Source organism: Stegostoma tigrinum, chromosome 16 (assembly GCF_030684315.1).
Source record: "Stegostoma tigrinum isolate sSteTig4 chromosome 16, sSteTig4.hap1, whole genome shotgun sequence".
Taxonomy (NCBI): domain Eukaryota; kingdom Metazoa; phylum Chordata; class Chondrichthyes; order Orectolobiformes; family Stegostomatidae; genus Stegostoma; species Stegostoma tigrinum.
In genome coordinates, this window is record NC_081369.1 from 41,196,885 (window position 1) to 41,341,063 (window position 144,179).

At 42.9% G+C, this 144,179-nt stretch overlaps 2 protein-coding genes and 1 long non-coding RNA gene across 8 annotated transcripts; 2 read left to right on the plus strand and 1 right to left on the minus strand.

Moving 5' to 3' along the window:
• Window positions 1-2,286: 2,286 nt before the first annotated feature.
• ist1 (IST1 factor associated with ESCRT-III) lies at window positions 2,287-31,039 on the minus strand. Of its 5 annotated transcripts, none has more exons than XM_048547169.1 (10): window positions 30,921-31,039; window positions 28,753-28,890; window positions 23,187-23,367; window positions 21,849-21,936; window positions 18,913-18,996; window positions 17,779-17,889; window positions 12,440-12,619; window positions 10,516-10,623; window positions 3,287-3,338; window positions 2,287-3,167 (listed from the first exon to the last, which is right to left on the minus strand). In XM_048547169.1, exons 2-10 carry the CDS (start codon window positions 28,838-28,840, stop codon window positions 2,956-2,958), a joined length of 1,104 nt encoding a protein of 367 aa, XP_048403126.1. In that variant the 5' UTR covers window positions 28,841-28,890; window positions 30,921-31,039; the 3' UTR covers window positions 2,287-2,955. The 5 variants fall into 5 exon arrangements, with proteins under 5 accessions (XP_048403126.1, XP_048403127.1, XP_048403124.1 ...); XM_048547170.2 differs by having other exon boundaries at window positions 30,913-30,968; XM_048547167.2 differs by lacking the exons at window positions 21,849-21,936; window positions 30,921-31,039 and adding exons at window positions 21,697-21,784; window positions 30,039-30,701.
• On the plus strand, window positions 30,984-68,874 carry LOC125460073 (uncharacterized). 2 transcript variants are annotated; one of them, XR_007249166.2, is made up of 4 exons: window positions 30,984-31,606; window positions 50,510-50,634; window positions 55,031-55,254; window positions 66,916-68,874. It is a non-coding gene; the product is annotated as an uncharacterized LOC125460073 (long non-coding RNA). The 2 variants fall into 2 exon arrangements; XR_007249167.2 differs by lacking the exon at window positions 50,510-50,634 and having other exon boundaries at window positions 30,986-31,606.
• Window positions 68,875-76,481: 7,607 nt separating this feature from the next.
• On the plus strand, window positions 76,482-79,172 carry slc10a3 (solute carrier family 10 member 3). The gene has a single exon (XM_048546547.2). The coding sequence runs from the start codon at window positions 77,227-77,229 to the stop codon at window positions 78,601-78,603; it is 1,377 nt and encodes a 458-aa protein (XP_048402504.1). The 5' UTR covers window positions 76,482-77,226; the 3' UTR covers window positions 78,604-79,172.
• The last annotated feature ends 65,007 nt before the right edge of the window (window positions 79,173-144,179 follow it).

The window sequence follows — 144,179 nt, forward strand, 5'->3', positions numbered from 1 at the left end:
TGTCTGTGGAGTACTTTTAACAAGAATCAATTTGCAATTAACTTCCATCAAACAAGTATCATTTTGTTTGTTCTCCACTTTAGAAAAAAGACAAGCTACTGTTCACAGTCCGAAGGTCACCTTCAACTCTCCATTCCAAACCAAAAAATAATATCACAACACAATGTTTTGGTAAGATCAAGGTGTATATTTCATAATGTAACACTCAAGTGCTGTCAGGATAGCACACACATACATCATTTTACAGTGAAAACAGAATCCACCATACTTCCCACAGTAATGTTATTGTAAAGCAAAATAGCATGGGCACCAGCCTGCTATGCTAATGACCACAGCCCAAGGTTGGAGTAACAAGTGACAGGACAGATTGGTGGGCACAAGGGATTTCAGGATTCCATTTTCTTAAGCTAGCAGATGGGAGGGAGAGTCTATTATCAGTTGTATAAGTGCATTGTGCCAATATACAATGTTAGATAGTGAACATCCATATTGAACTGGTTCAGAGCTAGTAGGAACTGCAGATGCTGGAGAATCTGAGATAACAAGGTGAAGAGCTGGATGAACACAGCAGGCCAAGCAGCATCAGAAGAGCAGGAAGGCTGACGCTTCGGGCCTAGACCCTTCCTGCTCTTCTGATGCTGCTTGGCCTGCTGTGTTCATCTAGCTCTTCAGCTTGTTATCCACATTGAACTGACAGGTACAAAAAAGTCTGGGTGCCATTGAATTAACGGAACTTCAGAGAAGTTGTTTTTATTCAGCAATGTTTAAACCTAACAAAGAAAATTATGTAGACCAAGATTGCATACATTTTTGTAAAGGACCCCAACATGACAATTAATTCTTTTAAAACATTGTTTAATTATGAGCATAAGAATGGAAAATTAACATCTTGCAAGGCAAAAATTTAGATCAATCTGTATTGGAAGTATAGTTATAGTGATTTATAAGAACAATTTATTACTTCCACTAAACAGTTATTCCTGACCCATTAGTAACTTGGGACTGCCAGATAAATACTGGCCAGATATTTGCTGTTTGAAAGTTATTTTGAATGTGTCCAACCCTTATGTACATTGAGGCATCATTCCTGGATGCATATACGTGTAAATCAACTTTACAAAACGATTACTATTTCACATGTCCCAAGATTGAGTTCATTACTATTGCTGCTGTGTCTAGTTTGTTTGGTAGCTACTATAAACCATATAATTATAAGATAAAATGCATTAATTAAACAATATTCAATCATTTCAAACTCTTAGAAAGTTTACAGTTTTGCTCCATTAAAAGTTTATTAAAGACAAAATGTGGAAGCCGATGCAGGGCACTATGACGCCTTGGTCACTTGTCTGCCTTCTATTATTTACCCTGTTATATACACACACCTAGATACACTTACCCCTCATTACAGACCATACAAGGTATTAGCATGTTTCTGTTGGAGTGTTCACGCACATTCCCCAGATTACAAATCTTCTGATTACAGGAACCTAGAGACATAGAGGCTACTCAAAGACTGTTTGTGGCATTTGGTAAGAAGTGATGTATTTTCTCTCCTGTTTTGTCTGAAGTAATTTCGCTGTATCACACACCTTCTCCATTGAAAAGCATAGGTTAGTGTCTCCAAGACCAACTGCCTCAATTATGGGCTCCCAATGAGTAACTCTGGTTTCCCACCAACACCTACAGACATCACCCCAATCAAAGACTCAATTTACAACCCTGACTGAATGCTCCAGTCTTGGATGCTTCTGATTGGAACAAAGGCTATGAACAAAGTCCATAGGTACTGTAAGGCAACAGCAAAAGTACTGCACCATGGAGTCAGAATTCTATCCATCCTTTTAGCCATGGGGTGAAGCAAGATGTCTTCTAAAACAAAACTTTCAGACAACTACTTTATGTTAAAAATCTAATTGAGAAAAACAATTAGATACTCAGTATGTGGAATCCAATGTGTAACCAAAAACTCACTGATTTGATATGTTCCACTGTCTGTTAGTATTTAAGCCATACATAAGCAATGCATTTGTTATTGTTAAAAATAAGACAAGGAATTGCCACAGCATTGAAGATACTCGTGAATAAGCTTATTAAGATTTTAGTCTTCACAGACTACCTAGATCATAATTTTAAAACTGCAACATGAAACTTATTTTTTTAAGCTATCTATTAAAACAAAAATCACTTAACAAATTAAACTGGAATGCTCATAAAGTTGATAATGGAGACATCTTCCAAGCATCTTCAGCAATCATTGATAAGTATATCAAGCATACCATTGACTACACTAGAAGTTCAAATTTTATTCTAACATGAATGAATCATAATGACAATGTTACAGAAGCTTTATTACAGATGAGTTTTAAATTAGACTTTAAATAATATTGGGTGTTCCCATCCGTGAACAGGAAGGTGCAAGTTACTTTTTTTGGAATACACAAGATACTTCATCAAAGACCAACTGAAAACAACTTACCCCTTTACTGAGTGTTACCAACTGACAATTGCATTTTGTCAAGGAAACTATTTCTCTTACATTAGTCTCAAATCACATGCAATCTAACTATGTAACATACTGTTTATTCTTTCAACTCCACCTGTTGTCCCTGATTATTTGGAGCATCAAGAGAGAAAGAAAATCAGACTCAAATTACAATGTCGACGAGTCATTCCCAAAACTGGATTTGAGTCCATGTTCAACAATAAACTCTATGTTTTGCCAGAACTCCTTTCCCCATAAATATAACCAGGGACAGGATCAGAATATTATCTGCAAGTACGGTATACCAACTATCAAGAGACACCCAAACAATATTTTAACAAAGGAGTGTTAATATACCAGTATACATAGCATCTGGTTCATTATAAAGCTTACAGTTTCTTGAAGAAATAGACCAGTGAATTTAGAATTACCCCCATGAAAATTAAAGTACAACATTATTGATCAGTAAATTAAGTTTTCTTCTTCAAGTCCTCAAATCTACGAGACAGATCGTCAAAATCAATATCTTCTGAAGCTGTGGAAGTGCCACCAACAGATGCTGTTGGTAGGGTGTCAGGCACAGAGGGTAATTCGGGTATTGTCACGTTATCATAAACAAAGTTGCTTGGAGTAGCAGCAGGTCCTGGCAACTGTCGAGGTGCCGGTATTGGGACTGAAGGGCCTACACATTACAAATAATTTTTAAAAATTAACTGCAGTGTCACATCAGCCAACATTAAATCACAAAAAATATTTTCAAAGTGCATAAATGGATCAAATCAAAAATCTGAATTGACTTACCAGGAAGCTTGGGAGAAGGCAAATGAGTGTCAGTATTGTTGACATCATCTATCTGTTAAACAATATCAATTATCAGTAATATAATCGAGTCAATTTAACTGTAGAAATGTCACTATGCAAGCTGTGAGATGGTATAATAGAAGCATATGCTTTAGGAAGGTTTTGGCATTAATCCAATTCTGAAGCAGCCCAATTGGCGGTCTGGAAGAAGCTGTTAATGATAAGTAAGTCTAGATTGTTTCACTGGACTCACTCAGAAGCATTTATCAAAAAAATCAATAATCTGAAGCAGACCTGATAACTAATATCCAAGACAAGCTGTCCACAGTACATCAAGGCAATGGCTCAAATATGAATGACCCAGTCTGAACCTAGTGTTCACTAACAGAACCTAGCAGGTTAGACGTCAGAGGCTGGAAACTCTTCCCACTCAACTCTATATTATTCTTGAAGGTGATGCTCAACACATGAGCTGATTTCATTCAAGTAAGCACCAGTAATTCCAAACACAAAGGGGGATCTAAAACCTGTCTCTCCAAGTACATCACCTGATCTGGTTCCTACTGAACAGCCAACCCTTCAATCACCTTCAGTGCTCATGATCTTTTCCGATACTGTTAATACTTCTGTATAAGAAAATAGGAAATGCAAGAACAGAATATTTTCCGAAGGTGAGTGACTAAGCAAATATTATTGTGCAGAGGGATTGCCAGGTGTCTTGGATCAAAGAAAGTCAACCTACAGGCACTCCAAACATATAGGAAGACAAATTACACCTTGGCCTTTGTTACATGAAGGCTCAAATGCAACAGCAGTCGGATTTTGCCGAGACCATCCCTTGAGCAGTTTGCAGTTTTTGTCCCTTTATCAAAGGAAGGATATTCTTGTCAGAGAGAGTGCAACAAAGATTCACTAGATTGATTCCTGGGACTAGATGATTTTCTTATGCTGAGAGATTAAGCAGAATGGACCAATATCCTTTTAGATTTAGAACAGAGGTGAACTGAGTAAAACATCTGTTTTTGTTTGCTCAGAGAGAGCAAGAATTGCAGATGCTGGAGTCAGAGACAACAGTGTGGAGCTGGATGAACACAGCAGGTTAGGCAGTATCAGAGGAGCAAGAACGCTGACGTTGGTGGTGGTGGGGATTGGTTGGTGGGAAGGGTAGGGCAGGTACGTGGGGAAGAGGATGGACAGGTTGTGTCAGGTCAAGGAGGTGGGGATGAGAGGGAGGGTTTGGTCATGGGATGATGTTGGGGGTGGGGAATTCTATGTTCAGGCCATTGAGCTGTGGGCTCGAAGCGGAACGAGGTGTTGTTGCTCCTCCAGTTTGCATGTGGCATCACTGTGACACTGGAGGAGGCCCAGGTTGGACATGATATCAAGGGAAGGGGAGAGGGAGTTAAAATGGTTGATGACTGGAAAACGTTGTTGATTATCGTGTACAGAGCACAGATGCTCCACGAAACAGTCCCGGAGTCTGTGCTTGGTCTTGCTGATTTAGAGGAGACCACATTGGGAGCAGCTGATACAATAGACCAGGTTGGAAGATGCACAGCTGATTCCCTGAAGGATATGAAAAGTTTGCTTTGGGCCTTGGATAGAGGTGAAGGGTGAGGTGTAGAGGCAGGTGTAGCACCTCCTGTGATTGCAGGGAAAGATCGCTGGTGTGGCGGGGTTAGTGGGGAGTGTGGAGTAGATGAGGGAGTCGTGGAGTGAGCCGTCCCTACGAAAGGCAGATAGGGGTGGGGAGAGAAATATCTCTTTGGTCATGAGGTCTGATTTTAGGTGGCAGAAGTGGAGGAGAATGATGGGATGGTATGAGAGGACCAGGGGGATTCTGTCTTTATTTTTGTTGGGGGGGGGGGGAGGTTGAGGGCAGAAGTGCAGGAAATGCAAGAGATGCAGATAACGCATTTTTGATCACCAGAGGGAGGAAGTTGTGGTCCTCACAATAGAAGGACATCTGGGATAAACTTTCAACTACTTCTTTTTAAACATTTGGAATGATTCAGTGCTAGGGCTTTCTCTTTCTATGAGCCAACCTGGATTTTCCTATATTAAATGCCCCAATCAAACAAGTTGTTAGAAAGTCGATATTAACTCATGAAAGAAATGAATGTTACTTCCATCAACTCATTAAACTCCTTGCATAGAATTGCACATTATGCAACACACAAATAGGTATTTAGCCCAACTAGTCAGTGACAGTGATTATACTCCTTATTGGCCTTTTTTCTTCATCTAACCATAGTTCTGATTTTACACAAGGAAGCCATTTATTTCCTGATCATGTTAACAATAGCTTTAGAAAAAAGGCAAGCTCGTTAGTGAAATAATTTTCTACATTAAATACGTACATGCTCAAAAGGAATAAATCAGTGAGACTACATTAAAACACGTCAGTATCCTGGCATACGCCCCAGAAGCATTGAGGTAGATCGAGAAGTGATATTGATGCTGGGCTAACACTCCAGCAACCTATGTTATGTTCTGCGACTTAGGTTCAAATCCCACCAAGGCACACAGTGGAATTTCAATTCCATGAAAATCTGGAATTAAAAGTTTAATGCTAACCATGAAACCACTGCATAGTAATAATCTGGTTTACCAACGTCCTTGAGGGAAGCAAGTGTCATCTTAATCTGGTTTCGTCTACATGTGACTGTGAACCTGCTGCAATGTACTTGGATCCTCACTGTCTGCTGAAACGGCCAAACAAGTTACTCAGTTATATCAACTACTAGAAAATCAAAAAACACAGTGGTACTGGATAGGTCATCTTGCATCAACTTAGGCATTACAAACAATGGCAAACACAGGCTTAGTGTCTGCAAAGACACCCTCACTAACACCTGGGGTTACAGCTAATATTGGGAGAGCAATCTCAGACACGTCATGCAAAAGCGTGACAGTCACACTCTCAGAATCTTACATTATACACAATGTCCCAGACAATGCCATCATGATTCCTGGGTATGTCCTGTGCCATAGGTAGGAATTGACAGTGGGGTAGACAGAATTGCCTTGCGGGTCGTTAACATTGATCGACCCTATGAAATCTCATGGCATTAGATCAAACATGGGCAAGGAAACCTCCTCTTGATTACCATATACCACACCCACTTAGCTAATGAATGAGTGCTCCAGCATGTTGAACACCACTTAGAGGAAGCACTGACAGCAGCAAGGAGAGAGAATGTACTCTAGAGTAGGGGACTTCAATGTCTACCACTATTACTGGCTGGGCTGGTCAAGTCTTAGAGTCCTAGAGATGTACAGCGTGGAAACAGACCCTTTGGTCTAACTCGTCCATGCAGACCAGGTATTCTAAATTAATCTAGTCCCATTTGCTGACATTTGGCCTGTATCCCTCTGAGCTCTTCCTATTCATATACCCATCCTGTTGCCTTTTAAATGTTATAATTGTACCAGCCTCTACCACTTCCTCTGGCAGCTCATTCCACACATGCACCATCCTCTGCATGAAAAAGTTGGCCCCCAGGTCCCTTTTCAAACCTTCCCCTCTCACTTTAAACTTCTGCCCTCTGGATTTGGATTCTGCCACCCCAGGGAAAAGAACTTGGCTCTACTGCCTATCCATGCCCTTCATGGTTTTATAAATCTCTACAAGGTCACCCCTCAGCCTCTGACACTCCAGGGAAAGTAGCCCCAGCCTATTTAGCCTCTCCTTATAGCTCAAACCCTTCAGTCTTCACAATCTTTTCTGAACCCTTTCAAGTTTCGCAATATCTTTCCTTTATGAACTGAGTACTTTACATTTTCCAATGCAGGTCCTTGCATTCCAGAAGGCTTTACCACCAGAACTTTGTAACAAGCACAAAGAGATTGCTTGGCTAGTAGTGAGAGGGGAACTACATGTGAGAGCCTTCTTGTACGCCTGGTCTGTCTGCACCACCACATACTTCCCCAAAATGGCTTGGGGGTGGGGGGAGTAGAGAATGATACTGTCGCATGTCTACTGCTGGAAAGTACCTTTGGAGAAAGATATTGATTTTTGTCGAGATTGATTCCAAACAGGTCTGTGACGCATGCCTGTACACTGTGTGGTCTGTTCCCTGGAATACACACCAAGATAGTCATCGACTGCACCCAGACGACCACCAACTCAGTGAAAGATGTTCTTTGGTCTTCCAGAACCCGAGCAAATGTTGCAGACCAGAACATTCCAAGATCCAGGACTACATGCTGAGGGACACACTGAAGCGTGGGGCAGGTACTACCGAGATGCAGTGGGGAAGGCCAATGTTGGAGATCTTTCTGCCGAAGTTAAATGGTGGTCTGTTCAGTTATTGGACCCTCCCAGTGCATCAGATGCATAATATAATCTTTTACAAGTAGATGATGCCTTTGGTTTATTCGTCAGATAGTCAAACTCCATGTTTGCTTGTTTTCTCATGCTACTGTACGGAACTGAACTGCGTTTGACTATATACACACACACACATATATATTTGATACTTTTGTGAATAACATATCTCAAATCATAAACTGACGAGACTGCAAACTAGTGGTATAAATACTGTGGTTACAAAATCAAAGGCCAAGAATACTGCAGTGAGCAACACCGGACTCCCCAAAGCCTGACCACCATTTACAAGGACAAGTTAGGAGTACCCGCCAATTATCTGAGTACTTGGCATTGCAACACTCAAGAAGCTTGACACAATCCGGGCAAAACCTTGACTGGCACCACATTCACAAAATCCACTCCCTCCTCAACCAACAGGCAATAGCAAGAGTGTGTACTGTCTACAAGATACACTGCAGAAATTCACTAAAGATCCTTAGACAGCACCCTCCAAACTCACATCCACTTCCATTTAGAAGGACAAGGGCAGCAGATGCACGGGAACACCACCTCCTGCAAGATCCCCTCAAAGCCATTCACCAACCTGACTTGGAAAACACATCATAGTTCTTTCAGTGTCACTTGATCAAAATCCTGGAATTCCCTCCCTAACAACATTGTGGGTCTATCCACACTGACATGAACTGCAGCAGTTCAAGGAGACAGTTCACCACCACGTTCTCAAGGGCAACTAGGGACAGGCAACAAATGGTGCTGCTACAGTCACATCTTTCAAAGATAAAGCAGCTAGACTGTCTGCAGCAGTAGACGGGGGAACGAATAAGAGGGGAAAACATCAGTGACCTCATCCCTAATGACCTGCTTGCTGCAGGCTATGACCATATAGGCAAGAATGGCCACTCCCCTGTCCAGACACAGATGAAGTCCAATCATCACATTGGGGGATAGACTTCAAATAGAGCTAGTAGTTCAACACTGTGAAACCACAAGACACTGTGGACCATCAGGAGTAGCAAAGTTGCACTCCAACACAATGTGTAACTTCATGAAATGGCATATTTCCCACTCTACCAATACCATTAAGCCAGGGAATCAACTGTTTCGGTGAAGAGTTGAAGGAAACATTCCAGGAGTTGGGCCAGGTATACCTGAAATTAAGGTACAATAAAGCTGCAATAAAAAATTACTTGTGTGAGAAACAGCATATATGTGGCAAGTGACAGACAGAGCTAAGTGAGTGCACAACCAACAGATTAACTCTAAACTATGTAAAACTGCCACATTCAGTCATGAATGGTAGTGGACAACTGAACATCACATTGGAGGGAAAAGTTGCACAAACATCCGCATTCTCAATGACAGGGGAACCCAGCATATCAGCACAAAAGACAAGGTTGCAACATTTGCAACAATCTTTAGCCATAAAAGTTGAGTTTAAGATCCATCTCAGTCTCCTCTCGTGGCCCACAGCATCACAGTTACCGATCTTCAACAAATTTGATTCATTCCCAGAAATATCAAGAAATAGTTGGAGGTACTGGATACTGAAAAGACTATAGGTTCAGATACCAATCCACAACAATTCTTAAGTCTTGTACTCCAGAACTTGCCAAATTCCTAAGCAAGCTGTTCCAACGCAGCTACAACTGTGTCAAGTGCCCAACAATGTGGAAAACCGCCTACATATGTCACAAAAAGCAGGTCAAATCTAATCTGACCAATTATCAACCCATCAATCTACTCTCGATCATCAATACAGTGATGGTGTCATCAATAGTGCTACCATAACATGCTTGTGCTACAATGGCCTGCTCACTGATGCTCAGGGTTCTGCCAAGGGCTCTCAGCTTGTGAACTCATTACACCCTTCGTTCAAATAGAGACAGAAGAGCTGAATTCCAGATGCAAGGGGAGAGTGACTGCCCTTACCATTAAGGCCATGTTTGATCAAGTATGTTGTCGAGGAGCTGGAAAACTGGAATCAATGGGAAGCAAAGGGGTAAACTCTCTGCTGGCTGAAGTCATATCTAGCACAACAGAAGATGATTTAGTTGTTGGAGGCCAGTCATCTCAGCTCCAGGATATCTCTGCAGGTATTCCTCAGGGTAGTGTATTCAGCCCAACCATCTTCAACTATTTACCTGTTCACTGAACTGTGATCAAACTTGTCTTAATTTTACGTTTTTTATAATTATTTATTATTTGTGTCATTACAGGCACTGTGGTAAGGTGATTTATAAAACTTTTCACCATATTTTCCATGTAAAAATACATATGACAATACATTTATATTCTCGGCTATTTCATCAATGGCATTTCCTCCAATAATAAACTCAAAAGTGGGACACAAGTCAAGGTGTGACAGAATTCTTGCCACTTGCTTGGATGAGTTCAGCTCCAGCAAACCTCAAGAAACACCTCCATCCAGGACAAAAAAAGCCCACTTGATAAGCATTACATCCACAAACATCCACTCCTTCCACCAACACTCAAAGCAGCACTGTCTACTATATACAACATACACTGGAAAAACTCACCAAGGCTCCTTAGACAGCACATATTTAAAATTTCAACCAATTAGATCTGCACTTACAACTGCTAATTTCCTGTGCTGAAAAGGTTGTTTGGTAATAAAATAGAGGTTATAGGGAGCCCGTGGGAAACTGAAAAACCAACACTTAATTTTTTGATAGTTTACATTCCTTAAGCATAAGAGTAGGAATAGTGATTCTGCAACATCAAGCACAAATTGAGCATGGCTTCTTGCAATGGTGTTAGTACTATTAGTGCATGGCTGAAAGCATTTGAAGAAAAATTGAAACATCTTTCCTGATTATCCATCTCCCCAGTTGCTATTTTCAGGCCTTGCTGTTGCAAAAGAACCTCAGCAACTTACAGATTCATATGTTGGTGGTTGCGTTGGTATTGGGGGTGGGTTACCCCCCATGTTAGGTGGCTGGAAGTTGTTGAATGGCTGGTAAGTGTCCACTGGCAGATTGTTATCCTAGATGAAATTTAAAGAAAAAGGCAAGATTCAATCAAATATAATGTCAAGCATACCGTGCCTCCCATTGCAGCTTTGATTGGTTTGTGGTGATTATCACAGTCTACGAGCATTTGGATCTCTGCACTATCAGATCAGCAGGATTATGTAATTTGGCTTTAACAATTCTTGATCACTATATCTTAACCAGCTTCATTGGGGGCTACTATTTTCCCACCTTCCCTCTCCACTAACCAAGGCACACACGCGCACACACACACAAAGCAGTAGACCAGGGATATACAATTTCATCCCTCATCAGCACCATCCAAAATCACTGATTTCAATCATAAGGCATGTTCATACTGCAAATCACACTTCACCAGGCATTTTCAGCAGACTCAAATTGGATCTTTATATTTGTTTCATATCTTGGTCACGTCAGAGATATACACCAATTGTTTGACCCTCACCCAAATGACTCTTATATAGAATTAGATGCACTAATATACTCAATGTTCCACCTCCATTTCATAAGTTCATTAGGAATTTAAGAGATCAACTATGATCGATCACACTCCTTCCAAACAGTTAGCTTCACAGCAGAAATGAAGCATTTACTTCACTAAATATTTTCTATTTTTAATACATTGCAGATTACGGATTAGCAGATGAACCAGTAACCACTGAAAGGATATATTTCATACTTTGAAAATCAAATACATATTTTCATGCAAATAGTGTCAATCATCATGTCAAGACTTAGCAATCTAAAAGAAAATAAGTCTAGACGAAGCAAAAGAATAAGTATTATCCTTTGCCAATGGAAAACACACCACTCAAGCAATGTAAATATTTGTTTTGTTTAAAGGATTTAGAACCTACACTACAACCGCAAGTCTCAGAAACAAGCAGCTTATTGCATGTACCCAAAAAAAACCCTTAACAGTACGGGTTGCAATTACATTTGATTAACTGCCAACTAACTTTTCAGACCCTTTCAGGAGTTTTTTGCACTCCCCACCCCAATAACTCATTCCAAGTATATACTTCCAAACTAAAATAAAATAAAATTAAAATCAATACAACTGTAACTGGTTTAGAATTACAAACACAGTATTCAAGTTAGCAAAGCAAAATGTTTGAGAAACCTGTAAAGGCATAAACAGACTTAACATTTCAAGTCTGATGTTGAAGTTTTATTTTTAAGATCTCAGCATCCACTGTATTTTGCTTTTATGAGTTAAGTTGTACTTTACATTCATGACCAAAACTCTCCTGTCAAGCCTCCAGCCTTCACATCATTTTATCCAAACTTCTGCTGTCCACATCCAATACTACAGCATTCCATTCATCATCCGTGTTTTTCAGAATCACATTGGCTTCCGGCGCCTGATATGATGCATTCAAAATTTTAAACTTTGTGATTAAAGTCCTTCATGACTTTCTCTTCTCAACTGACAAAAATCGTTGCACGTTTAGCTCTTTTTGCATTCCACTCCCAGTTTCTCCAACCAGTTAGTTTCACAAATGCTGCTGTTGCCATCAATTGTCTCAAAACTACAATTTGAAATTTCCTCTTTACAGTCTTCGGTCCTCCTGCTCCATATTTAGGTCTCTAACTAAATCTCCCCTATTTTATCAAGATTTTACATCTAATATCTTCTGTATGTATCTCACCAATCATTTTTGTCTGATCATATTTCTGCAAAGAGCCCTTGGGATCCTCCTTATTTAAAAGATACTAATTAAATCAAAGTTTTATTTTGATTCTTTGGGCAGAGCTGAAGGAAACTCGACACAGTGTTAGAGGACAAACTGTTCAAAAAGTACTTACTGGTCCTTTCCTTGGTGGGTATGAAAATGGTATAGATGGTGTTGGCATTGGCATAGGCATAGGCATACCGCCTGCAGTATGTGCTGTAAATCCTCCACCACCTCCCCCTCCAGGGCCACCCTTTTTATCACCATTATCCACATCAATCAAATCTGCTTCCACTCCAGCTGGGACCTCACCCTAGAAGTAATAAACATTTCAATTAATGAAAAATAAAATTGTACAACATAAAGCACTAAACATTTCAAAATACTTACCCACAAGCCCAAAGATTTACAATGCACATAGTATTGGAACGTTCTTTTGAAAACACTCATGCAAAAGGCAATGGAAAGAGCACAAAAATCACTAAAAGTCATGCAGGGTTGAAAAACAGTAATGACGTTAAAGCCAGAGTAACATAATATTTAACAGAAAGGTTTTAACAGAGTTAATAGGAGGAAACTACGAGATGAGTCTAACTAAAGAAGGAAGGCAATCAGAAGAGTTTCAGTTAGAGAGCTCAGCAGTTTTTTTTAAAATGCAGGAGTTATTATTTAGATTCCACTGCCTAAAACGGCTTCAAAATAGAACAATGTAAATAATTAGGGATGGGCAGTAAATCCTACGTCCTCCCTGAGAAAAAACTGAAAATACTGCGACAAATATTAAGAAAATGAAGGGCAATGGGAAAGAGCAGAGGAGTAGAACTAATTGGATTTTTCTCCGCAAAGTTCCAGCGTAACCAGTGCATTGAACTTTCCATGCTGTATAATTGTTGTGTTTCTAAATAATCAACTTGCAGGGAGCTTCCAATCTCAAATAACTACAGAAGTTCAAGTTTGCTGAAGTGAATGCTCATCTCATTGCCACAGCAGTTAGAAAACAATCTACATTTTATAGCTAAAGTAGAAACTGCAGATGCTGGAGAATCTGAGATAACAAGGTGTAGAGCTGAATGAACACGGCAGACAGGCTGACGTTTCGGGCCTAGACCCTAGGCCCAAAACGTCAGCCTTCCTGCTCCTCTGATGCTGCTTGGCCTGCTGTGTTCATCCAGCTCTACACCTTCTTTTCTCTTCATGTTATAGTATTAGAATTTAAAACCATTAGCTTATTCTTCAACATTATGATTTACTGAAAAATCAGTAAATTCAAAGCATTAATAAACACAAAGATCAATGGTATCTTCAGGATATGGAAGGTTGTGTCCAGTGGTTCTAAACCTTAGGTGAGTCTCAGTAAATTGTTACACAGATATAAATACTATTCAAACAGACAGGCTTTAAAATGAGATAATGGGAACTGCCGACGCTGGAGAATGCGAGATAACAGTGTGGAGCTGGATGAACATAGACCAAGCAGCATCTTAGGAGCACAAAAGCTGACATTTCGGGCCTAAATCCTTCATCAGAAAAGGGGGAGGGGGAGAGTGTTCTAAAATAAATAGGGAGAGGGGGAAGGCGGATCGAAGATGGACAGAGGAGAAGATAGGTGGAGAGGAGACAGACAAGTCAAAGAGGCGGGGGTGGAGCCAGTAAACGTGTGTAGGTCGGGAGGTAGGCACAGACAGGTCAAGGGGGCGGGATGAAGTTAGTAGGTAGGAAATGGAGGTGTGGCATGAGGTGGGAGGAGGGGCTAAGTGAGAGGAGGAACAGGTTAGGGAGGCGGGGATGAGCCGGGCTGGTTTTGGGACGCAGTGGGGGGGGGGGGGGGATTTTGAAGCTTGTGAAATCCGCATTGATACCATTAGGCTGCAGGGTTCCCAAGCGGAATATGAGTTGCCGTTCCTGCAACCTTCAGGTGGCATCATTGCGGCACTGCAGGAGGCCCAGGATGGACATGTCATCTGAGGAACGGGAGGGGGAGTTGAAACGGCTCATGTCTGGGTGGTGCAGTTGTTTATTGCAAACAGAGCGTAGGTGTTCTGCAAAGCGGTTCCCAAGCATCCACTTGGTTTCCTCAATGTAGAGGAGCCACAACGGGTACAGCAGATGCAGTATACCACATAGATAGATGTGCAGGTGAAAATCTGCTTGATGTGGAAAGTCTCCTTGGGGGCTGGGATGGGGGTGAGGGAGGTGAGGTGGGAACAAGTGTAGCACTTCCTGCGGTTGCAGGGGAAAGTGCCGGGTGTGGTGGGGTAGGAGGGGAGTGTGGAGCAGACAAGGGAGTCACGGAAAGAGTGGCCCCTCCAGAAAGCAGACAAGCTTGGGGATGGAATAATGTTTTTGGTGGTGGGGTCGGATTGTAGATGGTGGAAGTGTCGGAGAATTTGTTTAATAAGAAGGTAAACTGAGAGGGGCATTGTAAAGAATTGCAACAGCAACTTTCATAGGCTTAAAAGATGGAATTGCACAATTACTTGGTGTACATAACACTTTCAATTTCCTTCTTGAAAAGAGCACAAACCTGGCTTAGAAGAGGCACAAAAAAAATTCAATACATTGCTTCTTCAAATGGTGGTGGTACTGTGTCAAGAAAATATTTACTAGGCTCAGCCTATATTTTCCCAGAAATTAGAAGAATGAGGTACAGTAATCTCACTTAAACACACAAAATTATTAAAGGGCTGGCTGGATACTTGTTGACAAGTCTGGAACTGCTAACCACAATCTCAGAATACGGGGTTAGTGTCACACAATCAGTTGTAACAGACCCTTTGGTCCAACTCATTCACGCCAACCAGATATCCTAAATTAATCTAGTCCCATATGCCAACATTTGGCCCTTATCCCTCTAAAGGTTAGATTAGATTCCCTACAGTGTGGAAACAGGCCCTTCAGCCCAACAAGTCCACACCACCCTTTGGAGCATCCCACCCAGACCCATCCCTCTATAACCCAGACACCCTGAACACTACAGGCAATTCAGCATGGCCAATCCACCTACTCTGCACATCTGTGGACGGTGGGCGGAAACCGGAGGACCCGGAGGAAACTCAAGCAGACATGGGAACAATGTGCAAACTCCACACAGACAGTTGCCCGAGGCTGGAAATGAACCCGGGTCCCTGGCGCTGTGGGGCTGCAGTGCTAACCACTGAGCCACGGTGCCGCCGACTAAAAACCCTTTCTATTCATGTAACCATCCAGATGCCTTTTAAATGCTGTACTTGTACAGCCTCCACCACTTACTCTGGCAGCTCACTTATACAGGCACCACCTTCTGTGTGAAAAGGTTGCCCTTTAGGTCCCTTTCAAATCTTTCCCCTCTCGCCTTAAACCTATGCCCTCTAGTTTTGGACTCCTCCCCTACCCTGGACAGACCGCCTTGGCTATTCACACTGTCCATGCCCTTCATGATTTTATGAACTTCTATAAGATCAGCCCCTCAGTGATCGATGGAAAAATAGCCCCAGGCTATTCAAACTCTTCCTTTAGGTCAAACGATCCAAATTTGGCAACATCACTGGAAATCTTTTCCGCACCCTTTCAAGTTTAATACCTTTCCTATAGCAGGGAGACCAGAACTGAACCAGAAATCTATTCAGGACCAAAATTAAGAGAAATTTATTCAAAATGTAGATGTTGGTGTGCTCGCTGAGTTGGGAGGTTTAATAGCAGACATTTCGTTCCTTTACTAGGTGACATCTTCAGGGCTGTGGAGCCTCCACAGCACTGAGGACGTCACTAGTAAAGGGATGCAACGTCTGCCATCAAACCTCGCAGCTTGGCGAACACAACAGTATCTACAACCAGCACCCGAGCTACAAATCTTCACTCAAACCCTTATTCACAATGTATTACTAATCTTTGGAATTTGCTGTGGACACAAACAGGCAAGTAGACCAATTACCCCCTTGAGCCTGTACTGCCATTTAGAGACCACAGCTGTTATTTAAGCTATTTTTGCCTCTAAATATCCTTGTAATAATAAATCTCAAATTTAGTACTTGCAACTGAACAATTGTCACCTGCGGAAGAAAGTTCAACCTTATCCCATCATTTGCATGAAGAAGTGATCCTAATGTCACCTCTGAATGGTCTGGTTCTAGCCTTTACGCTTTGATCGTCAATGAAGCACCCACTGAGGAGAGACGGTTTTTAAATATCCACTCCATCTTGTGTCCAGATTAAATGGAAAAGATCATCAATCACCCTTAACCCTGTAAATTTCAACGAATACAACCCTCCCTCTCCTTGCATTTAACTCTATAAATCCAGTTATATCCAAGTAAACTTGTGCTGTGCTCTTTCCCAACCCAATATATCCCCTCCTAGGACATGATGCCAAGCTCTGTTCAAAATTCTCAAGGTACAGTTTAAACAGAGCTTTGCATAACTACAGCACTACTTTTACAAGTAGTTGTTCAGGTCATCTAGATACAAGTGCCAGGACTCCATTAGCCTTTTTGCTTATTTTCTGCACGTGTTCATGCCATTTCATTGACCTGAGCACCTGAACCCCATGTTTGAATAGACTTCACTTTTTCTAATTTTTTCACCGCTTAGCAAGTATCAGGTTCTATTCTTTTCAAATCTAAAGTGGATGACACATAGTTGCCTAGACTGAAATCCATTTGCCAGAGTTTTGGCCATTCAATTAATCTAACAATTTATCCATGTAACTTAATGCCTCCACCTACAGGGCTTACAACTGCCACTTATCATTGTGCCATTTGTAAATTTAGGCACGGTCTTCCATCCTATCATCCAAGCCATTAATAAATATGGTAAATAGTTGAGGCATCAGCACAAATCCTTGCAGGTCACCACTTACCTCATACAGCCAGTTACAGTACTTTTCCAGTACGTCTGTTCCATCACCTATGTGCAGTCAAATTCCTAATCCGATCAATAATTACCTTAGTTTCAAATTTAGCAAACAATATTTTAAGGAGGCAAACAGTCTTTGCAGTACATTCAGTTTAAGCCTGTGCCATATCTCACCAAGATCAATCCAACTGATGCCACTTTCTCAGTCGTCCGCAATTTCCTCATACTCAATTCTCCTGTAGAAAAAAAGATTTGATAGACTCTACTGCCCTCTCAGCAGCACTTTCTTGACTACAGCCATTCCCTGTATTAAATAAATTGTTCTCCATGTTATCTTTGGTTCTTTTGTTAATCACCTTAAATCTGTATTCTCTAGTTCTTCACCCGAGGGGCAAGTCCACATCATTAACATACATCGACATTCCCACTCCTTTAGTCAGCTCTTCAAAAATTTCAAATCAGTTTCAGTAGGCATGATCCATTTTTAACAAATCCATGTCGGTTTTCTTTGATCAGGTGAATGTTTTTCAGTTATTGAGCAGGACATATTTATGACATTGAAAACAAGTTGTGATTTGGAGCAACAATACCTTATAACTGTTGCAATTGGAAACTAGTCAAAAGAACAGCCTTTGTACATACCATGACAACAGCATCAGGCTCATACGGAACATTGTAGTTCTTTGCTATCTCGATTAAGTATCTCTCCACAAGAATTTTGGGTGGTGCCTCAACACTTAGCTTGAGCATAAGCTGAAAGGGAATTCAATGAATGAGAAACAATGCAAAAAGGTGAAATCTTGGAATTCCAAGAAACTACCACAGTCGTTTATAAAGGAAAAATGCAAAACAAAATTAACTATCACTAGATTAGTGCAGGCTATCAAACATACACAGCTTGCATTTTGGGTAGGAGGTAGAAAATGGCAGTGTGGATTGGGGAACTATCAGGTTGGAGGCGGTGGATGAGGTTGTTGATGGTCTGGGAGATAATGGCTTGGAGATTGAAATCCTGATACAACCTATAAACCCAACTGCCCCGGTCAATCATTGTCTCTGCCTGATCCTGCCCCATTGAGCTCATCTCCTACTTTCTTTCTCCTTTGGTCCAGCAACTCCCTACCTACATTTGGGATGCAATCCGTGTCCTCCAGCTTTTTCAAAATTTTCAATTCCCCAGCCTCCAACATCTTCACCATGAAGGTACAGTCGTTGTACACTTGTATCTCCCACATGGAAGGCCAAAAAGCCCTCCACTTCGTCCTCTCTCGTAAGTCCAACCAGTCTCCCTCCAACGACACTCATTCGTTGACTGACCTGGTCCTCACTCTGAGCAATTTTGGAGCTTACACCCCAATGGCTTCAACATTGACCTCAACAACTTCAAAATTCCTCCACCCCCAGCCTTATCCCATGTCTAGCTTGCCCTTCTCTTCATCACCCTGAACTGACCTAACCTATCCATCTTCCTATCCACCTATCCACTCCACCCTTCCTATGGACCAATCACAATAACCCCCTAGCTGCATCCACCTATCATCATCTCTCCTACCCTTCCCCCATCCCCCCTTCCCCTCCTCCTGTATCTATTTCTGGGCTCCTCTCCCCGTCCCCAGACCTGACGAAGAGTTTTGGCCTGTAACATTGACTTTCCTGCTTCCCTGATGCTGTCTGACCTGTTGTGCCTCACTTTTGTCAAAATTTGTCTTTTTGCAATGAAGAGGTAGGCAACCTCTTTCAAGCAAAGGATTTTATAAAAAGCTAGATTGCATTTACCCTTTCATTTACAGTCCCTATTTGGTTTGTTCTGCAAAGTTTTCCATACTCCTTGCTGTACTTGGCACACAGCTGATCTGAGACCTATAAAAGAAAGAAAACATTAAGTATTGCTGTGTAGATCAAAAATCCTAAAAGGGAAAATAAGAAAAACTGAATCATCTGGAAGTCTCAAAATAATAAGCAAATGGCAGCATTGCAGTATTTCTTGGTAAAAGGTTGTTTTAATGGAAATCATAGGATTCTTAATACAAAGCAATGTAATTGAAAACTTGTCTGATAAAAACAAAGAATCATCATAATCTAAGCAAAAGGTAGCCTTTCAGGGAACTTCATGGTTTATTTGTATCTTCGCCCTTTGGAAACCTATAATATTCCAACAGGACCAGACAGGGGATTCCCGATAACTGGGGAGTCCACAACTAAAAATCACAGTCTAAGGGTGTGGCCAGCACATTTAGTACTGAGATGCGGAGAAATTTCTTCACTTAGAGAATTGTAAGCCAATTGAATTCTCTGCAAAAGAAAGCAGTTCAAGTCAAAACATTGACTATTTTCAAGAAGGAGTTAGATATAATTAGCGAGTTTTGAGAAGATTTGTAGCTCAGATATAATTCTTAGGGATAAAGGGATCAAAAAGTGCATGGGAATAGTGATCAGAGATGGATAATCATATTGAATGGGAGAACAGGCTTGAAGGGCTGAATGGACTACACCTGCTCCTATTTTCTATGTTTCTAATAAAGGGCACGATGGTAGATAGGTTGTCTATTATTTTAATAATTATCACAAAGTGTATAATACATTTACATTATTTTGAGGCACAAAAAGAGAACAGAAGAGGTGATTTAAACATAGTTAACATGAAAAATTAAAGATTATAGGAAGGGGCTTATAAAGTCACTAAAAAGTAATATGCTGAAAGATTTGAAGGATTTTAGAATTCAACAAGGGGGACCGAGAAGTTGATAAAGGAAGAGAAAATAGAAATGAAAGTAAACTAGTGAGAAAAATGTAGACTGTAAACAAAAACAAAAAAAGCACAGGAGAAACTCAGCAGGTCTGGCAGCAACTTGGAGAGAAAACGGAATCAAAATTTAAGAACACTATATTCCTTGCATAAATTCATGTTGATTCAACCCAATTCTACCATTATTTTCTGAGTGGTTATCATATCCTTTACAATGGATTTAAAAATTTTGTTTGCTACTGGTATTAGATAAATAGGTCTGTCACTTCCTTATTGTTATGACTTTCACCACTTAGGAATGTAGATCGTCAGGTCCAGGGTATTTATCAACTTTCAGGCCCATTAATTTCTTCAATACTTTTTTTTAAAACTGATACTAATTTGTTAGTATAATACGAATGGGTTAGTATGCAAATCACATGAAATTCATAAATCATGAAAATCTATATGCATATAAACATGAAAGTGAGTAGTACTTACATAAAAGGAGTTTTACAGAAATTAAAGCAAGAAACAATGCCAGTAATAGTCTAGATCCATTGAAGCAAAACTAAAAATGATTAAATACAAAAGTTGGAAAATTATTGAAAATAATGAGATTCCTTTGTTTAACGGAGTCACAGCATGCTAAGTTTAATTTCAGGGTTAAATCACATCTTTTTTGAAGCAACGAACTACGAAGGTTTTTTAACTACTGTTCTCAAAGCCACAAAATTTACCTTCCCGGACTATTCACTCATCATTTTTAAATGTACAAAATGAAATTATTGAGCAAGAAAAATGATACATGGTTCAAAAACCAATGAGAAACAGATCAAAATTTAAGGTAGAAAAGTCCTGTGTAATATTTTGGAAAAATGTAGTTTTGTTTATAATTCTACCTCCACTTTTCAGACGTAGAATCAAACATGGTAACTCAATTCAATAATGACAATTTACGATTATTTGCAAAAATTAAACCTGCAGCACATGTGCTAGAGATTACAAGATTAACTTAAACATAACCACAAATATCTTCAATTTAAAATAACTTGGGCAATGTAAGAAGCCATCCAAATAAACATACTTAAAGAGCATTCTTCTGCCAAAAGAGTTTCCTCCACCAAAATACAGGTATTTGTTGAATGAATTGTATAATTCACTTATTGATTGTATGCTATCACTAAGGTACTGTGCTCAAAGGAGCATAGGTCAGAATATCACTCCAACTGTCCTCGGTCTGATCCATGCTCCCACTGAGAAGGGCTCCTTAAGGAAACATAGGATTACTGAACATGTCCTTGTAACCATCTAATTTCTAATTTTACGTGTAAAGCTAGCATCAAACCTAACTCTTAAGGTTAAAAAATCAAATTTCAAAATTCAAGAAGAGAACCAGAAACAGAGGTAGTTTCTCAGCCTGCCTTAGTTTCTCAGTATGCCTTGACGTCAACATGGAAAATATAATGAAAGGCACAGAACTTATTGTTTTCCAGTTAAGGTGAGTGAGAAAAAGGCTACAATTACAAAGAGATTAGGATATGAGTAATTGTGTTCAGTTCCCTACAAAGTGAATCTAGGCAAACTCATAGCACTCACACGTATCATTCTTGAGCTAATAAGGAAAACAAAATAATTTATTCACAAATACTTTATACTGTACAAATTCCAATGAACAAATGTGGAAATAAGTATTTTCTAGTGCTCTACTTGCAGTCACTAACTGACAACTTAGCACAAGCATCTCACAGCAAACTTGGACATGCAGAATACGTGCAAAACAGCAGCAGGATATTGCAGGCTTGCTACCTCCACCACCAATCACTGCTACTTACTATTTTCAATTCTGCTACTTCAGCATGAAGCCTTGGGGCAGCCCAGATCAATGTAGAGACTGCCTCTGCCAGACCTGTATCCAGTTCCCTGAGTAAAAAGGGACAGATGGAAACCACAACTCATCAGTAGTCCACTTTAAAAGATTACTTACAACTCTCAATTCGGCAACTTCAGTCTGGAGACGTGGGGCAGCCCAAATCAGAGTGGAAATAGATTCACTGAGGCCAGTGTCAAGTTCCCTGCATGTACACGGAGGGAAAAAAAAATGTAGATTTATAAATAAAACATATCCTTTTGCAACTTTTTTGTAACAGATTCTTCACTTTATCCAACTTTTTAAAAAAAGTCAGTTGTTGACCCACAATTGCAAATCAAATTGAGAAATCACCTACGGGGTTTGTTTTCTCAAAATGAAAGGCACAGGCATTTCTAGAAAGGATACACCCACTACTCAATCCAGAGCTGTTTAGTTTGGCAAATGCAATGCTTAGCTTCTATTCTCCAATATACATGTGTTCTACCTGTTAAAACTACTGTTTATAAGCTTGCCTAACTCAGACCTTATTCTTCACGGGAGAACAGCTTGTAAAGTTTCAAGCGGGAAGAACCCCAGACGCACTGGCATTTTTACTTTTCCAGGTGCCGTTACTGAAGTAGGCCCGTCAATCATTACTAATATCCTGGAATACAACTGATCTAACTGGTTTGAATATTACATGCCTAAGTTTGCAACAAATACCTAACCTAGTTTATCTTCCCTTACCCCAACAACTACTTCAACAACTACTCACCACACCTCCATTCCCCTGTTGGGAAGATCCAAAACACAATATTCTTCAATAGCTAGTTGTCAGGCAACTGTTGAGCACTGGTTTGAACCTGTTCTAGGTGGTCAAAAGTAGAACAACTCTTACTTCTGACAGAAAACCCAACTTTGAACCCTAACAGAGTACTGCTTTGCCTCAGCAAATAAAGAATGGTGGTAAATATAAACATGCAACTAAGTGCAAAATAATCCATCAATTTAGGCGAAACAATTTGATAATTCTAGTATTCAGACATTGAAGTAATAAATATATGCTTCACGGAAAAACATGATACAATTAATAAACACCATAAATTATTTCACTGTTAAATTCTTTTTCAATTATACTGGGCTTCTGTCAACATTAAGAATTCATTAACACAGGAAAATAATAAATGATCTGCCCAAAGCATGAACACGGTACCAATTGTTAGTACTAAGATTTTCAGAGAGGTGGCTAACAATTGTACGATTTTGGCAGAACGTCTAAATGTCAGCAACATCGCTGCAAATGTTCTATTACACATTTAAAATTAGCATCATGTGACTTTTCACCTTTCAGTCAAAAGTAACACTCTAACACTTTGCTTATTAGCCACATAAGGCACTTAAGAGTAAAACAGCATGCACAACCAAAAGTCTGCATGCTTGATGCAATAGTACAACTGTATCATGGTTACATACTTCATTGACTGGATCATCCCAAAGCGTGCAAGCAACAAATCACAGTACAGTTCCAGAATTTCCATTGCTTCTACCAAGTAGTCCTCTCGAATGATGTGCTCAACACGGATTCGGGCCCTTTCATCCTTCCCAGCTGAAAGGTAATCTGCAATTTCTTTCCTGGCTTTCTGCGCTAACTCAGCTGTAAGAAACCAAATAGTAACAAATGGTGTACTGTTTTTTAATTTCCATATTTTAATCAAACATTTAATATTTTACATAACAAGTAACTGAACCTCAAAATACAGTACAATAAAGCTGGACAAGTAACAAGTCATTACGCATCAACAGTTACAGAAGATCACAACAAATGAGTCTACGTTTGAAGTTTCAAATGATTCTTCCAACAACAAAGGCTGATTTAAACACAGTAGAAATTATTAACGAGCAGTGTTGGTGTAAGTTGTCAACATTTTGAAACAAAAGAAACCCAAATATAATTCATATTAAATTAACGTGGCATGTTCTATTGAATGAATTAATTCTAAAAGGATATCTTTACCACAATTAAAACGCTATAAAAATGTTACATTCATGATCTTGAGCATCCGCTGCAAAGTATTCACTGAATTTGTTCTGAGTCATTACTGCAAATGACACCAACCCCTTGGAACTCAACTGGTTGCAGGTCACCAAACTGAAAAAGAAACACTTACCTTCACTTGCTGTTTCCTGTCCATTAGCCAATTCTTTATCCACGTCATTGTCTTAATTCATTGTTAAAATCAAGTGGAATATCTAATTTATTCTAATGATTGTTGTGTTCTAATAGATCACAGCAATAGTTAACAGCATACATATCAGCAACTCTTATGCGAAAACAATTTCTTCAGCAATTACCTATTCTATTATAACCTTGATCTTATCCCATAAGAATAAGCACCAACAAAATAGCTACACCAACTACAGCTTTAAAGCCTTTGCTGAAAACAGAATTTGATATCTCAGAGGCTTGGATTCTTGCAAGTGATTCACCTCCTGACTCTAAAACCACAAGTCAGGAGTGTGATGGAATATTCCCCACTTGCCTGGTCGAGTGGAGCTACATCATCAACAGCCAGGACAAGACAGCCTGCTTGATTATAATCACATCCACAAACATTCACTGCCTCCACGCTTATTAGAAACAGCATACCTCATCTATATGATGCACTGCAGAAAATCACCAAGGCTGCTTGGACAGCATTCCCAAAACCACAACTATTTTCTTCTCAAAAGGACAAGGGCAACAGATACAGGTGAACATAACCAACTGTAAATACTCCTCAGTAACACTCCTACTTCCAAATTTGGAAGTAGTGCATACTATCTTTCCTTCAATGTTGCTGGCCAAAATTCTGGAACTCCCTCTGTACTTGTGGGTATTTAATTGTGGATGCACCTATACCAAATGGACTGCAGCCATTCAAGAAGGCAGCTCACCACCAGCTTCTCAAGGGCAAATGGGGATAGGAATAACTGTTGGCCCAGCCAGCAACGCCTGCATTTCATGAGTGAATTTTAAAAATCCATATGCATTGCATTTAAGATGAATCTGTAATAATTCCAATAGTTTTCCAAGAACTGATTCTGACAATGATGTAGGACATTCATTGGTTCCCGTCTTTATGGAGCATGCATCTCCAACATCTTCAGACTGAATGAGATAATAGGAACTGCAGATGCTGGAGAATCCAAGATAATAAAATGTGAGGCTGGATGAACACAGCAGGCCAAGCAGCATCTCAGGAGCACAAAAGCTGACATTTCGGGCCTAGACCCTTCATCAGAGAGGGGGATGGGGTGAGGGTTCTGGAATAAATAAGGAGAGAGGGGGAGGCGGACCGAAGATGGAGAGAAAAGAAGATAGGTGGAGAGAGTATAGGTGGGGAGGTAGGGAGGGGATAGGTCAGTCCAGGGAAGACGGACAGGTCAAGGAGGTGGGATGAGGTTAGTAGGTAGATGGGGGTGCGGCTTGGGGTGGGGGGAAGGGATGGATGAGAGGAAGAACAGGTTAGGGAGGCAGAGACAGGTTGGACTGGTTTTGGGATGCAGTGGGTGGAGGGGAAGAGCTGGGCTGGTTTAGGGATGCAGTTGGGGAAGGGGAGATTTTGAAACTGGTGAAGTCCACATTGGTACCATATGGCTGCAGGGTTCCCAGGCAGAATATGAGTTGCTGTTCCTGCAACCTTCGGGTGGCATCATTTTGGCACTGCAGGAGGCCCATGATGGACATGTGATCTAAAGAATGGGAGGGGGAGTGGAAATGGTTTGCGACTGGGAGGTGCAGTTGTTTGTTGCGAACTGAGCGGAGGTGTTCTGCAAAGCGGTCTCCAAGCCTCCGCTTGGTTTCCCCAATGTAGAGGAAGCCACACCGGGTACAGTGGATGCAGTATACCACATTGGCAGATGTGCAGGTGAACCTCTGCTTAATGTGGAATGTCATCTTGGGGCCTGGGATAGGGGTGAGGGAGGAGGTGTGGGGGCAAGTGTAGCATTTCCTGTGGTTGCAGGGGAAGGTGCCGGGTGTAGTGGGGTTGGAGGGCAGTGTGGAGCGAACAAGGGAGTCACGGAGAGAGTGGTCTCTCCGGAAAGAAGACAGGGGTGGGGATGGAAACTCCTGCAAAAATTCCATCCCCTATTCCCAATTCCTCCGCCTCCGCCACATCTGCTCCCACGATAAGACATTCCACTCACGCACATCCCAGATGTCCAAGTTCTTCAAGGACCGCAACTTTCCCCCAACAGTGATCGAGAACGCCCTTGACCGCGTCTCCCGCATTTCCCGCAACACATCCCTCACACCCCGCCCCCGCCACAACCGCCCCAAGAGGATCCCCCTCGTTCTCACACACCACCCCACCAACCTCCGGATACAACGCATCATCCTCCAACACTTCCGCCATCTACAATCTGACCCCACCACCCAAGACATCTTTCCATCCCCACCCTTGTCTGCTTTCCGGAGAGACCACTCTCTCCGTGACTCCCTTGTTCGCTCCACACTGCCCTCCAACCCCACCACACCCGGCACCTTCCCCTGCAACCGCAGGAAATGCTACACTTGCCCCCACACCTCCTCCCTCACCCCTATCCCAGGCCCCAAGATGACATTCCACATTAAGCAGAGGTTCACCTGCACATCTGCCAATGTGGTATACTGCATCCACTGTACCCGGTGTGGCTTCCTCTACATTGGGGAAACCAAGCTTGGAGACCGCTTTGCCACCTCCGCTCAGTTCGCAACAAACAACTGCACCTCCCAGTCGCAAACCATTTCCACTCCCCCTCCCATTCTTTAGTTGACATGTCCATCATGGGCCTCCTGCAGTGCCACAATGATGCCACCTGAAGGGTGCAGGAACAGCAACTCATATTCCGCCTGGGAACCCTGCAGCCTAATGGTATCAATGTGGACTTCACCAGTTTCAAAATCTCCCTTCCCCAACTGCATCCCTAAACCAGCCCAGTTCGTCCCCTCCCCCCACTGCACCACACAACCAGCCCAGCTCTTCCCCTCCACGCACTGCATCCCAAAACCAGTCCAACCTGTCTCTGCCTCCCTAACCTGTTCTTCCTCTCACCCATCCCTTTCCCCCACCCCAAGCCGCACCCCCATCTACCTACTAACCTCGTCCCACCTCCCTGACCTGTCCGTCTTCCCTGGACTGACCTATCCCCTCCCTACCTCCCCACCTATACTCTCTCCACCTATCTTCTTTTCTCTCCATCTTCGGTCTGCCTCCCCCTCTCTCCCTATTTATTCCAGAACCCTCACCACATCCCCCTCTCTGATGAAGGGTCTAGGCCCGAAATGTCAGCTTTTGTGCTCCTGAGATGCTGCTTGGCCTGCTGTGTTCATCCAGCCTCACATTTTATTATCTTCAGACTGAATTGCGGCTTCTTACATTCTCATCAGTTTTTCCCTAATACAGATTTCCCTCACTGCAGCACAGTCATTTGACCAATTGACAAATGCTACGACGTTTAGCTTGACACGAGCTTAGAACTTCATTCCCACTTTTTGAGGACTTATTCTGTTCACCAGGCCCAGCTTGCAGTGTGGACATGTCTTGAATTCCTGCACATTTTCTTGGCACCGTATATGGTCTATTGATCCCAACTGCTGACTCAGCATTTCTTCATGGAAAAGAGTATGCTAACTTATATGCCATGTTTAGAATCAAACATGAATCTGGTGCCAGAACGATATGGTTGCCTTATATGCCAGATGTATTTTTACATCATAATCTAAGGTGGACCACAGTGGTTTAGAACATAGAACATTACAGCACAGTAAAGGCCCTTTGGCCCTCGATGTTGCACTGACCTGTGAAACCAATCTGAAGTCCATCTAACCTACATTATTCCATTACCATTCATATGTTTATTCAATGACCATTCAAATGCTCTTAAAGTTAGCGAGTCTACTACTGTTGCAGGCAGGGCATTCCACACCCTTACTCTGAGTAAAAGAACCTACCTCTGACTTCTGTCCAATATCTATCACCCCTCAATTTAAAGCTATGAACCCTCATGCTAGCCATCACCATCTGAGGAAAAAGGCTCTCACAGTCCACCCTATCTAATCCTCTGATCATCCTGTATGTCTCTATTAAGTTGCCTCTTAACCTTCTTCTCTCCAACGAAAACAGCCTCAAGTCCCTCAGCCTTTCCTCATAAGACCTTCCTGCCATATCATGCAACATCCTGATACATCTGCTCTGCTTCCACATCCTTCCTATAATGCAGTGACCAGAACTGTACGCAATACTCCAAGTGCAGCCGCCACAGAGTTTTGTACAGCTGCAACATGACCTCATGGTTCTGAAACTCAATCCCTCTACCAATAAAACCTAACACACCGTACGCCCTAAGAACCCTTGCAACCTGGGTGGCAACTTTCAGGGATCTATGCACATGGACACCGAGATCTCTCTGCTCATCCACACTACCAAGAATCTTACCATTAGCCCATACTCTGCATTCCTGTTACTCCTTCCGAAGTGAATCAACTCACACTTTTCTGCATTAAACTCCGTTTGCCACCTCTCAGCCCAGCTCTGCAGCTTATCTATGCCCCTCTGCGACCTGCAACAACCTTCCACACTGTCCACAACTCCACCAACTTTAGTGTCATCTGCAAATTTACTAACCCATCCTTCTACGCCCTCATCCAGGTCATATGGCCCCAAAACAGATCCTTGCGGTACACATTAGTAACTGAACTCCAGGATGAACATTTCCCATCAACCACTACCCTCTGTCTTCTTACACTAGCTAATTTCTCATCCAAACCATTAAATCACCCTGAATCCCATGCCTCTATTTTCTGCAATAGCCTACTGTGGGGAACCTTATCAAATCAATCTCCTCCCTGGCTTCCCAGAGAATCCTAGGATAAATCCCATCCAGTCCAGAGGAATCCCAGCTCTAATAAATACAAGAAATACTTTATGAATGAGCTATTGAGGACACTTGGATAACAACAATTATCTATATCAAGCAGCAAAATCACTAATTATTTCACAAAAGGAAAAGTACTTACTTTTCTTTTTCTCCAGTAGCTTGAGCCTGTTGATGACAAGTCGTAGGTTGACCCGCAACCGTTCAGGTCTAAATCCTGATCCTAGCATGACTGTGCTTTGAAAACTGAAACAACCTTGCAGATTCTTTAAACGGAAAACTGTAAGAAACCAAAAAAAAATGTTTCAGCTAGGTTTTAACATTCATCCCACATCCAAATGATAAATAGTTATGCCAGCTATCAACAATTGTTTTGGTTTTATCCTTCCAGCTCTTTACTAGTTCAACTTACCAATGAATCCTGTTCTAGTATATTATTGTTTTCCCCGGTCTTATCCAAACTCATCTTTGCAAACTTATTTAGTACCATAATTCAGGGTGAATGTCACTTTCCTCTGATTAATGCTGTCCTGTAACTCACTCCTCAGTCTCCTAATCATTAACAACCTTCTCAACCATTTCTTTCATAAAACTGGAACTGTTTCTCTTGGTTTATTTTTGGCTTGGCATCCATGTTCCTTATGCCCAATCATGAGACACTTTGACAAGTATTTTCATGCTTAAATTAAACAATGTTCTCTTACATAGAAATCACAACAAAAAAAAAGACCATTTAAACTAACCAGTCAGCGTTTAAGCTTTAAGAGCAGCTGGCCTTATCACACAAGCCCATTATTTCTACACCTTTCCTTCAACCATCTATTCTATAATGCAAACTTTCTATTTCCATCATCAATTCTGCACGGACATTATTTTAAACACATGATCCCTGATTTCTATATCCCAACCAAGAAAGTCTTTTTCAATTCACTTACAAAACTTTTAGACCCTCCCAATTTTAGTGTAAATAGTCCCAGCATCTCAAGTCTCTCCTCATAATGCAGTTCTCCATTCCAAGTATCAGCCTAGTTACTAAGCATGTGAGAAAGGTCTCTTTTCGTAAGTGGGATTGTTTCTTTCCACTTCTTTTACCACTGCAGTTAGAATTTGAATAGAGAAAAAAAATCAGCAATGCATACCACGGGAACAATTCACTACCCAGCTAAATAGGTTGCAAGTTGCTGATCTATTTCAATAGGAGAGATGTTGGTGTAGTGGAAATGTCACTAAACTAGCAATCCAAAGATGGCTAATGCTTTGCGGACAAAGCCGACTATGACAGCTCATGGAAATTAAGTTCAATTCATAAAACCTGGAATGAAAGCTAGTCCCAGGATTAATGGCAATGAAAACTATCATTGTGCAGTCATCATAAAAATTCATCTGGTTCATTACTGTAATTCAGGTAAGGAAATTTTCCTTCCTTACCTGTTATGACATACATGTAACTGCAGCCAACAGGGATTTGAATTAACCACCCTCTGAAACAGCCTGGCAAGCCACTCAATCCACAGGCTATTAAGAATGAGCAACAAACACATGACTTTTCAACAGTATACACACTCCACAAAATAATCATTTTTTAAAAATCTAATATTCAAGTATCTTGCTTTCACCCCATGAACCATTTTCAGTTATAATGCAGGCAAGGGATAGTCAATGTGAACAGACAGCAATGAAATGATCTGGGGGCAGATTGAGATACATGAATTCTTCACTCTTCCCCAAATAGCACATTGGCATATTTCATTTTCATTCCAGAGTTCATCCAAAAGCCAACAGTGGGGTTCGGTGAGGCGTGCAGATCTCCAGAGTGGCGTTTGCGCTCCGCAACCGTTTCGCCGAGAATTAAGTGAGAATGTGACAGTAACCCAATATTGATCCAAACAGTACTGCTTTTAATTCTACTTAAAGCAGCATCAACGAAAGAAACTGTTTTAACAATAACCCTTAACACCGACAAAAGAATGTAAAAGTTTCTCCAGCTCGATCAGAGCCAGCATCAAAGCCAGGCTCCCACAGTTCGTTCCTGTGATCAGTGCTAAGTTAAAATCGGTTAAACCGGGTCTAACCCTCAAACTTTATTTACAAGACTCAGGCTTCAGTAAGTTATTCACTTTAGGCCTTAACAGCCGCTTGAGCATGGAAACACGGAAATAAGTTGAGGGATGCTAAGAAACGGCACTCAGAGAAGTGTCTGAGGCCCAGGGTTTGCCAGGAACACGACGCCGCCAGACCCGGTCCACTCAGCTCAGCCAGGCTGGGCCGGTGCAGCGAACACCCCCTCTCTCCGCCGACTCACCCACTCACCTAACGACCCTCAGAAAGCACCACAGTCACAGCCTCTGTCACGTCACCGATCACCTGATGGAACCTCAGCGACGTCACCGATCACCTGCCCCCCACAGCTGCAACGCCGGATGTGACGCAATGCCTTTTTGACTGGGGTTGGTTCCAACGGTTACATTTTGGCAAAGTTTTGCTAGATTACGGGGTTGTGTCTTATTCTTCAATAATCTGCATTTCGTGACAATTCAGATTAACAAGAGTTAGGGTGAAAGTGTATCGTATTAATATGAAAAAGCGCAGAGAACTGTGGCAATTGAGAACTGTAGAATATCACGGGTATTGTTGTAGCTATCGTGCCTGGTGTTGTCCGGAGATGGTGACCGCTCTTTTATCCTCAACACTTTTGCTGGCGAAGGAATATTGAACTCTCCGCTCATGAATGCGGTTTTCTCTACATTAGGAGAGCAAATACAGCTTGGGCGGTATAAAATCATTCATTCTGAAGGCATTTCTGTGACCAAAACACAGTTTGAGGACAAATGCACAAGTAATATCAAGATGTACGGAAAGAGACTTTTTTAACTTACAAGAAGAAAGAGAGAAGCAAAAGTGAACATGTGTCCAGCCTCCTCCTCAAAGGGGTCAATAACACAGGAACCAGGAAATGGCAGAGGATTTGAATAAGTACTTTGCTTCAATGTTCCGTGGTAGGAGACACTAACAGCTTCCCATGAATACTAAATATTCCATGGGCAAAAAGGGAGAGGAAATAAATGCAATAATTATCACTGGATAAAAAGTGTAGGGGGAATTAATAGGACCAAAGACATAAGTCCTATGGGCATGATGGAATGCATTGTAGGATATTAAAGGCAATAGCTGCAGACACAGTGGAAGCACTAATAGTAGTCTTCAAGAAATCCTTAGGCCCAATATCTTTGCAGCTTTTATTGGGCAACTCCTAGAGTTTATTGTGTCATAGCAGAGAATTTAGAAATGTATAAAGTAATCAAGAAAGTCAATACAGCTTCATCAGGAGAAAATCATGCCTGACAAATTAGCTACAATTCTCTGAGAAGGTAACGTGCAGATTAGATAAAGGGGAAGTAGTGGGTGTAGTGTACTTGGAATTTCAGAAGGTGTTTAGTAATGTAGTACTAAACGCAGTTAAAAACCCATGATGTTAAAGATAGTCCATTAACATAGATGATTGGCCAACTAATAGAGTTGTGACCAGAGAGTATTTTCAGGATGGTAACCTGTAACAAGTGTGCACAGGAATCCGTGGTTGGACTACAATTATTTACAATATAAATGAGTTGGATGAGGCAAGTGAATGTACTATAGGCAGGTTTGCAAGTGGAAGAAAATTGGGTGGGTAAGCAGACCACACCAAAATTGGTGGCATAGTAGACAGTGAAGAAGGTTCTCTAAGATTACAAAGGAGTCAGTGGGCTCAAAAATGGCAAATGGAGTTCAATCTGGATAAATTTGAGTAATTGCTCTTTTGGTACAATAAGCAAGGCTAGATCTTTTACAATTAATAGTAGAGCCTTGGATATTGTTGTAGAACAAAGGGACCTATGGGTGCAGGTACATAATTCTTTGAAGTTTGCATCACAAATAGATGATTAAAAGGCGTTTGGCACTCTTGCTTGCCTTCACTGCTCAGTATTTGAGTATAGGAGTTGGGAAGTCATGTTGAGGTTATACAGGACATTGGTGAGGCCTGTTGTGTAATAATGTATCCAGTTCTGGTTGTCCAGTTATAGGAAGAATATTGTTAAGCTGGAGAGGGTTCAGAAGAGAGTTACCAGGATGTTGCAGGGTATGAAAGGTTTGATATATAAGGAAAGTCTGAATAGCCTGTGTCTTTTTTCATTGGTGGTAAGGTGTTTGAGAGGTGACCTAATAGAAGTTTAGGAAATAATGAGGGGTATAGATAGAGTTAATGATAGTTGTCTTTTCTCTAGAATGTGGGATTTCAAAACTAAACAATGCATTTTTAAGGTGAGAAGAGAGCGATTTTTAAAAAATACTTAGGGGGCAATTTTATTCACAAAGGGTGGTTCGCTTGTGGAACGAAGTTCCTGAGGATGTGGTGAATGTGGGTACATTTACAACATTTAAAAGACATTTGGATAGATATATGAATAGGAAAAGTTTGGATAGATATGGGCTGGGAACTAGCAGATGGGACTAGTTTAATTTGTTATTATATTTGGCATGGATTGGTTGGATAGAAGGTTCTGTTTCTGTGCTATATGACTATGATGAGGATGTCACAAATAGTCTGCAAAGGGATATTGACAGGTCAACTAAGTGGGCAAAATCTTGGCAGATGGAATATAATGTGGGGAAACTTGACGTTGTGCATTGTCACAGGAGGAATGTAGGAGCTGAATATTATTTTAATGGATAGAGACTGCAGAAAGCTTCAGAACAGAGGGTGTTTAGAGTCCTCATCCATAAATCGTTAAAAGCTTGTATTGAAGTTCAGCAGGCAATAAGAAAACCAAAGGAATTTTGTCAAAAAACACAGAACACCAGGTTATAGTCCAACAGGTTTATTTGAAAAAACTAGCTTTCAAAGCGTTGCTTCTTCATCGGGTGTAGTGAGAGAGGCATTAGGACACATAGTTTATAAGTAAATTATCACACAATTGATGCAAATGCATTGAATAAACCTAAAATGGCTGGCTGACTCCCTCAGTTAGTTTTGATTGACTAAAATGCAAATCCTAGAGTTTGTTTCGAGTCACTTTCTCATGTTAACTAAAAGTTTTCATAGTGTATCTCAGGTCAGGCAATGCATTTTAGATGTGAGGCCTTGTTTAGAATCTGTCTGTATTTCAACCTGGAGCCAGACTGGTTTTATTTCCAAAGCAGGAATTTGTAAAATGCCCCATTGACTGACTGTGTCTACAAATTGTGCTTTTTGAACAAAATAAAAAGTATCTGCAAATGCACATTCACCCCATAGGCGTGTGTGTGTGAGAGAGAGACAGAATGTGGTGGGATCACCTGTCGTGCAACATGAACCCAAGCTCATGGCTTTACACCAGATAGATTGGTGACATTTTCTTCCTTTGGACTCATGGCAAGGAATCACTGAAACAACTACATACTAATATCAACAAGTTTCGTCCCACCATCAGACTTACCAAGGACTACTCTTCAGAAACAGTCTCATTCTTGGACACATGCATGTCCATCAAGGAGATACACCTCAGTATCTCAATCTCCTGCAAACCTACGATAGCCTCACAATGCTATACTTCTTTAGCTTCCACACTAAATATATTTTAAAAAGCCAACCCCAACGGACAAACCTTACACATTCACAGGATCTGCTCAGGTGAGGAGGAACACAATGGACACCTGAAGGTTTTGAAGGACGACCTCATTAGGACTGTATACGATGCTCAACTCATTGATTGCCAGTTCCAATGGCCCACAGCAAGAAACGGTAATGACCTCCTCAGAAGACAGACGCAGAATATGACAGATAAGGTACCCTTCATCATCCAGTACTTCCCGGAGCGAAGAAACTACACCATGTTCTTCGCAGCCTGCAACACATTGATAACAATGAGCACCTCACCAAGATCTTCCATACGCCTCCACTTCTCGCCTTCAAACAGCAACTAAACCTTAAACAAACCATTGTTCGAAGCAAACCACCCCGCTTTCAGGATAACATCGACCACAACACCATACAACCCTGTCATGGCAACCTCTGCAAGACATGTTAGATCATCAACATGGATACTACCATCACATGTAGGAACACCCACCACGTGCATGGCAGATACTTGTGTGACTTGGCCAATGTTATCTATATCATATGCTGCAGGAAAGGATGCCCTGGGGCATGGTATATTAGCGAAACCATGCAGATGCTACAATGACGGATGAATGGACACTGTATAACAAATGCTAGACAGGGTTGATCCTTCCCAGTAGGAGAGCACTTCAGCAGTCAAGGGCGTTCGCCTCGGATCTCTGGGTGAACATGAGTTCTGGATACACAACAATGTGGAGTCGCCGAGCAGAGGCTAATTGCCAAATTCAGTGCCCATGAGGATGGCCCTCAACCATGATCTTGGGTTCATGTCGCACTACACAAACACACGTACATAAACACATTCACACAGACCCTCTGTCACACTCACTGTCTTGCCCCATAGAGGTCTATGTGGTGAATTTTCATTTGCAGATTTGTATTTGTGGGTATATTCTATTTAGTTCAAAAAACACCCAATTTGTAGACATAGTCAGTCACTGGGACATTTTACAAATTCCTGCTTTGGAAATAAAACCAGCCGAAATCAAGGTTAAAACACAGAATATTTCTAAACAAGGCCTCTCACCTAAATTTCATTGTCTGACCTGAGATGTCACTTGTTGTATACACTGATGAAACCTTTAGTTATCGCGGGGCAGTGACTCAGAAGAAATTCTGGGATTTGCATTTTAATCAGATGAAATTTGCATCTCCTTGCTAACTATTTAAAGATTCAACAGGAGGGAGTCAGCCAGCCATTTTATGCTTATTCCATACATTTGCATCAGTTGTATGATCTTTTACTCATAAATTCTGTGGCTTAATGCTTCTATCACTACACCTGATGAAGGAGCAACACTGTGAAAGCTTGTGTTTTCAAATAAACCTGTTGGGCTGTAACCTGGTGTTGTGTGATTTTTGACTTTTTCCAACCCAGTCCAATATTAACACCTACACATCAAAGGAATTTTGGCTTTTATTTCAAAGTGAATAGAGTACAAAAGTAGGGAGATTTTTTCTAAAAATGTATCAGTCATTAATCAGACTTGACTTGAATACTATGAACAGTTTTGGGACCCTTTTCTAAGGAATGGTATATTGGCATTGGATATAAGGTTCACTAGCCTGATGCCAGATATGGAAGGAGAGTCTGTTGAGGAGAGGTTGTGTAATTTGGGCCTGCACTTGTTGGAATGTAGAAGAATAAGAAGCACCTTTTTGAAATATGCATAATTCTTGGAGCATTTGGCAAGGAGAATGCACATAGATTCTTATACCTTATGGGAGAGTCTAAGGGCAAAGGGCATAATCTCAGAATAAGGGGTGATATGGAGGTGCCAGTATTGTACTGGGGTGAACAAAATCAGAAGCCCTATGACATCAGGTTATAGTCCAATAGATTTACTTGAAATCACAAGCTTTCGGAACACAGCCCCTTTGTCAGGTGCAGTGAGAAAGGAGAGCACACAGACACAGAGTTTGTAGGCAGAGAGACCAATAGATCATACAATTGGTGTGAATGGCGTGCCAGATAATAAGTCTCTGCAGGTGACCAAGAGTGTTAGAAAGCGAGTAAAGTGTTTATAAAGTCGATGTCAGTGCTGTGCTTTGTGGGAGTGTATCCCCCAACCAGGGACAAAAACTCAAAAGGCAGGAAGGATTCAGACAAGTGAGAGGTGTTTAGTCAACCAGAAACCAGTTAATGCAGAGAGAAGACCAAAGAGTCTTCCCCAAATCTGTTCTCGACGTGAGAAAACACTTCTTCCCTTATCTTTGGCTCAGATCGGAAGAGAGATCAATGACACACTCTGATTTTACAAAGAAACACAGCATTTTTATACATTTTGTTACAATAATCAAATACAACGTGGTCACTGTCCTTCCCCTTAATCCAAACACCCAATCCCAGGGGACACCTAATCAATTCTTAGGGACAGCCCCAGGTTTTCATAATCTCATGGTGTTTATGAGTCATTGTAATCTCCAGGACTTGGGATCTTTCAATGCGTCCGATCAATTTGCATTGCAAAAGTTATTAGTTACACTCTTTCTGGACTGTCATAGACTTTCTCATCTCTAAGGGCTGTTTTAATTCTGTTATTCCTGCTATTATGTGTGCCACCTTTATCAAACTTAATCATTCGTTTTATATTTCCCACCATTCCAAATATAAATAAAATAAAGTTAGTTTTAGCTAATAGTTATATGATTAATACCTGTTAAGATTAGTTATAAAGTGTAAAGTTATGCAGCTACTTTTACTGCTAGCACTTTATAGCTAATGAGTTGGATGCATCTATCTTGTTTGGGGTGTAAAATAAGGCGTGTCCTAAAGCTAATTAACTTGCACTTCTGGGTTTAAGTGCTTTTTCTCCTACTGCTTGTGTTATGTTCTGGTTATATGTTGAAACCTACTTCTGTGATTATCTGAATAATTCTTAAACTAGAGGCTATTTCTTAATTCTGTAGGTAAAAAGCTAATTATTACGAAATATCTTTATCTTTTTTTGCAGCTGTTTAGAGAATTAATCTGATGGGTTCATGAGCTAAGATTTACACCCCTGGTACTATGTCTTTAGTGGGTCAATATCATTAATGAGACTACAGTAATTTGTCTGTTCTTAGGCATCCTCTTATCAAAACGGTCTCAGATGATGGGTGGCAGGACGTTTATACGACCTTGGGTAGCTCTGAACAAGATAGTATTATGTTTCACTGTAAATATTAGAGCAGACCGCCCCATCTTGTTTAGTCCTCGTTGGCCATTTTCTGTCTTTCAAACATGGGCCGCTTTGGTGTAAGCAGGGACAGGTCACCCCTGTAGCTGCCGTGACAATAAGGCAGAGCGATGGGAATATACAAAAGGTGACATCTTAGGTCAGACACTGAATTGTAGGTGTAAGGCCTTGTTCAGAAACTGTCTCAGAGTTTTAACCTGGAATAAGTTTGGTTTTATTCCAATTGCAGGCTTTTTTAAGATGCCAATCTGTCTAACTGAGACGACAAATTGTGTTTTTTGAACAAAATAGAATGTATCTGCAAAGAAACAAAACAGCTTGGATGAAATGATTCACTCCATAGATTTATCTGTGTATGTGTGAGTGAGAGAGAGCGTGTAATAAGTAATCAAAACTGTACCAATTAATTAAGGTAGAGAGATCATAACAATTATCAAGGTGATGTTATCAAAACAGGAAAGTAAGGAACATAAGAACGGAAGAACTAGGAGCAGGAGTAGGCCATCTGGCCCCTCGAGCCTGCCCCACCTGATCTTTGAGACTCAGCTCTACTTTCCTGCCCACTCACCATAACCCTTAATTCCTTTACAGTTCAAAAATTTATTGAGCCTTGCCTTAAAAACATTCAGTGAGGTAGCCTCAACGGCTTCACTGAGTAGGGAATTCCACAGATTCACAAGCCTTTGGGTGAAGAAGTCCCTCCTGACCTCAGTCCTACATCTGCTTCCCTTTATTTTGAGGCGATGCCCTCTAGTCCTAGTTTCACCTGCTAGCAGAAACAACCTCCCTGCCTCCACTTTATCTATTCCCTTCATAATCATTTTTGTTTCTATAAGATCTCCCCTCATTCTTCTGAATTCCAATGAGTATAAGCCCAGTCCACTGAGTTTCTCCTCATAATCCAACCCTCTCAATGCTGGAATCAACCGAGTGAATCTCCTCTGCACCCCCTCCAGTGCTAGTATATCTCTTCTCAAGTAAGGAGGCCAAAACTGCACATAGTACTGCAGGGGTGGCCTCACCAGGACCCTGCACAGCTGCAGCATAGCCTCCCTGTTTTTAAACTCCATCCCCTGAGCAATGGCAGACAAAATTCCATTTGCCTTTTTAATTACCTGCTGCACCTGCAATCCCACCTTCAGCGATTCATGCAGAAGGACACCCAAGTCCTTTCGCACAGCAGCGTGCTCCAAATTTTTACCATTTAAAACATAGTCCATCTTGCTCTTATTCCTACCAAAATGGATGACTTCACACTTATCAATATTGTACTCCATCTGCCAGACCTTTGCCCACTCACTTAGACTATCTATGTCCCTCTGCAGACTTTCAGTGTCTTCTGCACACTTTGCTCCACCACTCACCTTAGTGTCATCTGCAAATTTTGCCACACCACACTTAGTCCCCAACTCCAAATCATCTATGTAAATTGTAAACATTTGAGGGCCCAACACTGATCCCTGAGGCACGACACTAGCCACTGACCGCCAACCAGAAAAACACCCATTTCCCCAACTCTTCGCTTTCTATTGGTCAACCAATCCTCTGTCCATGCCAATACATTACCTGTAATACCATGCAACTTTATCTTGTGTAGCAGCCTTTGGTGTGGCACCTTGTCAAATGCCTTCTGGAAACCCAGATACACCACATCTACAGGTTCCCCATTGCCCACCATGCAAGTAATGTCCTCAAAGAATTCCACCAAATTAGTTAAACATGACCTACCCTTCATGAACCCAAGCTGAGTGTTCCCAATGGGACAATTTATATCCAGATGTCTTGCTATTTCTTTCTTAATGATAGATTCAAGCATTTTCCCCACTACCGAAGCTAAGCTAACCGGCCTATAGTTACCTGCTTTTTGTCTACTTCCTTTTTTAAACAGTGGCGTCACATTGGCTGTTTTCCAATCTGTGGGAACCACCCCAGAGTCCAGTGAATTTTGGCAAAGATTTTACAGAGACAGAGCAGTTTGGCGGGATCAGCGGTAGCCTGATATGAATTCAAGATCACGGTTGAGGCTGTCTTCATGGGTATGAAATTTGGCTATGAGTCTGTGCTCAGCAATTCTGCATTGTTGTGTATCGCAGAGTCCATCATGGAGAATGCTTAACTGAAGATTGGAAGCTGAATGATCTTGACGGCTGAAGTGTTCCCCAACTGTGAGGGAACATTCCTGTGTGGCAGTTGTTGCGCAGTGTCCGTTCAACCGTCATTGTAACGTCTGCATGGTCTTGCCATGCCCTGAGGCATCCTTGCCTGCAGTGTATGAGATAGACAACATTGGCTGAGCCATGCCATGCACATGGTGGGTGGTGTTCCCAGATGTGTTAGTAGTGTCCATGTCAATGATCTGACCTGTCTTGCAGAGGTTGCCATGGCAGGGTTGTGTGGTGTTGTGGTTGATCTTGTCGTAAAGGCTGGGTAGTTTGCTGCAAACAATAATTTGTTTAAGGTTTGGTGGTTGTTTGAAGGCATGAAATAGAGGCATAGGGAGGATCTTGGCTAGATGTTCATCATCATTGACAACATGTTGAAGGCTGCAAAGAACATAGAAGAAATGTTTTAACGAAGATCTGTAGCTCGGGTTGTGGTTGGAGTTGTTGGTTGGTTCGCAAGCTGACTGGTTTTTATGCAAACTTTTCGTCTCCCTTCTAACTGACATTACCAATGCTATGTAGCCTCCATTGAAGCACTGTAGTTCTGTCCTGCTCTGAATTAATATGATCTGGTCTTGTATAGTGGGCAATCACAGCAGGTCAGGTAGCATCCACAGAGAGAGAGCAACCCAATGTTTTGAGTCTAGATGACTTTTCATCTGCTCTGCACAGTCAGCTTTTGGATGATTAAACCTCATATCAGAGATAGCAAGGACTGCAGATGCTGGAGTCAGAGTCAATACAGTGTGGAGCTGGAGGAACACAGCAAGCTGCATTGACCAACAGATTGTAAAGAGCCCATGGCACTATTTCAAAGAACAGAAGATAATTCTTCTTAGAGTTCTGGCTAGTCGTTATCTCTCAATCAACAAAAAAAGGTTATTTAATTAGCATTACATTGTTGCTTGTGATAGTTTGATTTGTGTTAACTAGCTGCATTGTTACCTACATTGCAAGAGTAACTGCGCATTAATAAGCATTTCATTGGCTGTAAAGCACTTTATGATATCCTAATGTCATTGAAAGCATCATATCAATGCAAGTCTTTGTTGATACAGACTTGACTCTTTTCCTGTATGTGCAGAGCCAATAACTTTAGTTAAGAGTGATGATCAGTCAACAAAATTTGGCGTCTCTGGGTGGGCGTCGACAAGAAGCAGTTTTACTGCTCCAATATAATAAAATGTGAGGCTGGATGAACACAGCAGGCCAAGCAGCATCTCAGGAGCACAAAAGCTGACGTTTCGGGCCTAGACCCTTCATCATCATCTCTGATGAAGGGTCTAGGCCCGAAACGTCAGCTTTTGTGCTCCTGAGATGCTGCTTGGCCTGCTGTGTTCATCCAGCCTCACATTTTATTATCTTGGAATCTCCAGCATCTGCAGTTCCCATTATCTCTGTTACTGCTCCAATGTCGGACTTAACCAAAAGTGTACTCAGGTTAACTGTTGTCTCAGACAGAGACAGTGGCTGAGCTTGAGGATAAATCTCTCTGTTGAATCAGCAGAGAGTCGGACCTGATCAGCAAAGAGCAGAGAGAACCAGAGTCTGGGTTTGAGTAAACAAGGTGTAGAACAGGATGAACACAGCAGGTTAGGCAGCATCAGAGGAGCAGGAAAGCTAACGTTTTGGGCCTAGACCCTTCTTCAGACTTTTCTGAACACACTTTTCTGAAGAAGTGTCTGGGCCCAAAACATCAGCTTTCCTGCTCCTCTGATGCTGCCTGACCTGCTGTGTTCTTCCAGCTCTACACCTTGTTATCTCAGATTCTCCAGCATCTGCAGTTCCTAATATCGCTGGGTTTAAGGAAGCAGTATTAACCCAGGATGACAAAGCAAAGGGAATTTCCAAGCTCTGGGAATTTGGAGAGTTTTGATTGGAGGGGACTCCCCCAAACATGTGTAATGGGGAAGTGGCTGCAATACAGAGAGTATGCTGGTCATTCCAGCAGTGAGGGAAAAACCACTGAGAAAACCTTTCGGAAATTGTCCAAGGGAATTTGTCAGACAGAAAAATTAAAAAACTGCAAAATGCTGTAGCAGTCAGAATGCTAAAGGACTTGGGAGAAAGTGAGCAGGAAAAACTGAAGCTACAAGCTGAGGTCAAAGACCTTCGAAAGGAGATAAGCAGGCTTACAGAAAATGCTGAGAATTATTTCACTGCATGAAACAGAATGGGATACGGTATGTGAAATGAGAGAGAAATAAAGATGAGGTAACATTTAAGGAAGATCTTGGGAGAAAGAGGCATTGAAAAAGAAGTGCAGTGATTTGAAGACTGCCATGAAACATAACACAGCCCAGGAAAGGAACAATGCAGGGGAATCGCACAGAGTATTTGAGAGAGATAGAGAAATTACGCAGCCACATCTTGGCTCAGCAAGGCATAATGTGTGCCTTCACACCCCCATCCTTTGAAGAGGAAGAGGGAGGAAGTAGAGATTTAGACTGTAGAGGTTTAGCAGCTGAAGCTGCTATGTACGGAGAGGAAGGTAACCAGGAATGGGACTCCCTGTTCTCTTTCAAGAGAAAAGTTGCGGGGGGGACCCAGCCTTGCCTGCTCCAATGGCTCTTGTATTGACAAGTCACACCAGAGAAGGTTCCACTTCCTTTGGACTATCAGAACTGATCAATATTGACAAATTTGTCGGCACATGTCAGCTCCAGGATGCTCCTCTGGAGCTGTTTACAGACTCCCAGAGAATGACACATAGGTTGGATGATGAGGAGGAGATGAGATTAATATTAATGTGTGTACACCCAAATGTTTTTTACGGCCCTATCAAGAGAGAGCTAATGGACATGGAACATTCACTCTGTTAATGGAAGCTGTTTTAATGGCCATGGCAGCTGATAGAGGTGATCATGTAGAATCACTGAATAAGTGTAGGCAGAGGAAAGGGGAGCACCCGACAGCTTTTGCTGCCCGAGTCTGGCCAGTGTTTCAGAATATTTGTGGGCTGGATTTAGATGGCCATAACCTACAGGACCGAAGAAGTTGCTACAGTTATGGACCTTGGTATCACATGGCACAGAGGACTTAAATAAAAGCTGGTGACCTGTTTGACATGACAGATGCCACATACACAAGAGCATGGCAAAGAAAGAGGAGAAATCCAAATAAGACTAACATATCTAGGATGGCACTGGCTAACAGTGCCGAAGGCCCTGAAAAATATGAAGAAAAGGGTCCATGCTGAGGAACCCCACCCACCTTCATGGGCAGCAGACAAACCGTGGGAAGTGATAAATGGTGTTTTATCTGTGAAGGAGTGGGGCACCATGCTGGAGACTGTCCAACCCCTTGGCAGGGTGGTGGGATAGTCAAGCACAGGCCCAATTCTTGCCACTAGAGGGACCCCAGCCCATGCCACAAAATGATGTACAGCCAATTGAGGCAACCAGCAAATTGTACCCCAGCTCACAATGACAAATTCAGGCCTCTCTGACATGGAGGTGTGATGCCAGAACAGACAGAACGGGAAGACCCCTGATGGATAGCAGTGTTGAAGGCCACCCTATCATTTTCCTTTGAGACACAGGAGTATCCTGAACCACCATAAACGCATGCACTTTACATCAATATACCTGGAAAATCGAAGCAAAAATTATTCTTACTGAGTTTACAGGACACTCACATGTAGGACAAGTAACTAGTGTACAGGTTGGACCCACACTCGTACAGCACTGGGCGGGTCCTGCAACGACACACCCAGCAGCAGGAACATTTCTTGGGAAGTGATTATGTGGTAACAGCCGGTCTTTATTTGGACCTAGTAAACTGTATGACTTGACAAATGCCAGGGATGAGCAAGGAACAGTGCATCACTGAAATACCACTCGGTCAATACAGAGAATGAGTTTGCACAGTGGGAGAAATGTGGGATAAGCTGTACAGATACTAGCAAGATTCAACACTCCAGGCCATACTAATAGGGAACCAAAATACTTTTGCTGCAAGCAAACGCAGTTGTGGGAGAATGCAGGGGGAAGTTTGCATCCAAGGACCGGCTCCAAAGCCACAAGGACGAATTTAGACATAAAAAGGGTTAAAAGTACCACCATGTCAGCAGATAACTTAATTTACCAGGGGATATCCCTTGAATGTTACATGCAAATGATCCCAAGAAGCTATTTGTATAAAAAAAAAGGAGGGGGTACTGGTAAAGAGAACACAGAAAATGAAAAATCACCCTTAAAAACCATTAGTCAGTTTGTAAGCTTATTTATTGAGCGACCATCAGGTAATGATGGCTGTGGTAAAACAGTGATTCATTGGGGTCAGTACTTATGAATATTGTTCATCGTCTGTTTTGCCTGTGAATAATCAGTTATTTTGCAACGTGCATTTGTGGGTCAGATGTACTACATGGCAACGGCAGCGACAATCTATGCCAAAGGTAAGAGATTGTAGAAGAGGCAAAGGAAATAATTCATCAACTGACTAAACACCAAAATAATTAGAACTCCTGGCGATAAGGCAAATGAGGTGTTGCATGACTCCTGATTTTGGAGTAAGTTTTGGAATTGGAGATCTAATGTTCAAACACATCCATGGGTGATGCAGTTATAATATTGATTTTATATACATTGGTAATTGTAATACTTAATGTGTATCAGCTCAGAAAGTGGAAAAGTGAAATTATTTGCAAGTTAGAAGTTGAAACTCTTAACAAAACAGAAGGGACGATTATTATTACAAAAGGGATTATGTGAATTAAGTAGTTGTTTGTTTTATTTTTAATTAACTAGTTAGACTTCTTAACATAAATGGACATACTGCAGATTTATCATGCCCACTAGGGGTCAATGGCAATCCCATGAGCAGATAGCAGAATGAAAGGAAAATGATGATTCTAAAATACCCTTGGATCAAGAAGAGAGAGCTGTTGGCCAAGGGCTGCTCACACATGAAAACAGCAGCTTTTGAACACAGGTTACCTGAGCCTCAGCCACTGTCTTGTACTGGCTGGAACCAGCTTGAATTGAGTCAACTCAGAGGAATGGTAGAAGATATAAGTCATTATTTGGTGGAAGAGTAATGAGGAAACTTTGGGGCAAGCCAAAAATGAAAAGACGTAGGCTCGCCAGGTGAACTAGAACCAATGAGAAGTTTGGGAAGATGAAGAAAAAGGATAAAAATCAAGTATTTCTGGCACTCCAGCAGCAAAAACTCCAGAGATCAACCTTTGCTGAAGCAGACGACCCTACGTTTGGAAGCGTTGAGATTACATGGAGTACCTGGGGAATGGCCTGGCCAGCATGAGCTCTTATTCTCAGGTATGAGATTTTAAATCCTTTGACTGTTTAGGTACACCTGACAAACCTAGCGGGTGTGCATATAGATTTTAGTCTTGTCTGATTGCATGCCTGCTTTTTACCCTTCCTTAACAAAAAGCTGTGAATTGTACGTCAATTTTAATGAACCAATAAAGTTGATTGTTAGTTGACACAGACTTGGCTGTTTTCCTCCATGTGAAGCCAATTACTGTTGTCGAGAGCAGTAACCGAAAAATAACATGGAGCTAACAAAGTGCGGAGCTGGATAAACACAGCAGGCCTACAGCATCTTAGGAGCACAAAAGCTGATGTTTCGGGCTTAGACCCTTCATCAGAACAGGGGGAGGGAGAGAGGGTTCTGAAATAAATAGAAAGAGAGGGGGAGGTGGATCGAAGATGGATAAAGGAGAAGATAAATGGAGAGGAGACAGACAAGTTAAAGAGGCGGGGATGGAGCCACTAAAGGTGAGTGTAGGTGGGGACATAGGGTGTGGATAGGTCAGTCCGGGGAGGATGGACAGGTCAAGGGGGCAGGATGTGGTTAGGAGGTAGGAAATAGGGGTGCAGCTTGAGGTGGGAGGAGGGGATAGGTGAGAGGAAGACCAGGTTAGGGAGGTAGGGACGAGCTGGGCTGGTTTTGGGATGTGGTAGGGGGAGGGGAGATCCACATTGATACCATTGGGCTGCAGGGTTCCCAAGCAGAATATGAGTTGCTGTTCCTGCAACGTTCAGGTGGCATTGTTGTGGCACTGCAGGAGGCCCAGGATGGACATGTCGTCTAAGGAATGGGAGGGGGAGTTGAAATGTTTTGCGTCTGGGAGGTGCAGTTATTTATTGCGAACCGAGCGTAGGTATTCTGCAAAGCGGTCCCCGAGCCTCCATTTGGTTTCCCCAATGTAGAGGAAGCCGCACCGGGTACAGTAGATGCAGTATACCACATTGGCAGATGTGCAGGTGAACCTCTGCTTAATGTGGAATGTCATCTTGGGGCCTGGGATAGGGGTGAGGGAGGAGGTGTGGGGACAAGTGTAGCATTTCCTGCGGTTGCAGGGGAAAGTGCCAGGTGTGGTGGGGTTGGAGGGGAGTGTGGAGCGGACAAGGGGGTCACGGAGAGAGTGGTCCCTCCGGAAAGCAGACAAGTGTGGAGATGGAAAAACCCTGCAGACCTGTTCTGTTTCCAATAATGTCCAGATGCCTAAGCATGTCCGTTGTTAGAAGGTGGGACATGTGGTCAAGCAATCATGGGCCCAAAATTGGACACTCTAAATTGACTAAGAGCCAGTGAAATCAGGCCTAATAGAAAATTGGTGAAACTAAATTAAACATCAACCAACAGCTATCAGCGGCAGAGAACAGTGGAAACCAAGGTCAAAGAAGTCACAGATAACAAGGTGTAGAGCTGGATGAACACAGCAGGCCAAGCAGCATTAGAAACGTCCAGAAGGGTCCAGACCAAAAACATCAGCTTTCCTGCTCCTCTGATGCTGCTTGGCCTGCTGTATTCATCCAACTCTACACCTTGTTATCTCAGATTCTCCAGCATCTGCAGTTCCTACTATCTCTCAAATAAGTCACAGATGTTCTGGGTTCAGTCACAACCAGCCCAAGGGTTGTGTACTGGAGAAGACTTGAACAGAATTTCTGGCATTTTGACTTTCAGCTAGTGTCTGAGGTTGTGCACTTTATACTTCCCCGACATGGCAACATGAAGAGTTTTAGTGTGACCCCATTGGATGCTTTGAACCTTGCTCATGACCCCATTGGCCAAAGGCTACAGAACATTTTGGGAAGATCCAGGGTAAGGTGGATAAAAACACACACCTGGAAGCTACAGGAGTGAAGACTCACAGCAAGACTCATGTTGGAAGACCGTGCAGCAACCCAAGGAGACCCAGGAGAAGATCTGCTTGACCTGTAAGATCCACTTCCATGAAAAAGAACCATGCCTAGAAGGAGATTCAGTGGTCCAACTTGAACATATGAATCACTGTGGGTAATATAATTTCTCAGTTGGATAGAGCTAGATAGAAATAAATATTGTGGGACTTTGGTATTTTTTAATAAGAAATATTTTGTTAATAAAATCAAGTTGAACCACATACTTTTGTTTCTTTGTCTGCCTGAGCAACAAGAGCTCTTGGGTAAAATGCTTTTAATACATAAACTGGTTGAAGTGTCCACAGCACACACAACAGACACTGTTCTCTAGATTGCTGGAAGGTAGTAGATCCCTGAGACTTATCGAGGGCACACAAAGAAAGAAATCCTGACTGAAAGGACCACAGTTCAAATTATAGCTCTAACTACAACTATGAAATCAAATATAAACAGTGCTGTGAGTGCAGGAACATTTAATTCAAGTACCTGACAGTTACAAGGAATTCTTGTCAAAAGGAAAAGTAACATTTTATTCCTCAAATGAGTCAAGTAAACCTATTTAAATTTAGGGATAACTGAGCAACACAAACGCTTTTAGTTGGGAAGGTTATGACATTTCCACCTGAGTGACATAAATGCTAAAGTTTTAATAAATGGTTTCAGCAGAAAGTATATACTTCCCTTTGTATATAGGATGCACATAGAGTGTGACCTAATGTCTGAAACAGTAACTGTCAGGGTTCTACATAGTTTAGCTATAGACGGGATTGACCTGTTCCAAGAAAATAATTTTGCTGCAAGAGCAGCATAGTATATAGCTTCTTCGTGAGCCACAGAAAGGACTTGTGATGATAAGGAGGCAGAGCAGTTACAAGAAAAAGTTCAGCATTGTTTTTTTCCACTCAAAAAATGGCCAAACAACATAGAAGATAGGAGCAGGTATAGGCCATTCAAGCCCTCAAGTCTGCTCCACCATTCAATATGGCTGGTCATTGAGCTCAATACTTTAATCCTGCCCTCCCTCCATATCTTTCGATTCCTTTAGCCCTTTTTGTAGTGGATATTGGTGGCCCCAGAAATGGAAACAGAGATGTCAAGGCAAGGAAGGAAGTAGTCGAAGATAGATCAGGTGAAGGTGAAAACAGGTTGGAAGCAAAATTGATAAACTTTTCCAAATCCGGATGAGAGAGGGAAGCAGCACTGATGATGTAATTGATGTACCAGAAGAAGAGTTGTTGTTGGGGGCCTGAGTAGGACTGGTATAAGGAAGGTTCCCTGTGCCCCACAAAGAAACAGCCTTAACTGGGGCCCATGCAGATACCCGTAGTCACACCTTTGACGTGAAGAAAGAGAGAGGCTTTAATGAGGAAGTTGTTCAAAGTGTGCAGGAACTTGACCAGGCAAAGGTGGGTGGTAGTGGATGGGTAGGGTTCGGGGCTTTTTGCCAGAAAGAATTATGGACTCCTGAGTCTATCCTCATGAGGAATGGACAATTTCATTTCCACACATTTTGCTCCTCCTTTGTGCAGCAGTGACAACTGTGGTGCCATAAATTTGGCTGGTGCTGTTTTCCACTGAGAGGCCATTCCCCTCAACAGTATTTCAGGGGAATGGCCACAGGGGATTCCTGCATTGCCTGTCTAGTTTTCTTACGCTGCCTGGTGGTCACCTATTCCCTTCCTGCCTGTGGAGTATCAGCCACCAGTGTGATCACCTCTCTGTACGTGCTATCCATGATTTTTCCAACTGCTCAGATATTTTGCAGTGTCCCCAACTGCCATTCCAGCCCCAAAACCTGGGTTTCCAGAAGCAGCAGTTGGAGACACTTCTTGCACATATGCTGCTCCTAGTCACTGGAACTGTGCCCAGCTTCCCACATAGAGCAGGACTAGCACACCACAGGTTGAAGGTCTCCTGGTAAGTCTTACTCTTTTAGATTAAACATTTTGAAATATGCTTAATGTCAAATAATATTGATTTCTTTAGGGCCTTTTTTTCCCGTTTCTCATTGGAAGTTAAATTGGCACTACAAACAGATATTTGATTATCTGAAACTTTCTTTGTGGATTAGGATAATCTGAAGAAAGTGTTCAATAAGATTTCTATGATCAAGGCTCAGTAAGCCGACTTAAACTAAGTAGTCCAAACATCTCACATTGAAGTTGAAATTGAGGAAGTTCGAGAACGCTACTACATACAGATTCAGAAGAGGAAGTAGAGACCACCTCACAGAACTGTGGATGAAGAGTGGATTATCTTTCATCAAATTGTGGCAAATTCCAAGTATATTCTGGAAATAAGAAGGATAGCCCTTGAAGTTCCTATGGCAGCACACTTCAGAATCTAAAACATTCATGCACATGTAATTGACTCTTTACTGGCCAGGTTTTCATAAGAACTTGATACAGTTTTTTTTTAATGAGCCACACGTGTCGGGTGGTGGGAAAACCACAAGATACAACTAAACCACTTTTAATTCCCATACTAGTTTCTGAGGAACCATTAGTCGTGTGTTGGCGGGTTATGTGGGGCCTTTGCTGAAAACAAGAGTAGCACACCAGTTTATTCCTTACTATCATTGATATGGCCACTCAATTCCCAAAGGCCACCCCTTAAGAACAATCACTGAACAGTAGAGAAGTTAACCCCCAGTCCTTCATTAAAAGGATCCATAGCTGGACATTTAGAAAACATGTCAGGATTGGACAGAGTGGGTGCAATGTTTTTTGGAGGGTTGTGTCGGCTGAATGGGATGAATGACCTTGCTTCCATAGCTTGCTGCTATGATTCTATGATTGGCCACCCTCTAATTCTTCAGCACCTCACTGTTGCTTTAAATGATACAAATATCTTGGCCAGGGGGTCCCTGCAATTTCTTCCTTAGCTTCTCACAATGTCACAGTGTACCCCCTAGAGCATGGAAACTGACCCTTCAATCTAACCAGTCTATGCCAACCATTTTCCCAATCTAACTAGTCCCACCTGCCTGCACTTGGCCTGTATGTCTCCAAACCTTTCCCATTCACGTACTTATCCAAATATCTTTTAAACATTGTACCTGTACTGTCATTCACCACTTCCTCTGAAAGTTTATTCCACACACAAACCATTCTCTGTGTAAAGAAAATTGCCCCCATATCTTTCTAAATCTTTCTCCTCTCACTTTAAAAATATGCCCCTTGGTCTTGAAATCCCCCACCCTAGTTGATCAGGTCCCAGAGACTGATCCACTTTCATGCTTTTTAAGACGTCCAGCACCTCCTCTTTTGTATGTGAACTATTTTCAAGACATCAGCGTATAGTTTCCCCGAGTTCCCTAGCCTCCATGTCTCAGTCCACAGTAAATATAAAATGTCTTTGTAACACTATATTATTGTTTGCCTGTCTCGCCTGCTTATGCTTGCCAAAATCTATTTATCCAGATATTGTCACCTTGTTGTATCAGCAGTTCCTTCCAGCCTTTTGCACAGGATAATTATTGTCTGATCCCCATCAGGAAGGATGTTCATACATTTGAGTGTTTCATGTGAATGGTTGTTGTAAAAAGTATCAAAATGTGGCACAGCTGGGGACTGCAACTTGTTGGTGTTAATAGTTGCAAGGGTCTGTGTCCTAATGACAGCAGATCAACTATATATATGACACTATGTTAAAAGGATGCTTTTGAAAGGACTGATTCTTGGTTCTTAGGACCTCTGGAATTACTAAAGCAGGACTGGAGCTAGATTTGGGGAGTTTGAGTCATTCTATTTATATTTACTTTCAGTTAAGAATGTTTGGACAAGTGGAACACACCTCTGGGCGAGGTAGGACTTGTATGCAGACCTGCTGATTTAGACAAAATAACTCTACCACTACACCACAAGAATCCTTCAATCTATTTATATTCAGGTAGGTCTTTGATAATGTTATTCACAGTGAGTTAGAACAATGTAACTAGAAAGAATTACTGGAAGGAACTGAGACATTCCAATTCACAAATAAATTAAAGGAAAGGAGGCCAAAATAGGAAAAGAGACATCAGAAGGGTGACTGAAAGTATTGCGGATAAGGTAGGTGTTGACCTTGGTAAAATGAAGGAGATTTACAATCAGCTGTTAATTAAATGAAATAATACTCTTTAGGCTCCGAAGTGATCTCAGGACATGCCAGTTTACAGCAATTAGACATTGTGACCTGAAACAAACAGGCTAGATGCACACAGCCTCACAGGATAAATATATATTAGATCTAAAAACAGAATCAACCATGATAGTGAATTGTATATCATGATGTAGATTATATTCTACATTTATCACACATTCCTTCAAGACATTTTGGTCACATAACTATAACTTTCTCACTACATTGCTATATATTTGCTATTCAAATAAAAGTCCTGTCATCTTGTCTTATTTGTATCAATTATGATTTTACAATAGTTTCTGCCATGAAAGATTATCAAAGGGAAAAGGATGAATAAAAAGAGAGACATTGTAGGTGAGACCACATATAGAATCATATAATGGTTACTACACAGAAAAAGACCATTCATCCCTTTGTACCCATTCCAGCTCACCACAAGAGCAAACCATTCCCATGATTTGTCCCATTCCTGTGCCTAATGCCAATAGTGCCATATATTGTTATCTCTTCAGATAATTAACCAATTATCTTTTAAAAGCCTCAAATGTGACGGCCTTTGCTATACTGTCAGGCACTGAATTCAAGATCCTAACTACTTGCTTCATTCAAAAGCTTTTCTATGTGACTAATTTGCTTCTACCGCCAATCACCATAAAATCGTGTCCACTGGTTCCTGACCCCATGGTAATGGAAACAGTTTTATTTCTTTCTATGTTGTTGAGACACCTCATGATTTTGAATATTTTTTGTACTTGATCAGTCTTATTAATTATTAGCTAGTAGAGACTAGCAAAACATTTGTATTGAAATTAATATATTTAATACATTGTACCATTTCAAATCCCCATCCAATGCCATCCATTTATACTGTGCAATTGTGTTAGCATTATACCTATTTTATTCTGTTATTGCATCCAATCACCATTCCACATCTCCATGCTGACACCCCCCCCATACCGTTTCACTCCATATTGCCCTTTCTATTAATGCCTCACTACCCTCCATGCCATGCCACCCCCTGACACTTTTACAAGGCTGGAACCCAGTAACCTAGCTACATGAGACAGGAGTGTGGAGCTGAGTACCTGAATCCAAAGAACAGTGAGAACTAAAACCCAGTAACATAGGCGAGAGAATGGCAAGAGCTGGAAATATCAACAAATTTTAGTAGGAAGGAACATCTTGATTAGTAATATTATTAGAATAACAAAATAACACCTTATGGGGATAACAAGGTGTAGAGCTGGATGAACACAGCAGGCCAAGCAGCATCAGAGGAGCAGGAAGGCTGATGTTTCGAGCCTAGACTCTTCTTCAGAAATGGGGGAGGGGAAGGGGCTTCTGCAATAAATAGAGAGACCGTGGGAGGCAGATAGAAAATGGATAGAGGAGGGGATAGGTGGAGAGGAGACAGACAGGTCAAAGAGGCGGATATGGAGCCAGTAAAGGTGAGTGTTGATGGGGAAGTAGGGAGGAGGCATCGTTGCTACCCGAAGGTTGCAGGAACAGCAAATCATATTCAGCTTGGGAACCCTGCAGCCCAATGGTATCAATGTGGACTTCACAAGCTTCAAAATCTCCCCTCCCCTGACCGCATTCCAAAACCAGCCCAGCTTGTCCCCTCTTCCCTAACCCGGTCCTTCCTCCCACCTATCCCTCCTCCCACCTCAAGCCCCACCCACATCTACCTACTGACCTCGCCCACCCCCTTGACTTTTCCATCCTCCCTGGACTGACCTATCTCCTCCCTATTTATTTCAGAAACCCCTTCCCCTCCCCCATTTCTGAAGAAGGGTCTAGGCCCGAAACATCAGCCTTCCTACTCCTCTGATGCTGCACCGCCTGCTGTGTTCATCCAGCTCTACACCTTGTTATGCTAAATTCATAAGTTTTGCATCCCATTTTGTGCTCAGCAATATGTGCAATGCCTACCAGTATCTTGCTCATTGTCGATTTTGCTTTCCAGAATATTCTTTTTATTATTTATTCATGGGATGTGGGCCTCAGTGCCGATGCCAGCATTTACTACCAATCATCAATTGTCCTGAAGAAAGCGGTGGTGACCTTCTTTCCTGAATTGCTGTAATCCTTGGAGCATAGGAACACCAATAGTGCTGTTAGGAAGGGAGTTCCAGGATGTTGACCCAGCAACAGTAAAGGAATGGCGATATAGTTCTAAATTAGGATGGTGTGTGGCTTGGAAATTAACTTAGAGAATCTGTTCTATGGCCTATTTTCTACATTTGCAGTGAGAACTCTCTTAATGTGAAGGCCTCAGTAAGCAAGAAAACCTTTTCCAATGGTTTGTATTTAATACATTGACAATACTGAACAGACACAACAGTAGATATTCTCATCAGTGATATGCCAGTTAAGTAATGTACAATTCATTGAAAATTTGTGGATACTAATTCATTCCCCAAATTTTCTTGGATGGATTATGTGCTATTTGATGCTTACACATTTTCATAATGTAACATTGTGGTGGGTAAAAAGATGCAATGAATTATTCACGAGAAGTCAGTCCTTTATCTTAATGTCTCAGAACTTCCTTCTAATGGAGTGTCATAGGAAATACTATACATGATGAGGTCATTTGGTGAGACAGAAATATTATTAGAAAGAGGTCATAACACTGTCATTGTCATGAATGGAAAATTATCATGCAGATTCCATGAGTAATGATGCTGGAAGTATGGTTACTTCCCTGAATTTCAAAACCAGAGACATCTGAATGGATTGTAAAGTAATTGAACTGGGTGTAGAAGCAGTTGTTTTACATTTTACATGTATATTTTCATTAACAGTTCATAAGTAATTAATTTTTATTCACATGCCTGAATCTTTGCCTTATCCAAAGCCCAACTAATGAAGTGCTTCAGTTAAATTGCATCAGAGACACCCCAAATTAGACACCTAGAATGAACCCTCATATGGGCCTGAATATGGACTCTGATGAGAAATGTGGTGGAATTGCACATGTTCCAAGAGGGTTATTTCAACTTCATGAACAAAATGCATTTTTTTGATTAAATTCCTCATGTCAAGCCCAGATTCTTTTCAGGCAGTGGAAGGATTATTTCTTGGTAATGGCCTTATTAACTGTAAATCTCACGTCATTAATATGTAGCTTTCCACTGCACCATTGGTGCAGGCAAACAAGACACCAATATTCTCAAGATAACAAAGTGTGGAGATGGATGAACACAGTAAGGGGTGTATGCAGTAGAGCATCAGAGGACGTGGATGCTTTGGAAGGGGGCATTATTGGCAGTAACCAACACTGTGGCCTCCACAGGGGTAATGTAGAGGATTAGAGTGGGAATCAGTAAGGTGTAATGTCAGGGCTCAAGGAACAAGGAAAAAAGGTGGAGGCACAGTTTAATGTAGTGAGTTTCCAAGTGATAGGGGTGGGTGAAAATGGACTGTCCAGTAGTGCGAGGAGAAAGAAGTCTTAGAGACTTTAGGGGACTGTCTGGAGACCAGACAAATCCCTGCCTTGATCTGCTGTTCACAAGATGCTAACTGCAACTGGAAAAATTGTTGGCAGTGACCAGAGTGGGTGGAGCCTGTGTTAGTTTGATAGGCAAGAGCAAAGGCACCACCTCTGTTGGATGCTAGGACAATGACAGGCAAATACATGAAACATGTACTTGTAAATTGCAATTACATTTAACTTGTAATTGCTTTATTGTCCATGTGCAATTAATGCAAAATTAATGTGTTTAGGGTGCAAATGCTGGTCAGAGGCAATATGCACCATGCCAATGGTCCTTGCAAAGTCTTAATGATGCAGAAGTTAGCAACAGTTGCTTAAGACAAATACTGACCAAAGCAATGCATAACTTGTAAAACTTGCAATGATGCTGTGGAAAGTAATCTGCCTAATACAGTGACAAGTTTCATGGGTGATGTGGGTCTGGGCTGAGAAGCGATGAGAGTACAATAGGCACTCCCTTTTTGAAGTTATGTATTGATTCACTAAGTTAGTGTACTTGCTTATGCTAAAGACGAATAAATTATGGAGACATGGCCCTTGTGATTGGGGTGCAGAGTATCTCACTGTTTGAAGAAGTGTGTGCAGCCTTCATCTACCACATATGCCACCATATATTGTTCAGAGAGCCAACAGCCTCTTCTACTCTTTACGTTGTCAACACAGGTCATCACCAGTAGGAGTGATGTATCCAGCCATAAGTGAAAAGTTGTTTGCTGTGGATGCCTTGATAAGAAGGTAAAGAGGATGTAGGAGCAGCAAGTCACCCGGGAGGCCAAGGAGAACCCATCTCGGGCAAATGTCACAGCAGCAAGCCCCTAAGGATACATCGGAGCCATGGGAGGACCAGTGCTTTGCACCACAAACTCTATTTCCCGGGGATGAGTGAGGTATAGTATCAATGCAGGCTTTTTTTTCTGGAACGCTGGCAGAATTTTGCTAGAGTGTGAATTGAGGGCTAAAGGAGTCAGAGGCCGTCCTCTCCTGGTGGCTATGAAGGTGACAGCCGCTTTAGACTTCTCTGGCCCTTGGTTTCTTCCAAGTACTGATAGGTGATGTGTGTGGGGCCACTCAGTCATGCACCAACAATTGCATCGGGACAGTCATGAAAGCCATTGTGCAAGAGCACTCTGTTCATTTTGTTTTCCCATGATGGAGCCAATGCCGCAGCCTGGGCTGTAGGATTTTGGTCATAACTGGCTTCCCTCAGATGCAGGGTGCCACTGACTGAGTGAGCCATATCACAACACTAAAAATTCATTAATAGGGAGGTGTTCCATTCCATTGTTGTTCAGGTGATCTGTGATCACAGATTCCACTTCCTGGAGATGTGTGCCAACTGCCCTGACTCCTACATTCTGGAGTACTCTTGTGTGCCTGGTGTGTTTGAGGGCCCCAAAGCTTTACAAAGCTCCTTCCTGGTTGACAAGGACTACCCACTGTGACCCTGGCTGGTAACACCATTGTGCACCTCTCTAGCTGATATGGAACACAGATATCATGCCACCCAAGCTCCAACTCGTCCATGGTGGAGCAGATGATTGAAAATGCAGTTCTATTTCTTGGTCAGACCTGGGTGGCCCTACAGTTTGGTCAGTGTAGAATGTGCCACATCATCCCAGTACGCTGTACTTAACAGAACTGGATCAGGCAACAAAGCCATGTGGCAGATGCTGAGGCCCCAGGGGAATGGGAGCAATCTTCTTAAAGAGGATGAGGACATTGAGGAGGAGGAAGCTTTCCTGATGCACAGCAGAGCTCAGCTGTATTGGGTGGTACAAGCTAGACAAAATCTAATTGACAGGAGGTTCCAGTAAATTACAGCTGTGTGCAACAGATCAGCATGGACTGTAAACTACTCACTGGCCAGAACTGTAGCCTCTATTTGTTTTACTTTTGTTTGCTTTTGCTGACTGTAACTAAAAACTCGTCCTTGGAATTGTCTGATTGCTTGCATGTATGCCTGAACAATGATGACATGCAGCTCATCAGCTAACATTCAGCTCAGATTAGTGGTGATCACTTGAGAGTATCTATATGAGATGTAGCTAAGGACAGGTAAATCGTATGGCCTGGTGTTTAAATGTTGATGAATGGGGTTTCACATGCAAGTGAGCGTCAGCCATGCCAGCTATGGGCCATGAGCTGTGAGGCTTAATGGCTGCAGTCCAATTATCTTGCCAGTGAATGCCAACACTGGATTGTCAATGCTTGTCTAGGTACAGTGACCTTTTAAAGACAGCTCAGCCACCAGTGTTGTTAATCTCTTGGGAGACATCCGGTAAGTGGTGAGTCCTTCTGGGAACAAAGGGTGGTAGAGTGGGGCTAGAATCAGGTGAGAGTGGCACCATAGGGGCAGGGTAGATAGTTAATGAGGCATGTTTGGCAAGATGCAGTGAGAAAGCTCACAAGGCTTCATGGAGAGAAACCCACATGAAACTTGACAAAACTGATACTTAGCCAAAAAAAAATTCAGCCTACGGTTTTTAATTGTAGGTGAATCTTGGATGGATGACATCAAGAGAACTTATGTGGACCTTCAAAGACTCTGGGGAGAGAGGGATGTTTGGAGTTGGGACTTAATTCACTTTAGGCCAGAGAGCTCCATTCATGCTCCTTCCATCTCCACAAAAATGTTAGAAAATGTTAAAAACATACCTGGTTTTGCAGCATTACATTTAGGTAGCAGTGGATACAATGTTATATCTCATTGTTTGTAAAAATTGAGATTGATTCTGCCTCTGTACAGTATAGGACTCTGCCATTTAAAAATTAACCTCCTGTCTAAAACAGGGCAGCAACTTGTTTACTGTGTGATAGCCCCTAAGAAATTGGCAGCAAGGAGATCTACTAGCACAATAAGTACGAGTTTTTTTTTGATTTGCTGCACTTTGCTCTCATCTGGGGAAGTGAATAAAAGTAAGCCATTCTGATCTGTAATATAGAATTGTTCATTTTGCCAATAGGACTTTGTAACCCGATTTTTGATTATGATTAACTTATTGGCATTCTAGAAAAACACATTGGTAACACACTTTAATTTGTAAATGCTAACACTATTAAAGAAACTTGAACTTTCCCCAGAAAGCAACAATCCTTAGTGGCATTATGTAATTTAATTCTGTATTGACCTGTGAATGGCAGCGTTATCTAATACCAGAAATTTTCCATTGATTCTGGCACTGGCACCACAAAGGCAGTGCTTCCGATAATCATCAGTTCTACAGTAGTTCCTGATAGTTTTTATTCTATTATTTAAAACAGTTATACAAACAGAACAACAAAATTTTACCATGATTGTACAGTGTGTAGTGCTGTTATTTAAAACTAAATTGGCCCGAGACCAACTTCAAAATAAGGCTGGAGTCCAAGAAGTGTACCTGTATCATATTGCACTTTGTGGTAGCTTCTTGTGCACACAAGTTGCCTGTGGCATTTCCTATGTCATAATCGTGATTATACTTCAAAAGTGTCGTCACTGTCTGTAAAGCAAATAGGGATATGGTAAAATTGGAAAAATAATCTTTGTACAGCTGTATCTTTCTTTTTAGACTTTATTGACACAAGAGCAGAATTTTGGCTTAAGCGAGGTACCCAATGGTATATTATTTTGTTTCAAAATAGTAACTGGTCACCTACATAAGACAAGAATTTGCAAATAATATGAAAAAGATTTGTTGTATTTACAAGTGAATATCATAATCCTATAAACAATGTTAAAAAAAACTCATAGCTTACCTCAGTATTCAGAACAATGTAAAAAAGGCATGAATAAAAGGCAAATTCAACCTATTTGTGTGAAAAACGTGTCTACATGGTCAGTCTCAAAACAAAATTTGCAGCCAGGATACAATTTGAAACTGTCACGTCAATCCTACCTGGTAGGGTATGGATTTATGTTCTGTGGGGGAGGGTGAAGAGGTTTGAGACAGAAATATAGACAATAGATTGAATGAGGGCAACAACTTTCTCAGCTCAGTTCTGTCTGTTTGGAAAATGCCAAACAAACTGGTTATGTCATGATTCCACTTGTCTGTACATTGTGCTGAACTCCTGGTGATTATCCAAGATAATAAAATGTGAGGCTGGATGAACACCGCAGGCCCAGCAGCATCTCAGGAGCACAAAAGCTGACGTTTCGGGCCTAGACCCTTCATCAGAGAGGGGGATGGGGTGAGGGTTCTGGAATAAATAGGGAGAGAGGGGGAGGCGGACCAAAGATGGAGAGAAAAGAAGATAGGTGGAGAGAGTATAGGTGGGGAGGTAGGGAGGGGATAGGTCAGTCCAGGGGAGACGGACAGGTCAAGGAGGTGGGATGAGGTTAGTAGGTAGATGGGGGTGCGGCTTGGGTTGGGAGGAAGGGATGGGTGAGAGGAAGAACCGGTTAGGGAGGCAGAGACAGGTTGGACTGGTTTTGGGATGCAGTGGGTGGAGGGGAAGAGCTGGGCTGGTTGTATGGTGCAGTGGGGGGAGGGGACGAACTGGGCTGGTTTTGGGATGCATTGGGGGAAGGGGAGAAAATGGAGGACTATCTGGACTCCATTTTCTCCCCTTTGGTCCAGAGGACTATCTGGACTCCATTTTCTCCCCTTTGGTCCAGAGGACTATCTGGACTCCATTTTCTCCCCTTTGGTCCAGGAACTCCCTACCTACGTCCGTGACACCACCCACGCCCTCCACCTCCTCCAGGACTTCCAATTCCCTGGCCCCCAACACCTCATTTTCACCATGGATGTCCAGTCCCTATACACATGTATTCCGCATGCAGATGGCCTCAACGACCTCCGCTTCTTCCTGTCCCCCAGGCCCGACCAGTCCCCCTCCACCGACACCCTCATCCACCTAGCCAAACTTGTCCTCACCCTCAACAACTTCTCTTTCGATTCCTCCCACTTCCTACAGACAAAGGGGGTGACCATGGGCACCCGCATGGGCCCCAGCTAAGCCTGCCTCTTTGTAGGTTACATAGAACAGTCCCTCTTCCGCACCTACACAGGCCCCAAACCCCACCTCTTCCTCCATTACATTGATGACTGTATCGGCGCCGCCTCTTGCTCCCCAGAGGAGCTCGAACAGTTCATCCACTTCACCAACACCTTCCACCCCAACCTTCAGTTCACCTGGGCCATCTCCAGCACATCCCTCACCTTCCTGGACCTCTCAGTCCCCATCTCAGGCAACCAGCTTGTAACTGATGTCCATTTCAACCCCACCAACTCCCACAGCTACCTAGAATACACCTCCTCCCACCCACCCTCCTGCAAAAATTCCATCCCCTATTTCAATTCCTCCGCCTCCGCCGCATCTGCTCCCACGATGAGGCATTCCACTCCCGCACATCCCAGATGTCCAAGTTCTTCAAGGACCGCAACTTTCCCCCCACAGTGGTCGAGAACGCCCTTGACTGCGTCTCCCGCATTTCCCGAAACACATCCCTCACACCCCGCCCCCGCCACAACCGCCCAAAGAGAATCCCCCTCGTTCTCACACACCACCCCACCAACCTCCGGATACAACGCATCATCCTCCGACACTTGCGCCATCTGCAATCTGACCCCACCATCCAAGACATTTTTCCATCCCCACCCTTGTCTGCTTTCCGGAGAGACCACTCTCTCCGTGACTCCCTTGTTCGCTCCACACTGCCCTCCAACCCCACCACACCCGGCACCTTCCCCTGCAACCACAGGAAATGCTACACTTGCCCCCACACCTCCTCCCTCACCCCTATCCCAGGCCCCAAGATGACTTTCCATATTAAGCAGAGGTTCACCTGCTCATCTGCCAATGTGGTATACTGCATCCATTGTACCCGGTGTGGCTTCCTCTACATTGGGAAAACCAAGCGGAGGCTTGGGGACCGCTTTGCAGAACACCTCCGCTCGGTTCGCAATAAACAACTGCACCTCCCAGTCGCAAACCATTTCCACTCCCCCTCCCATTCTTTAGATGACATGTCCGTCATGGGCCTCCTGCAGTGCCACAATGATGCCTACCGAAGGTGGCAGGAACAGCAACTCATATTCCGCTTGGGAACCCTGCAGCCCAATGGTATCAATGTGGACTTCACCAGCTTCAAAATCTCCCCTACCCCCAACGCATCCCAAAACCAGCCCAGTTCGTCCCCTCCCCCCACTGCACCACACAACCAGCCCAGCTCTTCCCCTCCACCCACTGCATCCCAAAACCAGTCCAACCTGTCTCTGCCTCCCTAACCTGCTCTTCCTCTCACCCATCCCTTCCTCCCACCCCAAGCCGCACCTCCATCTCCTACCTACTAACCTCATCCCACCTCCTTGACCTGTCCGTCTTCCCTGGACTGACCTATCACCTCCCCACCTATACTCTCCTCTCCACCTATCTTATTTTCTCTCCATCGGTCCGCCTCCCCCTCTCTCCCTATTTATTCCAGAACCCTCACCCCATCCCCCTCTCTGATGAAGGGTCTAGGCATGAAACGTCAGCTTTTGTGCTCCTGAGATGCTGCTGGGACTGCTGTGTTCATCCAGCCTCACATTTTATTATCTTGGATTCTCCAGCATCTGCAGTCCCCGTTATTCCTGGTGATTATCCTTGTGTTTGCACATTCTGGAAATAGGCAGAAAGTCCACGTGTTGTTCAGTACACTTAAAATACTTCTTAAAGGGTTTCTTCGCCCTTCAAGTCATTTCTCTTAAATATTTCTCTTTGGAGTTCAATCCCTCGTAGTCTTATTTCTAGACTTTACAACATTTCTTAAACTTTAGCACCTGGGAAGAATTTGATGTCATGTCATCCTCAGAAATCACTTTTGGTTCAACATTAGGGAATGCAGTAATGTACTTTATTCATCTGTGAAGATAGAAGTAAAGAAGTTACAAGCTCTAACAGGCTATTGTCACTCAATCTTCCACATTTTCAGAATTACTGAATAAAAATGTAAACTGTACTATGCTCAGTTTTTTGGGAACAAATAATGTTTCTTTGAAGTCTGATGAATTCTTTACAATCATTATTAATTTCATCTAAGATTTGACTATTATATTATAGCTGCTAGTTAATGGATAAATGGAAGTGATCATTGCTCGAAAATGTTTACCCCAAAAGCTGAAGAAAATCATTTGACGTATGGATCTTAATAACAAAAAGCAAAGAGCCTAATGACATCAAAATACCTCAAAACGTAATGAAAGCAAAGTGCATTGATTAATGGGAGTAAAAACAGCCGCTGGGCAGCACCACAAACATTGCACAAACAGTATTAAGATGAATCATCAGTAACTTTGGGGTTTAGTGGTATTCTGGAAGGAATATTGGTCCAGCTACCAGGGGACTCCCTGTTCTTTTAGTAGTGCCAAGAGACATTTAACAAGCACTTAGGAGCCAAGACAGGATTTTAGCTCAGAATGTTCTGTAAAGGACAGCTTCTCCAATAGCACAACACTGTCTGAGGACATGTAGTGAACTATTAGCTCAGATAGTACACAAAGATTCTAAGGATAGACTCCAACTCACACCCCACAAAGAGATATAGGTAAGTGATCAGGCTAGTGGAATAAATGTGGCAAAATGTGATTACAACATCCATTTTGGCAAGTAGAACGAAAAGTATTTTTTTTTATTCACTCATGGGACATGGTATCACTGGCCAGCAGCATTTATTGCCAGTCCCTTGTTGCCCTTGAGAAGGCAGTGGTGGTCTGCCTTCTTGAAAAGCTGCAGTCCATGTGCTATAGGTTGGCAGACAATGCCCTTAAGGGGGGAATTCCAAGACTTTTTCCAAGCAACAATGCAGGAACAATGATATATTTCCAAATCAGGATGATGAGTAGCTTGGAAGGAAACTTGCAAGTAGTGACCTTCCGATGTGTCTGCTGCCCTTATCCTTGTAGATGGATTTACAAGTTGCTGTCTCAGGATCTTTGGTGAATTTCTGCAGTGCATCTTGTAGATAGCACACACTGCTGCTACTGAGCATCAGCAGTGGAGGGAGTAGATGCTTGTGGATGTGGTGCCAATCAAATGGGCTGCTTTGCCCTGGATGATGTCAAATTTCTTTAGTGTTGTCGGAGCTGCACCCATCCAGGCGAGTGGGGAGTATTCCATCACAATCCTGATCTGTGCCTTGTAGATGATGGATATATTATCTAAATGGTGACAGATTACTGAAATCTTAGATGCAGAGGGTGTCCTACAACATAAATTGCAAAAGATTAGTATGCAAGAACAGCAAGTCATTAGGAAAGCTAAACAAAATGTTCTTGCAAGGGGAAATTGAATATAAAAGTAAGGAAATAATGCTTTAGTTATGAGACTGCATGTAGAGTACAGCGTACAGTATTATGTCCTTAGTAAAGAATGTACATGTATTGAAATCAGTTCAGGGATGATTTGCCTAACTAACACCAGGAATGACTGGGTTAGGAGAAAAGGCTGGGCAACTAGGCTTGTATACTCTCGACTTAAGAAGTGTAAGCAGGGACTCGATTTAAACTTCTGAGAGGTCTTGACAAGATAGAGAAAGAATGTTTCCTCTTGTGAGAGAATCTAGAACTAGGGATTACTGTTTGAAAACAAAAGGTCACACACTCAGAGATGAAAATCTTTTTCTCATGAGTGGTTGTGAGTCTTTAGAGCTCTCTTCATCTAAAGACGGTGGAAGCATACTTGAATATTCTTAATGGAGAAGTAAATAGATTATTGATAATTAAGGAATAAAAGATTATTAGGCTAGGCAAGAATGAGGAGTAATTATGATTAACCATAATCTTATTGAATAGCAAAACAGCCTCAAAGAGCCAACTGCCAATTCTACTCTTGCCCTAATTCGTATGTATCCTCCTTCAGTCTCTTTCTCAATTGTCATGCTCACCAAATCATTGCAGTCCCAGGGTGCAAATTCTGAAGGAGGGTCACCGGACCCAATAAGTTAATCTGATTTTTTCTTCACAGATGCTGCCAGATCTGCTGACCTTTTCCAGCAACTTCTGTTTTTGTTCCTGATTTACAGCATCCGCAGTTGTTTTGGTTTATATTTTGCAAGTTGGATATTTTTACATTTAGTCTGACATAAGCAAATAACCACTGCTATATGGAAGAAAGGAAGCTTTTGTATGGTGATGCTAAAGGGACAGTGTCAATTTTGAACCACTCTGCATGTTGTTGTGTAAGGTCATGCTGCTGAAGGAGTTAATGTTCCTGTTACATTTTGCTGTATTTAATCTGATGATCTCAACCCGACTTTGGATGGAAATTTCAGTTTTGCACGAATTCCCAAAAGGAACAGACAATCTCCCCAAGTCCTCGGTAATTGTGCCTGACCTGCAATGTAAATGTTAAATATTACTGTCATGCAAAAAACTATATTGCTATACAGACAGGTGCATCTTATGTTCAGATTTGGCAGAAATCTGACCTCTGCCACTGAAAATTAGACCGTGCCTAGATTCAGTGCAGAAAAAGCAGGATTGGTGGCAACAAACTACCAAACCAGAATACTGCACGCTGGCAATGGTGGTATCAGAAGTGGGCAGAACAAATCCATTTGATCCTGACGAAAGAAGAAAAACTTCTTTTTAAAGAAAAGTGAATTTACTACTTCGAGAAGATTGCCACTTTTACGAGACACAGTTAGTCAGTAGCTGAAACAGAAGAAAACTACAAATGGGCAGCAGCAACAGTGGGAGCATCAGTATGAGTTTAGCACTCCAAAAACAAGCCTTCACCTACTAGTTGGTAAGAGGCACAAGGACAACATTGTGGCCAAAAGAATGAGAAAATGCCAGCTGCAATGAGAAGGACAAAAACATAGATGTTAGCAAATGAGGTACTGCAGGAACCATGGAAGGCACCAGGAATTAAATTTCCTTGAAGGAAAGGGGGTAAAGCTTCTGAAAATGGTGCAAAGACCAGAAAGACAAAGCAAGAGAGTAAAAATAGCATTCTCGTGTCTCAAAATTGAGCATTGCATTTATTGCCAGTGTAAGGTGGGGCAAAAATCCTCATCAGTTTATGGACTTAACCTGGATTTAAAAACCCTCTGAAGGCAGAAGTTGTGGAAATCACATTGGATTAGATTGACTGAAATTTTTGGGACTCCAGAAACCATAGGCTGCAACTGAGCCTGGAAGAGGGTGGTTGGGACATGAGTAATATGCAAGCCCAGGGGCAGATATTTGAAACAGGGGTTAGTTTGCAGAAACTAAAGGAAGACCCCCATTCATGCCCCAGTTTAAATAGTGGAAGCCAGACTGCAGGAAGTAAACAACTTCAACAACTTCAGACCTTCTGGAGCCTACAGAGGTACACAGCCATACACTTTTCCAGCCAGTGCTTAGACACAGAAATACTGAACATTCCACAACATTGTGCTACATGCAAATCTGTTCCACCCACGGATATAAAGACATTCACAACATTATTCAAATCTGAATGAATATCCATCCAAGGGAAATTTTGGACATTCCAAAATCATCAAAACCATTCACCTCAATCGAAAAACCATTCACACCTCAAGAATCCCATTCAGCTTCGAGAGGAGTAACAATAGCTCAACAGATTTTGCAGGAGATAAGGGAGCCTGCAGTTGGATATAACAGGAGACCCCAAGCCCAGCACGGCAGTGAAGGAAGAAGAGAACGAAGAGAGAGAAAAAGAAGGAGAAAGAGGGTGATACCAGCACTGTGATACCAGCTAGACACTCCAATTCTAACATGGTGTGTGCTCTGAGGTGGACTCCATGAGTTTGAGAGGCCAAGCAGTAAACAGGCCAGCTCATGAATGAAATTAGCCCTCACAACCATGAACACCTGCAGCTAGCGACAAAACTCTACTCGATGTCCAGAGGCAACCGAAGGCACCCAGAGACACAGGACACCACCCAGGGCAACGCCAGAACATCCACTACCATCCAAAAAGACAACAACCCACTCACAAGGACTACCGGTAAAAAAAAACCCAAGGTACTAAGATAACAAGGTGCCCGAAACGTCAGCTTTCCTGTTCCTCTGATGCTGCTTGGCCTGCTGTGTTCATCCAGCTCTACACCTTGTTATCTCGGATTCTCCAGCATCTGCAGTTCCTACTATCTCTGAAACAAACCCAAGGTACCGACTGGTTTGGTCCCATGCGTCTAACCACATCAGTGGACACCACTAGACTGACTGTAACCGGTGCTTGTGGCCCTACGCAGAGTCCCAATTATGGCAAGAGACTACAGGCAAGAGGCAGTCAAAGTCATGTTTTCACACCAGGGGTGAGCCCAGGGTCATCAAGACCCTCTAACCCAGCTTGGCCAGTCAGAAATAGGGGAAGGTGGAGTTCAAGAGGGCTAATCGTGTAGGGCACCCCTCAGGAAGGGAAGTGGAATAGGACTCCAGGTGCACAGGTATTCTCCCTCTCTTAGATAATAAAGTGTGAAGCTGGATGAACACAGCAGGCCAAGCAGCATCTCAGGAGCACAAAGGAGCACTCATTCTCCCTCTCTTTCCTTGTTAACATAAGTAACAGCCACCCATTATGTCTATTTACCCATTGTATCAAGTTTTGGCTACAAGGCTTAACGGAGGTCAAGCTAACTAGGAGACAGGCCTCAGTCAGAGACAGGTGGGTTTTTAATTTTAATATTCACTTACTTGTTTTCTGCAAATATATAACATTTTGCTTGTTTGTTCTATAAAATCAGAGTTTTGTTTGCCTCTGAAGGATCTGCCTGCTATATTTTCACATCACATTCCACTACATAAGCCCAGTGTCAGAACCAGGGAGCTGGTGAACAATAAACCAGATACTACTCCCTATACCAGTGAACTCCACAAGGCCAGCTGGAAGGGACATTGAAATTGCCCAGAAAAGTAACCTAATTGAGGGCTATAGTATCAGGAAGATTTCAAAAACTATAATAAACTTAGAGAAGTTTGAGTTTCACAGAAGAAGCAACATCAGAAGAAACTTTACGAATTGCAAAATGACAATTTTGGAAAAACATTGTATTTAAATTTATTTTTTAAAAATTGTGCAGTGCAAGTGCATTATAATTTTGATCATTTAAAGTGGGGAAACATCTCATTTTCCTGGTAAGAAGCAGGAAAATTCGATCTTGGCTGCAGAAGTCAGGGGAACCCCACAAGGAAGGTAGGGAACCACCAATCTGATAATTAATACGGGCAGGAAAGCCCATCAACTGGTACCAAGAAACACGATTGCAAGAAGATAGAATACAAAATCTTGAAAGCAGTAATATGTCACACAGCAACCAGTTGAAAGCCCTTCAAGAATTTAATATAATACTACCACAGTACAGATTGTAAGAAGACTATTATGTAAATTACTGCAATGTTGCACTTTAGAGTACAGCAAATTTTACAACAAAAGAATTTTAGAGATAATGAATACAATCTTAAAGAGTTGCAATTTTAAAACAGTTTTGAAATGCAGATGTAATTATAGATTTACATTGGTTTAATGACCATTATAGATCAGTTAAAAAAAACTATAAACAGCTTTGAAATCAGAATTCATAAGTCACAATTATTATTGAGATTCTTGACGCAGTTTTGTTGGATTTCTTACAGCCGAGGTAAGATTTACCTTTGAAGAAAGCTATTCAAATCATGCCGGAAGAAGAAACGAGAAAGATTCAGTCAGATTCTGAGAAGAGAAGATCGACTACCTTGGGAAAGCAAGATTGTGGGCCCTCTGAAGGGGCAGTTGTTAAGACAACACAAAGAGTAAGCCAAGAAGCAGATGCTTAGATCAATGTCACCACTGTTGGACAAAAGGCCTCACAAGCATAGACCATAACAAAAAAAATGCTATTGTTGTAAAATGTTCAGTTTCTGAAGAAGGGTCTGGACCCGAAACGTCAGCTTTCCTGCTCCTCTGATGCTGCTTGGCCTGTTGTGTTCATCAGCTCTACACCTTGTTATTGTAAAACTGCAGATCACTTTCAGAACGCGTGCAGATGTAAGGAACAATTAGAATGGTAGAAGTACTGGTGGTCACATGTGCAAGAATGTCTACATAGTAGAAAACCCACTACCATTAATAAAGGTATCTACATTAGATTATAAATTTACATTAGAAAAGATACCAGAGTCATTTCTAGAGAGAAATTACTGTTTTAAACCAATGATTCAACCAACTCAACTTTCGTAGAGATTGTTTATGTCAATAGACATCTTGTTAATTTTAAGCTTCATGTAGGAACAACTGCCACCCTCCTGTCATATGAACTATCTGGAGAAACTGAGGTTGAATCCTACAAAGATTAAACTATATTGTCTAGGTGAAACGATTCCTAAGATTAAAGGTAGGCTGCATGTAATACTGCAACATACAGTGTATGAGCATTGAAAATGCGTATGTAGTTCACTATCATCACTCCTCACTTTTGAGTCCAGCATGCCTTGGCCTCAACATCCTTGCAATAACAATAATTCAACTCAAGTCAAAAGAACAAACCATTGTTGGGGAAGTAGTACAGGGCAAACTAATAGAAAATTTTATTGGACTTCCTTGACTTAAAGCAGAACCCAAACAGAAGAAAGAATCTATTGAGATGACATATGAGGGCATGAGAGAACAGCTCCCCATTGCCAACAGGAAATAAATTGCAGAGATACTCCAGCCTATGTCTTCTAAAGCAGAACAGTCAATGTGAGTGACAAAGATTGTGCTGAGTGAGCAGCAGTCTCCCAGTACAGAAGTCTGTAGAGGTGAAAACGTTTAATTCACCAGGCAAGCAATGATAGAAGGCAATCAAAAACACTCAACCTAATCAACAAGTTGAAGTGAAAAGCTCATATATTTCAAGTGAGGTGTATCAGCACATTGAGAGTAAAAATTTGTTTGAACAAAGTAGAAATGAGCTGAACAGAACTCCATGGAATCTAGACCATTATCTATAGATTCAGGACATGGTCAAAAAGAAGAAATTGCCTGGTCTGAATCCACGACACTGCAAAAAAATGAGCACCTGTTCTAATTAAAATATATATTACAAGACTTAGAAATGCAGACTACAGCAAGGAGGAAGTACTTGTTCTAACAAAGTAATTGTCTCTCTTCATGGAGATTCATGAGGTCAATGATCCCATAGATATTGTTATGGGACAACTATCTGAATTAGCATAGGTGAGTTCGTTTGCAACAGAAATCCAGGAGGTTAAGAATTCTTCAGATAAAGTATGAACTAGTGACCACGTCGACTAGGAACAACATCCTCCATGATGGATATCTGAGAGATAACAGATCCACCAATGGAGAAATGATCCTCAGAGGAAATCAAAGTCAATTGTTCTCAAACAGAAGGTCTCCACCATTGGGAATGAATAACCCAAACCAGAATACTACATGCTGGCAGGTGGTGTCTGAGAATATGTCACATACTGTTGCCATTATAATAGTGACATAGGTATAAAAACCACTATCACTATCTAAGAAAATGTAAAGTTTTAGATGAGATATGTTGACTGAATTTTAAAATTGTTAAATATTTCATTATTTCAGTGATGACAAGGTGTAGAGCTGGATGAACACAGCAGGCCAAGCAGCATCAAAGGAGCAGGAAAGCTGATGTTTCCGGCCTAGACCTGTCTCGAAACGTCAGCTCTCCTGCTCCTCTGATGCTGCTTGACCTGCTGTGTTCATCCAGCTCTACACCTTGTTATCTCAGATTTTCCACCATCTGCAGTTCCTACTATCTCTCATTATTTCAGTCTTTAGTTTTCAAAGTGCATCCTACATTTTAGAACATTTACCAACAAAGCCAGGTTTAAATATTAACTATTTTACCTATGTTATTACCATTACTGCAATATAAAGAAATTAACCAAACCTTTCATATTATATACACGGTGCTGAATTATTGTGTGTCAATTTCACTGCAATGAAATGTATGCTGTTAAAATAATGCTATTGTGAAAACATGTTTAGCAAACATTTTTATGTCATTTCAAAATACTGTGACAGGATGATATAAATTGTACCAAAATTTTTCACTCTGTTACAGATGCATTATTGGACCATGTTTGCACATTATGGTCTATGTAGGAATAGCAATTTGTATTGAGTTATCCAGCCTCATGCATAAAAAATTGTTGTGGTACAGTACTTGGAACCATTCCCCAGCAATACGTTAATACCTTCAGACCAGGTGAAAATTGATGCAACAGATTGATGGGGTGGAGAAGAAAAAGAGTTATTATCTGAGCTGTGCATTTATTAATGATTATTCTTTCAACTGTATATTACAGGATGCCTCTTAAATCATGCACTGTATGACATATTCTAGGACTTAGTGTGAGGTAGTGCCTTTTCTATACTCTGTCCCAGCAGAAATTGGGAAGGAAAAATATATGAGCTGTTTTTAACATGAATAATTTCACATTGAGTGCTCAAACCAAATTGAGATTCATAAATAAAAACAGAAATTGTTGGAGAAACTCAGCAGGTCTGGCAACATCTGTGGAGAGAAAGCAGAGTTAACGTTTCAGGCCTAGTGACAAAGAAGGATCACTGGAGCTGAAACATTAAGTCTACTTTCTCTCCACAGAAGCTACAAAATCTGCAGAGTTTCTCCAGCAATTTCTGTTTTTCCTTCAGATTTCCAGCATCTGAAGTTCTTTGTTTTATTTGAGATTCATAAATGGTTGTAACATTTTCAAATAGGTATCAAACTATTTCTCACATCAAGAGCACAATATGTTACATGGATCACAGAGGAGTGGTTATACGTTCACTTGGCTGATCAACATCAAGAAAATGTTTAAAGTAAACAGGGTCTGAGAGTTTTACAACTAAACCACATTTATTTAGGGATTAATGTTTAACCCACCTGCAATCATCCGATAATCATAAAAGCAAATAATTAACAGTTATTCCTGTTTTGTTGTCAAATTGTAATCTTTGGCATGATGAAAGCAAAGATAGATGTAAATACTATACTTTGCTTCCTGTTAGCTCCCAACAACAGAGCCTTCACAATGTCTTGCATAAATTTGCTAGCCATTAGAAAAATTTATAATTCACTGCAATCATAAACTTGACTAATTTGCTTCTGTGAATTACTGTAGTGTGTAACTGATCATATCACACAGTTTACATTAATCTGCCAGATCAGATTAAAACTCTAATTTTTCTGAACTGTTCCACATCAGGAATTTTTTCCCAGCACTTCCAATTTTACTTTTATGTAGTAAAGATTTCACACCCTATTTGGCCACCTGTTGGGCCTATCCAAGTGCAGAATGGTGGTTGGGGCTGCTGAATCTCAAACAGCAATAGAAGGGTGTCCAAAACCAACTGTTGGGCAGAGATAGACAATAGACAATACGTGCAGGAGCAGGCCATTCGGCCCTTTGAGCCAGCACCATCATTCATTATGATCATGGATGATCATCCACAATCAGTATCCTGTTCTGCCTTATCCCCATAACCCTTGATTCCACTATCTTTAAGAGCTCTATCTATCTCTTTCTTGAAACTATCCAGAGACTTGGCCTCCACTGCCTTCTGAGGCAGAGCATTCCATATACCCACCACTCTCTGGGTGAAGAAGATTCTCCTCAACTCTGTTCTAAATGGCCTACCTCTTATTTTTAAACTGTGTCCTCTGGTTCTGGACTCCCCCATCAACGGAAACATAATCCCTGCCTCCAGATTGTCCAATCCCTTAATAATCTTATACGTCTCAATCAGATAGTAGGAACTGCAGATGCTGGAGAATCTGACATAACAAGGTGTAGAGCTGGATGAACACAGCAGGCCAAGCAGCATCAGAGGAGCAGGAAGGCCGATGTTTCGAGCCTGGACCCTTCTATGCCCGGAACGTCGGCCTTCCTGCTCCTCTGATGCTGCTTGGCCTGCTGTGTTCATCCAGCTCTACACCAACTGTTGGGCAGTCTGACTGCCAGAGGTGGGGGCTGCTAAAGTAGGAAGGGAGGAAATGATGGTATCTCCATTCCCAATCATTAGCCATAAATTAGTTAAGCAAGAGGGCCAGTAGAATTAGGGATTTCCAGTATCAGGGAAAGCTGCACACTGTCATGGTTGCAGCCAATTTCAGAGTGATGACCGTAACTTAGATCCACCAGCTCTGACATCCACTTGCTGTGCTGCTGGAACACAGAAATGGTCCAATGATGGGGTTCAGATGGAATGCATACTGCATGAGGCAGGTTGAAATCTAGCTGGGATTGGGAGGGTGCCTTTAATTCAACCATTTATTCCTTGGAGACTTAATTAAATGGACATTTCCAATCCCAGCTAGATTTCAATCACCTTAATTCTATGCCAGAAACTGCCTGACGTGGTGTGCATTGACCTATTAGTGGGTGGAACCTGTTGCCTACCTGCTTCCACTGGGGTAGGTATCAGCTGTTATTGGGGTCAAATTGAAACCCTTAGATGGTCAGTTATTGAACACAGTTCACCTACCAGCATAACAGGTCCACGGCAGACACCATCTCCCTGGCCCTACACTCATCCCTGGGACATCTGGATGACAAGGATGCCTACATTAGGCTCCTACTTATTGACTACAACTCTGCCTTTAACACCGTAATTCCAAACAAACTCATCTCCAAACTCCAAGGCCTGGGTATCTGCTCCCTCCTCTGTAACTGGATTCTCGACTTCCTAACTTGCAGCAGACCACAATCAGAAAGGATAGGCAATAACATCTCCTCCATGATAACCCTCAACACCAGTGCCCAGCAAGGCTGTGTACTCAGTACCTATTATACTCCTTATACACAACTGTTGCCAAATTCTGCACCAACAGCATTTACAAGTTTGCTGATTACACCACGATTGTAGGTCAGATCTCAAACAATGATGAGACAAATACAGGAAAACTTTTCCTATCCATGTCTATATCCCAATGTCTTTTAAACATTATAATTATACCCACATCCACCACTTTGTCAGGAAATTCACTCCACACACAAACAACCCTCTGTGTAAAAAAATTTTCTAGTTGTGTCTTTTTAAAATCTTTCTCCTCTTAAAAATGTGCTTCCTCATCTTGAAATTCCCCATCCTAGAGAAGAGACAACTACCATTAACTGTATCACTGCCCCTCATTATTTTATAAATTTCTATCAGGTCGCTTCTCAATTTCCTACGCTCCAGTGAGAAAAAGTCCCAACCTATCCAGCCTTTCTTCATAACTCAAACCTTCCATACTCAACAACATCCTTGTAAATCTCTTCTGAACCCTCTCCAGCTTAATAATATCCTTCCTACAACTGGGTGACCAGAACTGGACGCAGTATTCCAGAAGAGACCTCACTAAAGTGCTGTATAACCTCAACATGACTTCGTGACTCATATCTGCCATATATTGTCCTCAGAAGTCATGCTATAGAGATGTGAATTATTTTAAAAGCTTAGGAAAAAAATTGCACCTCTGATGGTCTAATAAAATTCTTTTCAAACACACTACCATTGATACTAAAGTAAAATCTACTTTAATGTAAAATGATACTATAACCTTTTTAAAGACCAGTTCAGGTTACAAACAAACAGAAAAAAAGATATTCTATCATAAAGGCCTATTGAAAATGTTCTGTCATTGTAAGGGTCAACTTGTTTTGCAAGATAGATCCCCCTATTGAATCACTGTATTAAAATTTCACCTTATTGTAATAGTATCACATAATGAAATTTCAAGTTGTCAGAACATAATACATTTAACTTTCAGAATGTCCCAGATTCCTCAGCACAATTTCCCCAGTAATCCTGTGCTATCTAAGGAATGAAGAATAACTTGCATCTGTTAATGTTTAATCTATGCTCATCTTCAGCCTATGTAACAGCATTATGATAAATAATTAAGTTGAAAATTGACACAGAAGAAACAATGGTTTAATCATTAAAGGGAAAGGTCTAGACATTGTAACAATGGAAAAATAATAACTGCAGCATGGATAGAGTTACCAAACAACCTACCTTTGTTTTCCCTGGTAGTAATGATGAGTCTGCCATTCCAACAAGTAATGCATACTTGTCCCAGATTAAAATATTTGAAATAATGATGGTGCCTGCATAAGGGAAATTTTATGCTGGTTACAGTTAGCTTTTATTCTGAATCCAACTGTCAGTTATTTCGGTCTTTCCCACCTAAATGAAAATCATGTTCATGACACCAGAAATTGTGTTTGCACAGATTCATTGCTTTTCCTAGAATTTGCTTATTTTAGATTTTCATGTATATGAATTAAATTCTGTGTTGGCTATGTATGCTGCCAGAAACTATAGGAGGTACAGTCACCCCTCCTCCCCCTATGCAATCACAGTGCCTGTGAAGTCACTGATAACAACGACACAGGTTACTGCAGGTAAAAGGGTTTTCAAGTGTTTTAAATCAATTGAATTCAAATCCTACAATCACATATTCACACAGCATCATTTCCAACACTTACCCAGCCTGATCCTCACTGCCTCCCTCCTGCTTTCTCCCCTGCTTATTGTTTCCTGAGTGAAGTGGTGGGCTAAAACACAGCAGACTAGCAACCAGTACCAAATTCAAGTGTGAAATGAGTGTTCCTTGGGGCCACAACCACCATTGCCACTGCAGAGCTCTGATGAAATGTTAGCTTGCTTTCCCTCCATGGATGCTGCCCGACCTACTGTGATTGCCTGCAGTTTTTGTTTTCAGTGGAACTGCACATAAGGCTATAGTTAAAGTGGGTGCTGACTTCCAGTTCAAGCTGCTCATCATTTATCTCAATGGCGCAGGCTTCCTAACCCAGTACTGTGGCTGGAGACACAATGATGTTAAAAAATCTTTTTGGAATAATAGGAACTGCAGATGCTGGAGAATCTGAGATAACAAGGTGTAGAGCTGGATAAACACAGCAGGACAAGCAGCGGTAGAGGAGCAGGAAAGCTGATGTTTTGGGCTTAGACCTGAATTTTCTGAAGAAGGGTCTAGGCCCAAAATGTCAGCTTTCCTGTTGCTCTGATGCTGCTTGACCTGCTGTGTTCATCCAGCTCTACACCTTGTTATCTAACAAAATCTTTTTGCCCTGTTTGTAACTAAACTCAGAGGATATGCTATGTTTTAGCAATAAGTTATGTTGTGTTGGACTACAGATTTATAATAACTGAATAAGTCAAATTTCATTTTTATTAAATAGCATTTTGTGATTGTTCTGCGTTGTGATTTTAATTCTTAACTCCTTTATTCTGTAAACTAACATAAATAAGTAGGGTAATAAAATGTGAGGCTGGATGAACACAGCAGGCCAAGCAGCATCTCAGGTGCTCCTGAGATGCTGCTTGGCCTGCTGTGTTCATCCAGCCTCACATTTTATTATCTTGGAATCTCCAGCATCTGCAGTTCCCATTATCTCTGATAAATAAGTAGGGTTTGTTTTATGTTTTATCCCATATCATTTTAAACTCAGGATATACTGAACAAAGGTACACAAGCCGTATATGCTAAAGGTAGGTTTCAGGCATTTAGTTGTATTGGGAAGTGAGGTTTAACTGTACCACAGTCAAGTTCTGATAGTACTGGGGCTGGACTTGCATTTTGGTGATGATCTTGGGGTAACTGAACGAGAATAGGTGTCTACATGCTTGGCAGAACTGCAGATGGGAATTCTGAAGTTTGGCGGGCGTGCAGAAAGGCAAATCAAATCATAGAATTATCATGGAATCCCTACAGTGTGGAAGCAGGCCTTTTGGCCCAACAAGTCCACACCAACCCTCAGGAGTATCTTGCCCAGACCCGTCCCCCATAAGCCACCTAATCTACACATCCTTGAACACTAGAGGCAATTTACCGTGGCCAATCTAACTGGCTTGCACGTGTGTGAGGAAACCGGAAGACCTGGAGGAAACCTACGCAGACATGGGGAGAATGTGCAAACTCCATACAGACAGTCCCCCGAGGGTGGAATCTGAGACACCGAGTGACTATGCTGCCCTTTTTAAAAATGGCTATTGTTTGACATCACTGGTCTTTGGTGTTTGGTTGAGGCTGCAGGTGGATTTTTATTATTCAGCTGTTACTTTCACTGAGAATTTATTGGAATGGAATATCTTGCAACATGACCAACTATTTAGGCTTCTAATATTGTGTGTATATCAATAAACATGTAAGTTGATAATGCGGATGGCAAAGGGGCATCAGGGCCATGAAAGATTGATGTGACTAGTACTTTGCCTTGTTAACTAAAGTTGCAGTGAAAAAGAAACAGAAACAATGGAAGAAGGAAATTGTGACTTAGAATCAAAATGAGGAACAAGAAAAACGTAAAACTGCATTGAGAAATAGAAAACAAAGGAACTGAAAGTAAGACAGTGAAAATATGTGAATTTAAGTTCAGAAATCCCTAACAACAATTTACTACTTGAAGAAATGATATTCCACCACTGGAATTCTCCCTTTCCCAAGGTGAGAAAAGGTGGGTGATAGGACCGACGGAATTGCTTTTACAGAGAATGTGGTAGGCTTTCAGTAGGTTGAACTAGGATTCCAGATTATAAATTCCCATTTCTCACAATTTCTGGTACGAACATTTCTTGAAGTTGAGGGGAAAAGTCTTAACTGCTGGAGATGCACCGAGATTTTCGGTTCCAGTAAATTGTAACGCACAGCATGCTGGCAATTTTTAGGCAAAATTTAAGTCAATAACTGAAAGAAGAAGTAGTAGTGGATTGCAGTTACGTTCAGGTCGTATCACTGAAGGAGAGAGGTACTAAGTGATTTGAAGTGAAAGGTCTGTCTGTAAAAGGAAGCAATATACAGGAAATGAAATGGAAAACCAAACACTCTGACCGTCTAGTCAGCCGTGGAATCAGTTTTCAACTGTAATGAACCTCAGGTTACCTCAAATAAACAATTAACGACTAGGATTGTCTAAAACAAATGAAAAGTTATCGGAGATTTGACTAGCTGAGTCACCTTCAACTTGAACTATGCAGCCAAAGTGTCAATTCTGAGCTTTATTTTTGGATAACAGTCACCAACTGAGTGTTCTCTTTCAGAACCGTAGTGGCGCCACTTAAAATGAAACCAACCTTCCAAATCCATCAAATTGTCCTTATTGTCTGTAGAATTCTACTCTGTGATACTCAGCCCTGAAAGTCTGATAGAATCTGTCATATCCGTCATAGAATAGGAGACAAAAGCCAATTCTGAAGCCCCAGGCAGCAGGCTTTGAGAGTTAATGTCTGCCAGTAGCATTAAGGATTGAGCCTCCAGTCTGACTAAATGGGAGGTGGAGTCGGGCTTTAAAAGATAACCAGATAACAACGAAACTCAACGCCCCGCGATTGAGAAATGATTGCGCAGAACTGCCGGGCAGTTGCCCTGATATCAAAAGCAGGTCAATACAGAAGAAACGTCAACAAACGCGGAAAAGCATGAATCGCTGTATTGTCAACAACACCAGAGAAATAGTCAATTCGTGAAAACCCGAGGGGCACCTGCGGCGTCGGGTTTGGGGGTGGGGTGGTGGAGGTGTCATCTGAAAGACTATTTATCTGTTTGGAGCCTGACCACGTCAGTGTTTGAGGAGTATTTGGATTTGTGTTGAGAGTGGGTGGGGATTCACTCAGCAGCTGGCCACCGTTCAAACATATACCCAGTGACTGGTTCGAAGTGAAACGACAGGAGCTGTGCCGGAAGGAAGTTCTCCAAGGCGGCGAGACGCACAGACGTTGCCGGTAAACGGGAGGCTGCGATATGGCTGGAGATGGGACGCTGGCCTCCCGGTACCGGGGCTCAGTCTGTGCACCCACTGGCGTGCTGGGACTCGGTGGACTGTGAGCGCTTTCCCCCGTTGCCTCCCTGAAATGAAGGGCAGCCGCCGCCTGCTGTAGCGTTTTTCAGGGGCCGGACTGACGCAGTGGGAAGTTGGTGGTGGGCAATGTGTGACCGCTCCATGTTGTTGTGGATGGCCAGTGTGCGGCCGGCTCTGCTGCTGCTGCTGGCCCCCTTCAGCGGCGTTTACTGCCTTGTGGACTCCAACAGCTCGACCCCAGCACTTTACTACGTGACGATCGGAGACGGCACCTCCACTGAATTTGAGTTTCCTGAAAACACCAAAGGCATCATTGTGGTTTCCAGTCGCTACGGGAGCGCCGTGGAAAGGGATGGTAGTAAACTGCTCGTTCAGTCTCTGGATCCGGATGTCCTCGCCATCATTAACGTCAGCGACGCCGAAACTATAGGATTTGTGAAAAGTTATATTGTCAGCATCAAATCCGGTCTGGCTGGGACTGCACCTCTGTTAATCCGCCTTGTGGATGTCACCAGGGTTGAGCCATTCACTGTGGAAGAACGAACAGATTATACTATTAAAGTGTCTCCCAGTGATGATGATCTAAGTTCTACTGGTCTGGCGCACTTTTCTCAGAACCCTGTCCTTTATTTCCTCCTGCCGCTAGTTTTTATAAATAAGTGTGCGTTTGGTTGCAAAGTGGAGTTAGCAGTCCTGCGAGGTCTTCTCACACAGCCACATCCGGTCATTCTGGGGGTGATCGGGCAGTTTCTGTTGATGCCATTGTATGGATATACTTTGTCTAAGGTCTTTTCCCTTCCCAAAGCCCTTTCCCTTGGGCTCATAATAACTTGCTCTACCCCGGGAGGAGGTGGAGGTTACCTCTACAGTTTGCTTCTAGGAGGGGACGTGACCCTTGCCATCTCCATGACCTTAATCTCGACTGTAGTCGCGACTGGTATGATGCCACTTTCATCCACCATATATACCCATATTCTCAATGTTCATGAAACACTGCATGTCCCATTTACTAAGATTCTTGTTACGTTGCTGTTTATAGCTATTCCCATTTCAACTGGAATGCTGATAAAATATAAATTGCCACGGCTCAGCAAGTTCTTACTTTTGCTTATTCGACCCCTCAGTTTCATATTAATCATTGGAGGACTCTTCATGGCTTACCAGATGGGAGAAGCCATACTTTACAATGTTCGTAAGGAGATAATTGTAGCTGGAGTTGCTGTACCTGTGTTTGGATTGCTTATTGGATATCTGATGGCATATTGCTTAAAATTACCTGTTCCTTTGTGTAAAACAGTCAGTATAGAGATTGGAGTTCAAAATAGCCTGCTAGCCCTCGCAGTTCTCCAGTTGTCCTTCCGTCGAATCGAAGCAGACTTTGCCTCGCAGGCCCCGTTTATAGTGGCTTTGAGTAGCACTTCAGAAATGCTGCTTCTTGTGATCTTTCATGTTCTCTACAAAAACCTCAAGCCAAATCCGGTCTCGGAAGGATTTAAATCCTGATTTGAGTTTGCTCAAAAGAAATGAATTTCCTGCACTGCAAAATGTTTGAATATTTTTATATTGAGCAATTTTCTAAAACGAGTGTATGGCTACTGCAGATATGTTTACATGGTCTTTTGAAATGAGCCACTGGCTTGCTTTTCTGCTGAGCGTGAATGCACTGCATTTCAATTGCTGAATGGCTAGTGCAGTAACAAAACATACAGCCTTTGCTTTGCATCTAGTATTGGATTTCAGTGGAATTGGCAACTGTGTGACTTCATTTCTACGAGAAACTTATTTTATCTTAAATTTTATTGGTGCAAATGATTTTTTGATAGTTTGTGCCATCTGCAATAAGAGTTGTTGCCTTTTTTCATTATTTTCAGGTGTCTAATATCTGTTGAAGAGGGGAGTATTCCACCATCTTGCTCTAAAGAGGCGTCAATGTATTTCAATATTTCTTAGTTGAAACTGTGTTTAAAGCTTTGATTGCTCTTTAAGACACATTCTCTTAATCAGTCTTGTACAGAAATACTCCTTTACGTGGCAATATGTATTCACTAAATAAACTAGATTGGTGGTTCTGAGCAGCATTCCCTGTTTCATTAGTTGGAATTCTGTGAAACGGTTTTTCTGAGTATATACTAATTTATATGCATTTTTTAAGCAACTAATATCAGTAATAATACAGACAGACATAGTTTTATGATCTTATTCCGTGATGTCTATAAATTTGATTTATAAGCTAACCACTGCTCATACTAAAGTAAGAATAAACCGATTTTTAGACTTTGAGGTAGTTATTTGATTTTTTTTTAAAAATATGTACATTTTGATCATTCTTTCGTCACCTGGATACTGTTGAAATAAGAATAGCCTGCATGTTGTTGTCATGCTTGGAAAAAAAAGTCTAATTTCAGTGAACATTTACAGCAAATCCTACTATTTGCACATTTTGTGATTCTAGTTTTCATTCTTTTTCAAAGAAAAAGTAAATATAACACTGGAACCTGGGTGCTACATGATAATTATTTACAACGATATTATTTTAATGATGAAACAGTTCGAGGGACTGAGTGGCCCATTCCTGCTCCTAATTAACACTTTCATTAAAATGCCTTTTTCCATGTTGCCTCCTTTTTGAATTTGTTTATCTGTTTAAATCATCACCAATAAATCCAATAGCTGCACAGAAATGCTACTAACTAACTTCTCCTGAAATAGACAAGTCAGCCAATTGCCCCTTTTCCTCTTTCCCTCTCTCTCGACTTTCCCTAGCTCTGAAGACTAATTATACTGCTATTCCCTAGCTATACTGACTGAAATCAGCTACTTCACCAAAATTATAAGAAGTTACCTACGTAACTTTTAAACTCCAATTAACTAATGTTCCATTTTGTACATGTATGTTTTTGCTACTTGTATTTCTATGCTTAAAAATAGAATTCTGTTTTAAGGCTGATTTTGAAAACAGTAACTACATTTAGATGTCAAAGATTGATATATCATCATTTCCCTTTAAAATTGGTTTGATTGATAGATAATAAAGTAATCATAAGCAAGATGAAAGTTTTACAGAAGTTACTACCAAATGCATTGCCTGAAATGGTGGCAGAAGCAGACTCAATAGTAACTTGCAAAAGGTAATTGGATCAAAAGTTAAAAGGGACAAAAAGAAACATACTGGAGAATGGGGTTAATTGGGTAACTTTTTTTTCACTTTTGCAAAACACAGGCCTGATTACCTGAATGGTAGTCTTTTTGCAGTATCATTGTGACTTTCTTACTCATACTTTTAATGTTGGTAACCTGATTGGAGCTTAAGCTTCCTGCCTCTAAGCTGATTATTTTTCATGTGTAAATTCATGAGAGAACTTCCTGTTATGCCAAGTTTCTCTAGATGACTTTCTCCTTTTTTTATATAAAAGTCTGCAATAAAATACCAATAAATATAAGTTATTTAAACTAAATTGTATGTAATCATTATAATGATAGTGAATCCAGGCTTGCTACATAATGGAGTTCATTTACTTAATCATAGCATAAAGTGGATTGTTGGCAAAGGGTTACAGTGCTGTTAACCTCTATTTGTCGCTTTTAAACAGGTATTGAAGGATAGTTGAAACTTTTTACAGGAAATAGAAGAGCCACTTCAGTATTTTGGTTTCATACATATGTTTATAATCAGGCCACCACACTAATTGCATGCCTGATTTGAGTGCAAAGCAAATAAAACCAACCAACATAAGTGAACTTCATATTGTTGAGATGCATGTTATGGCTGTGGGAAGAAGAGTAAATTTAGCTAAAGAGGGATAGAGTTGTGAATTTGCTGGTTGTTTAAAGAAGTAGATAAAAACCTGTGTTGCTGAGGTCATGGCAGGTGTGTTTTATGCCTTCAAGTCTGTCTTTTCAATTTGAGCATATTCAACACTTTGCTGATGACTGATCTCTGTCACTTGTGTTATTTCCAGTTAACTGTATCTGATTCATTCAACAAAAATTTATGTAATGAAGCCACTAATAGTTTGATAATTGGAGATTTAGAGAGTTGGTAAGCCCATATTGTATACTTTGTCATTTAAAAGTGTTGAATTCCACCAATCGGTCTGTTTTAGAGGAAGTACCTTTACATGATATTCCCTAAAATGCTGTCTTTACTTCACTTGTCCAACTAAAACCTTGCAATTTTTATCCATGGGAGCAAGTGGAACGGATTGTGATATAGATTATGGGTAGGGGAGACCCAATTTTGGTTTGACCAAATCAATAATATTAGACTACCATTTTTAACCACTTCTTCTTCTTGATATCACTGCTTTCCTCTCATATTCTTTTCAATTGGTTGCAGGATACAGTTCTGCATCTTTTAATGCTGGTTTCTCAATTTGCAAGAACATATGCCTGCAGGTGAAAGGGTCAGCTTTTTTTCATTTGAAAGCCACATTTTGAGTTTGCTTTACATTTGCACAGCAGATTCCTTCCTTCCTCCCTCCCTCCCCGCTCCCCACCGGCCCCCCAGGTCTTCAGTTTAATGTGCATTGATCAATGATTCAAACTATTTGAATAGTCACCACAGCAAATCCTTGTTCTGGTTTGGCCCTTAGTGAAACCTGTTTCTTTCTAGCTCATGCATGCATTTGCTAATACAGAGTATATAATGTCTCCTGTCGATAACCAAAAGTATCTTTTGTCTTTTTACCAAATGAGCTCCATTTCAAAGTCTACTCGTGGTTATGTAGACAAAGAATTCTGAATTCTGTATGCCTGGTTGAAGGAGAAATACTAGTCGGTATGATTGAAGTCTCCTTACTCTTCAAATAGTGCTGAGGATTATTAATCAGATGATTCATTAAGACAAACAGCCCAAATGTTACAAAAACAAAATTATTATAGATGCTGGAAGTTCTTTTTCTTAAAAAAAAAGTCTCCTCCACAGAAGCTGCCTGGCTTGCTGACTATGCATACTATTTCAAGCATTTTTTTTAAAGATTTCAGTTCAAACTTGATCTTCCTGGCTGTGTTCAAGGATGTTACTTCTAATGACAATCACTAAGGAATTGACCACAATTAGACCTTTTACTCTTTGCCAAATAGAAACCTGGCCTGAGTGAGAAAACCAACATGAAAATTCATTCTGTTCCTTTCTCTCTACGCAGATGATGTCAAATGACCTAAATATTTGTTCATTTAAAAGGATGTGTAACCAGGATAAGATAGATGTGTTCCAAAAGCAAACTGTTGCAGTAGAACAATTAGCAGTATCTGCTTTGAGAGAATGGAAGAATTTATAAATTTTGAGGTGGTGGAGTTTGGCATTTTAAGGCCAAAAGACAGCAATAATAGTCAAAAACTGTATCAGAGAGAATGGGAGCTGCCGATTGCCGGAGAATCCGAGGTAACAAAATGTGGAGCTGGATGAACGCAGCAGGCCAAGCAGCATCTTAGGAGCACAACAGCTGACGTTTCGGGCCTAGACCCTTCATCAGAAATGGGGGAGTGAGGAAAAGGGTTCTGAAACAAATAGGGAGGCGGGGGGGAGGTAGATTAAAGATGGATAGAGGAAAAGATAGGCGGAGAGGAGACAGGTCAAAGAGGCTGTCTGTCTCCTCCCTGCCTATCTTGATCTCTATCCAGCTTCGATCCGCCTCCGCCCTCCCTATTTATTTCAGAACCCTGTTCCCCCTCCCCCATTTCTGATGAAGGGTCTAGACCCAAAACGTCAGCTTTTGTGCTCCTAAGATGCTGCTTGGCCTGCTGCGTTCATCCAGCTCCACACTTTATTATCTCATAGTCAAAAACTGGGTAGTTTCAAGGACTTCATTGCTGGCTCTCAAATAGCCAATATTCTTGGTCTATTTTAGAACTGAAGCTTATAGTGCTTAGAGTAGTTTATAATTTTAGTTCATTTCTCAGTTCACAGCTGTTAACTGGTTATGGGATTTGAATATTGGATGAATTGAAAATATTTATTATATAATCCATAATGTAATTAGTATCTATTCATTTGAGACTTGATACTTGAGCTATAACTTAATTACTTCTTTCCTGAGGGTGGGGTAAAACAAGTGCTTGAACTGGTAACTGAATTTAAGCATTTAGACCTTACTTTCTTTTAGAACAATGCATTAAAAAAGCTTCTTATAGCTTAAAAGTCATAGAATCCCTACCGTGTGAAAACAGGCCCTTCAGTCCAACAAGTCTACACCAACCCTTGGGCCATCCCACCCAGACCCATTCCTCCCTTAAACCACCTAAGCTACACATCCCCTGAACACTTCACTTCAGGCAACTTAGCATGGCCGATCCACCGAGCCGGCACACCTTTGGACTGTGGGAGGAAACCCACACAGACACGGGGAGAATGTGCAAACTCCACACGGTTGCCTGAGGGTGGAGTCAAACCTGGGTCCCTGGTGCTGTGAGGCACCAGTGCTAAACACTGAACCACTGTGCTGCCTATTTTAGAACTAAAATTTTAAAACTACTTCAAATACCAGAGCAGAGATGATGGGAACTGCAGATGCTGGAGATTCCAAGATAATAAAATGTGAGGCTGGATGAACACAGCAGGCCAAGCAGCATCTCAGGAACACAAAAGCTGACGTTTCGGGCCTAGACCCTTCATCAGAGAGGGGGATGGGGGGAGGGAACTGGAATAAATAGGGAGAGAGGGGGAGGCGGACCGAAGATGGAGAGTAAAGAAGATAGGTAGGGAGGGGATAGGTCAGTCCAGGGAAGACGGACAGGTCAAGGAAGTGGGATGAGGTTAGTAGGTAGCTGGGGGTGCGGCTTGGGGTGGGAGGAAGGGATGGGTGAGAGGAAGAACCGGTTAGGGAGGCAGAGACAGGTTGGACTGGTTTTGGGATGCAGTGGGTAGGGGGGAAGAGCTGGGCTGGTTGTGTGGTGCAGTGGGGGGAGGGGATGAACTGGGCTGGTTTAGGGATGCAGTAGGGGAAGGGGAGATTTTGAAACTGGTGAAGTCCACATTGATACCATATGGCTGCAGGGTTCCCAGGCGGAATATGAGTTGCTGTTCCTGCAACCTTCGGGTGGCATCATTGTGGCAGTGCAGGAGGCCCATGATGGACATGTCATCAAGAGAATGGGAGGGGGAGTGGAAATGGTTTGCGACTGGGAGGTGCAGTTGTTTGTTGCGAACTGAGCGGAGGTGTTCTGCAAAGTGGTCCCCAAGCCTCCGCTTGGTTTTCCCAATGTAGAGGAAGCCGCACCGGGTACAGTGGATGCAGTATACCACATTGGCAGATGTGCAGGTGAACCTCTGCTTGATGTGGAATGTCATCTTGGGGCCTGGGATGGGGGTGAGGGAGGAGGTGTGGGGACAAGTGTAGCATTTCCTGCGGTTGCAGGGGAAGGTGCCGGGTGTGGTGGGGTTGGAGGGCAGTGTGGAGCGAACAAGGGAGTCACGGAGAGAGTGGTCTCTCCGGAAAGCAGACAGGGGAGGGGATGGAAAAATGTCTTGGGTGGTGGGGTCGGATTGTAAATGGCGGAAGTGTCGGAGGATAATGCGTTGTATCCGGAGGTTGGTAGGGTGGTGTGTGAGAACGAGGGGGATCCTCTTGGGGCGGTTGTGGCGGGGGCGGGGTGTGAGGGATGTGTCGCGGGAAATGCGGGAGACGCGGTCAAGGGCGTTCTCGATCACCGTGGGGGGAAAGTTGCGGTCCTTAAAGAACTTGGACATCTGGGATGTGCGGGAGTGGAATGTCTTATCGTGGAGGCGGAGGCGGAGGAATTGGGAATAGGGGATGGAATTTTTGCAGGAGGGTGGGTGGGAGGAGGTGTATTCTAGGTAGCTGTGGGAGTCGGTGGGCTTGAAATGGACATCAGTTACAAGCTGGTTGCCTGAGATGGAGACTGAGAGGTCCAAGAAGGTGAGGGATGTGCTGGAGATGGCCCAGGTGAACTGAAGGTTGGGGTGGAAGATGTTGGTGAAGTGGATGAACTGTTCGAGCTGCTCTGGGGAGCAAGACGCGGCGCCGATACAGTCATCAATGTACCGGAGGAAGAGGTGGGGTTTGGGGCCTGTGTAGGTGCGGAAGAGGGACTGTTCCACGTAACCTACAAAGAGGCAGGCTTCTTGCGGGAAATGCGGGAGACGCGGTCAAGGGCGTTCTCGATCACCGTGGGGGGAGTTCCAAGTGGTATTACACATCCCTCACACCCCGCCCCCGCCACAACCGCCCCAAGAGGATCCCCCTCGTTCTCACACACCACCCTACCAACCTCCGGATACAACGCATTATCCTCCGACACTTCCGCCATTTACAATCCGACCCCACCACCCAAGACATTTTTCCATCCCCTCCCCTGTCTGCTTTCCGGAGAGACCACTCTCTCCGTGACTCCCTTGTTCGCTCCACACTGCCCTCCAACCCCACCACACCCGGCACCTTCCCCTGCAACCGCAGGAAATGCTACACTTGTCCCCACACCACCTCCCTCACCCCCATCCCAGGCCCCAAGATGACATTCCACATTAAGCAGAGGTTCACCTGCACATCTGCCAATGTGGTATACTGCATCCACTGTACCCGGTGCGGCTTCCTCTACATTGGGGAAACCAAGCGGAGGCTTGGGAACCGCTTTGCAGAACACCTCCGCTCAGTTCGCAACAAACAACTGCACCTCCCAGTCGCAAACCATTTCCACTCCCCCTCCCATTCTCTTGATGACATGTCCATCATGGGCCTCCTGCACTGCCACAATGATGCCACCCGAAGGTTGCAGGAACAGCAACTCATATTCCGCCTGGGAACCCTGCAGCCATATGGCTGCAATGTGGACTTCACCAGTTTCAAAATCTCCCCTTCCCCTACTGCATCCCTAAACCAGCCCAGTTCATCCCCTCCCCCCACTGCACCACACAACCAGCCCAGCTCTTCCCCCCCCCCACCCACTGCATCCCAAAACCAGTCCAACCTGTCTCTGCCTCCCTAACCGGTTCTTCCTCTCACCCATCCCTTCCTCCCACCCCAAGCCGCACCCCCAGCTACCTACTAACCTCATCCCACCTCCTTGACCTGTCCGTCTTCCCTGGACTGACCTATCCCCTCCCTACCTCCCCACCTACACTCTCTCCACCTATCTTCTTTACTCTCCATCTTCGGTCCGCCTCCCCCTCTCTCCCTATTTATTCCAGTTCCCTCCCCCCATCCCCCTCTCTGATGAAGGGTCTAGGCCCGAAACGTCAGCTTTTGTGCTCCTGAGATGCTGCTTGGCCTGCTGTGTTCATCCAGCCTCACATTTTATTATCTCAAATACCAGAGCACTTGTGTGTAATACTATGGCCATCAGTCATTATTCAGTTGATAGCTTTATGCTTGTACTTCAGTTAGAGCAAGGTTACAGATTCAATCCCCACTTTAGAGAATTGAGCACAAAAATCTTGGCTGAAACTCCAAAGTGGTACCAGCTCTTTCAAGTGCGATATTAAACCATCTGCATTCTGTAGTCGATGGAATGAAATTTTTTTCGCACTATTTTGAAGGGGTTTAGAGGCATTTCTCCCAGTGCACACGGCCAGGAAGAAGAGAATGCATCCAGAGTGAGACACAAAATGAGTGAGTAAGTAGAGATAACAAAGTGTGGAGCTGGATGAACACAGCAGGCCAAGCAGCATCTTAGGAGCACAAAAGCTGACGTTTCGGGCCTTCGTTAGAAAAAAACCCTGTCCCCCTCCCCCTTTTCTGATGAAGGGTCTAGGCCCAAAACGTCAGCTTTTGTGCTCCTGAGATGCTGCTTGGCCTGCTGTGTTCATGCAGCTCCACACTTTGTTATCTCGGATTCTCCAGCACCTGCAGTTCCCATTATCTGAGTGAGTAAGTAGTTTAGGGAATTTAGAAGCAGCATAGGATTGGAACTGGTAAATCTATCTTTTCTTTCTCCATTTTAAAAGTTTAAAATTCAGTTTAATTAAAAGGTCAGTAAGGTGGCTGACTGTGGGATAGTTATCAGTTAATCACTTGAAGCCTGAACAGGGCCTTAGTAGGTGTTGCTTACTATTGAAGCTGAGCTAGTGTAGTGAGTCATCTCTGCTCATTGTAGTTCTTTTTGTGAGAAGGCCTAATGAAAGCACATGACCTATACCAACAAGTCAAGAAGGAGAGAACGCATCCATAGTGAGACACACCCCAAGTCAGTATATAGTTTGGGGAATTTGGTGCTTTTTGCTTGCCTTTTTGGCTCATAGTTTAAGTTCTTTTTTAAAAAAGCATAAATTAAAGCCCATGATCGGGCTCAGCACAAAAATGATTTTTATGGGAAAACTATGAAGCTCATTGGTTGGTAATAGTTACTAATTTGACCATCATAGATTGCTTTGCAGTCAGGTTAAAGGGGGATGGGGAGAGTGTTCTGAAATAAATAGGGAGAGGGGGAAGGCAAATCGAAGATAGACAGAAGAGAAGTGGAAAGGAGACAGACAAGTTAATGGGGATCCAACGCATCATCCTCCGACACTTCCACCATCTACAATCTGACCCCACCACCAAAGACACTTTTCCAACCCCACCACACCTGGCAACCACAGGAAGTGCTACACTGGCCCTCACACCTTCTCCCTCACCCCCATCCCAAGCCCCAAGAAGACTTTCAACATCAAGCAGATGTTCGCTTGCACATCTGCTAATGTGGTATACTGAATCTGCTGTATCCATTGTGGCTTCCTCTACGTCGGGGAAACCAAACCGAGGCTTGGGGACCACTTTGCAGAACACCTCCCAATCGTGAACTATTTCAACTCCCCCTCCCATTCCTTGGATGACATGTCCATCCTGGGCCTCCTGCAGTGCCACAACGATGCCACCCAAAGGTTGCAGGAACAGCAATTCATATTCCGCTTGAGAACCCTGGAGCCTAATTGTATCAGTGTGTATTTCACAAGCTTCAAAATCTCCCCTCCCTGCACTGCATCCCAAAACCAGCCCAGTTCTTCCACGCCTCCCTAATCTGTTCTTCCTCTCAATTATCCCCATCCTCTCACCTCATCCTGCCCCCTTGACCTGTCCGTCTTCCCCAAACTGACCTATCCCCTCCCTACCTCCCCACTTACACTCACCTCTACAGGCTCCATCCCTGCCCCTTTTAACTTGTCTATATCTTCTCCTCTATCCATCTTCAATCCACCTCCCCTTCTCTCCCTATTTATTTCAGAACCCTCTCCCCATCCCCCTTTTCTGATGAAGGGTCTAGGCCCGAGACGTCAACTTTTGTGCTCCTAAGATGCTGCTTGGCCTGCTGTGTCCATCCAGCTCCACACTTTGTTATCTCGGATTCTCCAGCATCTGCAGTTCCCGTTATCTGTCCCACATCTATAGTAAGTGTTGGTTGCTTGAGGAACTCCAGCTCAGATTTACTGAAGCTGGAGTCTGAGTTTCAAAAGCTGCAACATACTGAGGAGGGCAAGAGTCACCTGGATGCTGCATTTCAGGAGGCAGTTACTTAGATTAATTATCTCAGATTTGGTCAGGGGCAGAAGGATATCACTACGAACAAGGCAGTTAGTGGAATCCAGGATGTGGTGTTTGAAGGAACCTCGGCCACTAAGTTTGCCTAACAGGTTTGATGTTCTTGCTCCCAGTGTGGATGAGAGCTGGGGCTGTCGGGAGAATGAGCAACATAACCATAACTCTGTGTGGTACAGGAAGCGATTCAAGAGGGGGAGAAAAGTGCAATGTAGTTGTAATCGGAGATAACACAGTCAAGGGAAAATACACCATTTTCTGTGACCCGGAGCAAGAGTCCTGAAGGCCATGTTGCCTGCCTGGTGCTCAGCTTCAGGATTTCTTGTCCGTGCTGCAGAATTAGTAGGAGAGGAAATACCCAGTAGTCGTGTTTGAAGTAAGTACCAATGATAGAGGTAGAGTAAGCAAACAGATTCTGCTGAAGGAATATTAGCAGGTAGGGATTAAATTTAAAAAGCAAAATTAGAAACGTGCAAATATCTGGATCACTACCTGAGCCAAAGCTTAATTGGCACAGGGTCAATAAGATTAAAGTAGTGGACAAAAACAGAAGTTGCTGGAAAAGCTGAACAGGTCTGGCAGCATCTGTGAAGAAAAAAAGAATCACAGTTAACATTTTGGGTCCAGTGACCCTTCCTTCTGGGTCACCAGGCCTGAAACATTAACTCTGAATTTTTTTTTCTTCATAGATGCTGCCAGACCTGCTGAGCTTTTCCAGCAACTTCTGTTTTTGTTCCTGATTTACAGCATCTGCAGTTCTTTCAGCGTCTAAAGAAATAGACGCATGGCTCAAAGATTATTGTGGGAGAACACCCATTTCAATTCAAGGGACATTGGCATCAGCACTGGAGAAGGAGGAGGCTGATTGAATGGGATGGGACCAGAGTCCTGGTGTATCATGTAACTGGGGCGTTAGGGCTTTAAACAAAATGGTTGGGGGTGGGTTCAGTCACGTGGAAAATTATGGGAAAAAAATTAAATGGGGAGAGAGGGTGGGAGAGTGCTCAGAGGTTATTAAATTTTCTAGACCAACTATCACTCACCTTTTAATCGGAAAGGGCCAGGAATCTAACTCCAGGCATGGCTATGAGAAGGAGACAGTCAGTGCTGGACTAAGGGAGTTTGTTCTGAAAAGCACACAGATCACAAAACAAGGTAAATGAACTTGTAGAAATTGTCAGGTGCAATGTTATGGGCACCACAGATGTAACTGCAAAAGGATCAGGGCTGGAAATTAAATATCCAAGAAAAGCCCCAGCAAGAGAACAAGCTGCTCGACAGAGAGGGTGGGGTTCTTTTGTTCGTAAGGAATGAAATTAAATTAAATATTGGTAAGTGATTGTATGGATCAGGAAGCTTTGAATTTGTGTGGTTAGAGTTGACAATTTGCAGCGGGAAAAGACCTGTTGGGAATTATGTAAGGCCTCGGCAGCAGTCAGCGTGTTGGAAGAAAGTTAATCAGGAGATACAAAAGGCGCTATTACAATAATCATGGGGGAACTTCAATATGCAAGTGGGCTGCGGAAATCAGGTTAGCAGTGGGTCTCAAGAAAAGGAATTCATGGATATATTGAGATTTTCTTTTTTGGAGCTTCTTGTGGTAGAGCCCACAAGGGATCAGGCAGTTCTGGATTTGGTGATGTGTAATGAGGCAGACTTGATTAGGGAGCTTAAATTATGAAACACCTAGGGGGCAGTCACCATACTATGATGGAATTTCCCCCTGCAGTTTGAGTGTGAGAGAAGCTGGGATCAGATGTAACAGTATTACAATGGAGTAAAGGTAACTACAAACATATGAGAGAGAGAAACTGGTTGATTGGAAGGGAAGCCAAGCCGGGAAGATGGTGAATCATCAATGGCAAGAGTTACTAGGGTTATTTGGGAGGCATAATAGAAATTCTACCCAAGGAAGAAGAAGCATACTAAGGGGTAGACGAAATAACCATGGCTGACAAGGGAAGAGAGGGACACACAAGCAAAAGAAAAAGCATACAATGTGGTGAAGATTTTGTGGGTAATCCTTTAAAAAACAGCAGAAGATAACTTAAGAAAAAGCAATAAGGGGGTAAGAGGATGAAATGTGAGGGTAAGCTAGCTAGTAAGATGAAAGAAGATTGCAAAGTTTTTTTGGATGTATAAAAGGCAACAGGCCCCAATGGATATTGGACTAGTGGAAAATGAGGCTGGAGAAGTGGTAATGGGGGACAAAGAAGCCATGAAGGAACTGAACAGGTATTTTGCATCAGTCTTCTCAATGGAAGACAGCAGTAGTATACCAGAGCTTCAAGAGAGTGTACTGGCTATCACTAAGGAGAAGGTGCTGGGGAAGCTGAAAGGTCTGGATTAAATCACCGAGACTGGGTAAAGTACGCTCTGGGATTCTGATGGTGATAACTGAGGAGATTTTGGAGGTACTGATGGTGATCTTTCAGGAATCACTGGAGTCAGAGACGGTCCCAGAGGACTTGAAAATGGCTAATGCAACACTCTATTAAAGGAGGGAGAGAGGCAAAAGACAGTAAATTATAGGCTGGTTAGCATGACCTCTGTCACTATTAATATTTTAGAGTCCATTATGATGGATGAAATTGCAGAGCACTTGGAAGTGCATGGTGAAATAGAGCTGAATCAGCATAGCTTCATCAAAAGGAGGTCATGCCTGACAAATTGATTAGAATTCTTTTCGTCATTAACAAGCAAGTTAGACAAAGTGGAGTCAGTGGACATGAACTATTTGGATATTGAAAAGGTGCTACACAGGAGGCTCTTAAACATAAAAGCCCATGATATTATGGATAAGGTACTGGCATGGAAAGAGAATTGGCTGGCTGGCAGAAATCAGAAAATGAGGATAAAACTTCAGAAAGAAAGAAGAAGAACATGCCCCTATCTGCATCAATAGAACTGAGGTTGAGTGGGTGGAGGGCACCAAATTCCTCAGAGTGATGATAACCTATCCTGGCCCATGTAGATGTAAAAGTCAAGAAGGCACACCGCCCCTTCTTCCTTAGGCAGCTCAGGAAATTTGACATGTCCATAATGTCCCTCACCAACTTCTACAGATGCATTATTGAAAGCATATTGTCTGGGCGCATTAGAACCTGGTATGGCAACAGCTCTGGCCAGGACAGTAAGACTCTACAGAAGGTGGTATGCGTAGCCCAGACCATCATGGAAGCCAACCTTCCCTCTATGGACTCCATTTACATGTCTCACTGCCAAGGTAAGGCTGCTAGTATCAGCAATGACCCATTGCACCTTGGTAACAAGCACAAGCGGTTTCAGGAACAGCTTCTTCCTGGCCGTTATTAGACTGGCCAGTAGACTGTCCAGCCGCCAATAATGATTGATCTTGCCAACGTGATCTCATCTAGCACATACACTGTGCAATACAACCTGTAATCTAAGTTGTTTTGATCTGTAGCCCTTGCTTCCTATGATCAGGCTGTACTGCTTGTAAACAAAGCTTTTCACTGCACTTTCATACAGGTGACAATAAACAATATATCAAAAGGAATCTTTCTGAGGATGACAGCCAGTGACTAGTAGCGTTCCACAGGCATCAGGACTGGGACCACAACTATTTACATCATACATTTAATGATTTGGAAAAGGAACTGAGGGTACTGTTGCTAAGTTTGCAGATGACCTGAGATAGATGGAGGGACAGGCAGTGTTGACGAAGAAGGGAAGCTGCAGAAGGACTTGGACAGGCTAGGAGAGTAGGCAAAGAAATGGTAGATGGATATAATATGGGAATGTGTGAGGCTATGTGCTTTGGTAAGAAGAATAGTGGTGTCGACTGTTCTCTAACTGGGAAAAACTTTGGAAATCTGAAACAAAGCGACTGGGTAGTCCTAGTTCAGGATTGCCTTAAGGTTAACATACAGATTCAGTTGTACTTAGGAAGGTAAACACAATGTTAGTATTCATTTCAAGAGAGCTAGAATACAAAAGCAATGATATACTGCTGAGACTGAGACTGTAAAGGACTCTGCTCAGAGTGCATTTAGAATATAATGAGCGGTTTTTGGCCCCATACCTCAGACAATGTGTTAGCCTTGGTCAGGGTCCAGAGGATGTGTGCAAGAATGATCCCAGAGATGAAGGGCTTCTCATGTGAGGAGCATTTGAGGACTCTGAGTTTGTGCTTGATAGAATTTAGAAGGATGAGGGAGGATCTTATTGAAACTTACAGAATACTATGAGACCTGGATAGAGTGGACATGGAGAATATGCTTCCACTATTAGCAGAGACTAGGATCTGAGGGCACAGCCTCAGAATGAAAGAATACCCTTTAGAACTGAGATGAAAAAGAATTTCACCAGCTAGATGCTAGTCAGTCTATGGAACTCATTGCCACAGACGGCTGTGGAGACCAAGTGATTGAGTGAGTTTATTTAAGACAAAGAGAGATTCTTAGTTGATAGGGGGATTAACGGTTATAGGGAGAAGGCAGGTGAATGTGGTTAAGGAACACATCACCTGTGATCCAGTGGCGCAGCAGACTTGATGGGCTGAATGGCCTAGCTCTGCTTCTATATAGAACATAGAACAGTACAGCACAGAACAGGCCCTTCAGCCCACAATGTTGTGCCGACCATTGATCCTCATGTATGCACCCTCAAATTTCTGTGACCATATACATGTCCAGCAGTCTCTTAAATGACCCCAATGACCTTGCTTCCACAACTGCTGCTGGCAACGCATTCCATGCTCCCACAACTCTCTGCGTAAAGAACCTGCCTCTGACATCCCCTCTATACTTTCCTCCAACCAGCTTAAAACTATGACCCCTCGTGCTAGCCATTTCTGCCCTGGGAAATAGTCTCTGGCTATCAACTCTATCTATGCCTCTCATTATCTTGTATACCTCAATTAGGTCCCCTCTCCTCCTCCTTTTCTCCAATGAAAAGAGACCGAGCTCAGTCAACCTCTCTTCATAAGATAAGCCCTCCAGTCCAGGCAGCATCCTGGTAAACCTCCTCTGAACCCTCTCCAAAGCATCCACATCTTTCCTATAATAGGGCGCCCAGAACTGGATGCAGTATTCCAAGTGCGGTCTAACCAAAGTTTTATAGAGCTGCAACAAGATCTCACGACTCTTAAACTCAATCCCCCTGTTAATGAAAGCCAAAACACCATATGCTTTCTTAACAACCCTGTCCACTTGGGTGGCCATTTTAAGGGATCTATGTATCTGCACACCAAGATCCCTCTGTTCCTCCACGCTGCCAAGAATCCTATCCTTAATCCTGTACTCAGCTTTCAAATTCGACCTTCCAAAATGCATCACCTCGCATTTATCCAGGTTGAACTCTATCTGCCACCTCTCAGCCCATCTCTGCATCCTGTCAATGTCCCGCTGCAGCCTACAACAGCCCTCTACACTGTCAACGACACCTCCGACCTTTGTGTCGTCTGCAAACTTGCTGACCCATCCTTCAATCCCCTCGTCCAAGTCATTAATAAAAATTACAAACAGTAGAGGCCCAAGGACAGAGCCCTGTGGAACTCCACTCACCACTGACTTCCAGGCAGAACATTTTCCTTCTACAACCACTCGCTGTCTTCTGTTGGCCAGCCAATTCTGTATCCAAGCAGCTAAGTTCCCCTGTATCCCATTCCTCCTGACCTTCTGAATGAGCCTACCATGGGGAACCTTATCAAATGCCTTACTGAAGTCCATATACACCACATCCACAGCTCGACCCTCATCAACTTTTCTAGTCACATCCTCAAAAAACTCAATAAGGTTTGTAAGGCATGACCTACCCCTCACAAAGCCGTGTTGACTGTATTTGATCAAGCCATGCTCTTCCAGATGGTCATAAATCTTATCCCTCAGAATCCTTTCTAACACCTTGCAGACGACAGACGTGAGACTTACCGGTCTATAATTGCCGGGGATTTCCCTATTTCCTTTCTTGAAGAGAGGAATTACATTTGCCTCTCTCCAGTCCTCAGGTACGACTCCAGTGGAGAGCGAGGATGCAAAGATCTTCGCAAGTGGCGAAGCAATTGCATTTCTCGCTTCCCAAAGCAGCCGAGGACAAATCAGATCCGGGCCTGGCGACTTGTCAATCTTAATGTTTGACAAAATTTTCAGCACATCAGCTTCGTCTATCTCTATCCATTCCAGCATGCACACCTGCTCTTCAAAGGTTTCATTCACTACAAAGTTCGTTTCTTTCGTAAAGACAGAAGCAAAAAACTCATTTAGGGCTTCCCCTACCTCCTCAGGCTCCACACACAAGTTCCCTATGCTATCCCTGATCGGCCCTACTCTTTCTTTGACCATTCTCTTATTCCTCACGTAAGTGTAAAATGCCTTTGTGTTTTCCCGGATTCCTTCTGCCAAGCCTTTCTCGTGCCCCCTCCAGGGATGGAATCCCTACCTGCACGGTAGGGATCTATGATTCTAGATGGCTGAGTTACTAACAATAAAAATAATGCAGGCAGTTTGGGGCATAGTAGTAATGTCTAATACCTGGACTGATAATCCAGAATTACAGGCTAATATTCTGGGACATGGATGCAAATTATACTGTGGCAGATAGTGAAATTTGAATTCAGTTCAGTTAAAAATAACATAAAAATAAAATATTGTTGTTTATTTATTACTTTGAAATTTAAGAAAATCTACCTATTTGACTAATGTATTTCAGGGAAAGAAATCTGCCATCTTTACATGGTCTGGCCTATATGTGACTCCAGGCCTGCAGTGCTGTGGTTGAGTTTTAATTGACCTCTGGGTAATTAGGGATGGACAATAATTGCTAGCCTAGCCTGCACTGCCCACATCTCATGCAAGTATAAAAAAGAAAAGTGTCCTTTGAAGTTTCTGATACAATTATCAATTGAAACTAAGTGACGACGATTGAGTCCTAATCCTTCGTGCCATCCTTCTAGAAAGTTTTCTGGTCCATTTTTTAAATTACCTGTAGTCATGATTAATTTTTAGAATTAAAGCTGCTGGATTCAACAAGCCTGCCTTAAGAATCAACAGGTAGTGCTCAAGACTTTCCCAATAGTTTGAACAAATACTTTTGTTAAAGTTGAGGTAGGGGATTAGATTTGACCATGAGAGGTAAACTATTGAGAAAGTTCTTTGAGAAAATAATTATCTGTACAGTAGTGCTGTGGAAGAATCTTCAATGATGGGGATGTTTGGCAGCTAGAAACAGGGGGGGTATAGATAATATGAGAAATAAAAAGAACTGCAGATGCTGGAGAATCCGAGGCAACAAGGTGTGGAGCTGGATGAACAAGCAGCATCTTAGGAGCAGGAAAGCTGATGTTTCAGGCCTAGACCCTTCTTCAGAAATGGGGGAGGGGAAAAGGGTTCTGAAATAAATAGGGAGAGACGGGGAGGCGGATCGAAGACAGATAGATGAGAAGATAGGTGGAGAGGAGACAGACAAGGTCAAAGAGGCAGGGATGGAGCCAGTAAAGGTGAATGTAGGTGGGGGGATAGGGAGGAGATAGGTCAGTTCAGGGAGGACGGACAGGTCAAGGGGGCGGGATGAGGTCAGTAGGTAGGAAATGGGGGTGTGGCTTGAAGTGGGAGGAGGGGATAGGTGAGAGGAAGAACAGATTAGGGAGGCAGGGACAAGCTGGGCTGGTTTTGGGATGCAGTGGGGGGAGGGGAGATTTTGAAGGTTGTGAAGTCCACATTGATACCATTGGGCTGCAGGGTTCCCAAGCAGAATATGACGTGCTGTTCCTGCAACCTTCAGGTGGCATCATTGTGGCACTGCAGGAGGCCCAGGATGGACATGTTGTCTGAAGAATAGGAGGGGGAGTTGAAATGGTTTGCGACTGGGAGGTGCAGTTGTTCATTGCGAACCGAGCGGAGGTGTTCTGCAAAGTGGTCCACAAACCTCCAATTGGCTTCCCCGATGTAGAGTAAGCCACAACGGGTACAATGGATACAGTATACCACATTGGCAGATGTGCAAGTGAACCTGTCCTTGATGTGGAAAGTCATATTGGGGCCTGGGATGGGGTTGAGGGAGGAGGTGTGGGGACAGGTGTAGCACTTCCTGCGGTTACAGGGAAAAGTGCCGGGTGTGGTGGGTCCGGAGGGGAGTATGGAGCAAATATGGGAGTCACGGAGAGAATGGTCTCTCCAGAAAGCAGACAAGGGTGGGGAGGGAAAAATGTCTTTGGTGGTGGGGTTGGATTGTAGATGGTGGAAGTGTTGGAGGATGATGCGTTGGATCTGGAGGTTGGTGGGGTGGTATGTGAGGACAAGGGGGATTATCTTTTGGTTGTTATTACAGGGATGGGGAGTGAGAGATGAGATGTGGGAGACACGGTCGAGGGCTCACTCGACCACTGTTGAGGGTAAGTTGCGGTCCTTGGAAAACGAGGACATCTGAGATGTGTGGGAGTGGAATGCCTCATCCTGGGAGCAGATGTGGCGGAGGCAAAGGAATTAGGAATAAGGAATGGCATTTTTGCAGGAAGGTGGGTGGGAGGAGGTGTATTCTATGTAGCTGTGGGATTTGGTGGGCTTGAAATGGATATTGGTTTCCAGGTGGTTGCCAGAGATGGAGATGGAGAGGTCCAGGAAGGCGAGGGAGGTGTTGAGATAGTCCAGGTGAATTTAAGGTTGGGGTGGAAGGTGTTGGTGAAGTGGATGAACTGTTCGAGCTCCTCGTGGGAGCACAAGGCGGCGCCAATCCAGTCATCAGTGTAAAGGAGGAAGACGTGGGGTTTGGGACCAGTGTAGACGCAGAAGAGGGATTGTTTCACATAACCTACAAAGAGACAGGCATAGCTTGGGCCCATGCGGGTACCTATGGCCAGCCCCTTTGTCTGTAGGAAGTGGGAGGAATTGAAAGAGAAGTTGTTGAGGGTGAGGACGAGTTCAGCTAGGCGTATGAGGGTGTCAGTGGAGGGGGACTGGTCGGGCCTGCGGGACAGGAAGAAGCGGAGGGCCTTTAGGCCATTTGCATGGGGAGATGATAGTATGATTACGGTAGATTTACTCTTGGTGAATAATCTGCTGGATCATAAACAATTCTCTTATTTCCATTTTTAAACTTTTAAAAATGTTGAGATGTGATAGGCCTACAATTCTGCATAGGTAGAGATTTGCAATCGAAGCCAAGCTGATGAATGTGGAAAGGCCATTGATCTGCCTGTTGGAAGGAAATAAAGGAAAGATGAAGTACATTAGTCAAATAAGTGGATTTTCTTAAATTTCAAAGTAATAAGTAAACAACAACATTTTATTCCAACTTATTTTTAACTGAACTGAATTCAAATTTCACTATATGGTATAATTTGCATCCATGTCCCAGAATATTAGCCTGGAATTCTGGATTATTAGTCCAGGAAAAATGACCCTGCCCCAAAAAGATGAAAAAGTGACACCACTGCGAAGACTTATTCTAATCATGTTTTTTGAAACTATATGTATTATACACAGATCCCAAATGAGTGGAACAAATCTGTGATGCTACTGTCTTTTGAACTCAACATGTAAATTATTAGAACCTTTTTCTCATTTTTTGGTTTTATCCTTGTTATCCCACAAACAATAGCCCAAACTCTGCTATTATTTCCATGTAAAACACAGAACAGAAGCTTCTTCTGTTACACATTAGGCCATTGAATATATTCAAAGAGATTTTGATGAAGTTCAAATCCAGGATTAGGGGTTGCAAGCGAGAACATGGAGTTAAGGCTATGATCAGATTAGTTGTGGCCTTATTGAATCATGAAACAGGCCCCAACTGGAATGTCCTACTCCTGCTTTTATTTTTATGTCCTCTGTTTTTATGATTTCTACTGAGTATAACATTGTCATACAGCATAGAAACAGGCCCTTCTACCCACCTTGTCTGTGCTGACCAATAAACACTAAACCATGCTAATACCGTTCATCCATGTTCTACTATGCCCTGGCATTTTAAATGCATGTCCTGATGTTTCTTAAATTTTGCAAGATTACTTCCCTCTACCACGATCTAAGGCAGTGTATTCTATATTTCTGCCACCCTCTGTGTGAAAAGATTTTTCCTCAGCTCCCCTCTAAACTACTTACTCACATTTGAAAACATGTACCACCACCTCCACCTTGGCACCATTGATACAGACAGGGACATGTCCTCCACTCCGCTTTCTGAAGTTAATGACCAGGTCCTACATTTTGCTGACCTTGAGGGAAACATTGTTGTCTTTACACCATATCACTAAGTTGTCTATCTCTTTCCTATACTCTGTCTCATTGTTGTTTGAGATCTAATCTGCTAGCGTGGCGTTGTCAGCAAATTTGCAAATGGAGTTAGAGCAGAATTTTGCCACACAATCATGAGTGTATAAGGAATATAGTGTGGGGCTGAGTACACAGCCTCATGGGGCACCAGTTTTGAGGATTACTGTGGAGGAGAGGTTACTGATTGTAGCTTGTGGGTCAAGGAGTCAAGGACACAGTTGCAGACGGGGGAGCACAGTTTTAGGTCTCAGAGTCTGGAGACGAGTTTTGTTGGAATTATGGTATTGAAGGTGGAGCTAAATTGGAATCTGATGCAGGTGTCCTTATTATCCAATGTTCCAGGGATGAATGTAGGGGCCAGTAGATGACGTCTGCCATGGATCTATTGTGAAGGTAGGCAAAATGTGGCAGATTAAGGCAGTCTAGGGAATTTGGAGGTGATGTGTGCCGTGACTAACCTCTCTCAAAGCGATGGATGTCAGAGCCACCAGGCAGTAGTCTTTAAGGCACGTTGCCTGATTTTTCTATGACACTCGGATGATAGTGGTCTTCTTGAAGCAGGAGTTAAGGATTCCTGTGAAGACTCCCACCAGCTGATCCATGCAGGATCTGAATTCCAGGTCAGAGGCTCCTTCTGGGCCCATGGCTTTCTGTGGGTTCATCTTCATGAAGGCCGATCTGATGCCTGCAGTGGTGACTGTGGGTATAGGTGCACTCGAGGCTGATGGGACAGGTGACATCATTTCGCTGACTGTCTGTTCAAAATGAGCATAGAATGCATTGAGGGATGCACTGGGGAGGGATGCTTTGTTGTCAGTGATTCTGCTCAACTTAGCTTTGGAGCCTGTTATATTGTGTAAGACTTGCCACAGTTGATGTGTTTCTGTGGTTAGTCTGGGACTCTAGTTTAGTCTGGGATTGTCTCTTGATGTCCCTGATGGCTTTGTGAAGATCGATCTAGATTTTCTATATAGGTCCAGGTCACCCAACTTGAGCATCTCCAGACCTCGACTTCAGTAAGGAGTGGATTTCCTGTTCATCCATGGTCTCGGATTGGGGAACATTTGGATTAACTTCTTTAGCAAGCAGTACTCTACACACTTACTAAAGAAGTCTATGATGTTAGTGGCATACTCATTTAAGTTGGCCACTGAGTTCTTGAATATGGACAGGTCCATCGACTCCAAGCAGCCACATAAGAGCTCATCCTTTACCTCAGACCAGCACTGTACGACTTTCTGTACTGGCTCCTCATGCTTCGGTTTCTGCTTATAAGCTGGGAGAAGAAGCACAGCGTTATCGTCTGAAATAAGAAAGTGCGGGCAGAATGGAGTAGTGGCAGTTTTGATAGTTGCATAGCAATGATTAAGGACGTTTGGGCCTCTGAAACAAGAGCTGCGTAAGTGGTAACTTGGGAGCACATTCTTGAGGTTGGCCTGGTTGAAGTCACCAGGCTGAAGCTTGAAGGCCTTTATAGAGGTTATGAGGTTTCTCTCTCAGCTACTCTCGAAGGTAGTGCATCCCAGACCCCCACCGGCCTGAGTGAAAATGTTTTACCTTTAAATCCCATCCAAACCTCCAGCTTTTCGAATTAAAATTATGCCCTTTTTTTATTTAACTTATTTTTCTAATCAACCCAGTAATTAGTCAAAGATGTCATTACACACCTCTGGAGCAGGTAGTGGTTAAAGCTTCCCAGTCCAGGGGTATGGGCACTACCACTGCATCATAAAAGGGCCCAATATGCCCCCTTGTTATTGACCATTTAACAAGAGAGAACCAGCTGCTTTTTATTCACCCTGTCATGCCCCTCGTCATCTTACCACCTGCATATGTATTCCCTCAACTTATTCTGCTCCAAAAAGAAACCTGCGCTTATCCAGCCGCCTTAGGGCAAAATCAAAATATTTTAAATCAAAGAAATCAGCATAAGATGATATTCCATGTCTTGTCAAAAAGTAAAATAGCCAGAAAGACCTTGAATTAAGTAGCTGGAATTCCTGCAATAATTCAGAAGACAAATGCTTCGCCTAGTGTGACACTCCGAAATATAGCCTTTAAAATTTCAATCCTTTCCCGTTGTTGAGTTGGTTGATCCCACCTCAGCAGTGTGCCTGCAAAGATTGGCTTCATTATCCTCTGAGGCTCAGAATCATCCAGTGTCTTTGTTTACCAGTGGCCCCTGCTGGAGAGTACCCATGGGTGCATGTTAGTTAAGGACAGGTTTGGGCTCAGCTGTGGTGCCCTCTAGGGCTGAACACACACACACACACACACACAGAAAATAGTTACATGGAACAGGGGCATGTGAAGATTTGGAATTCCAAAGAACACATATGACCAGAACCTATGTTTTCAGGTCTATCATTGACTCTGTGCAGTTCTGATATTGCAGACGTTTAAGGAAAAATAATGCTAAATTGCAGATTTTAATTTAGAAATGTTATTCGATGTTTTAAACATTTCTCTGAAAATGTATGTCACAGCAGACGACTGTTACATTATGATAAAACAAAGAACTGCAGATACTGAAGATCTGAAATAAAAACATAAATTGCTGGAGAAACTCAGCAAATTTGGCAGCAACTTTGGGGAGAAAGCAGAGGTAACATAGAACTTAAAAACAGTAAAGCACAGGAACAGGCACTTCAGCCCACCACATCTGTGCCCACCATTTCAGCACCGACTATAATGCAATTTTCAATTAATCCAAACTGATTGCACATGGTCTGCATCGTGATGATACAATGGCTTTAAAGGGTGTATTTTGACTTTTTTTTAAACAGGGAGAGATTGAGACAGCCCAACTATGTACTCCTGTAATTTAAGGATAGCCCCCTCACCATTTACCACGGCACCAATTTTCATATCATCTGCAAATTTGCTGATCAACTCTCCTACATTCCATTCTGAATCATTCATATATGCCACAAGTATCAAGGGCCCCAACACTGATCCCTGCGGAACCCCCCGGACACAATCTCAAAAATACCCCTCATCAATCACTTTTGGCTTTCTATCACTCAGCCAATTCTGGATCCAATTTGCCATATTTCCTTGGATCCTACAGGCTCTTATCTTCACTATCAGTCTCTATGTGGGTCCTTATCAAAAGCCTTGCCAAAATCCAAGTAGACTACATCAAATGCATTGCCCTTATCTACACAGATGATCACCTCTTCGAAAAATTCAATTACGTTGGTCAGATATGACCTCCCCATAACAAAACAATGTTTCTGATTAATCCCTGCCTCTCCAAGTGCAGATTAATTCCGTCCCTCAGAATTACTTCCAATAGTTTCCTCTCTACTGAGGTGAGACTGACTCGCCTGTAATTTCCTGATTTATCCCTTTTTGAACAACGGTCCTACACTGGCTCTCCTCCAGTCCTCTGGCACCTCTCCTATGGGCAGAGATTTGAAAATTATGACCAGTGCCTCTGCTATTTCCTCCCCTACCTCACTTAACAACCTGGGATGCATTTCACCTAGCACTGATTCACCTACTTTTAAGATTGTCAGACCACCCAGAATGTCATCGCTGTTTGTGCTAATTTCTTTAATGATGTATCTGTCCTTCTCCCTGACTTCCTTACCTATGTTATCCCTTTCACTATTGAGTACCAAGTTTTCATTTAGAACCCCGCCTAAGTCTTCTGGTTCAACATGCAAATTACCACCATGGTCATTAATGGGCCTTACTTTTTCCCTGGTTATCCTTTTACCTTAATGTACATGTAAAATAGTTCAGGCTTTTCCTTTATTTTACCTGCCATTATTCTTTCATGCCCCTTTCTTGCTCTTCTAATTACATTCTCCCTTGCACATTCTATTCTCCCTGAAGGCTTTTGTCATTTGATCCAGTTCCCATGAAAGCTCATCCCATGTCACCATAGAATCACAAAATTTTACTGTACAGAAGGAAGCCATTCAATCCATCCTGTCTACACCAGCTCCCAAAACAGCTATCCAGCCAGTCTCTGTAGCCCTTTAAAATAATCACTTTCAAATATATATATCCAGTTCTCTTTTGAAACACCATATGGAATCCTCCTCCACCAGTCTCCCAGGCAGTACATTCCAAATCCTAACAACTCCCTGAGTAAAGAAGTTTCTCTACATCTCATTCCTAGCTCTCTTGTTGACAATCTTGAAATTCTGACCCCTAGTTACTGACTTGCCAACGATTGGAAACAAAATGACCTTCTTTGCCTTGTAAATAGTACATAATCATAAACACCTGAAGAAGCCTCTTTCCTTGTATCTAAAATTCCTCATTCCTGGTATCACTCTAGCAAATCTCCTTTGCACTCTCTCCAGGGCTTTAACATCCTTCCTTAAATAAGGTATCCAGAACGGAACACAATATTCCAAATGTGGTGTGACCGATGATTTTTAGATGAGTACCATCACTTCCTTTCTTTTACACTCCATGCCTCTATTTATGGACCCAAGGATCCTATAAGCCTTCTTAACAACTGTTTCAACTTGCCTGACCACCTTCAGAGAATTATGTACATGAACTCCAAGGTTCCCCTGCTTTTGAACCCGTACTATCTCTCTGTGTTTCTTCTCCAAAACACATTACTTCACATTTCTCTGCATTGAAATTTATCTGCTAGGTGTCTGCCCATTTGGCTAACTTCTTAATGTCCCCTTGAAGTCACTCAGGCTCATCCTCACAATTCAATATTCTCCCTAGCTTAGTATCATCTGCAAATTTAGAGATTTTGTCCTCGACATCCATCTCCAAATCATTTATTTAAGACAGAAAAAACAAGGGTTCTACACTAATCCTGCAGAACACCATTTTCACTGACCAATAAAAGCAAGTGTCCCCAATCTGAGAAATGCCCATCTATACCTACCCTATGTTTCCTTATTTTTTTTAACCAACTTCTCATCCATGGTGCCAAGGATCTATCAATCCCAAATATTTCTAATTTGCTAATCAACCTGCCAAATAGCCTCATGTCAAATGCTTTCTGAAAGTCTAAATATACAACATTCACAGCACTACCCTAAACAACTGCCTTTGTCACCTTGTCAAAGAGCTCAATCAAATTTGTCAGACATAATGTGCTCTTGACAAAGCTATGTTGACCATCTAAAATTAACTTATTTTTCTCTAAGCATATATTTACCTTATCCATATTATTGCCTTTGTCAGTTATCCCCCTATTGACAGCAAGTTGTCATGGGCTATGCTTTGTCCTTTTCTTGAACAATGATATCACATTTGCAATAATCCAGTCTCCAGGACTAATTCTGTGTTCAGAAAGGCCTGGAAAATTTCTGTTAAGCCTCTGCAATTTTCTCCCTTACCTGTCTCAGCAATCCAGGATCCATCCCATCTGCGCCGGGTAACTTCTGTGCCTGGAGTGGTGCCAGCTTTTTTAGCACCTCTTCTTTGTCTATCACTAGACTCTCAGTTGCTCAACATGCACACTTCAATGTGACCATTGTCGTCATTTTCTAATTTACTAAAGACAGAAGCAAAGTACTCATTCAGTACTTCTACCATACCCGTTGTTTCACTGAGCAGCCTACTCTGCTTGTTCCTCATGGGTCCCAATCTATCCTTCACCAATTCTATGCCATTAATATACTGAAAGAACATTTCACTATTTGTTTTAGCTCTGTCTGCTATCCTTTCCTCATGCTTTCTTTTAACCTTCCTTATTCTGGCCTCTGCCTCTCTCCTTCACGTGAGATCTCTTTCTGATTTCTGCTGCTGCTATTATTCCAGAATACATTTTGTAACTCCACGACAATTCCCCCAACATTCAATCCATTTGTTACAGACCTTCAGAGGGAGCTCTTGGTTAAAGTCCTGAAATAAAAGCAGCCAATACAACTTAGAGCCATAGAGCTGCACAGCAAGGAAACAGACCCTTAGTCCAACTTGTCCATGCCAACCAGAAATCCTAAATTAATTTCGTGCCATTTCATAGAATCATAGAATCCCTACAGTGTGGAAACAGGCCCATTAGCCCAATATAATAAAATGTGAGGCTGGATGAACACAGCAGGCCAAGCAGCTTCTCAGGAGCACAAAAGCTGACGTTTCGGGCCTAGACCCTTCATTAGCCCGATGAGTCTCTACTGACCCTCCGAAGAGCATCCCGTCCAGATCCATCCCTCTATCTATCCCTGTAACCCCACATTTTCCATGGTTAACCCACCTAGCATTTTCCCCATATCCCCCGAACCTTTCCTATTCATATACCCATCCAGCTGCCTTTTAAATGTTGTAACAATACTAGCCTTCACCACTTCCTCTGACAGCTTATTCCACACATGAACCAACTTCTGCATGAAAAGTTGCCCCTTGGGTCCCTTCTATATCTTTCCCCTTTCACCTTAAACCTATGCCCTCTACTTTTGAACTCCGCTACCCCGGGAAAAAGATGCTGGCTTTTCACCCCACCACTCATGATTTTATAAACTTCTATAAGGTCACCCCCTCAGCCTTTGATGCTCCAGAGAAAATAGCTTCAGCCCATCCAGCCTTTCCCTGTAGCTCAAACCCTCCAACCATGGCAACACCCTTGTAAATCTTTTCTGACCCTTTCAAGTTTAACAACATTTTTCCTGGAGCAGGGAAACCATAATTGAATGTGGTATTCCAATAGTGGCCTATTCGGTGTCCTGTACAGCTGCAACATGACATCCCAACTCCTACACTCAAAGCACTGACCAATAAAAGCAAGTGTACCAAATGCCTTCTTCACTACTCTGTCTACCTGTGACTCCACCTTCAAGGAAATGTGAACTTACACTCCAAGGACTCCTTGTTCAGCAACACACACCAAGACCTTGCCATTAAGAGTTTAAGCCCTGCCCTGGTTTGCTTTACCAAAATACAACACTTCACATTTATCTAAATTTAACTCCATCTGCCACTCCTTGAACCGTTGGCCCTTCTGACGGCGGTCTCGTTGTACTCTGAGGGTAACCTTCTTCATTGTCCACCACACCACAAATTTTGGTATCATCTGCAAACCTACTAACCATACCTCCCGTATTAATGTACAAATCATTTATATAAATGATGAAAAGCAGTGGACCAACATGAATCCTTGCGACACACCATAACTCAATCTAACAACTCTTCCAAAAATACATACAAAACAAATACAAAACCCATGTGCATTCCCTTAATATCTGTTCAGTTGGTGCCTTGGCTGGCCAAATGTTGTTACTGATGGCTATCCTAATGGCTGCATTATGACTGATGGGCGATTCAGCTGCTACTACAGTGTTGGATTACAAGACCGTAAGAGAAGAAGTAGGCTATTTGGCACATCATTTCTGTTTTTCATTTTGATCATGGATGATCTGATAATCCACAACTCCCACTTTATCCACATAATCCTTGATTTTATTACTGGAATCTGAATCCAGTGCCTTAACCCAGTCAGCCACACTACCTCTGTAGTAAAGAATTCCGTAGATTCAGGTCCCTCCAAGAGAAGAAATTACTTCTCATCTTGCAGTTAAATAAGTGACCACTTATTCTGAGATTCTGCCCTTCTGGTGCTCGTCTCTCCTTCAAGGGGAAACAACCTCTCCACATCTACCCTGTCATGCCTTCTAAGAACATTATATACTTTAATAAGGTCTCCTCTCATTCTTCTAAACTCCAATGAGAATGAGCCAAACCAATCAACATCTCCTCATAAGAAAACCCTTCCAAACCCAGATCAACCTGGTGAACTTTCTCTGGACTGCCTCCAATGCCAGTATATCTTTCCTTTGACAAGGGGACTAAAAATGTTCACAGCATTTTGTGTAGACTAACTCAACCTGCCTTTAGTCATTCATGTCATTACTTACATTCCCACCAATATTTGTGTCATCACAAACTTAGCAACACTACATTCACTTCCGTCATCTAAACCATTGATATATATTGTAAATAAACACGGCCTACTGGATCCCTGCAGTGGTAAGCAATGGGTTTTGGGTGAGGAAGGCTTGGAGCAGGCAGGTAGGGACTATAGGATGTATTTTCATCACAGAGCCTACTTCCATCTCTTCATACCAACCGTCTTATGGAATGGGCATTAAGTTACCAGCATCATTTAATTTGACAAAAACTCAATTTATTTCTATATTCATCCATGGGCTGAGGACCAGCATTCCTTGTCCATCACTAATTGCATGGAATAGGTGGTGGTGAGCTGCCTTCTTGAACTGCTGCAGTACTTGCTGTGTAGGAATTGTTAGAAAGTGAGTTCTAGGATTTGAGTCAGTGACACTGAAGGAACAGCGATAAAGTTCCAAGTCAGGATCCTGCGAGACTTACAGGGGATCTTGCAGGTGGTAGTGTTTCTAGGCAAGTGCTGCCCTTCTCCTTCTAGATTGTAGAGAGCACAGGCTTGGAAGGCTCTGTCAGAGGGTTCTATGTAAGTCTTTGCACTGCATCATCGTATGTACTGCTGTCACTATTCATTGATGATAAAAGGAATGCACCAGTCTTTTTTTTGTCGATTTTCTCCTCTTATTTTTGTTCAACCCTTGACGACAGCAATGATTCCACCTCTCTGAAAGTACCTTGGTTAAGTGACCATTATTAATATGTGATTCTCTACAATCGTTTTACACATGCATCACTTGATCCCAATCTTTCCTGCCAACAACTTTCAGGCAGCCATTAATCAGTACTGGGGCTTCTTGCCAGTTCCTCATTTTCTAATCCAGGCAATAATGATTTTACGACTACAGCTAAGATCAGCAACATCATTGAACATGTTTGCTATGCTCTTCATAAACTCACCGAACCCCCAAACTTTTCCTAAGAAAAGTGAAAATTTGATATTTTAGTAAACTGTACTCAAAAGAAAATAATTCTCATCTTACTGAATGAATGTACGCTTTGTCATTTTATACATATCTCTCAATGTTACTTTTTTTATACAGAAGTAACATGTTGCCAAGTCAATTTCCTTAATTGGTTCTTTTATATCCACTTACCCAAAGAATCTGTGCACTATTAAAAATCCTGTCACAGTTTATTGGTCAGATTTACTGTTGGTCAGCTATTACCATGGTAAATTGCTGACAAATAATGTGTGGCTAATAATTCAAGTTTGTTCTGTTTTCTGTTCCAATACAGTCCCAGGATTTGGGCTTTGTGGATTGAATTCCCAAAGTCTCTATCAAAAATGTAATTGCTTTTTTGGCATGTTAAAATTAGTGTAAAAAAGTGGGTTGTGCTTGAGGAACTTCTAACAGTACTGTCCAATCAATAGGAAATCTGATTGTTCCTTGATTCTTAATTAGTGCAAATTCGACACAAAACAAGAATTTGAAACTGTTAATTGCTTAAGAGCTTTATTCTGTTACTTCTATGATTTCATCACTGTTATAGGTCAGTATGGTAACTAAGCACATTTCATTTTGTTATCTACCATGTTTTCCTGTCAAATGTGGTTTTGATCACCCTATCAATAAGCTGGCAATGTAATCAACCCAAAGGCCGCATTGTTGTTGAGCATTCTGTTGCAGTGGTTACAGTTTTCATGACTGTAAAAATAAATCAGATGCCTGACAGCAGCCCTTTATAAAGAAACATTCCATATGTTGGCTTACTTGTCACCATTTTACAAAAAAGGTTCTTGAGTAATTGAAATATTGAGAAGTATATTTGCTTTGTGTCAATTGTTCATTATGAAATGTTTCATTTGTATTCCACATACATTGTCGTCTCAATGACAGGCAGGAACAGTTGAGAATAGTTTTATTCATCTCTGAATTACTGATTAAATAGCCTGAACTAAGGATGTCTTAACATGTGGTTTGGCCTATGTTGTCTTATTTGGTCTTGTGTCTTTCAGAAAAAGCCAGGTACTGTATAATGTAGCAATGTTGAATATTGTAAATTCAAGCACAAGTTTGTTTGTTTGTTTTTAACAATCCTTTTTAATGAATAGCTTCTTTCCCAGGGGAAGAATTTTACAATCCTCACTGGTGAATTTGCAGGCATGAGCCCCCTTAGGTTTCCCATGACAACCTTGCCACTACTCTCTGTCTATTCCCGACCTGTCCATCATTAGGTTGTTAGCTTACATGCCTTCACCCTACTTGAGACCCTTGCTTGCTGACCTACCTCATTTTCAGGCTGACTGAAGGGATTCTCCCCACAGGAACCTCCTATCATAAGTCCACTCCCACATGTAACTGGTTCTGGACTCTACAACGTAGAATTTGAGGCCTGCTTGTTGTCTGATTGCTGGCCACTGCTCCAGCTGGCATTGAAGGGATTACAGGGCTGCCAGCCAATCAGATTAGCCAGCAGCTCTCTGAGTTGGGACCTGTGCCGGAATGAAATCCCAATGCCAGCCAATTAATACTACTAGGAAACTCTACCATCCTAAAAACCATGCCCCAGGGCTCCTTCTCATTGTTAAGCATCTCTGCGATCATCAATGCACAACTTAAACGAGTTTGTCCCCCTCCAAGGAAATTTTTTTATAAATTACATTTCCTAGCATTTCTATTCCATGAGTATTATTGGAAATTCAGCGCAGGAGGACAAGATGTGAGCAGTATGTGTTTACTCATGGATGAGTAACCCACAAATACTGCCCAAATTCACCAATGAAGCATAAACATTTAGCCATGTTCGCAAAGTATCCAAATCCCAATAAAAATGTGTGCCAGCATGAGCTACAGTACTGTAGAGTTTGGAAAGAAATAATTGGAGGGAAAAGTTTCTTAATTTAAAAGATTCTTAGTGCCACGTATTTTAGGAAGGGGAGGTTGAACCCCTGTGATAAATAAAATTGAAACTCAAGCCCACAGTCTGTTATGGTGGGAGTAGAGGCTCCCTTCTAATAATTAAACCCAAAATACTCAGAGAAGCTCGCCTCACCTTGCCTAAACTGTTACAGAGAAGGGAGCGTTAAATGAAAGAAACTTCCGGATAGTCATTTTATAGGTAACAAGCAACAATTTATTTAGTTAACACTAACAATTAACAGAACAAATTAACAGAATTACTAACAAACCAAACAATTTCCTCAAATCCTGACTATTGCCTAACTGAACTAAATTCTACTGGAATGCTGATCAAATAAACACAAGTCCCACTTATACAAACCCAATTAATATTACAAAAATAAATTAAAACTTAACCTCCCCAAATTTGCACGGACTGTGTCTTCTGAAACACTCTGCCTTCTATTGATCTCATGCCTTTCTTCTGCTGATTCTACTGTCAGGGGTGTTTTCTGTATGAAGACTCTTAGCTAGAAGTGCTATGGTACATTTTATGGATAAGATGGTGCTTTCTTAGAGAATTCAGTGATTTCCTGGGAGAGGCCGATGCTTATTTCTCAGATCGCAGTCAGCCCTCTGCCGATTTTCCAAATGCCCTATGTTTTAACCCTTGATGTCCTGTCCATTTCTTACACTACGATTGGTCCCAGGTTATCAACACCATCAGATTTAAATTCAATTGATTTTCAGTATCTAGGGCCTGGTTTATATTAATTGGCTAAATTCAAAAACCTGTCGTCATGGTAAAAATGCTGCTTTGCCTATAAACAGAATAACCCTTCGATACATGTGTTTCAATTCATTAACTCTCTGTGCAGCTACTTGCAGACATTTTCTGTTTAAATCTCCAAACTGAGAATATTACTCTATCTCTTAAAGGGACCATGCACTTTTTTTTGAATTCTAACTGTGTGTCTTCCAATTCATGAGTATTGTACACAACTTTATAACACATAGTTTCAAATTCTCCTTTTTTGTCCTTCAGAAACCAACACCGTATTGCACAGGTCAAAAAATACTCAGCAATTGACTTTAATTCACAAGCTTCTCTTGGTATTTCAGTTATAACAGTCCAAATTCCATTTCAGTTTATAATTGAATAAAATAAATGCTTTTTTTTACAATCCCTTCATGTATACTTTCTCATGGGCAGAATTTTCTAGCTCCCTACACATGGTTTTTCAGGCAGGAACCCAGGTGGACTTCCTGTGCCCTCTATTTGCCCTGACCTGCCCATAACACGGGCCAGGTGATTCCTCTGGTGGCCCAGTCATTGGCTACAAAAGGACTGCCAGCCAGCCTGAATTTTGAGACTGGCAGGAAGGATACGGGGATAGTCCATAAGGTCACACTGCTCGGGCCCCAGGTGAAAATGTGGTCTTCACCAAGAGTTCCCTTTCCACATCAGGCACCTAACCCCCAAATTCTGTGCCCCGTAGGTGCCTTTCCACCCCCCAGCTTGTCTATCAAGACTGAGACCCCTTTTGCCCAGTTTCCTGGACCTTATCAGATCTCCTTCTTTAAGACCCCCAATTTACCTGATCCTGGACTCTGTCATCTGGAATCTAGAGACCACTTTTCCGGTGCTGCTATTGCTCCCACTGGCTCTCTTATCTACAGTCAGTGAATTTGTTTTGTAGCGTACACACTGACAGTTCTTTGGGCAAATGTAATGGCCAAATTGTGCATAATAAACTTCCCATAAATAGCAAAGGGATTGCTTATCGATTGTTTATGTTGGTGTTGACAGGGCAAATATTGACGAGATGATTCAGTGTGTCTAATTAACATGCAAATGGAAAATGTGCTGAAAATACTCAGCATGCCAGGAAGTCTCTGTGGAGAGAGGAACAGAATCAACATTTTAGATTAACGGTCTGTCATCAGCACTGGGATAAATTAGAAATTTATAGATTTTGAGCAGATGAAATGAGCGGAGGAGGAAAAGCTCAAAGGCTAGGCACACATAATATTAACTGACAGTGATTTCCAAAGGGAATTGTTGAACTTAATTTTGCGTCCCAAAGGCCTAAGTGCCTAACTGAATTATTGAAGAACCATAGATGACTAATGGCACGGGAAGAAGCCACTCAGCCCATGTTTCTGCACTTCCTCTTCAAATGAGTATCATTACCTCATCACAATCTCCTACTTTAATGTTGTTTTTTTCCCAAATAATCATCCAGTGCCCTCTTGAATGCCTCAATTGAACTTGCAGTACTTCCAGGCAGAGATTCCATATCTTAAACACTCAGAGCGAAAATGCTTTATTCTCAAATCACTCTTGCTTATTTTGCAAATCACTTTTAAATATCTGCCTCTTGTTCTTCTTTCTTCTACAAGTGGGAGCAATTTATCTTTGTCTACTCTATCTACTCTACTCATGATTTTTGAAAACTTCCAGCAAATCTCCTCTTAGCTTTCTTCTCTCCAAGGAAAACAATCCCAATTACTTCAATCTATTCTCACAACTGAAGCTTCTCATTCCTGGAACCATTCTTGGAAATCACTTCTGCGCTGTCTCACATCCATCTTATAATATGGCAACTAGAACTGTACACCATACTCCAGCTGAGGTCTAACAGGTATCTTGTGCAAATTCAACAGCATCTCTAATGCCCCGAATAATAAAGCTGAGAACACTGTATGCTTTATTTACTGCTCTATTTTTCTGTGTCCTGCCACCTTTTGTGATCTATGCACATATAAGCCCTGGTCCCTCTGACCTTGCACTCCCTTTAATATTGTATCTCCTATTTTATATGGTACTTAATGTTCTTCCAACCAAAATGCATCACCTCACAATTCTCTGCATTGAAACTCATCTGCCACCTATCTGCCGATCCACCAATTTGTCTTTGTTCTTTTGGAGTTGTATGCTATGTTCTCCTCACAGTTTACAACTCTTCAAAGTTTTGTCATCTGAAAACTTTTAAATTATCTTCTGCACACAAGAGCTATATCATTAATGTTTATATTAGGAAAAGAAAGGGTTCCAAGACCAAGTCCTGGGGAGCTCCAGTACAAATCTTCTTCTAGCCTGAAAAATATTCACTGACTATTACCCTCTTCCTATCACTTAGCCAATTTTGCATCCATGTTAATACTGACCCTTTTATTTCATTACTTATAATTTCACTCGTCAGTTGTGTGGTGCTATGCCAAATGCACTCTGAAACCATTAACACCACATGAACAGCACTACCCTCATCAAACCTTTCCAATACCTCTTCAAAAACATAAATGACTTAATTAAGCACAATTTCACCAAGAATGATCAGATGATGATTTTCCTTGACCTTGTGTTGATGTTGCAATAGAGCAAGATCAGAGGGATCAGTGTGAGAGCTAAGTGAGGAATTATAGTCGCCACCAGAAACTCAGGGACATTTCATGTGCACCTTTATAATTTTAGAGTTTTATGATATCTTGCTGAATTCCACCTCTTAAATCTACCATCTTCACTATTTTTCAATTCTTAGGTGCTGAGGGCCATTACCTTTGTGTTCCTTTGAGTTGACCATTAGGAATTACATTTGGCTGTTCTGTTGACAGGACTGGATGTTTATGAAACTCTACAACACACTTCTTAGTAACCCTACTTAGGTATCTGGGCACTCTGATTAATTGCTTTGCGTAAATACACCATAATTTTTATTTGCTGACCTGCCTTATAACTGAGGCAGGCTGCACAAAAGGACGTCTGTGCCATCGTGAATCATTTTTCCCGTTTTATGCATACGATGAGAATTCTAAGCACAAAGTGGGGTATTTAGATTTTCGTTGGAGCTAACACCAAAATAAGCAGCAAATTGTGAATATGAACAAAATGGTGTTTGTGTGGTCAGAAGCAGTTCCCAGTATTGTAAACAACTGGTTTGAGACCAGTGCAAGTTGAATTCTTTTCACAAGTGGCCATGTGTTTAAACTGCAGGTGATCTGAACAGCTAAAAAATTTCAGTCCATCTCTTTACAAACAAATATTATCGCTGATCAGTTTGAACCTGCCCAGAAATTTGAAAGTGGCTTGCACCAGTGAAATTGCTGCGCTTGTATTTTTAAAGCAACTGAGCAATTACTAGTTTGAAGTGCACAGTCATTTTAATGTCAATCCAGCTGAGTCATACAAATTAGGAAAATTGAAGATTTGATTTCCATGTCTCTTCTAAGCGATAACACAAGCTGTGGTGCTATGTTTGCCCTTTACCCTGATGGGAAAATGTAATAATTGCACAAAAGCTGGATCCCATCACGAAGCCATCCTTTATTTGCTCGTGTGCAGTACTGTGACTGTGGCCAGTCAGCTTGGGGTCAGTCTTGAACTGAGATTTTAATCTCCTGGTTATAACAGTAAGCCAAGGTTTTCCTCATTGACCCACGTTAACAACTCCAAATCAAGAATCTCATAGTTAACAAGGTCAACCTAGTCCGAATCACTACATTCCTCTCCTCCTACATCTGGGGGTTGTAGGCCTGTTCTTTTGCTTCTAGCTTCTTTTGCAAAGCTTTTGACCCAGGTCTGGTTCTTCTGACTTGGACTCAGACAAAGGCGGCATGTACTAGGCCATGGACCATCTCTTGCATCCGGAACACCTTGGAAGAGCCTTCTCCTCTTCTTCCAGCTAAACAGCATTGAGGCTGCAGCTATTTCGGACTCTGAGGTTTCTTCAACACGAGATGGCAGGGGAGGATCTGCAGCTTCTGCCGGGCCTTTGGGCTGTTCTGAGGGGCCAGGTATGTTTTACTTCTGCCCCGTTTGGGAGGTGACAGCTTTCAGGTATTCCAGGTATTCGTTCTGGATGAACTTTGTAAATCACAGGATCTGACCTCATGTCAACCTCCCCTCGTACCCATACAGGCCGTTCCCATGGTTCCAGCACCAAGCATTATCAGCTGAAGTAAATTGTCTCTCTAGCATCTTGGAAACCCCTGGATGACTCTGATGGAGCTTGGCCAATATCTGGCGGTGACCTTTACTCGGGACAATCACTCTTGCTCTCTACAGTAATAAACCGCCCTCTACAGTGATCTGGTCTCACTGGTTCCAAAAAGTCTTCAATCCTGGTTGCAATGGCCCTTCTGTTTTCCTATTACCACCAGTTGTTTCAGATTTGCTAGGACAGGATCTTTTTGTGTTCACAGTCAAACATTGTGAGCGGTGATTGGAAGAGCGTCTAGAAAGTTTAAAACCAGAATGTTCTCTTCCGGGGAAGACACCACCAGTGGAGTATCTGCCAGTAGGAGGCAGTTCAAGGTATTCACATTAGTCACTTGGCTTCCTAGAGGGTGTTCTAACTTGTGCATGCTGAGAATAAGGGCCCAATGCTGAATCCTACCAGAAGCTATGGCCAGCACCGTCTCTTCTTCCTTCGGTAGGCGGAGCAGAGGTTTGTGACCTGTTACTATGACAAATTCCCTTATATAAAGTTAGTGGTGGAACTTCCTCACACCAAAGATAATCGCCAAACCTTCCTTCTCTATCTGGGCATATTTGCATCCAGCATCAGTCAAAGTCCAGGAAGCATACACTACCAGGTGCTTCTCTCCATTGGGCCACCAGTGAGCCAACACTGCTCTGATATCACGCAGTGAGGTATCGCATGTCAGCACTTCTTGCTTCAGATCGTAGTGTGCCAACACCTGAGATAACAATAGCTGCTTTATTAGTTCCCTTCAAGCTGCGTCTTAGCTTTACGACTATTTTTAAAACAGCATGTGTCAGGGTGCCAAAATGGAGGCCAGGTATCATATGAATTTTCTACAAGTTCTCACCAACCCAAGGAAAGACTTAAGCTCCAGTACAGATCTGGGGTCCAGGGCTCCTTTGACCAACCTCTCTGTATCTTCCAACTGGTGTAACCCAGTTTAGTTGATTCTATAAATCAAGTAGGTCACTTGGGGGGTCTGAATCACACGTTTTTCCTATTTAAGGCATACGCCTGCCTGGGAGAAATGTATAAGCAACTGTGTCCAAGTTCTCCATGTGCTCTTTATTGGCCTTCCCTGTTATTAGCATGTCATCCAGATAAATGGCAACTGGGGGTAGCTTTCGTAAAATGTTCTCCATTGTCCGCTGGAAAAGGGCACAGGCTGATGACACCCCAACTGACAGTCTTGTGTATTGCTATAAAACCTTATGTGCATTAATTGTAACATATTTCTGGGACTCCTCACCCAGCCGCAATTGTAGGTAGGCATGGATCATGTCCAGCTTTGTAAAGGACATTCCCCCGCTACTAACTTTGTGTACAAGTACTCTATGCAAGGGGTCGGGTATTTATCCAGCTGAGAGAAGTGGTTTACTATTTGCTTAAAATCCCCTCAAAACTGAACTGAGGCGTCATGTTTCACAATCTGTACAACTGGTGCTGCCCATTCTGCAAACTGCACTGGTTTGATGATTCCTTCACTCTCCACCCTCCTGATTTCTGTCTCTACTTTTGCCCGCAAGGCAAATGGTACTGGACAGCCTTTGCAAAATTGTGGAATTACTTCCTGGTCAACATGTAAAGTGACTTTATCCCCTTGATAGTCCCAAGCCCTTCTTGAAAAGCTCCTGGGCATTTTACCAAGACTCCATCGAGGCAGCCATTTTCCAATTGAAAAATGTTGAGCCAATCAAAGTGAATCTTTCTCAACCAATTCTGCCCCAATAGGCTTAGGCCTTTTACTGCTATCAATGGTAACTGCACCAATTACTTCTCTTAGGAAACCGGAACCAAAATTCTATCCTTCATTTTCAATTGTTCCCAATGTATGTTTTCAGTCTGGCTGAGGTCTTACACAAGTTCAGTGGTTGGAGTCCTGGGAGAATCTTGTTGAAGACAGATTCTGCAACAATTAGGGCTGCATGGTGGCTGTGGTAAGCACTGCAGCCTCACAGTACCAGGGACCCGGGTTTGATTCCAGCCTTGGGTGACTGTCTGTGTGGAGTTTGCACATTCTCCCTGTGTCTGCGTGAGTTTCCTCCGGGTGCTCCGGTTTTCTCCCATAGTCTAAAGATGTGCAGGCTAGGTGGATTGGCCATGCTAAATTGCCCGTAATGTTCAGGGGTGTGTGGGTTATAGGGGGATGGGTCTGGGTGGGATGCTTCAAAGGGCAGTGTGGACTTGTTGGGCCAAAGGGCCTGTTTCCACACTGTAGGGAATCTATTCTAATCTAATCTAAATAGATACAGCTGCACTGGCATCAGCCTCCATGGGAACTGGGTGACCATTTAACCAGACATTAACTTTAATCAGTTCCAATTTGGGAGTCGCTAAGCAATTTAATTGTTCTAACCCATGAGTAGGGGAATTTTCCAGGTATGCACTCTCCTGGGTAGTAGCCTATGAACGAGTTTTGAGAAGATTTGTAGCTCAGGTTGAGGTTCTGGATGTGAGTTTGCTCGCTGAGCTGGATTGTTCGTTTTCAGACGTTTCGTCACCATTCTAGGTAACATCATCAGTGAGCCTCCGGTGAAGCGCTGGTGTTATGTCCGGCTTTCTATTTATGTGTTTAGGTTTCCTTGGGTTGTTGATGTCATTTCCTGTGTTGGTGATGTCATTTCCTGTTCTTTTTCTCAGAGGGTGGTAGATGGGCTCCAAATCAATGAGTTTGTTGATGGAGTTCTGGTTGGAATGCCATGCTTCTAGGAATTCTCGTGCTTGTCTCTGTTTGGCTTGTCCTAGGATGGATGTGTTGACCCAAACAAAGTGGTGTCCTTCCTCATCTGTATGTAAGGATACGAGTGATAGTGGGTCATGTCATTTTGTGGCTAGTTGATGTTCATGTATCCTGGTGGCTAGCTTTCTGCCAGTTTGTCCAATGTAGTGTTTGTCACACATAGCCTACGAGTTTTCTTGCTCAGGCCAGGCCTTGTAGGATCCCCTTTCTGTCTCCAGTCCACGTACTGGCAGCAACTATAAAGGCCCACCAGTCCAGATCCTGAAGAACTGTTTAGCCACTTGGCCAAGGCTCGGCCTTGTTGTGGCGTTCTGCTGTGGGTTGTCCTAGATTCCCTCTGCTCAGGATATGCCCTGTGTGAGGCTTTGCAATTGCCTACACTCAAACAGTGCTCCCAAAGTTCAGTTGGACTGGTGAAGGTATCTATTTCCATTGGGATGTCCCATGCTCCACTTGCCGCATTTTCTAATGACAAGGCCAGCTGCAGTGCCTGTTTGAAGTCCAGTTGGGCTTCAGCCAGTAGGCATTTCTGCATGGTTATGTCATTCGTCCCACATACTAAACTGTCTCTCATTCAGGGTTAACCCAAAATTATATGCCTCTGCCAGTCAACATAACCTCGTCAAGAACCCTGATACAGATTCCCCTGGTTCACTAGCAGTTGAATAAAACCGATAACATCTCCGGATTAGAGGAGGTATGGCATCGTAATATTCCTTAATTAATTCCGTAAACTCTTGGGAGGTTTTAGTGTCAGTTGCCTCCGGTAATGTTAAGCCCCTTATAACGGAAAATGCCGCAGGCCCACATGCAGTCAAAAGGATTATTCATTGCTTTACATCTGCCACAATGTCATTTGCCTTTAAAAAATATTACATTCTCTCAAGATACTGGGCCAGTCTTCAACAGCAGTGTCAAATGAGTCAAATTTCCTGAATAGAGGCATGTTGCCAGAAATGCATACCCCAATGAATAAAAGAAAACAAAAACTCGAAGATGATAGTTGCAAACAAATGTTCCTTAGGCGCATCCTGTTTTCTCCTGTCACTGTTGTAATAACTGCACAGATGCTGGTGTCCCTTCGCACAGTAGCACTGGCTGTGGCCAGACAGCTCCAAGTCAGTCCTCAGCTGGGGAGATTCTAATCACCTGTTTTTTTTTAAAACACCCCTACACTACTGCCATATAACATTAGTGCTTATTTTCCCCAACACCCATATGTGTGTGTAGGTGCAAGACACAGTGAAAGCCACAAGTTTGGAGATAACTTTATTAACATACCACCACCAGGAAAAATGGGACCAAAAGAACCAGTATCAAGCAGAGATCCTCGGGCCAAGGCCGAAGTGACAGAAAAAGTGAAGGGGAGGGTGGGGATCAAATCAAAATAGAGTTTGAGAGGGAAATAAAGAACTCCACACCCTGCGATGCCAACCACTCCTGAAAGGCATTGAGAGTATTGGTGGACACCGCATGCTCCTTTTCCTGAGACACCAGTGTGTAGCTGTAGCCATGGAAGAGGAACAGGTAGTTGGCCATAGCGACCCCCTCCAAGGCCCACTGCCTGGACCTATTAATGACCAGCTTGTCAAGGCCCAGGAGTCTCCTGGTTATATATAAATATTTTCTTTTATCACCCTTTATTTACCAGTGCACAGTCCACTGGTTATGGCCAGCCAGGTTGGAGTTAGTTCTCAAATGGGGGAGATTCTAATCTCCTAGTTACATTGGTCACGCAGGAGTTTCCTGAAGGGCCCAGGTTACCAGCCCCGATCAAGAACCTCACAGTTATTTGTATGGATGTCCGTTGAGCCTACAGTTGCATCATCTGTGCTGCTGTCCATGCTCAGCATACACAGCATTACTTTTAAATATTTTTAAAATTTGCGTTGTGGACCAAAATGAAGCAATGACCTTTTCAAACCAAAGACTGTGGAAACAGTAACCACACTTTAAAAACAATTCAGAGTCATTTTCACTGTTGATTAGATTAGATTAGATTAGATTCCCTACAGTGCTTTGTTCCTGTCGTGAGAGTAAGTACTAAAGGTGCCATGGCACCCACGCTGTGTGCTCAGCTGCACACAACAACAGTTAGGGGCAGGGGCATGGTCCTCTTGCAGGTTGTGGGAGATCACAGAGACTTCCAGTGTCCCTGGTGGCTACCACTATGAGAAATGTACCCAGCTGTAGCTCCTGACTGACTGTGTTAGGGAACTGGAGGCTGGAGCTAAACGCACTCAGGATCATCAGGGGTGCAGAGAACATCATTGATAAGAGCTATAGTGGAGTGGTCACTCCTAAGATGCAGGCTGCAGGGTGACTACCAGAGAGGTAAGGGAGAAGGGCAGATATTGCAGGATTCCCCTGTGGTCACTCCCTTCAGTAACAGGTATACCACTTTGGATACTGTTGGGAGGAATGACCTTTCCGGAGCTAGCAGCAGCAGTCAGGTCAATGGCACTGTGACTGGCTTTGAGGCTCGGAGGGAGAGGGTGCTGTCAGACAGAGTGATACTTATAGAAGACTCAGTTATGAGGGGACCATACAGGAGATTTTGTGGCTGCAGAAGAAACACCAGAATGGTGTGTTGCCTCCTGGGTGCCGGGGTCAAGGATGTCTCTGAGCAGTTGGAGAACATTCTGAAGGGAAGAGGGTGAACAGTCAGAGGACATTATGCACATTGGTATAAATGACATAGGTACGCAAAGGGATGGGGGCCTGTGAAATGTGTATGGGCGTTAGGTTCGGAGTTAAAGATCAGGACTTCAAGGGTAGTGATCTCCAGGTTACTCCCAGTGCCATGTGCCTGTGAGGATAGAAATAGAAAGATAGGCCAGATGATTGCATGGCTAAGGAGCTGGTGTAGGGGGCAGGGTTTTCAGTTCTTGAATCATTGGGATCTTTTCTGGGGTAGAGGTCACCTGTACAAGAGAGATGGGTTGCACTTGAACAGGAGGGGTTACAATGTCCTCGCAGAGAGTTTTGCTAGTGTTACTTGGGAAGGTTTAAACTAGTTTGGCAGGGGGTGGGACTCTGACTTAGAGAGGGACTATTGATTCATCAGGGGAAAATACATTAGCCATTGAGAGCAGGTTTACTAATCAGGATAGCAAAGGGCACTGAAAGAGGAGAGAAAATACATCTGGTTTAAACTGCATTTATTTCAACACATGAGGCCTGACAGGTAAGGCAGATGAGCTCAAAACATGGATCAGCTCTAGAGACTGGGATATTATGGCCATAACAGAAACATGGTGGAGAGAAGGGCAGGATTGGCAGCTCAGTGTTCCTGGATACAGAAGCTACAGGTGTGATAGAAGTACAAGTAAGTGAGAAGGGGGAGTTGTCCTTTTGATAAGGGAGGACATAACAACAGTGCTTAGAGAGGATATTTGTAAGGGTCATCAAGTAAGGCCATATGGTTAGAACTTAGAAACAAGAAGGGGACAGTCACTCTGGTGGGACTGTATTACAGACCTTCAAATTGTCAGCAGAAACTAGAGGAGCATATGTGTAGAGAGATTGCAGATACCTATAGGAATGACAGACTAGTACTGGTTGGAGATTTTAATTTCCCCTGTATTGACTGGACCACCCAGTAAAAGCCCTGATAGCGTGGAATTTGTCAAATATGTCCAAGAACGTTTCCTATATCAATATGTAGAGGGCCCTATTCAGGAGGATGCAACACTGGACCAGCTCTTAGAAAACAGGGTCAGGCAAGTGACTGAAGTGTCAGGTGCAGAGCACTTTGGGTCCAGTGACCTTAACTGTCTTGGTTTTAACATAGGTATGGAGAAAGATAGGAGAGGTCCACAGATTAAGGTGCTGAAATGGAGCAGGGCCAATTTTGGGGCCATTAGACAGGATCTAGCAGACGTCAATTGGCTGAGTCTGTTTGAAGGAAAAGGAACAGCTGGCAAATGGGAGGCTGTTAAAAGTGTGATATCAAGAGTCCAGGGACAGAATTCCCTGTTAGGGTGAAGGCAAAAGCTGGCAGGTTATGGATCCCTGGCTGACAAAGGATACTGAGGCTCTGGTCAGGAAAAAGAAGAAGGTATACATTGGGTTTAAGCTATTGGGCTCAAGTCAATCCGTAAATAACTGTAAAAAGTATAGGGGTACAAAAGTGTAGGGAAATCAGAAGAGCAAAAAGAGGGTATGAAATGGATATGGAGATAAGGTTAAAGATAATCCCAACGGGTTCTGTAGCTAAATTAAGAGTAAAATGGTGGCAAGGGAGAGAATAGGTCCCTTCAAAGATCAGCATGGCCTCTGTATGTGGAGCCACAGGAGATGGGGGTGATTTTTATTGAATATTTCTCCTCAGTGTTTACGAAGGAAATAAGGGAAAGAAAGTGGGATTGCTTTGGACCAAGGGCATATTACCAGGGAGGAGGCGTTTGCGGCCTTATAGTGCATTAAGGTAAATAAATTCCCCGGGCCTGATCAAGATCATCCTCGGACATTGTGGGAAGCTAGGGAAGAAATTGCAGAGGCCCTTGCAGAGATTTTTGCTGCATCTTTAGCCACTGGTGAAGTTCTGGAAGACTGGAGGGTGGCTAATATCATTCCATTGTTTAAGAAAGGTAGCAAAAACAAGCCGGTGATCCTGACATTAGCGGTAGGTAAGTTATTGGAGAGGATACTGAGGGACAAGATCAATCAACTTTTGGATAGTGAAGAATTAATTAGGGATAGTCAGCATGGATTTGTGTGCAGGAAGTCATGTCTGAAAAATCTTTTGGAGTTTTGCAAAGAATTAACTGAGAGCATAGATGAGGGTAGGGCAGTGAATATTGTCCATACAGTGAGAGATAATGGGAACTGCAGATGCTGGAGAATCCAAGATAACAAAGTGTGGAGCTGGATGAACACAGCAGGCCAAGCAGCATCTCAGGAGCACAAAAGCTGATGTTTCGGGCCTAGACCCTTCATCAGAGCTCTGGTCTAGGCCCGAAACGTCAGCTTTTGTGCTCCTGAGATGCTGCTTGGCCTGCAGTGTTCACCCAGCTACACACTTTGTTACCATTGTCCATATGGACTTTAGTAAGGCCTCTGACAAGGTCCTGCATAGCAGGCTAGTCATGAAAGTTAGGTCACATAGAATCCAGGGAGAGTGAGCTAATTGGATTCAAAATTGGCTCAATGGTAGGAAGCAGACGGTAATGGTAAAAGGTTGTTTCTTGGAATGGAGATAGGGGGCTACATCCACCAGTATCTTCTTCCCTTTGTTATTTCTTACCTCTCCCCACATGAATTCTACAACATCTGATCTAACATCTTTTCTTGCTATTTTACTTACTACATCACATACCAACAAAGGCACACTGCTAACCCTTCCTTCCTCCCTATCCTTTCAAAAAATCACATAACTAGGAAAAAATATTCAGGGTTTGATCTCTTTGCAATCATGCCTCTATAATATCTTTAAGATCATTAACCTATATATGTGCTGCTAATTCATTTATTTTGTTCTGAATATTGTGCATTCAAGTAAAGAGCCATTAATTTTTCCTTTTTATCTTTTTCACCCCCTTTGACCTTATTTGCTGCTGTAAATTGTTATGACAGATTCAAATCTGATGTCAGATTCTGAGGAAATCTAAGTTCAAATAGAACATTTCATTTGATCATCTTCAAAGAAAGAATCATTTGGTGAACACATTCATCCCGTATAACAAGTTGTTCCCCTTTGTGTTGGTATACTGGTGAATACCTGAAAGATTGCATTTTTTAATACATATATATGTATGCGAAGTGATTGACAAGTGAATTTTGATATAAGCATTAGCATGAAGAAAGCACCTGTTTGAAAATGACTGATAGATAAAGTGAAGTAATACTTGGCAGTTAACTCAGGCATGTTGACTGTATTTGAAGAATGAATTATGAGATTTCTATCACCTATTTTGTTCTAGTCTATTCTATCTGGTTAAAAAAGTTAATTTCCTTAAATGCATATTTTGGCCTCCACAAAAGCCTAATCATTGAATGGGATAAATTGAACGAAACAGAGGCAGAAGCCAAGCAGCTCCATCAATGTGCCAGTCAATTATCTTTACAGATTAGCAATCAAGGGTGTTCATGGTGATTCAAAGGATGAACTAATTTGGGCCACGTAGCTAAGACATTGATCGATGAGGCATTGTCAGATTATTGAAATCAAAGGAGGATTGGATGTTTGTGAAAGCAGTACAAATCACGAGGCAGTCCAAGATCCAGAAGCAAAACTGTGTCTTAGTTCATGGAAAGATTGAGGCTCTGTGGAAGAAGATAAATAAATCCATTAAATTTGCAGGCCTGAAACCAGAAAGTGCGCTGAAGCAGAAGGCCACCAAAAATGGTGAAAGCTCCATTTTGAAATAATTCAGGAACAAGATACACAGCAGGGGGAGCCGAATGCTGCAATTGTGGAAAACTTGGTTATTTTAAGAAATGTTGTCATTCCAAAATAGTAATTAGTGAAAGCAATAGGCAAAACAATTTTAAATGCATCCACATTTAGAAAATAGAAGAATTGAAGCCATAAACACTAGGCAACTTTGCTGAGACCAATAACCCAAAGAGTAAATAAATCTTTATTCAGACACAGATTCCACACAGACCGCCGTTGGAGAGTGGAATCAAACCTGGGACCCTAGTGCTATGAGGTAGCAGTGTTCACCACTGATCCACCGTACTGCCCCAAAATCAGTCAGAAGTGTTGTCACCACAACAAATTAGTAGGACAGAGCACCTATTCCCTGATCAGGAATTGAACCCAGGCTGTGGTGGTGAAAGCACCAAACCCTAACCACTACACCACCAGGGAAGAACACAGCTACAGCAGAGCCCTTTAAACAATGACCAGGCATCCTATCATTACAAGCAGAAGACAAATCAATTCCTTTATTTCATTTCCTTCTGTACATGCTACACCCAGCTGAATTGCCCATTGTGTTAATCACCTGCCACCTGTAATGAGTATTCTACCACTTCTTCATCCTAATCTCATTTAAGAATTCAGAAAACTCCAAATTAACTTGCTGTACTTTTCCTTTTCATGGGAATAAACCTTGACTCTGCCCTAATTATGTTTAACATCTGCATATTGCTTAGGTATCATTTTCCTTGTCAACTTTAGATCCATTTTGCCAGTCCCATTCTTAGCCCTTTGAAATAAAAGTAGTAAGTGCTGGAGAAACTCAACACGTTCAGATAGAGACAGAGTTAACGTTGCCAATGGATCCAGAACAGGACGCAGTAGTGTAAAGGGCAGCTAGACATCACTTAAGTTAGCTTTTCCCGATTAAGTATTTTTGCACTCTTTGTTCCAGTCCATAACCAACCTAAACTTCATGATAGAGCAGTCACAGAGCTGTTAAGCACCTCTGGTGTATAATCCACTTGGTGAGGGTCCACTTGTGGCACAGTGATAATGCCCCTACCCTGAGCCTTGGTTCAAGTCCCACCTGCTCTAGAGCTTAGTAATAACATCTCTGAACAGATTGACTAGAAAAATAGGATCAAAAAAAAGTTTTGATCCACTTGGTACATCTCATTTTCAAACACCCAGTCTGACAGAACCCTTTTCTGATTAGATTGGCAATATAAGGATGCAGAATTTTTCCTGAACACATTCTAGAAATTCTTGCCTCTCTGTGCCCTTTTATATGATTACTATCTCAGTCTGTACTTGGATAATTAACTCATCTTTAATTCTTGCACTACTGTAATTTTCTTGCTGTGACCTAGCTGGTCACCTATAACCTACACTTAGCATCGTAACTGTAACTTTTAGTACTTTGTTCTAGCTAAATAGATTGTCTTTGAATCCTTTGCGAAATTGTCTCTCTTCAGCACCACAATGCTCTCCGTAATCAATATTGCCATGACTCAATATTTTCTTCTCCTCCTGTGTAGCCTGAACACCCTGTATCGAGGACTATTTAATACCCAGTTAAGTGCTTTGAGCCATTTCTCCCTTGTAGCCATGACACCATATTTCCATGTGGATGTCTACACAGGGAGATCACAAGCGTTACTTAGTAAGAGAACTAGGGGTCACTGTTTCAAAATAAGAGGCCGTCCATTTAAGGTTAAGATTATCAGATATTTTTCCGAGCCTTGGAGATCTTCTCAAAGGCAGTGGAATCCAAGTCCTTGAAAATAATAACGTAGAGTAAATAAGGTTTTGATAAACAAAGAAGTGAAAGGTAGCTTGTGATAAAATTATATAAAATTATTATTTCGCTTGTGATCAAAACAGGAGTAACTGCATCTCAGGTGATTCAATTGGGTGGAAACAGGCCCTTCGGCCCAACAGGTCCACTCTGCCCTTTGGACCATCCCACCCAGGCCCATCCCCCTATAACCCACACATCCCTGAACACTACGGGCAATTTAGCATGGCCAATCCACCTAGCCCACACATCTTTGGACTCTGGAAGGAAACCGGAGCACCCGGAGGAAACCCACACAGTCACAGGGAGAATGTGCAAACTCCACACAGATAGTTGCCCGAGGCTGGAATTAAACCCGGGTCTCTGGCGCTGTAAGGCTGCATGCTAACCATTGAGCCACCGTGCCACAAAGGGAAAACTGTTTATGTTGTGAGGGAATATTACCTCAGATTGTATCAGTCGTCATTCTGTTCACCTTATTCTGGCTCCTATATATCTGCCAAATTAGTTTGAACTGTTCAAATAATAACATAATTCTGGTATATCACCTATAATTAATACTCTTCATTCTTTGAGAAAGTGTACATCAAGAGTATATGATCAAGGCAAATGTGTTTTTTCAGTATATTATTTTTGTTAATCAATGTAAATTAGATATCTTTAAACAGCATGAATGTTTTCATAATTCTCATTTGAAACACAAAAGCTGAGTGGAGTTGACAGTGGTGAGGAGCTGCTTGCCCTGCTTAAAGAATCGAAAATTAAGAAGCCACAGTTTCAGCTTAATGGGAACAACCATTCTGGATTAGGTGGGGAGAAATTTCTTTGGGGTTTGCCAAACTTTGGTATTTCAGATCTGTCGGTGTTCAGTTTTTAAATATATTTGAGCCTGAATTTGGGTGTCATAACAATTCAGCTAAGTTTGCGGATCAACCATGACCTAATGAAGTTGTGTAGCAAGCCAAGGAGCATTATGGCTTGCTCATACTGTTCTTATTTCTTGATGTGCGAGAATGGTGTTAACTGCTGAACATCGTTTTAAGACTTTTGAAGCTGAATAATCACACAAACCAACTACTTGCTATTCTTAGCAGCAAGAGGACCCCTCCACCTTGTTGTAATATTGTCCAGTTCTCAGAAAGACATTATATTGTTCAGACAGCTAGATGGCAACTTGAGCTGTGATGCTGTAGTACAAGATAAAATAAAAGAATAAATGTTCTTTCTGAATGTTAGACAAAAATCATAGGCTGAATGACCTACTCCTGTTCTTGGTAGGTCCACCCTGCTATTCAGTACAATCATAGCTGATTGAACACATCAATGCTATTTACCCTTCCCATTCCCACAGCCAGTACACCAATGGTGATCAGAAATCTGTCAGTGTCAACTTTAAATGTAAACAAAAACTGAAGTTCCACAGCCCTGTATAATAGAATATTCCAAAAGTTCACAGTCCTCTGAGTAAAAGAAGGAATCTCCTCATCTCCAACATCAATGGTACCTCCCCCACCACCATCCACCATCCCCTGTTTATTTTGAAATTGTGATCCCTGGCTCTAGACTCCCCAACCAAGGGAAACATCTAACTGCATCTACTCATCCATTTCTTTATGTATTTTGTGAGATTCAATTGCCTCGCATTCTTTAAAACTCCAGAAAATACATGCCCAGAATAGTCCCATCTTCCCAGAAACATATCTGGTGAACCCATGTTGCAGTCCCACTATGACAATAGTATCTTTCCTGAGATAAAGAGACTGAAACTACACACAATACTGCAATTGCAGCTCTATCCAAATCCCATGCTCAAATCTTCCAATAAAGGCTAACATTCCACTCACCTTCCTAATAGCTTGCTGCATCTGCATGTTAGCCTTCAGTGACTTATCAACAAGGATGCCTAGGTCCCTTTGTACATCTATGTTTTCAAATGTCTTTGAATTTAAGAAACATTGTCCCAGTCCATTGCTCCTATCCAAATGAATAACCTCACATTTTCCATATTGTATTCATTGTGTCATGTTCTTGCACATCCAAATCTTCCTGAAACCATTTTATATCTTCCTCACGACACACGTTCCTGTTTAGCTTTGTATCATTTGCAAAATTGGAAATATGACATTTGGTCCCCCAACTTTAAATTGTATATGAACAGCTGCAGCCCCAAATGCTGATCTTTGCTGCAGCCCACTAAGCACAGGCTATCGGTGTGAAAATGATCCATGGGGAGGTTTGTTAGCTCAGTTGGCCAGATGGCTGGTTTGCGATGCAGAGTGATGGCAACCACATAAGCTCACTTCCCGCACTGGCTGAGGCCACCACGAAGATGCCATCTTCTCTTGCCTCTCACTTGAGTTGTGGTGATCTTCAGGTTAAAATCTCACTGCCAGTCATCTGTCTGTCAGTGTAGTTTTCTGAGGCTGTGGTGACTTTACATACACCTACTCTTTCTTGCCAGAAGACAATCAATAATTCATGCTGCTATATTGCCTCCTATCTCATGTGCTTCTAATTTTTCTAACCAGCCTCCTGTGGGGAATTTTTTTCAAAAGTTTTCCGAAAATCCACATATACTCTGTCCATTTTGTTAGGAACGTCTTCAAAAGTTCATAAACACAAGTCCCCACTCTCAAACCATGCTGACTATGACCAATCAGATCGTTATGAACTGGATGTCTATTTATCCCATCCTTTATAATAGATTTGAGCATTTTTCCCTACCATGATGTAAGACAAACAAGTCTGTAGTTTCCTGTTTTCTCTCTTGATTCCTTTTTAAAGCTGGGTGACATTTGCCATCTTCCAATTCACAGGAATCATTTCAGAAGCTGTAGCATTTAATCACCAATGCATTGACTTTATGGCCACCTCCTTCAACACTCTGAGATGTAGGCTATTTGTTGCTGGAAATTTCTCTTGTTTTTGTTCATGAATGGGTGAAAAGAAAGCAGCTGTTCCCTTCAGTCAAAGGGTAACAAGGTACCATAATTTTAAGTTCCTTCATAGTATCAACTCCTTTTATTTCTCTAGTATAGACTTACTAATGCTAATTTCCTGCAAATCCTCATTCTCCCAGCTGCTTAGATCTCTACTTCTGGGAGATTTCTAGTATCTTCCTCAGTGAAAACAGGCACAAAGCAATCATTTAGCTTCTCTGCCAGTTCTCTAATCCTCACTATAAATTCTCCTGACTCTAGCGAGTTTTGAGAAGATTTGTAGCTCAGGTTGAGGTTCTGGATGTGAGTTTGCTCGCTGAGCTGGAAGGTTCGTTTTCAGACGTTACATCACCTTTTTTTTATTTGAAAAAATATACTTTATTCATAGAATGTACAAAAAATAAAACACTTGTACACCTACCCAGTCATGCAAGCTGCTCCGGGTTACCCAGGGGGTACGTACACCAACTAAAGGAAAAAACAAAACAGAGAAAAAAAAACAAAGCAAAGAAACCACCCCGGCAGTCGTCACCCCGCACAGTCCCAGTTGGCCCCCTGACCAGATGGGGAAGGCGCCAGCTGGGCCCAGTTACCAGATAGGGTTCTTTTTCCTATTCAGGATGAGGGGGCTCATACGGTGGTCTTTCCCCACCGCGCCTTAGCGGCGGCTGCCCCAAGCTTTAGCGCGTCCCTCAGCACGTAGTCCTGGACCTTGGAGTGCACCAGTCTGCAACACTTGGTCGGGGTCAGTTCTTTCAGCTGGCAGACCAGCAAGTTGCGGGCAGACCAAAGAGCATCTTTCACCGCATTGATGATCCTCCAGGCGCAGTTGATGTTGGTCTCGGTGTGCGTCCCCGGAAACAGCCCGTAGAGCACGGAGACCCGCATCACGGAGCTGCTCGGGACGAACCTCGACAAATACCACTGCATCCCCCTCCAGACCTCCTGCGCATAGGCACACTCCAGAAGGATGTGATCGACAGTCTCGTCCCCCCCGCAGCCACCTCGAGGGCAGCGTGCGGTGGTGCAGAGATTCCGGGCATGCATAAAGGATCTCACTGGCAGAGCCCCTCTCACCGCCAGCCAAGCAATGTCCTTGTGCTTGTTTGAAAGTTCTGGCGATGAGGCATTCTGCCAAACGACTTTGGCAGTCTGCGTGGGGAACCACACGACGGGATCCACCCTCTCCTTTTCCCGAAGGGTCTCGGGGATACTACGTGCTGACCATTGCCTGACGGCCTTGTGGTCAAAGGTGTTTCCTTTCAAAAATTTCTCCACGAAGGACAGGTGGTACGGAACAGTCCAACTACTCGGAGTGTTCCGCGGCAACAAGGCCAGGCCCATCCTTCACAACACCGGGGACAGGTAGAACCTCAGTAAGTAGTGACACTTGGTGTTTGCGTACTGAGGATCTACGCACAGCTTGGTGCAGCCGCACACAAAGGTAGCCGTCAGGGCGAGGGTGGCGTTCGGTACGCCCTTTCCCCCATTTCCCAGGTCTTTGTACATGGTGTCTCTGCGGACCCGGTCCATCGTCGACCCCCAAATGAAATGGAAGATGGCCCGGGTGACCGCAGCGGCGCAGGTCCAGGGAATAGCCAGGCCTGCGCCACATACAACAGTACCGAAAGCCCTTCGCACCTGACAACCAGGTTCTTACCCGCGATGGAGAGGGACCGGAGCGTCCACCTGCCCATCTTCTGCTTCAATGTGGCGATACGCTCCCCCCAAGTCTTAGTGCACGCCCCAGCTCCACCAAACCAAACACCCAGCACCTTCAGGTAGTCTGTCCTGACGGTGAAGGGGATGAAGGAGCGGTCGTCCCAGTTCCCGAAGAACATGACCTCGCTCTTACCCCTATTGACTTTGGCACCCGAGGCCAGTTCAAACTGGCCGCAGATGTCCAATAGTCTAATCACCGACCGACGATCGGTGCAGAAGACGGCGACATCGTCCATGTACAGGGAGGTCTTGACCTGAAGGCCTCCGCTGCCTGGGATAGTCACGCCCTTCAGGCTCACGTCCTTCCTGATAGAGGCGGTGAAGGGCTCCACACAGCACACGAACAAGGCAGGAGAGAGCGGGCAGCCCTGCCTGACTCCAGATCTAACAGGAAAGCTGTCTGATTTCCACCCGTTGATCGAGACTGCGCTAACGATGTTGGCGTAGAGCAGCCGGATCCAATTGCGGATGCCCTCCCCGAACCCCAATTTGGAGAGGACGTCCCTCATGTAAGCATGAGAGACCCTGTCGAAGGCCTTCTCCTGGTCCAGGCTGACGAGGCAGGTGTCCACCCGCCTGTCCTGTACGTAGGCGATCGTATCCCTGATGAGCACGAGGCTCTCAGCGATCTTCCTGCCCGGCACAGCACAGGTTTGGTCAGGGTGAATCACCGACTCCAGGACAGACCTGACCGGTTGGCCGTGACCTTGGCCAGGATTTTGTAGTCCACGTTCAAAAGTGAAATGGGACGCTAATTCTTAATTTCTTCCCTCTCCCCCTTCCTCTTGTAAATGAGGGTGATGATGCCCTTCCTCATGGACTTGCACATTTCCCCTGCCCGAAGCGCACTATCGTACACCTCCAGCAGGTCCTGGCCGACCAGGCCCCACAGAGCGGAATACAGCTCGACCAGTAAGCCGCCGCTTCCGGGAGTCCTATTCCTCTGCAAGGACTTGAGGGCTCTGGCCAGCTCGTTCAGGGATATCGGCCAGTCCAGCCACTCCCTCGTGCCGTCGTCTAAGACCTCCGTGATAGACGACAGGAACGACTCGGAGGCCGTGCTGTCCGTGGGCTTCGTGTCGTACAGTCTGCTGATCCTCAAGATGTCGGGCCGAGACGACGTCACCGAGCCGTCGTCCTCCTTCAGCCGGCTAAGCACAGAGCTCTCTTTGTGCACCTTCTGAAAGAAGAAATGCAAGCACGTCTCGTCCTGCTCCACGGAGCGGACCCTGGACCGGAAGATTATCCGGGAGGCCTCCGCGGCGAAGAGCGAGGCTTGCTGGCCCCTCACCTCGCGGATGTCCTCCATGACATCGACCCCCATCAACTGCAGAAGGAGCAGGTTCTGCACCCTTTTCTGGAGTCGCGACAGCTTTCCCCGCCTCTCTCTTGCCTTCTGAACACCCTTGAGGACAAAGAACCTCTTGATGTTCTCCTTCACCGTCTCCCACCAGTCGCCCGGAGACTCAAAGAGGGGTTTCACGGTTCTCCAACCGGCGTACTCCCTCTTAAGCTCCTCGACATCCTCTGGGGTCAACAGAGTCATGTTGAGCTTCCACGTCCCCTTGCCGGCCGGCTGGTCGTCCTGTAAGTGACAGTCAGCCAGCAGGAGGCAGTGGTCAGAGAAGAACACCGGCTCGACGCCGGTGGACCTGACCGAGAACGTCCGTGACACAAACAGGAAGTCTATCCTTGAGCGGATAGACCCGTCTGGCCGCGACCAGGTGTACCTCCGCTGCGCTCCGTCTGCAGGGGTGCTGAAGACGTCAAGCAGCTTGGCGTCCTTCACCATGCCCATTAGGAATCTGGACGTGACGTCCAGTTGACTCCCCCCACCCGCTGTCCCCATGCCGGATCTTCCATCTGCATCGATGATGCAGTTGAAGTCTCCGCCTAGGATGACCGGCCTGGACGTAGCCAGCAGGGGTGGAAGCCGCTGCAGGACGGCCAACCGCTCACTCCGTACCGCTGGGGCGTACACGTTGATCAGCCTCAGGGGAGCATTCCTATAGGTGATGTCAGCCACTAGGAGGCGCCCCCCCACCACCTCCTGAACTTGAGAGATGGTGAAGTCGCGCCCCCGCAGCAGAATAGCCAGGCCCGAGGAGCGACAGTCGTTACCCCCCTGACCAGATCGAAGGCCCACAGGTCCAGGCACCAGACCATTTCCCGTACCTGCCGAGGTGCGGTATCTTGCATTCCTGCAGAAACAGGAGGTCCGCCTTGATGGTGGTCAGGTAGGCCAACGTGGACACACATCTCACGGTTGACTTGACGCTGCGCACATTAATGCTCGCAACTCATACCCCCATTGTGGGCAGTGACCGCAGTACCCTCCCCAAGTCCAAGGTCCAGCCCTTCCATCTTTCCCTTCATGCCCATTGCCCGGGCTAACTGCTGGACGCTCTCTGGGCTCAGGAAACCGTCCGTGCTGCCTTCCGGGTGGCATCCCCCCGTCAGGGGTGTGGAGGCAGGAGGGTCCGGCTCCGGGTCAGGCTGGGGACGCGCTGTTTCCTCCTTCCCGCCTGGAATTTCCAGGGGGCCCTCCAGTGCTCCAGCGGCACTTGACTGGGTGTCCGAGGGAGCCTCAGGATGCCTCCCGTCACCTGGAAGCGGGGTGCTGCTTTCCTTCCCCCTCGAGATCTTTAACTTCTGCTTTGGGTGGGCCTTCTCCGAATCCTCCTCGTCAGAGGAGCTCTTATAGCCCCCCTGTAGCTGCCTCTTCCCGCCTGATGGTTGCGGTTCCTGGGCCCGTCGACGCACCTTCCTCCTTACTTTCTGGACTGTTGTCCACTCCCCTGGGTCGCCTGTCACCGCCTCCATTGGCTCCGGGTTGTCGGGGGGGATCGGAGCCTGCAGGGATGCTTTGATGGCCTCGGGCCCATCCTGCAGGGCTGGGCCCTCCTGCACGGCCTGGCCCTCGTGCACATTAGTGGGGTCCTTGCTGGGCCCTGGTGCCTTCCTCTCCTCCGGGGGGGCTGGCCCCGCATTTCCCTTACTGGCGACCTGGGCGTAGGTGGTACCCCGCAGCGGGCATGCCCTATAGAAGTGGCCCGCTTCCCCGCAAAGGTTGCAGCTTTTCTCTCGTGGGCAATCCTTTGCAAGGTGTCCCTCCTCCCTGCAGTTCCCGCAGATGGTGGCTTTGCAATCGGCCGCCATGTGACCTGACCTACCACAGGCATGGCAGACTTTAGGTTGCCCTACATAGGCCAGGTAGCCCCTGCTCCCGCCGATCGCGAAGCTGGACGGTGGGTGTGCGACATTCCCGTCTGCGCTCATCCTCAGCGTCACCTTGACCTGCCTCTTACTCGTCCAGATGCCAAAGGGGTTCACGATGTCAGTTAGGTCCCCTTCAACCTTCACATACCTTCCGAGGAAGGTCAGGACATCAACTGCTGGCACATGCGGGTTGTACATGTGTACAGTCACCATACGGCTCCTCTGCGCTGGCATCACAAACAGTGGGACAGCGGTCAATACAGAGAGGGGGCCCTCACCTCCTTTCTCCTTGAAAACCTCCAGGAAGCGCTCGCAAAGCTTGGCACTGCTGAAGGTCACATCGTAAAAACCTCCTCCTGGGAAATCCTGCAGGCAGTAAATGTCCGCAGCAGCGAACCCACAACAGTCCAACAGGACCCTCTTCACGAAGAAGGTGCGGTCCACAGGTCCACCTTCATCCACCTTCTTTACAGAAACATGGATGGTGTTCCGGACCCCCTGACCTGGGGCACGAGCACTTGCCGCAGCCATCGCTGCAGGCTGGCTGCTCCCCTGAACCAGCATTAGGCCAAAGCCAGCATTAATATCCACTGGTTGCAAGAGTGCACAGCCAACCCGACGTCTTCCTTCCACCTCCAACACAGCACTCTCCCCCTCTCGGTCCACAAGAGAGTGGGTCTTTATTTTGTTCGAGATGTAAGCTGGTTCACTGATCTTGAAGGTTTGTTCCCAGATGTTTTGTCAACATTCTAGGTAACATCAACAGTGAGCCTCCGACGAAGCGCTGGTGTTATGTCCAGCTTTCTATTTATCTGGTTAGGTTTCCTTGGGTTGGTGATGTCATTTCCTGTTCTTTTTCTCAGGGGGTGGTAGATTGGCTCCAAATCAATGTGTTTGTTGATGGAGTTCCAGTTGGAATGCCATGCTTCTAGGAATTCTCGTGCCTGTCTCTGTTTGGCTTGCCCTAGGATGGATGTGTTGTCCCAATCAAAGTGGTGTCCTTCCTCATCTGTATGTAAGGATATGAGTGATAGTGGGTCATGTCGTTTTGTGGCTAGTTGATGTTCATGTATCCTGGTGGCTAGCTTTCTGCCAGTTTGTCCAATGTAGTGTTTGTCACAGTTCTTGCAAGGTATTTTGTAGATGACGTTTGTTTTATTTGTTGTCTGTGTAGGGTCTTTTAAGTTCATTAGCTGCTGTTTTAGTGCATTGGTGGGTTTGTGGGCTACCCTGATGCCAAGAGGTCCAAGTAGTTACTACTTGGACCTCTTGGCATCAGGGTAGCCCACAAACCCACCAACACACTAAAACAGCAGCTAATGAACTTAAAAGACGCTATACAGACAACAAATAAAACGAACATCATCTACAAAATACCTTGCAAGAACTGTGACAAACACTACATTGGACAAACTGGCAGAAAGCTAGCCACCAGGATACATGAACATCAACTAGCCACAAAACGACATGACCCACTATCACTCATATCCTTACATACAGATGAGGAAGGACACCACTTTGATTGGGACAACACATCCATCCTAGGGCAAGCCAAACAGAGACAGGCACGAGAATTCCTAGAAGCATGGCATTCCAACTGGAACTCCATCAACAAACACATTGATTTGGAGCCAATCTACCACCCCCTGAGAAAAAGAACAGGAAATGACATCACCAACCCAAGGAAACCTAACCAGATAAATAGAAAGCGGGACATAACACCAGCGCTTCGTCGGAGGCTCACTGATGATGTTACCTAGTATGGTGACGAAACGTCTGAAAACGAACCTTCCAGCTCAGCGAGCAATCTCCTGACTCTGCCTGCAATGGACCCACATTTGTTTCGGCCAAACATTTTCTTTTATCATACCTTTAGAGGCTCTTATGGTCCATTTCCATGTTTTTGCAAGATTGCATTCATATGCTTTGAGCCTCTCAATCCTCAGAAACTGTTATTTCTGCTGTCAGATTAGATTTCAGAAAGCCATGTGGTGAAGGATAGCACTAGAGCCATGTTTGACACACTTGTTACATTTTGCAAACATGCATCTCCCCACCCACAAACCACAATTTCAGTTTGTTACTTTTTATAGGGCACATATGAATCCCCAGTAACTCCCCATAATCTCCATATGATTGTTAAACAATTCATTGGTGTCCACCACTTGGTGATCTTTGGGTCAGGCTCTCTGAAGTTCTCCATGCTGAGTCACCTCCAAAGTGAGACAAGCAGCCTGTGTTGCAGTACATATTCCACTCCTGCCCAATACCAACCTGCCTCCAGCCACCATACATTCACTTCTTCATTTTGATCAGAGCTGCCCCATGGAAGGAATTGGTAAATATTCTGGTCAATCTGCTTTAGGAAGGATATTATAAAATTGGAGCAGGTTCAGAAAAGATTTACCAGATGTTGCCAGGAACAGAGGGTTTGATTTATAATAGACAGGGACTTTTATTCACTGGAGTGTAAGAGGTTAAAGGGTAACCTTATAGAAGTTTATAAAGTCATGAGGAGTATAGATAAGGTGAATAGCAAAGGTCTTTTCACTCGGGCAGGGGATTTCAAAACAAGGGGCATATTTTTATGAAGAGAGGAGAAAAATTTAAAAGGGACCTGAGGGGCAACTTGTTTGTGCAGTGAGTGATTCATTTGTTGGATAAACTGCCAGAGGAAGTGGTAGGTACAAGTACAGGTACAACATTTGGATCAGTACATGAATGGGAAAGGTTTAGAGGGACATGGGGCAAATGCAGGCAGGTGGGATTAGTTTTAGTTTGGGAAATTTGTTTGGCATAGACGAGCTGGACCGAAGTTTCTGTTTCCATGCTTTATGACTCTATATGATATAAAATCAATAACCATGACAATTAGTCCTATTTAAAGATAAGTGTGGTTGCCACAAACTGCTGTTGACCTTCAGCCACTGTTGTGAAGTATGTTCTGGCAACATTATAGGCCTTTTCTTTAAATCTTAAGCAATATAATGTTTATAAATATGAGGTTGTATACTTTGGTCGTATAAACAGGAAGACAGATTATTGTCTGAATGGTGGCAGTTTAGGACAATGTGAAATGAATCGAGACCTGGTTGACATAGTGGAACAGTTGGTGAAGGTTAGTATGCAGGTGCAGCAGACGGTGAAGAAAATTAATAACATGTTGGCCTTCATAGTGAGAGGATTTGAGTATTGGAGTAAGGATTTCTTGCTGCAGTTAGACAGGGCCTTGGTGAGGCCATATCTTGAGTATTATGTGCAATTTGGTCTTTTAGTCTGAGGAAGGACATTCGTGCTGTTCAGGGTATCCAGAGAAGGTCCACCAGACTGTTTCAGGGATGGCGGGACTGACATATGAAGAGTGACTGGTCAACTCAGCTTGTACTCACTAGAATTTGGAAGAATGAGAGTGGCTTTCAAAGAAACCTAGAAAATCCTGATAGGACTGGACAGGCTAGATGAAGGAAGAATGTTCTCAATGTTGAGGAAATCCAGAACTAAGGGCCACAATCTAAGAATAAGGGGTTAGCCATTCATGATTGAAATGAAGAACTTCTTCATTCGGTGAGTTACGAGCCTGGGGAATTCTCTCCCACAACAAGTTGTTGTGGCCAGTCATTAGATATATTCAAGGGGGAGTTGGATGTGCACTTGTGGCTAGAGGGTGAATGGAGTATGGCAGGTATCAGAGGACAGGAAGACGGTTAATGTTGTTCCACTTAAGAAATGTGGTAAAGATAATGCAAGGAGCTATAGACCAGTGAGTCCAACATTAGAGGTTGGAAAGCTACCAGAGAAAATAGTGAAGGAGAAATTAATCTCTATTAGGGAGGCAAGATTTGATCAAGGTTTCATCAGATGGCTTTGTCAGAGGAAGGTCATGCCTAAAAAATCTAGTGGAACTTTTCAATGAAGTAGCCAAGTATTTGGATTAGAGTACATAGTTAGTTGTTAACAAACTTCTAGGTACCTGACTCCATAGTCTGTGCTATGTGTGGCTAACATATCAACAACCTGGGTGTGATGGAGAGGTTGGTGGGGAATGTGGAGCTGACAAAGGAGTCATGAAATGAATGGCCCCTGCAGAAAGTGGACAGGGCTGGGGAGGGAAATATCTTTTTGTTCGTGGGGTCTAATTCTAGGCAGCAGAAATGTTGGAGGATGCTGTTTGTGTTCGGAGGTTGGTGGGGTGGTATGTAGGGACCAGAAGACTCTATCTTTATTGTTTCAGAGATAATAGGAACTGCAAATGCTGGAGAATCTGAGATAACAAGGTGTAGAGCTGGATAAACACAGCAGGTCAAGCAGCATCATAGGAGCAGGAAAGCTGACATTTCGGGCCTATACCCTTCTTCAGAAAATTGTTGGGGGTAGATGGTTTGAGAGCAGAAGCTTGGGAAATGGGGGAGATGCAGTTGAGGCCTTCCTTAATAACAGAGGAGGAGAAACTACAGTCCCTGAAGTAGAAGGATATCAGGGAAACCTTAGAGTGGAATGCCTCATTCTGAGAGCAGATGCAGTAGAGGCAGAGGTACTGTGAGTATGAGATAGCATTTTTGCAGGCGAGTGGATGAGAGGAGGTGTAGTTAAGTTAATTTTGGGAGTCAGTGGGTTTGAAATGGATGTCAGTGGTGAGTCGGTTACCGGAGACGGAGACAGAGATGTCCAGGAAAGGAAGTGTCGGAAATGGTCTAGGTGAATTTGATGGTGCTGTTGAAGGTATTGGCAAACTTGATGAACTGTCCAAGCTCCTCACGGGAGCACAAGGAAGCACTGATACAGTTATCAATGTAGCGGAGAAAGAGGTGAGGGATGGTACCAGTGTAGTTGTGGAAGAGAGACTGTTCCACAAATCCTACAGAGGTAGGCATTGCTCAGACCCATATGGGTGCCCATAGCCACTGCTTTGCTTTGTAGGAAGTGGGACAAATCAAAGGAAAAATTGTTGAGGTTGAGGACAAGTTCTGCCAAGCGAATGGAAGTGACAGTGGAGAGGGACTGGTTGGGCCAATGGGATAGGAAGAAGAAGAGGGCTTTTAGGCCCTCAGTATGGGGGATACAGGTGTGCAGGGACTGAATGTCCATGGTAAAAATGAGGAAGTTTGGGGGCCAATGAATTGAAAGTTTTGGAAAAGGTGGAGGGCTAGGGTTGTGTCCTGAATATAGTTGGGGAGTTCCTGGACCAAAGGGGAAAGAACGGAGTCAAGGTAGTAGATGAGCTCGGTAGGGCAGGAGAGGGCAGAGACAATCCGTCAACCAGAGCAGTCAGGTTTATGGATTTTAGGTAAGAGACAGTTCCCCAATCCCGCACCACCCATTTCTATCATATTGAAGGCTGTGAACGGGAGATCTCCCAAGGTGATGAAATTGTTGAGGGTCTGGGAGATGATGGCTAGGTGATCAGAGTGGGGTCATAATTGAGGGGATAGTAGGAGAAGGTGTCAGAGAGTTGGTGTCTGGCCTCAGTGATGTAGAGGTCAGTTTACCACACTACCATCGCAGACCCCCCCTGCCTTTGGGTTTAATGGTGAGGTTGGGTTTGGAGCAGAGGGAGCAGAGGGCTGCACATTCCAATGGGGAGACGTTGGAGTAAGTTCAAGGGATGGGGAAAGATTCAGGCAATTGACATTGCAGTGGCAGTTGGAGATGAAGGAATCGAGGGAGGGTAGGAGACCGGGTGGGGTTGTCCAGGAAGGTGGAGTTTGCTGGAGGTGGGAGAAGGGGTCGTCAGAGGGTGGGTTGGATTCTTGGTCAAAGAAATAGACATAGAGGCGGAGGCAGCAGGAAAGATCTCAACATTGAGATGTGTGTGGAATTCGATCACATGTGGGCACAGGGGAATGAGGGTGAGTCCTTTGTTGAGCACTGACAGTTCAGCCTCAGTGAGGGGGAGGGACAATCTCAAACTTTTAGCTTTAGGAGCTGCAAATGAAATTAACTTTACTAATGAAACATGAAAGGCTGTGATTCAAAGAATACAGCCTTCAAGGTGTGGCCCTTTTCACAAGTATCACATTTCATTCAATAATGTTTCCTGCACATTTGCTTTGTGCGCTGTAAAGTTGAATACGAAGTTCATATTTTATTAAAGAACCAAGTTTACCTGTAATAACAGTCTGTGTAACTGAATCCAGATAACACAATCCAACCCAGCCCAAATCATATTAATCCAAATTCTAAGACAAGAGAGGAACTTGGTCATGAAATTAACCTGTTAATAACTCTGAACACATTTTAGTTCTATCGGAAATATTAAATGTCACCAATTTGTGCAAGTTGATGAAATATTGGTGTGCACACTATTTTGATTGTACGTGGTGAACCCTAGTATTGGTACAAACATATTTGCTGAAAAAAGACATGTTACTGAAGCTTTATGTTCTCCACTCACCATGATAAATGCAATAGCAAATTTTAAACAAAAAATCATTTCTAGTCCAGCAGAAAAAGGTGCTAATGGTTTGGCATTTTGAATTTGATTGGCTGAACTTTTGCCACAGGCATGGAGAAATCAACAAGGAGCAATCAACAGAAACTGAGCGGCACAATGGGAGGATTCAGTTCTCCAAGTTGTTCACATCTGCAGAGTACGCATCCAAGGGACTTGGCAGAAAATCAGTTTTACAAAGAAGAAAGTGTGCAGACCAGTGGCGACTTCACATGCATCTGGTATAACAACGATGAAAAGAGGAAAGGTGCTCCACCTGAGGCACTACAAAGGGAAACCTATTCGTGTTGTGAGGGAATCATCAGGGTGTCACTGTGGAACTACTGGCCCCACAAACCCCTGGGTTGACATAGAGTCATACAACACAGAAGCAGACACTTCGACCAAACTCAACCATGCTGACCAGGCTTCATAAACTGGACTAGTTCCATTTGCCCGCATTTGGCCCATATCCCTTCTATCCAACTTTTACAATCCATGTACCTGCCCAAATGTCTTTTAAATGTTGTAATTGTACCTGCCTCTACCACTTCCTCTGGCAGCTAATTCCATATACATACCAGCCTCTGTGTGAAAATGTTGCCCCTCAGGACCTTTTAAATATTTCCCACCCCGCCTTAAACTTTTCACCTATCACCTTAAACCCTTGGCTATTCACTTTATCTATCCCCCTCATGGTTTTACAAACCTCTTTAAGGTCACACCCCAGCCTCCGACACTCATCCCAGCCTATCGAGCTTTTCCTTATACTTCAAACTTCCCAGTCTCGGTAACATCCTTGTAAAGTATTTTTGCATCCTTTTGCAGTTGAATAACATCCTTCCTACAGCATTGTATGCAGTACTCCAAATGTGCCCTTACGAATGTCTTGTACAGCCATAACATGACATCCAACTCCTGTATTTAATTCATAAATAACACAAGGCTTGAACATATTCTTAGATTTTTAGATTTTGTTTAGAGTTTTTTCAGATTTAGATTTTATTATATTCATTTTTGCTTGCAGACAATAGGTCCCTGCATGCAAATGTGTGCAATTTCAGATATAAGCACAGTTACATCGTATGTTAAGTCATGAATGAAAGTGAATAATTGCATGACTTACACTGGAGGATTAAACAAACAACTCACACAATTTCTATCCTTGATGATGTGAGAGTGCAGCAGAGCAGTGTAAAAGACAAGGCTGAAGTAATTCCAACCATCTTCAACCAGAAGTATCAAGTAAGTAATGCATCTCACTTACCTCTTGAAGTCCCCCACTTCAGATGTGCCAGTTGATTCAGCCAATACGATTCACTCCATATGATATCAAGAAATAGGTGAAGGCAATGGACACTTCAAAGGCCATAGCAGTGACAACATTCCAGCAATTGAACTGAATATTTGTGCTCCAGGGCTTGCCACTGTGCTAACCAAGATGTTCCAGCACAGCCACAACGCTGATACCTATCTGGCAATGTGAGAAAATGACTTGGGTGCTCTGTCCACAAAAAGTAGTTTCAGCCAAGTTGAGTCAATTGCCAACCATTGGTCACCCCGATCATCAGTAAATTGATGGAAGATGTCTTTGACTATCAAACTACACTTATGCAGTAAATATGTGCTACCTAATGTTCAGTTTGGCCTCTGCCAGGGCTACTCAACTCATTATTTCATTACAACCTTTATCTAAATATGAACAAAACACTTGAGCTCAAGAGGTGAGGTGGGAGTGGCTCCCTTGACATCAAGGCTGTATTTGACTTAGTGTGGCGTCAGGGGGCTGTAGAGTCAGTGGCAATGAAGGAGAAAACTTCGCTGGTTGGAGTTATACTGAGCACAAAGAAAATGGCTGCGTTTGTTGAATGTCAATCTTCTCAAACCCAAAATATCACAACAAAAATTCCTTAAGATAGCATTCCAGACTCAAATATCTTCAGCTGCTTCAGCAATGACTTTTCCTTCCTCATAGGATCAGAAGTGGAGAAGTTCATCAATGATTGCACAATGATGGGAACCATTTATAATTTTAAGGTAATGAAGCAGTCCATGTTCTTTTGCAACATGACCTTGTAAAATGGAGGCTTGATCCGTAAAGAGGAAAAATAACATCTTTATCTCACAATTGCATGGAAATGACCATCTCCAACAAGAGAGGATCTAACTATCATCCCTTGACATTCAATGATATCGGCACCCCAAAACACCTCAAATATTAACACTGATCTTTATTGAAATAGATGATTCAGTTGAGATATTTGAGCTTGCAGGCTAGTCTTCATATTGCCAATTTTCTGATTCGCCATATTCTACCAAAAATCTAACTGGGATGGCACCACTACGCCATACCCAGATGCATTAAATATACTGTTTGATATTTGCTGTAGGTTCCAAAAATGTTCTTTCCCATTTTGTTTCTGCAGTGTCTGATCAGAAGCAATAATTTACAGGAATACAGGCAAAAGGAACATCCACTTCATGTTACGATGCATCACATCCATCACCTCCTATAAGCATCAGTCCAGGAATATCCTGCAGTGTGACTCTGCCTTCATCAGCATGTTTCACCTGACATTGCAATGCTTATGTAACAATTCTTCTGTAACAAAATAAGAAACTGGGCTAGGATATTGTAGTCTTGAACAGTCTCACAGAATTTTATTACAAACAACTATTATGTATATGGGTTACGTTCCTCAGGCACGTAAGCGTTTGGCTCCATATTAAGCACTGTGGTTATGACCAATGAGCAAGCTTCCAGTAGATCATCATGCATCAAGTGATTTGAAGTGAAATAGAGTTTTAGACCTTAATATGGTCAGATCAGATGCCAAGATGCAGTGATAATACCATGAGCATGGTTATAAAAACATATAGATGTACTGACTGGGAATAATACATGCCTTTTTTTATCCTGACAATATTAAGTTATCCAAAAAGATGTAAAGTTGTACATAAGCATAAACTGTCAATTCAATAGTTATAGAAAAAGGCAAAAGATAATTTGTACAACTAACATTTATAACATCAATGTAATATTTTGGAAGCAAACACAGAAATTGCTGGAAAAGATCAGCAGTCTGGCAGCTTCTGTGGACAGAAATCAGCGTTGATGTATCAGATCAAGTGACCCTTCCTCAGAACCCTCAGAATATTTTGGAAATTTGACAATGTCTTCTGAAATGGTGTGTTATGACCCCAGCTGACTAGAGTTATTATTGGACCAGTCAATTGTCAGACTAAAATCTGACTTGATAAATAATATTTTGTTTTGATTCTCATTTTAACATGGTGATTTTTCACTGAAACACAAGCATGCAATACTACACATCTGGGGTTAACAATAAAACAAATGTTTATTATGCAAAAGAAATGGAGTTAAAAATAATAAGCCAAATTATTTACATATAACATAAACTTTCAAGATTTTTGAACCACATCATAAAATACAATTCCGTTAATTCAACTTCACACCTTCTCAATGCTCACAGCCAACAGAATTCTCTTCTCCGTAGAATTTAGATAGCTTAATTTAATTGTTGCTTCAATCCCATCTTGATAGCCTCTTTCATGAGTCTTCATAAAAATGAAACTTTCTCAGCTTCAAGTAAGCACATCAATATTTTAACTAAACACTTCTGGTCTGGAGCTATCAAACTAAATTCCTTGCACTGATCTAACATGGTTCTTAATTGTTCTAAATTATCTCCCTCCTGGAGGGGCAACTGCGTCACATATCAACCTCCAGCCAAGATTCTGCAAAACTGAATTCATTCCCTCAAGCCAAGCAAACAATCCTGGAACCTTCAAACTGAAGACTAATGCAGTACAGTTAACACTGTTCATTTATAAGACTCATCCAATGAAAGCTCCATTACATAAGAACATAAGAACTAGGAGCAGGAATAGGCCATCTGGCCCCTCGAGCCTGCTCTTCCATTTAATAAGATCATGTCTGATCTTTGAGACTAAGCTCTACTTACCCGCCCACTCACCATAACCCTTAATTCCATTACTGTTCAAAAATTTATCCAGCCTTGCCTTAGAAACATTCAATGAGTTAGCTTCAACTGCTTCACTGGGCAAGGAATTCCACAGATTCACAACCTTTTGGGTGAAGAAGTTTCTCCTGGCCTCAGTCCTACATCTGCTTCCCTTTATTTTGAGGCGATGCCCTGTAGTCCTAGTTTCACCTGCTAGCGGAAACAACCTCCCTGCCTCCTCCTTATTTATTCACTTCATAATCTTATATGTTTCTATAAGATCTCCCCTCATTCTTCTGAATTCCAATGAGTATAAGCCCAGTCTACTCAGTCTCTCCCCATAATCCAACACTCTCAACTCTGAAAACAAGTGAGGGTATCTCCTGTGCACCCCCTCCAGTGATAGTATATCTCTTCTCAAGTAAGGAGACAAAAACTGCACACAGTGTTCCAGGTGTGGCCTCACCAG

What these genes read in the sequence shown, in the direction of transcription:
- slc10a3 (XM_048546547.2), top strand. Translation starts at nt 77,227, where the DNA reads ATGTGTGACCGCTCCATGTTGTTGTGGATGGCCAGTGTGCGGCCGGCT.
- ist1 (XM_048547167.2), bottom strand. Translation starts at nt 30,189, where the DNA reads ATGATTATTTTGTGGAGTGTGTATACTGTTGAAAAGTCATGTGTTTGT. An exon ending in AGCCTGATGCTGTTGTCATG is followed by an intron (nt 12,620 to 17,778) that starts GTATGTACAAAG and finishes TATTACTTCTAG; the next exon opens with GGTGAGGTCCCAGCTGGAGT. An exon ending in AACCACCAACATATGAATCT is followed by an intron (nt 3,339 to 10,515) that starts GTAAGTTGCTGA and finishes ATTGTTTAACAG; the next exon opens with ATAGATGATGTCAACAATAC.